The sequence below is a fragment of the Homarus americanus genome, unplaced genomic scaffold (assembly GCF_018991925.1).
Source record: "Homarus americanus isolate GMGI-L3 unplaced genomic scaffold, GMGI_Hamer_2.0 scaffold48416, whole genome shotgun sequence".
NCBI classification, from domain to species: domain Eukaryota; kingdom Metazoa; phylum Arthropoda; class Malacostraca; order Decapoda; family Nephropidae; genus Homarus; species Homarus americanus.
In genome coordinates, this window is record NW_024736097.1 from 791,004 (window position 1) to 935,182 (window position 144,179).

At 38.2% G+C, this 144,179-nt stretch overlaps 1 protein-coding gene across 1 annotated transcript; it reads left to right on the plus strand.

Moving 5' to 3' along the window:
• The first annotated feature begins 25,285 nt into the window (after positions 1–25,285).
• On the plus strand, positions 25,286–87,451 carry LOC121871951. Its single transcript, XM_042374572.1, has 9 exons — positions 25,286–25,335; positions 43,975–44,848; positions 61,072–61,199; positions 70,935–71,012; positions 73,567–73,699; positions 75,464–75,529; positions 81,673–81,845; positions 84,510–84,639; positions 85,128–87,451. Exons 2-9 carry the CDS (start codon positions 44,782–44,784, stop codon positions 85,628–85,630), a joined length of 1,278 nt encoding a protein of 425 aa, XP_042230506.1. The 5' UTR covers positions 25,286–25,335; positions 43,975–44,781; the 3' UTR covers positions 85,631–87,451.
• The last annotated feature ends 56,728 nt before the right edge of the window (positions 87,452–144,179 follow it).

Here is a 144,179-nt window from a genome sequence, read left to right on the forward strand (position 1 = left end):
ATTTCAGGAGGAAGAGTACATCCATGACGACTATCATACGGCCCTTCTGGTTCGAGGACGAGCAAGGAAATACTCTTACTGTCTACTCTGACCGCTACCAAAATCTTATCCGAGGTAAGTTTAGGAAAAAAAAATTTCCGAAACGTTAGTGATTAAAGAAACCCAAATTAGTCAAGATATTTGTGTTTTCCCTGGTTCTCCTTTTCGTTATATATATATATATATATATATATATATATATATATATATATATATATATATATATATATATATATATATATATATATGTGTGTGTGTGTGTGTGTGTGTGTGTGTGTGTCTTATTATCGACCTCATTTCATAAGTGTATATATTTACGTCATTAGAGCGTCGTAACTGTCTCTCACCAACTCCAAAGTGTTTATTCCTCTGGATGAAAATAAGTTAGGTAAAAGTAGGTAAAGTGCGTCATTAATAGCCCGGCTGATGTTTTCACGAGACTGATTTTTTTTAATTAATTATTAGGTTGGATAAGTGTTCTTGGGAGTCATCACGAAGGCGAAATAACCGGTGACTAAGGATAGTGAGCACTGGCGTGTAGAGTGTTTATAATGAAGGTGATGAATATTCAAAATTTATGTGAGCATTTGAGATGAAAATAATATTTTGGGAAAATGACGAGCTACAGTTAGTACCGGACACTTGAGGGTGTTAATGAAACGACTTAAGCTTAATCAAGTCAATATAAAAAGTTTTCTCTTTTCCTCGGTATACAAATCCTCGCTATTTTCAACTGACCTTGGTATGTATATATATATATATATATATATATATATATATATATATATATATATATATATATATATATATATATATATATATATATATATATATATATATATAGTCATGTCACCCCCTCTTAAGCTCCTCTACGTGTGTGTTGGTGTGGGGATTAGTGGATGACATCATTATGACCTGACCTCATGTTTTTAAGGTCACCCTGTATATTTAAGCTCTCTCTGTCCATGTAATCCAGTTGCCTCTGAAGATGTCTTGAATAAAGACGAAAGCTAAGGTGCTCGTTGTTTCCCTTTTCCCGTGTGAGTTTATCAAGATATATATATATATATATATATATATATATATATATATATATATATATATATATATATATATATATATATATATATATATATATATATATATATATATATATATTCCCTTAAACAGGTTGCTATTAATATTACTGCCCAAATGTATACAATATAACTATATATGAGAGAGGTTGCAATTATTGTATGATTAATTGCCACAGTTAAAGGTATAATTGCACAGTTTTGCGACATACGTCATATAATTTTTAACAACTAATCTCTCCAGATATACGAGATCAGGCAAACATGTGCGCGCGCACACACACACACACACACACACAAGGCTTTACCACATTTTATATATTTTTGCTGAGGTTTTGAGGACCAGCACATTATTAGTAAATCTGGCAGGCTATGAGTTGAGCCGCAGACTTGCTGACTCGTCCAGTCAATAAACTCCAGCTGAGCTAAAATGACCGTCGCGCCCATTTAGGTTTTTTCTTGTGTGTTTGTTACGACTAAAATGTAATCTCTCTCTCTCTCTCTCTCTCTCTCTGACGTTGTTTGTTCTTATTGTTACTATTAGATCCTAATATTTGTTTATTCTCTTCTAGTCTTAAACTTGAATTATATTTCTCTTTTGGGCTTTAAAACAAAATAACTACTTATTAATTTAGTAAGACATAGAACACAAGACACTTCGTAACGAGGTGAACACAAATACTAGTCACTGGCCTAAAATATCACATGCTTTTAACAGCTTTGTGTTGGCGACCTTGCCTCTGTACATTACCGTAAATTAACCCCACAAATGCTCTCTCTCTCTCTCTCTCTCTCTCTCTCTCTCTCCTCTTTTACATTTACACTGGCTGGATGTAGCTCCGATAGTGGAGAGAAGTACTGGAGTGAGATACCTTCCGTTTCCGAGTGCAATAGCTGGGTTGTAACTCCTCTGGTGGTATAAAGTATTACTACTCTCTCGCCTCGGAGTGGTGACAGCCATAGGTCGTCCTGGAAGGTTACTTTATATAACATATTGTCTATGTCACAAGGTAGCTGGCGGTGTAGTTGGGAGATTCACATGGACCAGTTAGAGACTATGTGGATATAGCACACTGTAAACTAAACCAGGAAGCAGTCTGTCCGGCATTGCACTTCACCACCTCCGTTTTAACCACAACGTATGATAGTTAGGAACTTATTTAAAGGAGAGAAGTAGTCAAAAGTTTAAGGTTTTGTGATTCATAAAATTTTTTGCAAACTTCATCAAGAAATAGATTTATTCTTCGTAGAGAGGATAATTCTACAGCTTACGTTTTGCCACTACTTCATCCCAACGATCCTGAACTGTCATATCGTGTCCAGCCGCTGTGGCCAGGTGGATGACCAAAAGTTGCAGCTGCCGTCAGTTTGAGAAGATTTCCACGATTATAATGACATCTGGAAGATACTGATTGACGGAACGATGAGTCACCTCCTCAAGGTTTGTTGGGAACACACAGAGGTATACCGGTAGTAATTTTAGTCATTCTTATCGTAACGCTACAGTCCCTCAGCTTAGTAGAGCCCTGACAGTCTAAGAGATGTAGTTATGAGAGGCTCCTCGTTCTGGAGAGTTTGGAAGGGTATCCTATTGTTGAGTGGATGTTTGTGTGTACTCTGTGTTAGGAGAAACAATGAAAGATGATTCTGGAACAAATAAAATAAAATAACATTATGAGCTATTTGTGCCGTTATCACCAACTGCTCCTATCGTTCATGTTCCCTGTTTTCGAGGCAGTTAATGTCAGAGTTTACTTTCCTCTGGCAAAGGTCACTGTTTCTCCGATAGCATCCGGTAAGGTGACCTCACAGTCAGCAAATGGAGAGTAGAGACGAGGCTGGGAGGTTTCGTAACTGTTACAACTTTCATGGAAATTTTTCAGTTACTATTTTTTCTGGTGAAGCGCAGTACGTCCTGGAATCAACAACTGTGTAATATAAGTCAGTGGCAGCTGTATTGAGAGAATCAGTCAGGGCAAATATACCGTCTAGTGTCCCACATTTAGCGGTGATTTGACGCCCTATATGACATTGGCTGAAGGAGCTCAAGTGTCGTGGTAGGTTTCCTGACGGTAACTTGATGACACTAACAAATTCTTCCTCACTGAAGCTAAGGTCGTGTTCCTGTAACCCTTGAATGTTACTTCCAGAGTAGTCTTGCCCAACCTTTGCACACTTAAAACCGTGGGACACACCAAGGCAGGACTGTTGACATACATTGGGACAGACTGCTGTTAATAATAATTATTATATTCCCTCCTTTACCGCACACACACTACACCAGCCCCAGGGAAACTATCCGCTGAGGCTCTTCGGTACAGCAGTTAACTGATGTTGACTATACCCCGCAGGCGTCACCTCAAGCTGTGTATAAAGTGATAGTGCGGGAGGGTGACTGTGTTAAAGTGGCGCCGTGGACTGGAGGGGGTGTATGTATGTCATCACTCAAGAGCCTGGACGGTGTAACACTCAAGCTTGAATTATCCCCACTGTTTCCCCACCGTAGCAGAAGAGATAAGGAATTGAAAACGAAAGATAACAGAAAATTATTTTAAAGTCCTTTCTATGACAATAAGCACCTGCACGTATAAGCTAGTGGTAGGAGACAGGAAACTATACTTGTAAACAAAGGGGGATTGTCGGCAGGTTTTCCACACAATAGAGGCTTAACTTTGTAAATATTTACCATCACGACATACAGTGTAAAGTGTGTTGTGGTAGTAGAGCCTCTCTCTCTCTCTCTCTCTCTCTCTCTCTCTCTCTCCATTTTCCCGATGTCTATGAGGTGATACACAAGTAGTTTTCACCCGCGTAAATATTCCTAAAATTTACTATTTATTTTTCATCCCATTAATCTATATTTTCCAAAATTTCTCCCATTGTGCGATATCATAAAATATTATTTCTGTAGATTCCGCGGATTACAGTGGTAACTGGATAACGTGTCATAGCGATATTGATAACCAAACTAGACTAACATAAACTAACCTCATTTGAGTAATACTTGATACTATAAGAAAATACAGTTAATATTACATGAATTAAGCCAGTTAACCACATTTTAGTCAATCACTTAAAATATAAAGTAAACTGTTAAGATCAAAGAGCAAATTTACACCTAAAACGCATCACGTACTGAAAATTTTCTTTAATAATTTCCATCGTATTTTCTAGTTCCCGAATCTCAGACACGTGAAAGAATGAGTAAGATAATATACAGAGGTACAGATAACTTGTTTGATTTTAACATTGTGGGAGTTGTGTTGACGGTAGTTTTGACTTTGTGTTTCTCGAACCAACGTTGGAAATAACAATAGTGCTAAAACTTTTAATTCCCTCTCCTGTATGTGGTGAAGACTTTTTTGTAGTGTGTGTGTGTGTGCGTGTGTGTGTGTGTGTGTAGGGTTGTCAGTGGCTAGAATGCCTACCTCCTTTCGTCTCCCCTCCCCCTTCGCCCCCTAGCCCCCCTAAATTCCTCGAAGTCAGTAAAGTGAGGAAGTTCATCTGTTTTATGACTACAGAGAGAGAGAGAGAGAGAGAGAGAGAGAGAGTATAGCTTGGTGTCAAAATATTGTGTCTAAAAGTTGGATGGAGAACTGAGTCAGCCTTAGGATTATGTGTGTGTGTGTGTGTGTGTGTGTGTGTGTGTGTGAAGTGGTGCGTATAAGTTTATGTGCGGGCATATGAATTTGTGTGTGTGTGTTGGCGCGTGAGAATATGCATATGAGTGCTTGTGTATACATAATGTATATGATCGCGTAGATTTTGGATGAACTTTTATACATATGTGAGGTATAATTACTTGCGTATATACAAGTGTGTGTGTGTGTGTGTGTGTGTGTGTGTGCGTGTGTGTGTGTGTGTGAGACACACACACACACACACACACACACTTGCCTTATAGTTAATACGTTTAATTCAATGTGATTAAAAAATTAGGCGAGACACGATGAGTGAACTAACAAGCAACATAATGAGATTTTAGAGCCCGACTGATACAAACCATTACCTAAAAATGTACAAATTTTATCCCAAATAATAGAATTAATTGGAAGAGATTTAGTCACGCATGAGATCAAACTGTTGTGGGTGTCTCGGCATTTCAGTAACCATTTTTGTCTTTTTTTTACAACATAACAAGCTGCGTATTGGCTTTAAAGAAACGTTCAATTACACCTAAAACAAAATATGTGCTTCAACTTTCGTTATCTGGGTTAGTGAAATAAAATGTTTTGGGCTTACCCTACCTCCCTTTACCTCACACTTTGATCTAATTTGTTTGTTATTTATTTTCTTAATTGTGTGTTTCAAACCATTCACTTTTAATAATTTTTCTTTACAAACATTTACTCAGATTTCATGGAATATGTTGGTAATGCCTGCGTCAACCACCACTACTGACAACTTGACCCTTTTATTGTCCGTAACATAATATAGAACTAGCTAGTAAACTTCCCGTCATGTCATTGGCCGTATTGTTTAAGCTACTTAACGTTGCAATAATCTATAGTTGTGGTAAATCCTCATTCACTCGGTTGTTATATGTCAGAGTACAGTTTTGGCCGAATAAAGGAACATGAATTCACTTTAGCCGTATATACCACCCACCATAATTTACATCACAGGAAACGTTTCATTTATTATATATTGTGTTTAATATCATGTAACTATTGTCCATTATCATCCACCTGTTGACGTTTACCTGAAGCGTTTGAGCGCCGTGTGACGTACAGAGTCTTGGACTTATAAAAGGTAACATTTCATAATACTTCACATCTATTAAAAATGTTTTATCACATTTGACGACAAATAGATGTGGTTCATTAATGTTGAACCAAGTTTATTACAACATCTAATACTGAAAAAGAATTTCTGGTAAATGAATCACTGACTTTTACCCAACAGGGCATTATCAAGTATATATTGTTTGTTATAATCACCAGCTACCAACCTTTCCTCGCGTTATATAGTATTTCACATTTGTCGCCTCCAGCCAGCTTTCCATAAACAATTCACTCATATAAAACAGAAATATATTTAATTAATTTCAAGTAGAACGTACAGTAGTTCAGAATGAGTCTCAGCTTCCGCCTGTATTGATGGCTGAGTACACCAGCCAAGGAAAACTCGTCGTCACATTTAACACATGATAACCAGACCTGAGACACGAGACCGTCTACTTGTCAATAACACCATCATACGTCTACCTGTGGTCAATAAAACATTTAATGAAGCTATATAATCAAAATAATTCGTCTGTGGGACACGACCAAGGTAATGCGTGTGGACTATCACATGTAAACAAAGATGACTGTGCACCTCAAGAAGTACGGTACGATTATAAATTGTCTTCAAGTTTTATTTCATCTTTTAGTGTTAAATAATCACAAACGTTTACTCTGTTAAAGATTACTTTTCGGAAGCTAAAGAAATATGTAACAAAAACCCGACCAACTGTGTGACTCTTGCTGAATCTATTGACGTAATTATTTCACATAATAAAAATATTTTCCGACAGAATTCACAAGGCTAGACATTAAGCTCACAAAATAGGTTATGAGGTCAGCTACGAAAATTTATTAGATTTTTTTCAATAATATACACTATCAAAATAATGTTCGACTATGTATATAGGTTATATATGCAATGTAGTCTAGTAGCTGTGGACAGAATAAATGACGGAATGAGTGCCATCCCGAGTTAGAGTCTGTTAAATACATCTGATGCCTTGTGGATACTTTTATGTTTTTTTTCTTCTGAATCTGATGACAATATTTCTCTCTTGTTAGAATACATGAACTCCGGATAGAACAACATACAGCTCACTTCAGAGCAAGAGTGAAAACACACACACACACACACACACACACACACACACAAACCCCTTTTGGATATAGTTAAAAAGTCAGGGGACACCTTGGTTCACAGAGATGTTAAATTTATAAGATTAACCAATAATTCTATTCGTTCGCAGTATTCTAGTACAAGAAGAACTCAGTATCTATTTTAGACACCAGGTCTTATAACATTAGCTCAGAGTATCACAAACTTAATCCTAAACTACCATGGCCAAAGAGAATATTATATCTCATTGGCTTACCTCTAAACTTCGTTGATGCCCACACAGGGAAACAACTTTCCAAATTGTTCAAACCACACATTCAGCCATTTACTGCTAATGCAACTTTAGTTTCCAATGTGGAACTAGGCTCTTAGAACTGCCCACTCATGGCCAAGCTAAAGGGGGGGGAATGAAGTCAGGAATTTCATTACGTATAATATATAGATCAGAGAACACCGCAAAAATGGTTTATTTACAAATACAGTTACCCAACAGTCGTCAGTTGTTCACTTAGTCAAGCTTGTCTCTGTAATGTGACTCATGTTGGTAAAACAAAACGTCATTTGAGAGTTATAAATATCGACCTCAATTATTGTCCACACCATAATCTTCACCCAAGCATGTGATCACCCAGTATATATATGTCACACACACACACACCCGTCGCCCTTTCTTTTAATCTCCTTTGTGTGTGTATTAGTGTTGGTGTGCGGATTAGTGGATGTCGTATTTATGACCTGCCCTATTGTTTAGTAAGGTCACCCTGTGTACTTAAGCCTCTCTCGGTCCTTGTAATTCAGTTGCCTCTGAAGATGCCTTGAATAAAGACGAAAACTAAAGTGCTCCATTGTTTCCTTTTTTCTTGTGTGATTATATATATATATATATATATATATATATATATATATATATATATATATATATATATATATATATATATATATATATATATATATATATATATATATATATATATATATATATATATATCTCTGTGGGTCAATATATTTTTGCTTTACAGGAACTCATAATTCTATAGCCTGTAGTGCCTGGCTGATCCTCTGACTTCACTGACCCGAAAAAGCCAATGATCCCCACATGAAAGAGCTATCGCTGCCAAAGCCCCTTTTTGTGTACAAGCTGTTCACGGTCCATAAATGACTCTCAGAAATGTAGTGAATAATATGAGCCTCCTGGACTTTCATGGCTTCTAATTCCCACTGAATATCACGTTCCTCTCACTCTGAAAATTTTAGATCATGGTTGATGAATTGTGGTCTGCAATTTGATTTCTTGAGAGAAAACATGTTTTTTTCTTTCCTGGGTCTGGAGGAGGTTAACTGCTTAGAGTTTTTTATTATATTTTTTTGGTTATTATTATTATTATTATTATTATTATTATTATTATTATTATTATTATTATTATTATTATTATTATATTTATTATTATTATTATTATTATTATTATTATTATTATTATTATTATTATTATTATTATATTATTATTATTATTATTATTATTATTATTATTATTATTATTATTATTATTATTATTATTACTATTATTATTTCCACACCCATTATGTTGTTTTAAGGTTTGTGTCTCGTGTGGTGTGTTTTGTGGTGTTTCACGAGTTAATTTTATGTCTTGCTTATAATGTAAAACAACGATTGAGATGAACCACGGGTGTCAGTATACTGTTGGTATGATCACTGTACCCATTCTTTCGATGGTTCAGTCTACAGTACTCCTGGGGCACCTAGTATACTATACGTTAGCTATGTCAAGTCTGAATATATATCGCAGTAATGTCAGAACGTTTGTCTGTTGTCTCTAGCTATGTCTGCACATTGAAATCGCACAGAATCTTTGTCTCTTTGAAATCTGTATACCTCTGCTCTGTAATTGTATTAATTGCCCGAATATGACATTAAATTTCATGTTATTTATAGAGATTCCCGTAGATCGATGCGGGGTCTTGATAAGACTGGCTTTTTACATTCAGTGTGTACCAGCTTCGAGTCATTTGTTTCGTCTCGACTCATGCACATAACTCCAAACCGGGAGCAGTTAGAGACCTTAAACTTTACACACATATTACATGGGTGCCAAGGCTGTGCACCTTGGTATTACTATTGACCACGGACCCCCGGGTGGTCCAGGCATGAACAAAAAATCCTCCCCGACTGCGATATCACCACGGCGACTGTGAGAGGTGGTTTACCAGTGTCAGGGAGGACAGACTGTGGCAGTCAAGGTTATACAGTTTACCTAACCCGACCGATGATGGGTAACTTTGCTACTAATAAATAAAATTAATCTATCATACACTCTCAAAAACATTCATAAACACAAATTTACTCTACAAAACCGAATATAATCTAGTTTTTAATTCTAAACATGACAGAAATTGTGAGAAAAACAATTTCCAGGCAATATTTTCAACTCCGGATATTTTTTCTTTTTTCACCCGCTGTAGTTTCATGGAAAACAAGACCCACGTTATAAAAAATTCTACTGCGGTCTGAAGAAAAGAATAAATAAATACCCAGCAATAATAATGATATTTACCAAAGTTATTTCACAGGTCAAGGGGCAGAGGAAAGTGGCTTGATGGGCTTCAGCTCTCGACAAGAAAAAGATCCAACTTATATATAGTACTCTGGTAAAGGGGATGGAGCCTTAGGTTAAATTCAACTTCATTTTACTGTTGTTTGTTGGAATTAGTAGATGGTATTGTATGATACGGTAACTCTCATGGTAGTATTGTAAGTGTTCCATCATGGTAGTATTGTAAGTGTTCCATCATGGTAGTATTGTAAGTGTTCCATCATGGTAGTATTTTAAGTGTTCCATCGTGGTAGTATTTTAAGTGTTCCATCGTGGTAGTACAGAAATAGTTAGTACTCTTGTAGTGATGATGGTATTAAGGCAAATTACACAAATTTGCACTGTATGAATGTAGTCGAAATAACCAATGAAATCTGCATAAGATAATTATCAGTCGGCCTCTCTCTCTCTCTCTCTCTCTCTCTCTCTCTCTCTCTCTCTCTCTCTCTCTCTCTCTCTCTCTCTCTCTCTCTCTCTCTCTCATGGCGAAATAGTATCTGTCTTGCTTAATTTAGTGCATATTATCACAAGTATTATCACAAGTATTCTCCACACACATGCACACCTGTAACAAATTTAATCACAAAAATACACATGTACACATACCTGCGAGTTTCATAGATATGGCTACACTTGTACACATAGGTGCAGGTATATACGACGTACACACATACTGTACGTAAATTTAGTCGCGATTATTCAATCATGTACACAAACACACTAATTGCAAGTTTTCATAGCTGTAAACATACGTACATGTGTACAATTAGCTAAAGTATTCAAAGTCATACACATATACATACACACAGCTACATGTATCCAGTCATACACACACATACGTACAGTTAAATACACGTACATGCCCACAGACACACACATATACTCTGTAACACGTACACGCCTATGCAACATACCACAGTCACATAAATACAATATATGCTTCATTTATATACACACCTCTCACACACACACACTCATAATTGCAATACAATTACCACACTACCACACCATCACCTCACCATACCAACAACCTACCACACCACCACCTCACCATACGCCCACCCCACCACACCATCACCTCACCATACGCCCACCCCACCACACCATCACATCACCATACGCCCACCCCACCACACTACCACCTCACCATACCAACAACCTACCACACCACCACCTCACCATACGCCCACCACACCATCACACGTCCGGCTAAATCATTGTCAAACGATGGTACAGTTATAACACCTATGGCCATCATGAATCTACCACCTGACAAAATACACAATATTATTATTATTATTATTATTATTATTATTATTATTTAGAAGGAATATAAAAATGTCATTAATTAATCTATTTTGTCGGATAATGTTATCGGCTCAAAACCAGGTATACGGTACAGCCTTCACGAGGTGCCTAAAGTGTTCCCCTCTGCACCCTAAATTGTCAGTTCTCAACACCTTCAACTATAATTTGTCCCATTTTTCTGTTTCTATACTAATACCAACTACTAATAATTCATATACCGTGAAAGGTTATTTTAGTTTCGTAATACACCTGAATGTTATTTCCTTCAACAATTGTTACGGGTAGTTTTGATATATTCTATAACCAATGTTCATCAATATTCCACTTGCTGAACATATTGGTGTTTCTATATATTAATTATTTGCTACTACAGATATAATTCATGGATTTAGTAGAGAACGCTTTAGTGAGGCTTTGAAGCGATCTGTTTATTTTTATTCAATGAAGAAGCTTTAAACAATGTGAGAGTGTTGCTGTAGTTCACCACCAGGTCCCACGTCAGCCAGGACTTGTCTGAGTTCTCACTAAAAGCTCTGGCTGGAGGACTGCCCGGGTCAATTTAAACCTTTACTTTATCGTCTTTATGTACACGACACATTTTTAATCTACTGATCAGCTTTATACAAAACATCTTCTTTTACTAGTTTTCATAAGATATTTACTGATACTTATATCCGTCAAAACTCTCAACATATTCCTCGGCGCAAAGCAGCATACAAAAGTCCTTAACTTTCCATACATAGGAACAAGCTTTAGAATTTATCAGTTTACGTGTTGTAGCTGTAGGGCAACAGATATTGGTAAAACAAAAAGACACAGACACACATCCATTAGCACTTAGGTCGTCTGCTCGTACAGGTCAATTAATCACCCAACCACCTCACGCAGCTATCCGTAACCACGCCCACCAACATGACCACAAGACCAGCAACGAGACAGACCAACTCATCATGGACGTTCTCTTTCAATATAAACTAAAACCCGCTGCATTTAGTAATTTATACTTATTGTGTCAACAAATCAAGTAGGCCCTTGTTTTTGTCCCGATTTTGTATATATTGAAATATTGTTTGTGTTTTAAAGCAATGTTCTATTCTATATATCCTTTGTATGACTGTACTGTACACATATAACGAAACTCTGTTCCTTTGAGCTCAGTTCTAAGGATACAATACGTGATATGCAGAAACGTGAACTAACTGGATTAAAAATTCTACGCTCAAAGTGTTTCTGATTTCCCTGGTGTTCCTCTTTTGTCAATCAAACAACGTTTTTCACGTAACAACACGTAGCAAGTCGTCGTCGTCTGCTGCTATATATATATATATATATATATATATATATATATATATATATATATATATATATATATATATATATATATATATATATATATATATATATATATAGTGTGAAGGCACACACACGAGCATATAAACTTTGCATTTCCTTGTATACTCAGGGCAGTAAGTGCAGGAGGGTGGTGATGGGTGGGTGAGGTCGTCAACTCGAAGCCATATTTTACTTAGTTACAAGGCTCCTTCTAATGGACTCTCCGTGTAAATTCCCAGTAATGGATTCACATGATGAATGGGCGCAATTTATGTCACTAATAGCGTGTCAGACCAGTGTCCCGTTCTCTCTTTATTTATATTTTGATGTCAGGAACCTATTTGTTTATACAGAACGTGAAACACAGTTCAGCTCTCATGAATCGAATACATATATCTCTATATCAGGGCTGATGTATATTTAACCCCGGGTCCCACTGTAGTTTATATGTGTGTGTGTGTGTGTGTGTGTGTGTGTGTGTGTGTGTGTGTGTGTTCATTTGTCCGTGGGTGAATGACATTATTCTTCGGTGAAAATATCACATATACTGAAGATTACCAGCACAGTTAATCTTAGTGAAATGTGGTTTAATAAATCCTACGAAACATCATATTAGCTATACTTGTTAACTAAAAGAACTTTGCACATATATTTCTTCTCCGTCAAAACATTAAAGAGTCAGTGACCTACTGTAGGTCCTAGAGCAGCTTCAACTATTGACTACAGTCTAATATCTATTAAGGTTATTTTCAGTAGTAAGTGAAAAAAAAGTGTTTCCTTTCAACCAGTTATGACGTCACAGCCACCCTACCCGGAAGGAGGTCAAAGCACTGTGACAAGTGGGTGTAATTACCACACGTATCTGACTTATGCTATTGTTTGTTATCATAATACCTTGATATTTGATGCTGTTAAAGGCTGAATATTTTTTATATTTTTTTTTTAGAAAACTTCACATATTCGGTAATTAGATATTCGGTGCTGTTGAAGGATGTCGATAATGTTAACATTCCGATACTCTATTCAGTGCTGTTAAAATTACTATCTTTCCTGTTAATATTCAGATATTCGGTGCTGTTAAGGGCTGTTGTCTATCTTCTTGACGTTGAGACATTCGGTGCTGTTAGCGACTTGCTGCTGAAGGTGTTCCCGCATAGTGGTATACATCTCTGTGAATACGTTGGCTTAACCCGCGGCTCTGCCCTGATGGATAGGCGGACCAGTTCACGCCATACGCAAGCGACTCAGGCCACCACGTTCAGCCTGGCTCCTAACTGGAATATTTTCGTCATGACTATTATTGTGACAGGAATTAATGCCGTAATTTGATGATGTTACTGTCGTGATTTTGAATTGGATAACGACTATGATGAACCGGAATTATATTGTAATTAAGCTACGTCACTGTTGTAATTAAGAGAAAAAGTCATATTCGTGATGGTACGAAATTAATTTTATTATTGTCGGATCTAATATCATAGTTAAGTGAATCTGGTGAAGTTGCTGAGCGGATTTATTGCTGTGATTGAAGTGATTTATTGATTGAAAAATAAAGCAACAATTTCGATGTGCACTTACACCCTTTACAGTAATGGCAGAATCAGTTACTGGAGCTATTGTAAATCTTTCCAATTAATGTTAACTAGTTTAAACGTAAACATGTAAACGCTAAGAGAAAAATTAGAGGAAGACAGAGTGAGAGACTTTCAAGATAACAATTAAGTTTCGTCAACAAACATGTAACCTCACAGGCCCTTAGGTTAAATTTCGTAAAAAAAACAAATATTGATTTAAAAATGTGTCTTCCCGACTCGCTTAACTGAGACAATATTAATGGTTAAGGGTTTATAAGTTACATTTTCTCCATACTTCAAAATATAAGAACAAACATCAGACTGCCTCACCTCAGCATTAATCTTGCTTTGAAACTCTATCAATACCATAAACAATAAGGTGATGTTAGTAAAGTGCAGTTCCCAGTTACCGCGAGGACAAACCAGCTGGGATGACTCCTCTGAACTAATACCGGTAATTTTCCCCCGCCTTATAACTAATCACTTCACTGCAACAATATCGTGTTACCAAGATTAAGAAGAAGTTTTTCTTTATAATTGGAGTCACTGTGATTAACTAACACACAGTCAGTTAATTGGTGTGTGAAGTAAAAGACTGAGTCGACGCTGAAAAAAATCACAAAAAATCCGCTAATGAGAGGATTTATTTTATTAATGACCTGGAGAACATTTAAAAGGGGCAAAAAACAACATGAATCTCTTTATGGAAGCATCAGACACTAATTAAGCATCTCTAGGGAGTGTTGATGAGTGGGAATGTCTTAGAAGGTGAGCGGAGTACAATGTGCTATGGATCTTAGAGGATAACGTACCCAAAAAATATATTCTCTGATGATGATCTGTTCCTCCTCCCATCATAAATAAATACAACAACAAAATAAATTAAATTTCCTAATTCCTTCTACATCTAACGAGTGCCCCAACTACACAACAATATGAGAAGAAAAGTCGAGGCAAGGATGTACAATTTCCTGGATAACAAGAAATTTGTAAATGCGGAGAGAATAAAGAGCATCAGGCAGTGCATTCACAAAACGACCTCTTTTCCCAGAGTAACACAAGCAATTGCACTGCACTCTGCTAGATTTGTGGTTCAACCTGTGACGGACTTTCTCATTACTTACTACGTTGTGTGTGTGTGTGTGTGTGTGTGTGTGTGTGTGTGTGTGTGTGTGTGTGTGTGTGTGTGTGTGAATATATAAAGGTCCATCTCGTATTCCAGAATATTTAGCTCTGACACAGACATAATTACCACCAGTCACCAACTGCTGGCGGCCTCCCCCCTCCTCTCCTCTGTGAAAGCAAACACCTCAGTCGACGTAACATTCTCCTTAACTACCTCTTCACTTCAGGATGGTCTTACCGCAAACATGTTTACTTCGTCGTTCTAACAAGTTATATATATGTATATAATTCGTGTAACTTGAGGACTATAATTTCTACAATCACATGTGCACTAGATTGATTCACATAACTGTTAACGCGAAAACATCAATATTTACAGGAACACATCACAGTGGAAGACTTCGTACACGACACAGCAGATAAAATGACGTCGAAATTACACTGAGATATTACCGGAATTTAGTTCATTCCTTCACTCGTAGCTAAGGTTAAAATTGCCGTACAGTTTTAAGCGAACCTGAAAGCATTGGTGCCGAATTCTTTAATGTTCGTGATTTATTTTTTCCCTTACACTTGGATATCTGAGAACACATCTGACTAACAATCTTAAAATGCGACATAATATTGGCTGCTAGGCTAGAGTCGCCATCACAATTCAACTCTAATTAGCTTCGTTTTCCTTACCCAGGTGTGGAGGTAAGAGAAATTAACGTGATAATCTCTGGGAAGAAGGTAACCATGGCGCTAACACCTGCTGCAAATATCGGCTTAAGGTATATTGCTTCTGGTAAGACCATGTTAAACCTCTTTCTGTAGTGTTGACGACGGTAAGTGGCGGTGTTTCTCCCCGGATGGACAACACAAGTCCACGCAACACCTTTAATGCTGACGCTGCTGCAACACACTCAGTCTTTACTACGCCCACAGGGTTGTGCTGCTAAAGCTGTAGTAACACACACACACACCACACAACACCCAAGATGCTCACATTAACTAATTGTTCATCTTTTTCAACATAATAATAATAATAATAATAATAATAATAATAATAATAATAATAATAATAATAATAATAATAATAAATTATATAAGTCGCCCTTCCGTCTCAAGCATGTGGGATGGATCGAGGGAAGGAAGACCACACACACACACACACACACACACACACACACACACACACACACACACACACACACACTGTTTACACCACTTCATAGTTATTTCCTGTGTATACCAAGTTAAGCTATTGATAGAAGGAAACATGATTTTTTTTTCAAAGATACTGTTCAGAGAGAAGTAACTATGAGTACTTTATTAGTTTTGTCCTTTAAATGCTGTTTATCTTTTTTTATGCTTTGTTAATTCATTATATGATCTTTGTTATTGTTTTACATCAATCAAATAATCAAAGTACCGTCTTCATATCTGAGGGTTGGCGACCACAGTCCTCCACTCTAAACGTTCTCGAGCTGTTTGTTTGCCAATCCTCCAAGATATTGCATCTCTCTGGGGACCCAAGTTTTAGTTCATTCATCCAACTCAGCCTCTATGTCCAGCACGAATTTTATCACTTCTAACAACTGGTATTTCTTTTTTAAATTCAGCTGTTATAATTATGTCATATTCTTTTCGTGTCGCGTCTTGATGCTCGTTTATGGTCGACGATGACAAGTTTGCCTCTGCTGCTGTAATTTTTTCAATGTTATCAAAATTATCGCGTCGTGTCAACATGTACACGGAATAATTTCACCGATCTTACAGCTGTTGGAATTTCATAAATTTTCATCGTATTCCTTTATATTCGTTTAGTTAATATTCTTATTTAGCCCAAAATATTGTTTCCAGATGAGAACATTTATCCATAAGAGCTGCTGATGTACCTTCCTGTTGTCATGCATCTTCTGAGATTGAATTCAGAACAAGATGATTTGCATGGTTGGAGTTGTTAATGCTGACCCATGAAACGCAACATTAAGAATACAAACACAAACAACAGTCGTATACAACCAAAGAATGAAGTTATAAAGTGAAACCTCCATATAACGGACTTCTCTCTCCATATAATCCGTTAAATGGGTGTTATTACATCTAACGGAACCTCGATATTATAGATTTCCATCTCTATATACTTTCTTTCATGGAGGTTTCATATCTAACGAACAAATGCTATCTAAATTTAAATAAGGTGTTGCACATATTATATCGAAAATTTCCGCCTTGGATCTGGTTAATGTCACTCGGATAACGTCACATTCATGGTTCTGTCACGCTGGGAGCCTCATTATGTCCAGGAATTACGACTTTTGTGTTTAATACGTCGCCATAACCTAGGTTCAGTGTGATGGTCTTCTCTTCTCGTTCCATCATCTTCTCGTTTCGTTCCATCAACTCTTCTCGTTTCAGTTCAGTCGTCGATGGTTCCATCTTCTCTTCTCGTTCCATCATCTTCTCGTTTCGTTCCATCAACTCTTCTCGTTTCAGCATCTTCATCTCTTCTCTTTCCATCATCATTCTCTATATGAAGGTCTAGTTTACACCCATCTTCAAGGTAGTAGGCAGCTACCAAACAGGGAGGTACTACCGCCTGGGAAGATATTGGAAGCATAATGTGTTGTCTAATGGTAGACCCTGCTGCCATATGGCATCACAAAAATTATGACCAAGTCCCAGGTTGCTGATCTGACTTTCTGCCTCATTTACACTCAATTGCAGGGTCTCAATTGTTTCTCTTACTATTGACAACACAACATACAGTACATATATCGTTTCTCACTGTTGATCTTTTTTAATTTTTTTTATTTATTTATGGTCCTTTATTATTATTATTATTATTATTATTATTATTATTATTATTATATTTTCGCCCCAGGCCCTGATGTGGGTCAGTGACCTGTTCCCGGGTGGGCTAATCTCAGAAGAAAAAAAATATGTATATATCATCTTTCCTCTGCCACCATCTGTCCTCTGTTGTGGTTCCTTATCATACACGTCCTCTGGTGTCTACTCGGTGTAAAAGTTGAATGAGCCGAGAATAATATTTCAACTGTGGGTGCAAATCCAAAATCAAATAATTTGGGAATTTCATTGAGTGACGTCTTTTTTTCATTGTTCTTTTTCGTTGACGGATCAAATTTATCATTTTTTTGCCATCATCTATCATCATATTTGTTGATTCAGGACGTCATTGGAAAAAAACACACATCCAAATTCGAGTACAAAATTAAATAAGATATATTAAAAACAACAACAATTAACATAGAGAGAAAAGTCACAAAAAAAAAAATAAAACTAAAACAAAAAACGACTACATCGTAATACTTACATTGTACCATAAAATAAATAACATGGATTTCACTTTGCCAAAGGGGAAGTAAAAACTTGTTTGACAGTCTGACAATATTTAAATAATAAAAAAGATGAACCAAAAAAAATGTATTTTACGTTTCAGAACATTTGATTATTGCAACGCTAACGAGGGATAATCTCTGATTAAGCTTTAAAAATCAACTGACTTTTTTAATTGAGAAATAGGACTAATTTTTTTAATGGTAAAACTCGATGGAGAATTCAGCCTTCCTAGGTTAGGTTAGGTTAGGTATGAAGCGGTTCATTTATATGTATTATGATGGTCCACCTGAATGCCTATAACCATTTAAGTTCCATGAAAATTAACGCACGCACGCACACAAAATATAAGGTAATACTCATGGAGGAATAACGAGTCAACAGCGTTAGTGATCATACACATTACCTTCAGACAACAGTGTATAGCATCACTTACACTGAGCCATACATGCATGAGATTTGAGCTACGTTTGTTCTATGTACATATGTATGTATGTATGTATGTATCTATACATATATATATATATATATATATATATATATATATATATATATATATATATATATATATATATATATATATATATATATATGTGTGTGCCTACATTTGTGTGTGTGTGTCTGTCTGCGTGAGTGAGTAGGGATGCCTTTGTCTCTATCTGTCCGTCCGTCTGAATGCCTGTCTATCTGTCTCTCTTATCTCACCGTCTGTCTCTCTCTCTCTCTCTCTCTCTCTCTCTCTCTCACGTCACTCAACATAGTGGGCACCGGGCCAAACTGACCATCGCATCTATCCCAGTACACAAGTTGTTCTCATATATGTATTTGTTTCATTACTGGTGGATTATGCTTTCATCCGTGTGTGTGTGTGTGTGTATGTGTATGTGTGCGTGCGTGCGTGTGTGTGTGTGTGTGTGTGTTTGTTTTATTAATTCTATGTATAACTCAAAAGTATTCTACAAAAGTCATGTCTCTTCTGGACGTCAAGAACCTCTCGCTGCTTATACAAAGATGCATTAAACAAACTCTTATACAGTCACCCCAAGAGACGACCACCATATACATTGGTTACGTTAAGACGAGAAACTCAGTCGTTCTCCAGGGCGGAAAGATAAGACGCTCAGATTCTCCCTCACCACCCTGGCAACAGAGGACGGGTTCCTACACCAGCGCCTCGAGCGGACAATGAGTGAGAGTTTGGTATTCATGAATATCTCCGTCACTTTCACGTCCGGTGTCACCCACAAAGCTCCTCCTTTCTACTGCTTACATAAGAAAAGTATTTATCCAACTGGTTTATCCCTGACAGTTCCCACAACCCAACGTTAGACATAAACAGTACGACCATCCTCGTGAATTACCAGACGTCAGTTTTCTGGTCTTGTGCACTACGCGAGGCTCTCTGTATGACCGTCCCCTCTATTCTATTCTATTCACACCATCCCTCCCTCTCCACCCTTACATCCTATAGTCTCTCTATATATTCAAAACACTGGTTCATTAGCATATAGCCGTTGAATGAAAGACAACATACCGTATTACTTGGTAACAATTATTACCTCCAACATTATATGATGAGAGTTTAATCATTAACTAAAGAGTCATATATAACGGTGAAAGATTAAACACAACTGAAGTAATACCAAAATTAATATTCGACATACTGATGCTGCTACTTTGTATTGTAATGATGGAGAAGCGGTGAAGATCGGAGGAGATTATGGTCAAAGAGTTAAGCTGTAAAGACAAATATAGTGGTTGTTTTCATATTAATAATAAATCCTCAAATATTTTAATTATGGTATTTGGGAAGGAACACAAATTGTGATATTATACGTTGAGGTCATATTATTATTATAACCTGTACTGCGCTTCTACGTGTTAGGTATTAAGAGCTAGTAATTACACTAAAGTCTAAACCATAAACAATTCTAACGTGAGAAATATACTGGTGAAATGCTGCTTAAGCCTGAACCATTGTGCGGGACAGAATATGAACACTTTTATCAAATAATGAATGGAAGCTAACAAACAGCCTTCAAAGTGTGGTGCTGCAGAATAATGTAAAGGTAAGTCACACTATTAAGACAGTAAGTGTATATAATATTAACATCGGGTAAAGCAAAGCTAGAGAAGGGCTGAACATTTTTAGAATAAGGAAGATGATTTTGATTCACCTCTGTCAAATGATATTCCAAAACCATAAAAAACAACATTAATTCCAACTATTTTTTTCAAACATTCCTCATTCATATTCTTTAAAGCACATTCTTCTCCTCTACCACATTACCTGCGTCTTAGTTATCTCTAAGATATGCAATCCTAGTTACTTAATCTCTTATAAATTATATCTAACAATTCATATTATCTTTCCTTCTATACAAAGTAACTCTACGTTGTATCCTGCTTCTCCCCTCCCCCCCCCCCTGTTAACGTGAAACAATTAAGATTTTGTACCATTTCCAATAACCACAGCATATATTTTGTCCCAGTTAGTGGTAAGCTTATATAACAAATTCAGTTAATAGATTGTTTTCTATTTGAAGTATAAATCCCCAACACCGCACAGCAATATAAGGTATATCATTGGATTACTGGATGGAATATATACAAACTGACTGTAGATTTGGAGTTTGCAATCAGTTTAAAATAGAACCGTGTATCTCAGGTGAACTCTACAAGCATGCAACTGCGGGGGTGTGGATAACGCTTACACCTTCCCTGGATAGTTGCGTCGTTAACAAGCACTTTGTCAGCGAACGTCAAGCACAAGTAGTAGTGATCTGAATGACTTTTTTGTTTTTATGCGCTGAAGAGCAAAATGAAATTTTATTCACCGTTAAATAGAAATTGTGCATCATGCATAATCTAAAAGTGATGCCACCCATGTCTGGCTCTAAAGTGATGCCACCCATGTCTGGCTCTAAAGTGATGCCACCCATGTCTGGCTCTAAAGTGATGCCACCCATGTCTGGCTCTAAAGTGATGCCACCCATGTCTGGGTGATGCCACCCATGGCTTCTAAAGTGATGCCACCCATGTCTGGCTCTAAAGTGATGCCACCCATGTCTGGCTCTAAAGTGATGCCACCATGTCTAAAGTGATGCCACCCATGTCTGCTCTAAAGTGATGCCACCCATGTCTGGCTCTAAAGTGATGCCACCCATGTCTGGCTCTAAAGTGATGCCACCCATGTCTGGCTCTAAAGTGATGCCACCCATGTCTGGCTATAAAGTGATGCCACCCATGTCTGGCTCTAAAGCTTGTCAACAGTCTATTTCACCCCCTTTCTTTTTGCCATTGAGCTATTTTTAATACTGATAACTTTCATGCACCCACGTCCCAGAATATCTCTCTTTCATGCGATATTGTCAACAAATGTTTACATTATTATACTACAAGTCCTTTTGCAGTTAGGTGGCAGATATCACGAGTAGACCAATCTCTCTCCTTTCATTTGTCTTCGTCTATTCACACCAGCTGCTTGGACATCTCAATCACTGGATGTCATGCTCTCTCTCTCTCTCTCTCTCCTTGGTTATCCTTTGTCCATCCTTCTATCTACCATTGAATTTTACATTGCACTTCTCTTCATTACTCTTACTGCCACGACTTACTCACTCTACATCTCCAGGATAATATTCAACAGCTCATTGTGACTTTCTACATCATTGGTAACATTCAACAATAAACAAAAGGTGAAAACTGTGAATAAATTATGAAAAACAAATTAAGGAAGATGGTAGAAAGATGAACATGAAGATGGTAAGTAAAATAGAGGAATAAGAACAGTTTCGCAGTTTAGATACAGATTAATAAAGAAGGAGGAGGGGATGATGGTGTGAAGGTGTTGACAGTGTGGGAGAAATTACAAGAAAAGACCTGATGAACCTTGGGTGATAAAAGGGAATTGATACTGAAAAAGGTGAAGAGGAAGTGATAAATAAAGGAAAAAACAAGCAAGGAAGAGTAGAAAGAGAGTGAACTTTAGAGGATAAAGAGTGGTAAAGCATACAGCTGGAAGTGAGATAAACAGGATTTAAGTGGTGGTGTTTTAATGTGTGTGTTATAACAGGGGAGGTATTTGGCAGAGGGGAGAACGGGACTGATAAAACCCAAATAGAAACATAAGCGATGCATAAGGGAACTTGAAAGACTTGGAGGTATTACTCTATTCAAGTTGACACTCAACTTGTTGGAGAGGAACTTCGATACCAGAATTAGACAGATTGTATAAGGTAAGACATAACTACAGATATTTAGAAAGGGAGGGAGCACAGGTGACGGGTTTTATTCAGTAAGGCAAATAGTGGATAAGAAAAAAAAAGACTTCATGAGAGATATGGTCTTTGAGTTTGTTGATTTTGAAAGACAATTTGGGTTATGTTGAGAGAACTGACATTTGGAATCTTGAAGTGTGTGCAGGTGTGAGAGACAGAGATCAAGATGGTAGAATCGAGTATAAAGAGACTTCAGCAGTTATAAGAGCAGAAGGAACACTCAGCAGGAAGATAACGAAGCAAGGAAGAAGATGAAAAAATATTCTCAGTCGTAATGGAGAGAACAAGTTATAGAGAACGAAGATTGTCGGGGATGAGAGAGGAAATTGGGGTAGACCAAGATAAAGATAACTAGACACAATAAAAAAAATAAAAGACCTGGGAAGAATGACTTTTAAATACAATTACAGTTGTTGAGTCACCCTCGGGGATTCATTTGATAGTGGAAGAATATATTTTAATTTTGACCCCATGTTTGTATTATTAAACCAAATAACATCAAAGGAAAATAATAATTGTTTTGTATAAATAAACTCCAGGGATGATTGATATAATATGATATGTCTGACCTTCTGTTGTCTATATTAGTCTTGTTTTATTAAGCTTACCAATAAAATATTTTTTCTTATCTCGTCCTTTATGAAGGTATATGCATTATTTTTCAACCCAGAGTTACGGATCACAACCATCATTCATTTTTATGGTAAGATGACGCGAGGATCTCAATCAGACTGTGGCTTAATTGTGTGGTTTTATTCTAGTTCTGTACGTGTTGGGATCCATTTACGGGGTTAATTTAGTTATTGTTTATTAGATGAGCAGAACAACATGAGGTGCTTCAGTTAGACATGTTAGCATTTGTTTCATTCATAATTATTGAAAGAATGTAGTATTTATGTGTAAACGATAATAAATATTTATACTTTATTAATTGATGATCTATGACTTTATCCAGAGTGAATTTAAACAAGTGAAGATTCTTTGAAAAGTTAAGTGAAGTTATATTTGTTTTTCTTAACTTTTATATATTTTTTCTATGTGTTTATTTTCATCTTCTGGTTAACCATAGTCGATCATACAGATAATCATAATACATATACAGTAAATGATTAGTTTCATTGAGAACTTAACCTAACTTAACCTGAGCTAACCAAACCTAACATTACCTCGCCTACTTTAGGTACAATTTAGCTCTCTTATATAGGTAAACGAATTCTTAAATGAAACAGAGTAAATTTTACCATATATATAAGTTCATTTTCCAAAATTCTTAAAAAAAAATCTTCCTAATTTGACAGAAACATCATTTGCGTTTTAAAGCTTTATTTAGCCACAGAGACACATGTCTACGCTGTAGACTGGAGGAGTGAAGCAAAGGACTACTACAGCTTGGGGGACCTGTAGCACCGGGTGAGTCTCAGGAGAAATTTTAGTTGTTCAATAATAATAATAATAATAATAATAATAATAATAATAATAATAATAATAATAATAATAATAATAATAATAATAATAATAATAATAATAATAATAATAATAATAATAATCATCTGTTCATTAACGTAAGTATATTTTATATACGTTAATGTAAAGAGTGGGATACGTATTAACACTTAATATCCGGACTGTAATTACAGAAATTAATAAGTAGAAATATTAGCACCATCCCAGATCAGCGACGTGTGGGAGATTAAAGGCTGCTCCTGGCCAATGGCTAAATGACCAGCAAAGAGGAGGCTATTACCTGGTGCCCGCAGGTGATACTAGGTTAATCTTCCTCTCTTTTAAACCTAACAATGGGTGCTGTGTAGGTTGACCTCTATATCAGAAGATAGTTATCCTTATTTAACTCAGGGTTTAATCTATATACTGTATAATCAATGGTCTCTAAACGAAAAACTCTGTGCAACTTTCAGTGATACATCATACAGTAGGTATTTTCATTATGTATCGTCAGTATCGTAATTTCGCCACCAATTACCATTCATTTTTTTAGCTGTCGTACAAATAGTTTGACAAGCATTTATCACCGGCAGTTATGGGTATTTCTGGGTCATACATAATCACTATTCAAAACTTTGTACAAAAACTGAACAACTTGCAATTGGCGAATTGCTGGTTCATCAGTTTTGACGTTAATTTGCAATTCACACAAAAAAAAAATCAGTTAATGAAGCTATTGAAAACCTCATAGAGGGCATTACTAAATTATACTTTTTATGTATTTGTATCTGATTTTTTGTTATATATATTTACTAAATTAAACAAACCACTAACGTATGTGCGATAAGAACAGCATTATTTATAGCATTAGAGGTAAACTAAAGAATTACTTGGGATAATCAACTATGTAAGATAATTTGTATTTATAGTTGACCAAGTGTAGTTGACCCAGATATTTAGATGACTTGAGGTACAACACAGTGACGACAATGACAGGAGGTGCTTAAGTATCTCATGTCGTCAGTTTCCTTTATCGTGAGTCCACAACAACCAAACATTAGGACAGACTGCAATATTATAGGGGATAAAAAACGTAGCTGTCAGGAAGAACACGACGAAATTAACGATGCACAAATAGAAGAAAACACATACTGTATGCAGAAAAGGTAATAAACTAAAAGAAAAAATAAGCAAAGAGACAAAATTAATAACTAGACAGAGGGACATCCAGCGTGTTGGTTCTGTAGACAGATGAGGACATCAGTGTGGTGCGGACGGGGGTGAGAAGGCCGGTGGCAGTCAGTGTTTGACCGACCCGCGTTGAGGACGAACGTGCCGCTGTGCAAGGCTCAGTGTGGTGGTGGGGCCCCGGGCCATTTGTGTCTGTTTAGTTACTCAGCGACAATACGTGCATACGAACGCTACTTTCATTAAACTGTGCGATATTGGACACCGTCTAAGACAACATTTATGTATTATCTTTTAAATAACTGAAAGTGCTGTGGAACCTTTATGTTCTTCGAAGGTTCTCTCTACATAATAGAAACTTTTCCATCACCGATATCGTCATCAGCCAGACTTTAATTCATCTATATTTTTTAGTTCGATTATATATATATATATATATATATATATATATATATATATATATATATATATATATATATATATATATATATATATATATATATATATATATATATATATATGCAAGTAAATCACTGTAGGTGCGCGTGATCCGTGTATGTGTGTGTGTGTGTGTGTGTGTGTGTGTGTGTGTGTGTGTGTGTGTGTGTGTGTAACCATTGAAGGAGCACCACACGAGAAGGTGTCAATACTTTCGAGTTAGCCCGCCTGCAAACCGAGGCAGACAAGCGCCAACGCCGGAAAGACGCTGCTGCCGCCCCTCCCGCACTTTATGTAGCCCCCCACATGTGCAACATCTGTGAACGACTCTGCCGGTCCCGTACCGGCCTCTTTAGTCACCTCAAAACTCACCAATGGAGGTGACATCCCTAATAACTAATATCATTGTATCATAGCTGGATGATCGTCATGCTCGATTCCGAGTGACAGCAAAGTAGTAAGTAGTAGTAGTAACAGTAGTAGTGTGTGTGTGTGTGTGTGTGCGCGTGTGTGTGTGTGTGCGTGTGTGTGTGTGTGTGTGTGAATACTTAATAACTAAAATCCTTGTGGAAGAACTTTTTCCATATAGTTCTGAAGATTTTCGAGTTATAGATGAAAGGTGATGGGTGGGAGGTGAAGCAGTGTGACCAGGACTCTGGCACAATGAAAACTTCAAGACCTCACGGGAAAGTATTGACACTGGCAGCTGATGTTACCTCCAGCTTATGTTTATATCATTATATAACCTGATGTTAATCAGAAATACATGTATAGTGTTTTTATATTTTTGTGTGTGTATGAGTCAGTAAATACACACATACTACTATATATATATATATATATATATATATATATATATATATATATATATATATATATATATATATATATATATATATATATATATATATATATATACTCTTCAGTAAATAGGACCAATTACCAAGTACCAATAACGACTCCGTAAATTTTTTTTAGAAATTTCTAACTGTAACTGGCCATAGATGATCAGGTAGTTCATAGTAATACTGTACATAGAAACGAATAGTGTCATAGAAAGCCTACCTGAATCTAACCAGCGCTGTCTTATGGTGGTAAACGGTCATAAAAGAAATATAAATTTTGTGTGCGTGTTTTGTTATGGGAAAATCCCCTTATTCCAATTAAACTGTAGTCTTTATGGTTACTGAAAGAGACAAGTAGATGAGACGTATCGCACAGTATACACAATAGCTGCTTCGTTCCAGTACTGTTCCATGAGGGCTGACCAATTCTGACCTGAACACCTATACTGGCTTCTGTTACTTTATGCAGCTTTCGAAATGCTGAATCATGTTAATGTTGTTGGTATTTTACTGTCTCTATCTGTAAAAGTCTGGCTTCATAACTTATTCCATTTGTAATTTAATTCAAAGGTTAATCTCACACATGTTTCATCGGTTACCGCTAAGTTTTGTTTTATTCGGCAAAATGAGTCGATGATAATTCAAGTTTTCTTTTAAACTCAGCCTTGAATAGCCGATACACACATACAAGCACGCATGCACTCTTACGTATAATTATATTCACATATAAGAATTTAAATCTCAAATATACGTCAGCAAACCTTCATCTTAGAGCAATAAGTTTTAAAGATTTCAATAAAAGAAAGTATCGACGCTTACAGCCAACTCCAGCGACCGCCATGCACCACCTCTCACGCAACACCACGGCTTACCTGCCCACACACCAAGTATAACAAGGTTTAGAAGTACAAAAAGCTAGATGTTGAACTAACAAACATAAAAATGATCATTCCGTTCTAATTGGATATACATATAAGGAGCTGTGAGAAGACTCGGTACAGTACCTACTCTACTAAATCTTAACCTGATAAAGCCTCTCAAAGCCATCTTAAGTTACTTACGAGTTAATATATTCTTGACATTAATATAGACGTGAATAATAAAGAGATGACTTAGCCTTGTCTTAGCCGTGTACAGTGATATACAACAGCGTCTCAGTATGACTTCTGATGTCATTACCACACTTTGTCCAAATTGTACACTCATCAGTGAACACAAATTGTATTTTTTTAATTTTTATATTTTCTTCCAAAAGACTAAATATTGTACGAACTTTTAAGTGGGACGAGACTACCCGCAGACCATCAACTCGTTGTGTGGTGCTCACGTCAAGCCCCAGAGAACTAGCTGCCAAAATCATTGGCTAAACGCCTCTCTCTTGTTGATTTATAGAGGAAATAGCTCGAGCGAGTGAGCCCTTTCCGAAGCGCAACCTGGACCTTTGATGAAGCTCCGTCTCACTCAAACCTCACAGGGTTTATTGCATCGAATTCGGTGTTTCAGGGCTCATAGACGACGCTTCGTGCTCTCTGTTTAAAGATGCAAGGGGAAATTCCCATTGGAGAAAATCCCATTACACAATTTTCCTCTTTACAGAATCCCACCAAAATAGGACCAAACATTTTTTTCTCCTACACAAAATCCCATCGTCAACATACCATAAAAAACAGCACTCGTTTTTCTATATTTTATAGTCATCTACGGTAGAATTTCAATGCTATCATTTTTGTAATATTACAAAATTCCTTAGCTTCTTTATAAATGATAACCTTTGTTAAATTAGGTTAAGGAACGTGGGAATTGTCCCATTTATTTGTCTACAACTCTAGAAATTATGAGGGACGTGGCTCTCAAGGCTCGTCGCATTAACATTATTTTACAAGCAACATAGAGTCACTTAACCTATCTTTCTTATCCGACCTATCCACTAAAACCTAATTTGTAACTTATAGATTAAAATACATCTAAACTATATATTACGAAATGCATATAAACTGTATACCAATTGCAGAGGATAAAGTAAAATACGTGCAACCTATACCATCTCTTAGTTATAAAATAAATGTAAAATATATGACTAATACATCTAAACAATAAAATGTATGTAAATTATTATTAGCTATATGTAGACTATAAGGTAAACGCCATGCAGAGTATATATGATAACAGCATATAAACTCTATAGGATACGTGTAAGCTAGAGTAAACTATATGTATACTAAACTTAAAATTAATTATATAATCACTATACAGTAAACTATTAGTAAACGAAATGAAAACTAGAAGCTAACTAAATATCAAACTATACCGGTACGTAAACTGTATTCTAAAGTTATTACACACTATATTGAAACCCGGAAATAAAGTATCAAAGTGTAGAGCAAGATTTATGTTCATTTTTTTTTCTTTGTTCATTCTCTGTCTGGTTTGAGGACGATTTCTGCCAACACAATAAGAAAAACTCTGTAAAACAAAAATATCTACTTCATTAACCATTACCGTAGTTTAATCTTTGTTTTCTGCCTATGTACTCGACAATTATCTTAAGGTAAGGTTGGTAGATATTAATACAAAGGGTCTTTACCATTGTATATGTGTGGTGGATGTGTGTGTCTGTGTGTGTGTGTGTGTGTGTGTGTGTGAACAGGCTCTACACTTTTACATCTACCAAACCAAACACAACTTGGTTTATTTTTAAGATAATGAGAGTTGAAAATAAACTCACACACTAATGAGAACTGGAAAGAAAATTTACGACAGTGGAAAGAAAGGGGAAGAATACCATTAATGTTTTCTTAACAATCACTACTTAAGTTTACTATATGACTCTGTGGCTAGTGGGGAGGGTCTATATATAATTCACCGTTAATTATTTACTCTCCAAACACACACACACACACACACACACACACACACGTATGTATGTATGTTTCTGTGAGAATAAATGCGACAATGGCCTCGCTTACGTATGCAGTGTATGCTCATGAATTGTATGTAAGAAACTGTTGGTTCGTGTATGGAAGTGGGTGTGTGTATGTGTGTGTGTTTGCGCCTGGTTGTATGTATGTGTGTGTGTGTATGGTTGTAGTGGTGTGTATCATATAAATGTTTCACCCTTGCCACATTAACACCTCAACGAGCAGGATGAATGTTTTATAATCCTTCAAAAAGAGTGTATTTAAAAAAACACTCGGTAATTATACAGAAACTGCGCTTCGGGGGAATTTATAAATATAGTTTAAAAAACTCTCTCAATATTTATCATCAAATGTAGGCAGAATTGTTGACGTTTTTCTGACCTCAGGATAATGGCTCGGATTAGTGGTGTTGTGAAGACTCTCCCTGTTTTGTCCGTCTCTATTTATTGCTATTGTATGTTTATTTATTCATGTATTTATCATTTATTGCATATATGTTGCTTTTATTTTATTGGACAATCTCTCTCTCTCTCTCTCTCTCTCTCTCTCTCTCTCTCTCTCTCTCTCTCTGTGTTTATTGTCATTCTTATTAGTGTAGTTCATACCCCAGGTTGTTAATGGAAGGAGACGTCCCCTCTGATCTCGTGCCAGTGGTGATGGATAATATCTGTCACAGGTTCTCCACGGTGTGAATATTGATCTCCACCTGGACGGCCTTCATGCCCCAGGTTACCACAGTCTTAGAGCTGTCCTAGTAGAATCATTAAGACAAAACAGGATTCATAGAGATTTTCTAAGATGAGTTATATCCCCCTTAAATTGTCTCTCTTTTTTGTTTGTGTGTGTTTGTCTCTTCGGAAGTGATCAGTTTAAAGCTGTTCTTGCCGACTGTAAACACCTCTATACTAACAAGGATTGTGAAGTTTGTTGAGGGGAGAAACTTGAACACACACACAAGTCTCTGATAATCCATTTGTGAGTCGCTTAATTCAGGTAGATGAATCACATGGTATCATTTGGAGGGGTGATTTAGTACACGAATTTTTTAGAATAACATGTTTATATCGTTCATGGAAACCAGATAGATGATTTCCTTGAACAATGATTATGATAAGAATATCTAGAAATTCATGCTCGTATGTGATATAGTTCAACACGGTCCCTGTAGCTGACTTAAGGATAAAAAAAAAATAATGTGAGGAGTCTCTGAAATTCTTGGTCCTCAGAATTTTATTTCTTATGGCACTATAATGTGTCATGGAGGGTTAACAGGGGTAATTAACTTGTCCGAGAGAGAGAGAGAGAGAGAGAGAGAGAGAGAGAGAGAGAGAGAGAGAGAGAGAGAGAGAGAGAGAGAGAGAGAGAGAGAGAGAGAGAGAGAGACCCTAAGTATGATGATGGTACTGTACCCTGTGTGAGACTAGCGTGTTCCTCCAACTGCCATATAAGGTCGTGTATTGCAAGTGTTAAGCGGCCATTCTCCCTCATTAACGTGTAGAACACCTACATTAATATTCTCTCTCCGTATGAGTTGTACAGAGTCTTGTGACAATAGGTCTGGTTTATGTTAATGAGATGGTTCTAATTCAGCTTTTGTTTTTGTAGTTTATTTAACCAGATTTTCCAGCGGCTCAGCAACATTTCAACATTAAACGCTTCCATTATTTAACATGAAATCTTTAAATATCCAACAGTGTTAAAAGTTATGCGTGTAAGCCTCATGTTAAAGTCAAACCTCGTTTATTATTAACTTCATCCTCAGGGGTCATGTTGATCTTTATCCAGGAACAGATTTAAAACACCTTATGAGTGTATGGATTGAGGAGATAACAACTTTTTTGTATATTCTCTCCACAGACTAATAACTTTAGGGTTCCTTTACTTGAAATTACATACAGGTACTTGATTATCGTATGATGTGTATTGACCTGCTAACAACTGAGGTCAGCAGGGTATTATTTCCGTTCCTGTTTGTGTGTCCTTAAAATAACTCGAGAACAGGTTTAAAGGTTTGACCAACATCTGACAAGGTCCAAATCTTGCCCAAAAAATTGACCTTATGTTACCATCATAGCTATCTACTCAATGTAAACACAATAGTATAGCTTTTCGGCGATTAAAGAATATTATGGAATGATACAAATTAGTACAAGGTGATGACATAATTTATATATAGAGTAACAGCGTCACCAGTTGTGTCCTCATCCTGCTCTGGTAACGGTTCGCTGGCAGGGCTTTCATCCTCTGGAATCATGTTCATTGATGTATTTTTCATTGTATTATGCCTTTGTTTGTTTTTTCGCATTTTAATCGATTTGATGTTTTTAATTGGCAAAAAAAAAATGTGGTGATAGGTAATAGAGGCAACAGATGGTGTAAGATGATGACAGTAACGGTCTGTAGGAGATAACAATGGAAGTAGATTACGGCTGATATTGGCGACGGCAACGGAAAGTAGTAGATAGTGCCAGAGGGAAACAGTGGCATCTTATAAGAGGTGGGTGATTGTAGATGGGGATACTGATAGGAAGCATCGTATCATGATGTATGGTGAGCAAGTACTATAGATTGTGTTAGGTGATGGCATATGGTATGCATATAATGGAATGTGATAATGAACAATGGTAGATGATGATGGTGGTGGCAGTTGATGGTAGAAGATGGTTAGTGACAATATGCGTTTGGTAGCGTCGGGCAGGTGGTGGTAGGTGGTGTGAGGAAGTAGTGGCAGGTGGTGGTAGGGAGGTAAGTAGGTTAGTTAGTTAGGTCATACGTGGGTCTGACAGCAGGGAAAATAAAACCAGGTACACGAGGCATGGTTAAGGCGTTTAATCAAGTCCCTACGCTCTTTCTCGGAAGCTGTGCATGGGGAGGGGAGGTGGTGAGAGAGGAAAGAGTGGAAAGTATGGATGGTGAAGAGGAAAGAAGGTGAGGAGGGTGAGGAGGAAATACAGGGACGCAAAAATGGTGAGGAGGAGGGAGAGGGTGGAGGAAGGAATGGAGAACGGCGGAGGAAAGGAAGGGAAGGGGGGAGAGGGAGGAGGAGGAAGTAAGGTGAAGAAGGAGGGAAGATTAATTAGACAGAGGGAGGAGAAGGCAGACGAGATAAGGGTATAAGTGAAGGAGAAAGGACGCTCCAGGTAGAGGAAGAGGGGGGACATAATCACCTCACTGACAGCCCCAGGTGAGACGAGTTCACTTGCATAAGGTGTGAAAGAGGGGAGCCGGAGGACTTAACGTTAGTGTCGGAGACAGTAAAGCTAAAATACTGTGTGTGTGGGGGGTATGTGCGTCTGTGTGTATGTGTGTTAGATAAATTAATGACAATATGAATGTTAATATGATCTCCCACTACATATACAAACAAAAAACAATGACTTAGATTAAATAACGAAAATGAATGTGAACAAAAGATGTCAATTGTTCCTCTAAAGTCCCTCCCATATCCCAGAATCTACACAGACATGAGTATTGGCTAAAGTGTGTGGTAGATGACAGGAAGCTTGTCAATACCCTGCCTTGACTAATGCAGGAGGCACTGAACAGAACACGATTTTCAGTATCGATTTATTAAAAATTGTTTCTTATTTCAAGCTGCAGCTCGGAGGACGAAGCGTCTTGACTGTGCGCGTGTTAACTATATACGGGCTTCGATAGGCGTCGCTTATTATTTACAGATATCACGTTATTTTCTAAGATACTTGAACAATGTTTTTAACTGCAACTCTACCTGTAAATGTTGATGTGGGAAACTTATCTATAATAATACCTCCACAACATTACCAAAAGCTATTAATTCTGAACAGTATAAAAAAACAATAACAATAAATTCAACCTAAGTCAGTATATTGGCGTAAATATTATTCATGTTAAGTATGTAAGGAGCCCGAGGGAGTGGCGATACTTGAGTGCTGGGACGAGAACGACATATTTTCTGAGACTTTCGGTCGTCTGAGGGGTAACACTGATACCAAGGATGGCGCCTCCACCAAATATTTATTTAAATATTTTCTATTGAGAGCATAATATATCAAGTCAGTATTAAAAGTGGTTCACCGTGGGAAAATTTAAGATAATGTCCAGAAGCGATATATTTCAGGCAGAAAGATCGACAGCAATTTGATGTATAAGAAAATGAAGGAGCATGAAAATAATATTAAAATTTATTCCAAGAGAGAGAGAGAGAGAGAGAGAGAGAGAGAGAGAGAGAGAGAGAGAGAGAGAGAGAGAGAGAGAGAGAGAGAGAGAGAGAGAGAGAGAGAGAGAGAGAGAGAGAGAGAGAGAGAGAGAGAGAGAGAGAGAGAGAGAGAGAGAGAGAGAGAGAGAGAGAGAGAGAGAGAGAGAGAGAGAGAGAGAGAGAGAACAACTTAGCAGGGGTGAAAGACCAACATCAAACTCCTAACCTAATCATTAGAAAGTAATAAATAAACGACATCATTAATTCACTCACAGTAGATCTATGAAGCTGTTGAGACACAATTTTAACCCGTAACGTTAAACCTATTGTGACTGGAACCCGTTAAGATTGGAGAACTCATTACTACTCTGGAGAACCATTTGGACTGGAGCCAATTTGACCAGTTGGTATCCCTTCCAAAGAGCATCTCGGTAGTCAGCATTAGTCATCAGAACCAGTGTAAGAACGGCTACCACCACCATCACTATAACTACCACCACCACCACCACCACCACCATTACTACTACTACCACCACTACCACCATTACTACTACTACTACCACCACTACCACCATTACTACTACTACTACTAATACGACCACCACCACTACTACCACCACCACCGATACCACCGCTACTACCACCAGAGAGAGAGAGAGAGAGAAAGAGGTGGGGGGAGGGTAGGTGATCCGTTTAGCCTCCGGTGACAAACTCGATCAAGATTCTGATCACAAAGATCTTGGTTCAAATTTAAGGTGATGATGGATGTTGAAAATTCGTCCGTGTGTGTGTGTGTGTGTGTGTGTGTGTGTGTGTCTGTCTGTCACTTGTCTCTCTCTAATGCGGTGGGTAAAATAAGTCGTATCTTAAGCAGGGTTTTTCCTTTATCTTTAGTAAGTTTTCTTATTAATATTTCTTGTCTTTGGTTACTTGTGGAGTTTCGTTTTGATGATTATATGGTACTATAGTAATGTTATACAGTGTACGCGGATTTGTAATGATACGCTGAATACTGCGCATACTCACACACCACACACACACACACACACACACACACACACACACACACACACACACTGAACATTACTCCGCCGAGTCTTTGTAGAACAGAGACTGAAAATCCCGGATGGTGTAAACTCAACTCTCCGTCCATCCAATATTCATGTAGGGAGGACCAGACTTAGCGTTAGTAAGTCCATTATGCCCGCTAACATGCCTCTCTCCCACACGTAGGAAAAGAGAAGCCTTGTAGATCAGAGAGAGAGAGAGAGAGAGAGAGAGAGAGAGAGAGAGAGAGAGAGAGATTCTTTCCCACGGGAGGGCTCACTTATTCACACTTCTTCGGACGGCGGAAAGGTAGAAAGCAATAAGTTGTGAAGTTTCAGGTTAAGAGGAAACAGTATGTAAGAGTGGGAAGGGGAGTGGGAAAGGGAGTGGGAAGGGAAGTGGGAAAGGAAGTGGGTTGTGGGAAGAGTGAGATGGTGGAAGGGGAAGGGTGAAAGAGAAGGGGAGAGTTAGGGTGTGAGAAGGAGGGATGGTGTAAGGGAGGGTAAGAAGGAAAGGGGAAGGTGAGGGTGCGGGGAGGAGGGATGGTGGTAGGGGAAGGGTGAAAGAGAAGGGGTAAAAAGGAAAGGGGAGGGGAGGGTATGGGAAGGAGGGTAGGAGGGGAAGGGTGGGTAGGTAAGTAAGAGTGAATGAGAAAGGAGAGTGAAGAAGGTAGGTGACATGGTTTAGGTCATCCTAAAACTATATCTTGCACTTGTGAGACCTCACTTGGATTGTGCAGTTCAATTCTGGTCACCGTATTGCAGAATGGATATAGAATCCTTGGAAAGAATTCAGAGGAGAATGACAAGACTAATCCCGAGCATTAGGAATATAATCAAGGTGTAAAAATGGAAGTCAGGGCTAAACAAATGGGACATTTCAAAGGTATTCAAACTATCCAACCAGGAACGAACTCGTAACAATGGTTTTAAATTAAACAAATTTAGATTTAGGCGCGAAATAGGTAAACATTGGTTTGGAAATAGAGTAGTGGATGAGTGGAACAAGTTACCAAATATCATCATTAACTCGAATGCGCTAGATAGATTAAAACATAGTTTGAATGGATATATGATCGATAGGGGTTGGGTGTAAACGGGACTGCCCAGTATGGGCCAATAGGCCCGCTGCAGTTTCCTCTATTCTTATGTTCTTATGATTGAATGAACAGAAAAACCTTACACCTCTATACACTTCCACGTGAAATCAACATTAGTCTGAACGTACACGTGTGTGTGTGTGTGTGTGTGTGTGTGTGTGTGTGTGTTATTTAAGACTATTTGTCCTGGAGGCCCGAACACTGTTGACACTGCCAGAACACAACGTTTACCACAAGCCTTTACCCCCTCATGTTTTACTGCTGCGTTTATTCAGTGGTCTTTTACTGCTCACCCTTCATGCTGAGTTGTTCCGTTTCGTTCTTGAATTCTTTATTTCTTTGGTTTTATGTGCATGTTTATCTTCAGCCTTCGTTTAATTCATGTTTTGTTTTATTCTCTCGTTATTTCTTCATGGAGGTCATATGAACCAAAATAATATATTAAAAAATAAGAAAGAGTTGATTAAGATGATTATTTAAAGACGTGGGTTACTTAAAGAAGTCTCGGGCTTTAGTGATAGACCAAATTTAAAACTGAATACCAAAAATTATCTAACCTAAACTTAAAAAAAAAAAAACGCACAGAAGTTCTTATACTTTCTACATAATACTTCATATGCAGTAAAAATGTGAGTTCCTGAGAATTTGTTTACAGGCACAACCTTCAGTCTTTAGAATTAACAAATGCATGAAAATATACCTCACAGCTCTGTAGGATAATATACAAATTTGAATATACATAAAACTTACAATACATTTTAACGGAGTAATAACAATACAGTGAACAGCTACTATTAATCTACAAAAATACTCTATTGTGACTGAAAACTGGAATATCAATCAAATGAATTCTTACACACTATACACAGTACTTCAGCTTGAAAGTTCTTCTTGTGGTAAAAAGTATGCAGTGCCACCACACTTTGAAACGGGCACCATGAATTTTTTATAATCTTTCTTGCACATTCTACAGGGCTATGCTCCTACAACTTGTAAGAGCCACCACACTTTGAAACGGGCACCATGAATTTTTTATAATCTTTCTTGCACATTCTACAGGGCATTTTAAAAGTGAAACAGGTCACAGCTCCTACAACTTGTAAGAGTCTTTATACTTCTCTACCTCACTTTACTATGATCACTAAATAATGTCACAGTATAGGGGCATGTAATCCAGGAATCACTAAATAATATTGATATTATTTTAGGTGCCATTACCCAAGATTTCCTTCATTTTCTACAATAAAACAGAATTACGCTGAGAATCATTCATTACTAGCAGTCGCAGTACACTTTCCATTCATTTACTATTACTCATTCGCAATACGGTAAAGGATTTATGATGTTATAATACTGTAATCCGCTTCCATAACTACGATCCAAAGCTGGTTCATCCCTTTTGCTCCACATAAGCCAACGTCACCTATCATGAAGCACGTACTCCCCCCAACACCCTCTTGATGCCACGATCTACGCTTACTGTTGGAAGTCCACCCCTCTTACTTCTCGTGTGCCCTTCGCCATCATCCTTCCATCTCCTTCATCGTCGTGATTAAGTGAGGGACACGCTGACCTGTTCATTATCGATAAATCCAATCAACCTATTCTTCCCAACAGAGTGTAAATTGACGCTAGTTAAATTACAAGTGACTAAAGTATTTCCACGCTAAGCTGGCCAAGCCCCTTTTCTATACTAATAGCCGATTGGTTCACAGAAAATTCAAACTAAATGTGTTCACAATTGGTAAGCAAACCTGTTATTATCTAAAATAATGTTAAATAATTATATAAACTATCAAAATGCAAATGATTTCAAGACATTAGCACTTCAGAGAGGTTGTTAGAAAATCTGAATTTTTTATCATAAAAGGTCGATATAAATACGCGCTTGTACACGTGCAGCCCGGGGGGTGGGAGGGGGGGGGGGCAAGACGCTCCGGGGAACCAATAAGTTGTTAATCCTGTCGTCTATCAAGAGTTTACCCCTTTCCTTAATTTAGAATTATTATTTTATCTAAAAATTCTAATATTCTCGTAACTTTACATCTGTCATAGGTTTTTGCTTAAGTTTTCTTAAAAAGAAAAAACAATATAATTTTAATAGAGCAATCGATTGGTTATTTATATATGTTTATTAAGGAAATCGATGAGGATGTATATTGCATGCGAATATTCTAATAAAGGTTCCTGAGTAATTTCTGCATTAAAAGTCCTGGCATTTGTCTGTTAAATTAACATTGCAAAATGTGATTTGTTCACTTTAGGCTCGCTGTGTAGACTGACTGACTGAGAGACAAGGTAGCGAGCACTCGTGATGCGGCAGGTAGTCTCAGTGTGCCAACATCCTGGTCCTTATTGACTTTAAACTGACTTTTTCAGCGAGTTTAACTGGAAATGTTTCTTTACTGATGATCATATCAGATATACAGTAAAATAAATTGACACACAGCCAGCCACTATTAGAACACCCGCAGTAGAAAAGGCAGAATAATCACGTTTATCAGGAAAGTGTTCAGTGGGCTGCCAGACCAAGATGTTGACGTTGTAATGTACTGTAGTAGTGAGCTTCAGCGCCTAAGATCTTTAACAGCGAACATTAGTTTAGTAATAACACTTGTCGTCAACAAGTATGAGAGTCGTTTCTCATTATCATCGTTAGCTGCAAGTAAATTATCAGCTATCGATGTAAATAATGGCATGTTACACACACAGAGTAATTCTCAATTGCGTACAGTAAACTTCAGAATGTATTCCTGGAACAATTCTAAGCCACAATAACAATATGACAAAATGTCGGAATCCACATTGTTTCCTAGCTACAGCACTTGAAAAACGTAAAAAGTATGTTAGATTGTAGTGAAACAGCCGTAGATTTTTGTATATTTATGCAAATAACTCTACATTTGCTTACCGTCTACACAATGTGTATAGTTGTGTTATTACAGTGAATATACAAAATTCCCTCTTAGAGTGTACTTACTACCAAATTGTCTGGCTTCGCTCAGGTTAAGCAAACACCGATTAACCTTAACTCACAGTTTGCCCTCCCAGACACGGTATTAATCATGGATGATAATAGAATGTCAATATTGTCGAGCCAAAGCCACACAGAGGGTGGCTTTCCGTGTTGGTATTTTGCAGCTTCATCAATGAGGCGCCGAGTTTTCGTGTTAATACTGTTGAGTTTAGCCAATGAGAAGGAGATCTCAGTGTTAACAGATCCAGCTAAGCCAATGAGGGAGCGAGTCTCCGTCAGCCCCTGAAGTACCAGCTAGGGACAACTGGGCCTGGCGAAGTTAGGTTAAGGAGGCACCACCCTAGTGCGTCGCCACCTTCTTCAGTGTTCTCTGGTCTAACAGTCCTTCTTTATCCTTAGTCTTGTAATTTGTCTTCAGGTTTTATCTAATTCAATATTTTTTTCTTTCCTTCGCGTCCATCCGTTCTTATTCTTAATGTTGTTGCTATTTTGTTAATTTTTCCACTTCTTCCATCTTTCTGTTTCTTACTTTTATCTACTGTTTTTGTTTTCTTCTTATTTCTCCGTTTCCTCGAATTTCACCTCTTCCTCAGTAGTGTTGTTAAGCCTTTGTGTTTATAGACGTTAAAGCTCAGGTCCTGATATTTTCTTCTAAAGCTAAATCTTGCAGGTGTCTTTTCAGCACAATTTATTATATATTCCCTTGAACACTTAACTAGAATCTTATTGACGACTAAATTTGTTTTATTTTGCAGATGGAGAGGAACATATAACATCCTTCACCAGTTCTTGGGACATAAATGTGGATAAGGAAAATAATAAACATCGTTGAGAGTAAACATGTTGACCGATGTGTTTAGGGCAATTAATTGGATCACTTTTAGCTGCATCACCAAATCCGACGGTGAGGTAATCGCGTTCATATTGACTTAGACTCGGATACATATTGCAGCCCAAACACTGTACTGATATTAAGTGAGAGAGTAAATATATTTATGTGTATGCCTCAGAAATTCATATATACCCGTATATCTAAAGTATATAGTATTTGTACAGTAAAAATTGCGACTATATTGCTAATATTTCTGATCATCGACTTGAGGAATGTTAATAGAGCTATTCATGTGCAACAACTGCATGAAAGATATTGACAGAGAAGTGACAGAGGTGTACATTATATTCGGCAAGTAGTGTAGCAACTCCGGTATAACACTACAAGACGAACGAACGTGCAGGAAATATTCTCAACCCCGTCCACAATCTCACAGACTCACACAGACACTCAGCTCCATCCCAAAATGTCGCCATGAAAAATCCAAACAATGAATAGCTCGACACCTTACTTACGCTACACAAAACTTAGGACACGAATCGATTGAAACAGTCAAGATAACTCATTAATCCAGATAAAAATAATGTGTGTTCCTTTCATGTAAATTATTATAACATTAATGAACCTCCATCACCTGTACTCACCTGATGTGTTACCCTGGTGATTTCTATCTATTTTCTAAATCTAAAAATACCTTCGAAACGACAAAGACCTTAATAACGCCGTGATGGGTATGTTCAGCACACTCACAAAGGAAGGTTGAGTCAAGAGGTGGGACATGTGCTTTAAAAAGGAAGGCGAGTATTATGAAGGACCGTAAATTAAATACTATCTCACATTTTTTTTCTCCTCTTCTTTCTCACTATTTACTACCTCTCTCTGTCTCTCTGTCTGTCTGTGTCTGTCTGTTTGTCTGTCTGTCATTAAATTGTACTATGGCGTCAAATTCGGCAGTAGCTTCAGGTGAGAGGAAATCAGGGAAAGAAAGATTACCGGATGGTATAAAGACATTGATGGTGGAGAGAGAGAGAGAGAGAGAGAGAGACTGTTAAATTAAATCACGTCAAGTCTGTCAACGTTGTCCTGTGATTACTTGATGTTGGAGGTCTCTCTCTCTCTCTCTCTCTCTCTCTCTCTGTCTGTCTCTCGTGTGTATGTGTGTGTGTGTGTGTGTGTCTGTGTCTCTGTTTGTCTGTCTGTCTGTCTATCTGTTTCCACCTCTCTCTCTCTTTCTCCTCCATATACACATCACAAGTCATGTACTCAAACTACATATATCACAAGTGAACGTATCTAATCCCTCCCTCAGCATATGCTACGACACGATCCCTTCCCATAATGCGGTCGCCTTGCACACTCTGGCTGGCAGCTTTACGGTACCATCACCTCGTTGTGTTAGATGTTTATGTTAAAAGTAGAGGAGGAGATTGACGGAAGGCAGGAGAGGAAAGCTTCTTCTTCTTGTTGAGTCAGGAAACACACATTGGACAAAATTCTCTTGGACAATTCCCTACTGGACAATATCCCAACACATAATTTATCTGCGTATAAAACTCTACTGGATAGAAATGTATTGAACTAACTGAAACCTGGCAAAATACCACCGCAGATTTTATCAATACGGCGATTATCCCGGAGTCAAGGTGGTGTGGAGGAGCGTTGAGATTAAGTTAAATATAACGTACGAGAATAAGAATACCATTAAGTACTGGTAGTAGTAGTAGTAGTAGTAGTAGTAGTAGTAGTAGTAAAGTGGTAGAATCTTTCAATGGCAGTAATATTAGACAAATATTAAATATTGAATTAATACTATAACTTAACTTATCTAATTATAACACTAACGACTAAATATTAAAATAAACACACAAATTAGAAATGTTTATAATGCAAAAGAAAAATAGAGAGATGGAGAGGGAAAAAAGGTGTAAGGTACGAGGGAATATAAATATACAGTACATCTTTGAGGGAATCACCCACTGAAGCTGGTTGTCATAATGTGTCCTCTGGGATAATGGTAATGTTGAGATCAAGCCTTCAAAAGGAATGAAAGACGTGTGTGCATTGGAGCATATGTTTGTGTATGTACTCATGTGGGTATGTATATTGTGAGTGTGTGTGTGTTCATGTATATCTTTGTGTATATGTATATGTATGTGTTTTTGTCTGGGGGAATTTGTGTAAACATGTTTGAGTATATACGTGTGTTTGCGTATATACAGTACAGTAAGTAGTAAATAGCACTGACTTAGTATAATATTTTTGGCTCGTTACTTTATATACATATTCATAGTAAAATGAGACACAATCATTGACAGTAATAAAAAAAAATGAAAAATAGAAAACAATTGTTTAGAAATATGACGACGAACTCTTCACTCGCATTATGTAGAATTACGTAGCCATATTGTGTAGAATATAATAGCCATATTACGAAGAACCTAATAGCTTCATTGTGTAAGACTTAGTAGCTATATTGTATACAATGACGAGATTATACTGCGCAGAATTACATAACCATACTGTGGTAATCTTAAGATAGCATTTTATTCAGCATTACATATCCATATTCCATACTGTCGGGTGGCACTGTTGTGTTGGAGTCAGACGAACTATAATCAACAGAACCGTGTACAAGCAGCCACAGTTTTTATAAGGTTGTGTACAGAACTCTCCCGTGTCTGACTTTCACATAACAGTTTTAAGTATATTATATAGAAACAGGAAACTATACCTTTTTACGATTGAACAATATACCCATACTCTTTAAAATTGATCGTAGACAAACTGTTTAGAAATAAGGATAAAACGAGAAGAAAAAAAATGTAAACATACACTATAAAAATGCGTATATACAGGACTGCGTAACAATTCAGCTTCGGATTTTAGTATCTCGAAAACCAACAAACTGCAGAGTATTATTCAAGGAGCGTAGGGGGGGGGGGTTAGGTGGATGGTGAGGTAGGTGTGGTGTGACACTGCCCCCTACTCATGCTCCTCCAGGCGAGAGGTCGTGTATGAGCCAGTACAAATATTTACTGTTTGTACCTTTTTGTCACTGAAATTCGCTACTAGTGTTGATGATGACACTGGCTGATGTAAGAGGGTTAGGTGTGTTTGTGTGTGTGTGTGTATGTGCGTGTGTGTGTGTATGATATAGAACAACCAAAAATGGAATAAAACATGTAATGTATATTCTCATATATTTCCCTTGCTGACGTACACACACACACACACACACACACACGCACACACACACACGCACACACACGAAATTCCTTCACATTCACATTCACTCTTTTAACTATATTTATTTTCAATAGTTTTTTCTAATTTAATTTTTCTTCTTTTGTTTTCTCAACTTTTAAATTATATTAATTTTTCTCTTGTGAGATATTTTCCGGTTCAGTGGGTATTGTGTTCCTCCTTTTTGGTCGATTTCACACAAGTTTGATCACCATAATACTGTGATGGAAGTGATTATAGTGATGGTGGTAGTATTGGAGGTAGTGGAAGTGGTAATAATAGTGATGGTGGTTCTAATGGTGGTGGTTTATGTGAATGATAAGGTGGTGGTGATAGTGATGGCGGTAACGGATGATGTAATTATTGTTGACGATGGTGGTAATGGTGGTGATAATAGTTATACTGGAGATTGGTGATATAGTAGTGGTGGTAGCGATTGCAATTTAAGATTAACCTTATTTCAGTCTCCTTATATTCTTAGCCTTTGTCATCAGCCTATGTCATACCTTCACCATCCACCACCCAGCTTGCCGTACCAGGAGGTCCCCCTTTGATTATAATGCAGGAAACGTATAATTTTTCCCTCCCATAAGTTAAGGCGGAAGGAAAACTCGAGTTCCACCGTCACTTTAGATAAAAAAAAAATGTCATAAATTTATCTTTTTTTATACCAACTTCCATTAATCAGTTTTGGGATATATATATATATATATATATATATATATATATATATATATATATATATATATATATATATATATATATATATATATATATATATATATATATATATATATATGTGTGTGTGTGTGTGTGTGTGCGTACGTGTGCGTGTGTGTGGTGTGTGTGATGGTGTGGAGGTATTTGATATTCTTCCCTATCTGGAGATTTCTCTGGTATAAATTTACCTATATAGTAAACATAGGAGGTTAAATGTAAATGTGTGTCCAAAGATCATAACTTAAGCTCAAAGATGAGTTACGACAAGAGGAAGTGGCTGCCTTGTTTTATTATAGTATAGGTTTACACAACGCCGAACAGGATTAGTTGATTCGAATAACATAAAAAGTTGTGTCAGAGCTGATGAACATTCAGTCAGTTATTACGAAATTTCGACATAGCCATTTTAGTTAAATTCTGTTAAGAGTCATGTCGACTCCTTATGCACTAATTAACAGGATGATCGATCTTTCTGATATGTTTGTGGGAAATTTATCTCTGATCTATATTTACAGATGTTGATGGTGAACAAAACAACCTACAGATAATACTTGTTTACTTTGGGATCAAGGTGCAGTTGTTGTATGAACTATCCCACAGAAAAGACTTTAAATAAGTAATGACTGCTAGTGTATATAGTGAATAAAATAACCAAATTAAAAACAATGAATCGCTTGGACTTGTTGTAAATACGGATAAAAATACTAAAGAAAAATATAGATTTCTCAGGTGTGCAGGTGTAACCATTGTGTGGAACAAGTCTTAGTGATAGAAAACACCAGAGGAGAATCTATATAGTTAGTGTTACATTCAGGTGTATGTACTGAGCAAAGACACCTACAGAAAGTGAAAGTGTGAGCCAGGATCCGTCTATCACAAGTCCTTGAGTACAGCACCAGGTATAGGAACATCTCCCAACCACAACTTCATCAGTCTCTTGTGTAATGTCTTCACCTCCCTCGTCAGAACTTTGTCAAGTGTTGGGAACCTCTACCTAGCACCCTCTAGTGACCTTCTTAAAACAAAACCGCAGGAACTCTCCATCAATATATTTTCTTACAACATCGACACACGCCATCAACGCCAAAATATCAGTACAGTACTCGACCTTCCCCTAAAACAACATCCATCCTTCAGCCTCGCCAAAGTACTCTCTATCATTCAACGTAGCTCTATCCTCCTCCTTCTCCTCATCATCTTCGCCATTGTTTTTATAATCCTCGCCAGAACAACGAACCTACGGCCAAACTCGTGAAAGATCGACGCCACATCCTCCAGAGCATCCTCACACCTTATCCTCGCCAACTCCTTATTATAGGAGGATGGTGAGCAGGATGACCTACTGCTGGAAACGTCTGTTGCTGTGGCTGCTCCTCTGCTGCTGCTTCAGTGAGTATGCTTCACCAGGTTTATATCGGCAGTAATATTTTGACTGTGTGTGTGTGTGTGTGTGTGTGTGTGTGTGTGTGTGTGTGTGTGTGCGCGCGCATTTCTACATGCCTGGAAAAAGATTTGTTTCATACAAGACGTCGTTTACCATCAAAAGACAGGCAAATTTACCTTGAGTAGGTTAGCTGGGGTTAGATTAGGTCAGATAAGATTAAGATAGGCTTAGTAACATTTACGGTATAATTTGTCTCTCTTTTGATGGTAAACAAGGCCTTAAATTAAACAAAAATTGTACCAGACGTAATTAATTTTTCCCATTAAGTTGTTACATGAAACAAAAAGTTTCCTTTATATATATATATATATATATATATATATATATATATATATATATATATATATATATATATATATATATATATATATATTTATTTATATTTGTGTGTGTGTGTGTGTGTGTGTGTGTGTGTTGTGCTTGCGACAGGTTTTACACCTTAAGAAATTCACGCCTAGTTAGCCACAGGGGCGGCCATCCTTGAACACGAGATGCAACCATTATTATATACATAATTTTTAAGCAACATTTGTGTATTTATATTTTAAAACAATCCAGTTTTAATACCACATAATGTTTTCTTCTGTTGTGAGTAAAAATGGGCCTGGAAACCGTGTTCTTTTAATACAAATTTCTTTTTAACTCTGAGTAAATTTAAACATAAAATGAACACGTGAACACACATAACAGGGATATAATTGATTAATGTGTAAAAGGAAGAATTTGTCCTTTATAAAAAACAGTTATAAAATACAGTTAGAATAGGTAGGAACTTGCGTGTAGTTTTTGTGTTTATTAATTCAAGAGAGGATGTACAGTCTTATCACTGTTTCAGACAATAAAATATAAAATAAGAGAAAGAAAAAAGTGTTGCTGAATCACTTTTGCATTTGGGTTGTGGAGAGAAAATTCCTCGGTGTAAGAAAAAGAAGTTGTGTCGCCTTTATTGCCTTAGACAACGAGAGGAGTAACTTTTTCAATCATTTTTGCGCTAATATTGTAAAAATAATACATACAAAAAAAGTTTCACAGAAAACCAAGAAAGTGTTCACTGGCCTCATGGTATTAGAGGAATTACATTACAAATATAAGAGTTTCGGATGATGAAACGAAAATGCCGTGTTGCGTTTATTGCTTTTAAGAGACGACACAAAACAAAATAAACAAGGAATGACTTTGGGGAGCATTGTGTGTGTCTTTGATGGTGGAGCTTCGTACGTTGGTGAATGCTTGTTAAAAGCTTTTACGATGGAAACAGTGATTGTGTTACAGTAAATGAATTATCCTGCGGTGGAGCTTCAAGGTCGCCTAATGCTATCCTAGTTTGTTTAATGAAGGGGATTGGTTGACTGTAGATTATGACAGGACTATGATACCAAGGAGTTGAAACCTATCTCGATGTCACAGAGTATGAGTTGTATTTTCTTCTTTTACTGTATGTGGATAATGATGTACAGTCCCCTTCACAAGTGTTTTTACAGGGGCTCGTCATATAAGCATTCCACATATCTTTGAGATATTTGTTTTAATATTGTTTGAATTTAACTCCATAGTTTTGTTCAATTTTGAGAGTTTTCTTCTGTCGAATGTAAACACACACAGCGTTGCCACACTGTATAAAACCTGACGAGCCCCTGTAAACGTACTTGTGAAGGGGACTATACCTTCCTCCCCCCTCTCCCGTGTCATTAGTCTCTTACCTCTTCCCTACACTTGCTCTTCCTCCCATCTTCCTTCTTTCCTCCCTTATTCTGTATCCTGTTAATTCCTCTACTTTTCCTTTTTTTTTTACTCCACTCTTTGCCCGTTCTTCCCTTATATTTCCTCTCTGTTCTCTTCTTCTATATTTCTTATCCTCATCTTACCTCGCTTCTCCTCCTCACTAGGCATCTCTTCATTTCTCCCCTTTCTATCCCCTCCACATTCCTCCTCTCATATTTTTATTTTTCCTCTCCCTTCCTCTTTCCTCTCACCTCACTCTTCCTCTCCCCTCCTCTCCTCCCTCACCCCTCCCTTTCCTCTCATTCCTCTTTCCTCTTCATCCCTATTAATTTCTCCTCTTGTTCCCTTCCCTCTTCCTTCCTCTTCCCTTATCATCCTTTCCTTTCTCCTTCCCCCTTTCTTTCTCCCTCCTCTCTCTTTCTTAATCTCTCCTCCTCTTCCCTCTTTCTTTTCCTTTCTTTCCCTTCCTCTCTTCCCTCCTACCACATCATCCTCCCACACTGCCACCTGCCTGTGACGTCCATCAGAGATAAGGAAACTTGAAGGAAATTCACAAAATTCTGCTAGCTGGGGACCTGTGTAGAACAAACACACATGCCTCCTATTTACACACACAGACTCTTACGCACACATGGCCCTGATGTACGTACACTTGGATCTTAAGTACGTACACATGGGTTTTGCTTACGTGCAGAGGCTCATGCACACATGGCTCTTACGCACACAGATTCTCACGCACATATAGTCCTGATGTACGTACATTTGGATCGTTCTTACGTACACATGGCTCTTATGTACACAGTCATAAGCACACATGACCCTGATGTACGTATAGTACACTTGGATCTTACTTAGGTTCGCATGGTTGTGCTGTACAGGTATGTACACTTGGATCGGACTAACGTACATGGTCCTGTATACATAGAACAAATTTATGTACACATACCTGACATTTACAAGCACGTGGGTCTGGGTCTTGCACGCGTATGGAATAACTCATCCGTATATGAGATGCCGCTAAGGAAAACATATTACATATACATACACAAAGATGATGTTTTATATACATACAAAGGAACGTCTTCATACATACATATGAATGATTTCATACATTCACAAGGCTGTTCTCATAGATAAACAAAATACTTTAAAGACTAGATATTACAAAGAAAAAATTAAGGGTACAATAGAATCTCGGTCTCATTTTAACGACATTATAGCTGTTGTTTTCCCTCGTCCTGAACTATTGCCTTGAGTCATAGGTTCACCGGGCAGGGAAAGATCTAACGAGGAAAGTTCAGATTATGACCATTAAATATTTGAAAGAGAATGTCGTACTAGTTCAACCTTTATTTATATATATATATATATATATATATATATATATATATATATATATATATATATATATATATATATATATATATATATATATATATATATATATATATATATATATATATATATATATATATATATATATATATATATATATATATATATATATATTTTTTTTTTTTTTTTTTTTTTTTTTTTTTTTTCCACGAATATATTCTAACGCAAATGTGTACGGAAGGGAATATATTCGCATATAAAATGAATGTATATGAACGCAGTGTTTATATAGTAATTAATACTCACAGGTTTATAATACTTTCTTGGTATGAATCAGAAATCTGAACTTTTCATTTTGTTCATATAAGAAAATATAGTCACATATGCAGTAATTCCTAAATTGCATGCAACACAACACTGGCCCTTCAATTTGTTGACGTGACACACTATTTCACACATTCTTTATTTTTCAACAACAAAACAGGAAATATTAGTTAAAACATAGTATTAAAAATTTTCTCGAATTGTAATCATTTTTAGAATAAATTCATATAATATACGACACGAACATATATAAAATATTTAGTGCATTTAGCAGAGCGACATACTCCAAATAATTACGTGTAAAAAAGCTCGACTTTTCAGAAAATATAAAAATAATAATCGAGCGTAACATTACATAAACTTAAACGTAAATGTAAATATCACACTACTAAAACCCACTTAATTTCCTGGTTTAGAGTATGGTTAAGGCTGTCAGGCGCCTCCCCAGCTTAGGATATACATGGCTGTGTTTATTTATGTCCTGGTTTCCATAGTTAACAAGCACACACGTATGTTAAACAAGAGGGTGTAGGTATAAGTTTCTTGAACAAAACCTTCAAGAGGATCACGGAAGAGGATTAGTTTTTAGCGCGACAACAATGGCTGTCTCCTCCCGGCCGGCGATGCTTCACCGAACAAATTCAATAGAGAATATAAAAAAACCCGACTTTTTTATTAAGCTTATTCTAGATCCCTGAAGCTCCTCAATAGCACTAGACTTTTGTTTAAGGGAAAGTCACTTAACCACACACACACACACACGCACACACACACACACACACACACACACACACACACAAGCGAAATTGAGAATAGAAACTTGGTGTTGAGACTATTCAGTACAAGGATATCAGCTGTGTCTATCCATACGTCCATTTAATCATTCAACATTAACCTGTATCGACATGTCAGATCTAATGGTATTATCTCGTGTACCTGGGACTGTACACGACATGGAGACCTAACCTAACCTAAAGTGTGTTGTTGTTGTTGTTGTCTTGTGTGTCAATATCCTCAGTTGGTATCTTGGAAATATCTCAAGATCAAGAAATATTACAGTGTATATTATAGAAATTTATGCAATACTATCAATGAGAGTGATTGAAATTCTACTTTATCCCATCTTAACATGTAACTGTTACTGATAAAATATATATTGTTATATATGAAGAAAATATAATCTTAATATATGCGCCAGGTAATATTAAGAGTACAGCGCCAGGTACATGTACATGTAAGGGGAAACTTATGTCCAATACCTCTACTCAATGCTCACTTTTCCCCTTTCTAATTTACATATACATAAACACACAAACTATTATGGGAAAAAAATATTTGTGTGGAGTAAAAATAAACATATATTTTGCGTCTCCCTCGTACCCATGTTTCCCGTCTCACGTTCATGTCTCTCATAAGGGTTTTATTACATTCCAAAAATAATAAATGACACAAGAATAAAAACAATTCCACAAAGGGTCACCACACATCAGATTAAAGCAGCTGTAACACTGTCTTATATACTATACTGTGACCCACTAAATCAAAATACCACGGTGACAGGTGGAGTAGATTGATCAGAATAAGTCTATGTAAAGGGAGACAGGATATTAAACACATCGACCACTCGAGTACTATAAACGAGATATTCAGAAAAGAAAAAAAAAATATATATATATATATATGCAGCAAATGCAGGCGTGTGTATGACTGCCACTGACTCACAACAACTGAACCGAATTTACGGGAAAGGGATTTTTTTTTTTACTGAACTGCAACAGAGCCTCTTGTTGTTGAGGTCAGTGATTGGAAGTGAATACAATGTTCTGGATGGAGTTTATGTGTCATCTAGTGAATGTGTGGCTCTCTCTCTCTCTCTCTCTCTCTCTCTCTCTCTCTCTCTCTCTCTCTCTCAGATTAACTTCCTTTCTACTCTTGTTCCTCTTCTGTCGATTTCTCTTCTCTTCCCCACCCTCTCCCCCCTCATTCTCCTCTCCATTACACCCTCTTCTCTTCTTCTCCTCCTCCAACCATCTCTTTTACATTTTTCTCTTGTCATCGTCCTGCTCCCCCAACCTCTTCACGCCTCTTTTATTACTATTACTACTATTACTATTACTCCCACTATTACTACTATTACTACCTATCATTCACCCTTTTTTCTTCCCCTTTCACCCCCTTTTCTCCCCAGCTCCCTCTCACGTCTTCCTTCGCCTCAGTAATCTCCTTAGACAAATACTTTCTCCTTTACGTGATAAATATACCATTTTACCCTGGACCAGACAGCCCCCTTCCCCTCTACCCCATCCTCTTCACCCCTTCCCCTCTACCCTATCCTCTTCCCCTCTACCCCATCCTCTTCCCCTCTACCCCTCAACCCCATCCTCTTCCCCCCTTCCCCTCTACCCTATCCTCTTCACCCCTTCCCCATCCTCTTCTTCCTCCTCCACAAGTACTTACCAAGAAGCCGAGTACACTACAGTATAGGATATTTTATTATTCCCTGCAACACTAATCACTATTCATGGCTATGTATCTGTAAAATCTTCCTGAATAATTATAGATAATAAGAAATAGAACAACTATACTGATGATGAGGGTAAGATAGATTTAATATTGGATGTAATTATTAATATTTTTTTTATTTTTTTCTAGTGGTGTCTCAAATCTCAACTTTTTTATATATAATATTTTGATTAATCAGTAAAGGAGAACTACCACAAATTCTCTCTTTATTCTCTGTTCTTCCGAGGTGTTTCCTCTCGCTTTATACAGCCTATAGCAGAAGCCGCCAGCAGTACCTCACATCGCATGGCAGCATTATACATCACATGACAGCCCGTACCAGCACATGACAGCACTTAACACATGACAACACTTAACATCGCATGACAGCAATCAACATCACCTAACAACGGTACACAATAATTATCAACAGATTATAATGAAAGAAAAGCTTAAATCATAACGGTACTTTACGGTATATACTAACACTACACAATATAGTATAGTGCCTAATCATCGGGAATACACGTCCAGCAGACCTATAGTGAGAGCTCAGCATAATGTAGATGTGTTCATTCTTAAGAAATAATATGTTCTGTTTCTGCGATGTGGTTTTCAGTTCATGACGTCACTTCTGCTATGTTCAAAATTATGTAGTTTACAGGAATTATAGGGCTAAGGTTCCAGGTCATGAACTGTACTTATTTACGAGAGAGACAATAACTTACTGCTTTGTGTAAAAGTTATTTATATTTACGGCCATGGCTCTGCAAGATATCCGAGCATAATAGGAGGAAAATGAATGCAAATTAGTGAAGCCTTTGTGGAGAGATATTCTTTCACGGGTTAAAACAGATGCAGGAAAAGAGCGTTACAATCTCAGATATATCGTCTTGGTAATTATTGTTTTGGAAATGACAATATCCAAGAACAATACACTTGCACTGAGTTAACGACGATGTGGGGTTATAGTAGAAGTAATTCAGTCGAGGCGTTAAAATGGTCAAACACTGGTATGATGATCAATATTTCATGTCCATTAGTTCCTTAACCTAACCTAACCTAACAAAGTGACACAAGTTAGAATATTTTACATTAAGGGGTTGTGGAGGAGATGCAGTAAATGTTCAACTCTTTCAATACTGCTGATGCCAAGTGTCGAGTGAGTGCTTCAGTCGATGCTTCAGTCATGATACTTCTTTATCAACCTACTGAGATTCATCGCCGTCTGTTCAGTGGTTTTGATTTATTATTATTATCATTATTTTTATTATTATTATTATTAATATATTATTATTATTATTATTACCATTTTATTCCTAAAGATGTTTTAAATCCGTAATGGTAAACTACGATCTTGTGTATAAATCTTTACAGTGATCACATTAGTGGATGCTAGAGATTATTTTTTCTCTTTTCTCTTTTTTTCAATTTCCCAGCAACAACATTCACCAGTGACTACTTAACACAACAAGTCTCAATCACCCATACACAAGGATCATGTGTATCGTCTTGGTGTAATATAGAAGTGAATTATCAATAGGTTTATAGACGAGTTCACTCTACTTCCTTGACTGCCTAAAATATAAATTCATATATGTTTTATTTCTGTTTTGTTACTGCACCCGCCGTAGCTCGCATAAGTTACCAAGACTCAATAATTTCGTCAACTTCCCAACGGTGATACACCATCGTTATTAAACAATAAACAAATGTCTGTCTAGAATATTCAGTATCAATCATACATATGTAAATTTAGGGATTGGAACAAATATGTCAGCCCTTTCGTTGGTCAATGCCAGTGTGAGTGTGTGTTGAATACCTCGCCTAACGAGTGAGGCTTATCGCTATGAATGACAAAATGTGGCCCTGAAACTCACAAGAACGAGCGCCTTGCCTCCCTACACTATATGATCGTCGATGTTGAGGAATCTTAAGAGAATGACGAAGAGAAAAACACAAACAGACGAAAATTGATGGTCTGTGATTATTCTCGACCCTGATATGGTTGACAGTCACGCCTCAAACAACAAACACCTCAGCTATAATGCTTGTTCCTGTAAAGATGGAAATACGAAAAAAAGCTAAACAAATAAAATTATGAAGTCTGCATTTTTTCTAAAGATGAAAACTGATATAAAAAAATCTTCAAATAGAATACACAGTTTAATAGTTTTTACGGTATATACTTTTGTTTATTTGTGTATTTGTCTAGTTAAAAGTGAAAGACGTTAAGATTAAAACAACGACCGTAAGTATTGGTTTTAATGTGACTTGTGAATTATCTTTACAATTGTGGCTTCTACGTGTAAATAGTTTGTTTTATAAAAATTATTGTGCATAGTGTAGGTTTTACATTTAAATTGTTGTTTTATGTATAACTTGTCGATTTTGCATAGGAATTGTCTTCGTCTATACATGCAATATCTTTTTTTTATGCATATTGTCCTTTTGCATATAAATTGTCATTTCCACATAGACTTTCTTACTTTTACATAAAACTCCTATTTTGTTTATATATATATATTGTTAATATTGTATCTCGGCTTTAGTTGTTGACCTACAGTATATTCTTCTATGTCTGAATTACTGTCTGACGAGGAGCTTACCGAGAATATATTCCTTAGTTATCTATATTTAACATCATCTCTTCTCACTTTCATTAATCAATATTCTTCCTCTTATCTCTTTCTTTCTTTCTGTTTCTCTCATCTCATCAACTGTCTCATCTACTTCTCTTCACTTCAGTATAAATTTCGTTTGTGACTTTTCTCCCTATTCTCTCTCCTCTTGACATTCTTCTCTCCCTCCTGTGTTTCTTTAAAGCTCCCATGGCACTCACTCTCTTCTTCTCTCTTTCCCTCCCCTCCTTTCTCCGTCTGCTCGCTCTCTCTCTCTCTCTCTCTCTTTCTACTCAACCAGACAGCTGCCCTCACCATTGGGCATGGAAGGGTCATCGGCTTCAGCTGTAAACGTCCTTAATGGTCCACCTGCCAATTTGCTAATTACAGCTGATTGGAGAAGGAAGGGGTGGGGAGAGATTGGTGAGAAGTGGACAAGAGGTTACTGATTGGGGTGCTTTAGTGGTGGCGCTGTGGTGGTGGTGGAAGTGTTGTGGATTGATGTAAGGCTGTGGTGAGGTGTAGCGTGTGTTATAGTGGTGAAATTATTGGTGACCGGTAGTAGAGTACTGTGGTGGTGATGAAGTTATTGATAGCTGTATGATAGTTATGCACTCTACCTCTCTCTCATACACACACACACACACACACACACACACACACACACACACACACACACACACACACACACACACACACACCTCACACACACACACACACACACACACACACACACACACACACACACTCACACACACACACACACAGGACTGTATCCGTTGGTCATCCTGATCAGATCTAGCCACTCAATACCGAGGAGAAACCCCGTACTGCACAGATGGACCGAGAATGGCGCGAGTTAGGAAGAGATATTGCTTGGAGGAGATGCCATGAACGGCCGTTAATGGTGCTAGGACTGGGTCGTTAATGGTGCTAGGACTGGGTCGTTAATGGTGCTAGGACTAGGTGGTTAATGGTAATAGGACTGGGTGGTTAATGATGTTAGAACTGGGTCGTTAATGGTGCTAGGACTGGGTGGTTAATAGTGCTAGGACTAGGTGGTTAATGATGTTAGAACTGGGTCGTTAATGGTGCTAGGACTGGGTGGTTAATAGTGCTAGGACTAGGTGGTTAATGGTAATAGGACTGGGTCGGTAATAGTGCGAGGACTGGGTGGTTAATGATGTTAGAACTGGGTCGTTAATGGTGCTAGGACTGGGTGGTTAATGGTGCTAGGACTGGGTCGTTAATGGTGATAGGATTGAGTCGTTAATGGTGTCAGGTACGGTCGTTCATGGCTGTGTGCCGGATATAATTTGCTTGTGCCTGCGGGCGTGTGTGTGGCTATGCTTGGCCGCCTGCTAGACGCTGACAGCAATGTTTACAAATACTTTGATGTACAATAATAAAATAAAAAAGTTTAAAGACGAATAAAACCTAAATTGTTTTCCTCTATAGTTCCCACATATCTGTTTTGTTCATTGTCTTGTGTTTGCTTCGTCGTTCTTTTGTTTTCTTGCTTATAATTTTGCCAATTTTAATGATAGAAAATTTCTTCCGGTATTCGACGAACTCTCAACTCTGGAGTATTTCTTTAACTAATAAGTCTAATGAGCGCAATTACTTCTTAATGTTGGTCGTAAAGCCTTTCTTATTTATGCATAGCAAACGAGTTAAACAATTAACCAAATAGAGTACGTGAAAGTGGAAGAAGAAACAAGCATTAAAATTTCAATAAAAATCAAATTAGTTAACAATATGAACACATTAAACACTCATGCAGGTTAAACATTAAATCACTCTGAACTTCATCGTCAGCGTGAAGTGAAAAGATCAATACTAAACCAGAGAAGTTTGGGAGGTGTGGACAGCAGAGGGAGCACTTGGCCAAGAGCCTGATGGTGAGTGACAGAGCACCGAGTGTGTGTGTGTGTGTGTGTGTGTGTGTCCCTCTCTGGTATGATGACACTTATGTTGTCATATCATAGAGGAGTAGTGATAGGCCAGTGAGTGTTAGGTTGTTACCACTAAGTTAAGTGCCTCTCTCAGATGTCGCGTTTGGGGTTCACGATTATTAACATCCTCGTCACTGTAAAGCACGCGCACACACACGCGCACACACGGGCACACACACGCGCACACACGGGCACACACACGCACACACACACACACACACACACACACACACACACACACACACACACACACATTTTTGTTAAATATTTTCATTCAAAAATTTTATTTGTCACGTTTTATAATTTATATGAACACATTTATTATTATTTGACTTTGAAAAAGGTGTGTAAAATGTTTTATTGAATTTAACGGTAAAAAAACACAACGATGACGAATGTTTGTAAAAATTAACTGAGGAAGTGCGGCGAGTTTGTTCATCAAGGACTAGACTAACATATTCCCGGTGACCTTAGCTACATTCTCTGACTACCATCACTACTTTACTGAACTTATAAATAAAATAGATTTACGATAACTTTAAAAACTTTATCATTATCCGGAATTTATGTTCTTATTTTCTGGTGCACTGAACAGTATTTTATTTTTTCACTCTCATAATAGTTAAATACCTGTTGCTGAATGCCGAAATAAAATCTGTAACAACATTCTAATAAATTCCCGCGTTACGTATAAACTTGAGGATATATAAAATAGAATTGTTTGTTGACCTGTTAGACGTCTTTGATACAGCCGAGGATGAAGACCGCGAGGCAGTGTTGCTCAGCTGGAGGAGTGGCGGAGATCAACGCAATACGTGATAGAGTAAACAACATTTATACTGAATGTTGGACCTTGTTGGCTGTGGACTTGATGCTCTATTGTGTACCTGGCGAACTGGAGCTGTCATTTTGAATAATAACACTATTTTCCCCAACAAAGAATGCAGCTTTTACGAGATAACATGTTGTCTGAGTTAGGTTCGCGATCACATATTTATTACGACAAATAATACAAGGAGGCTTTTGAAGGATTCGGTTAACATCATTAAACTAAGACCTGAGCTTGCTGTATACTGTGGTGCTGTTACTCCTGAACACGACTTCCTGTCCGGTCCCTCGCAATGAAAAATGAGTTAGTCTCAGTCAATGGCAGCTCGATCTTTACCCCGGGTCTTGGAGAGATGAATTTTACCGTGGATAAATCTTATTGTGATATTTTTTTTATTTTACTTCTTTTATCAGACTATTCAAATTTAGTTTAGGTTAGGTTAGGTTTTATTATGTTAGGCACGAGGAAACAGATGGCAGAGGGTGACATACGAGGGTTGGTGACACAGCAAGAAGACTCAGCATCTATAAACGTAAGGTTACCATTCAGATTTCAGAAAAATCTTAACAATATTTAATGAGAAAATAATTTTTTTAATAATTTACAATCTATAATTCAAAATACATGAAGTTTTGATTATGCATCAAATTAAGAATTCTAGGAACTATACTGCAATAGGCCAATAGTGTTTGTTGTTATAATGTTATTACCACACTTCAACAATTAAGGTCTTTAGGCATGTAATAAGGTTACTAATACACTAGTAAAAATACAAAAATGAGAGATAGATTATAGATCTCTCTGTGCTGGGGGGAATATGAACTCTATTAGCAATGTTATAGCTACTTAAGCTATCATGACACAAATGCACATTAATGCACTTCCGACACAGACGCTACACATAACTGAAGGGTCTCTGATCTTACAAGAAATACTGTTCATGAGATAAGCATGAGTCATGATACTAACACATTACTAGTGACGGAACAAAGCTGGTTATAAGCTATACAATATGAATATATGTTAGGTAGGTTTAATCTATCTATTGTATATACCTCTTGTTGATAGTCCATCTGAGTGTTCCTTTAGCATAAAATTATATTGTTGTTAATGTGATATTTATTTCACCGATTTGCAAATGAAACCATTCATCTCTGACGGGTAATTTATCGTTGATGTTATCACGTCACAACAACACACACAGACACCGACCAGTGTGAAGACAATTCAGAAAACCCTGAATAATTATCATAGCGCGCGGTGGAGGGAACAGTGATATTCTCAGCATGCCAGTGATCGGCTGACTGACCTGGGGGGAGGGGGTAGAGTTCTTCATATTGCAGACGGCACAGTTGTCCACTCACACATATCAAACAGAACATCAACACATTGAATTCCTCAACACAGACCAGGCGGGAAACACCCAAAAAAAGTAATTTTTGTTTTTTAGTTTTATGATAATGATTACAAATTGTCTGGACAGTTTGCCTGTGACGAGGAATCGTGGTGTGTGTGTGTGTGTGTGTGTGTGTGTGTGTGTGTGTGTGTGTGTGTGTTTACGCGTGTGTGTGTTTTATTGTTGCCTCTGTTATAGTTGTTGTTGTTGGCGTACAAATGTTCTTAAAGATCCAATCTTAATCAGAAGTATCTGGTAGCATCTTACTTATAACAGTTATAGGATCGTGTAACTATCTGCTGTTAATGGTGATAGGTTTTAATGGTGGTAGGACTGTTAATGGTGGTAAGTCTGCTAATGGTACTAAAACTGATCCTTCACGGCGCAAGATAAGGTCATTAACGGTGCTAGGAGCGTTTTCTAATGAAGCCAAACAACATTAGCAGAATGAAGCCAATAATCAGCAACGCTAACAATAGGAGAGAACATTCAACCATAATGGAATAATTAACACAGTAAAACCATCGCCTAGTAAAGGAACCACAACAATAAAACTGGTGGTGAAAGAAGGTAATAAAATAAACCACAGCTAAAAGAAAAAGAGAGAGAGAGAGAGAGAGAGAGAGAGAGAGAGAGAGTGAGGGAGATGAAGCAGAAGTGAAGGTAAGTAGGATGGTTGGATGGATGGTTGGGGTGAGGAGATGGGGGTGATGGGGGGTGAGGGAGGATGGAGGTGTGGGGTGATAAAGAGTGCTGTTGAAGGTCCGTAAAAGAGGTGGATGACGATTACCACCCAGATCACTAGTGCTCCCGGGCGACTCTGACACAGGGTTGATGATGAGGGAACTGGTGACACGAGAGAGAGAGAGAGAGAGAGAGAGAGAGAGAAATCAAATCAAACGCAATCAGGCATCAAAAGATACTGGGGTTATTACCTTATAAATGGTCTATCACTCCCCAGATTATTAAGTTTTATCCCGATTTCAACATTAGATGCGTCGGGGTACGATTTCGCTGAGTGTAAACAGTTTTTCTAAGTCATGGCTCATTGGTCACCTAAGACGCTCTTAAGTTTTCGGTCACTCAGGGAATAACATGGCTTGGTTATGGGTACTTGAATCGTCCTTGATGCTCACGTGGAAAGAGTACATTAAATTGGAGGAGAAATCCTTGGATAATTCTAAACCACAATTTCTCTATGGTTTAAAATTATCCAAGGATTTCACCATCCAATTTAATGTACTCTTTGTTGAATCACCCTGTATATTGTTACTCTTTTACCATACATGACTTGATATACACACACATGGACATACATTTACACACGCACGCGCGCGCACGCAAACACACCCACACACACAGACACACACACACACAGACACACACACACACACACACACACACACACACACACACACACACACTATAAAAACCCTGAAAATACTTGGTGGAAATATAAAGGAGATTAATTATATAAAGACTACAAGGAAAAAACATAATTCGGGCAACACAATAGCCAGCTCAGCGTTCTTAATTCTAATTCAAATTCTCTTAAATAATTTAAATAAACTTTTTCGTAAAGTATAAAGACGAGTGTGTTGAGAACTTTAAATATTGAGCTTAAGTTGGTTTCAGTAAACACATTTCTGTATTCAAAGTCCCGATCTTTTTTTTTTTATACTTTTTGTGAGATTTTACGAAGGATGTTGTAAATGAAAGGTACTTATATATATAGTGTAGTGTAGTGTAGTGTAGTGTAGTGTAGTGTAGTGTAGTGTAGTGTAGTGTAGTGTAGTGTAGTGTAGTGTAGTGGTCTCCTAGTGGTGGTAACTGATGAAGAGGTAGATTTATTCACGTCTCTGAGCATACAAATACCTCCATAACCTGAAGGAGTAACTGTAGCTGCTTAAGTGTCGTATTTAGATCCTGAATGAAGACCTTTTGTGAGTAATTTCTGAGTACGTTTAGGAATTTTTGATATAATATAAAGCTCCGCAAGATAGCCAGTGTTTTTGTTATATATCTTTGGCTGAATTTGGCCTTCTGTAGTTTTGAGACCGATCATACCAGACATATGGAAGTTAAGTTTTATTTTCTCAACTAAAAAAAACATAACCGATTTCAACTTTTATGTCTTACACAGTACACGTTTTTCTATCATTGGAAAATCTGCTCGCTAAATTATCCAAAATAGCCGCCATAAAGATAATATATTAATAAGGAAAAGAAGTGATTTAATATGGATAAAAAAATGGTTGAAAGCTTAATCAGTCTCTTTGGATATAACTGTCATCATCTCACCGGGCTGTTCTTATGCTGGGCCTCACAGTGTATAAACAGCTATAAGAACTGTATTTTCTGACCTTACATAAGCAAATGTTACTGAAATTGAGCGAAATTGAAACACAAAGCTTCAACTGACGGCCTTAGAGTCATGGTGTATCAATGTAAGTAGCACACATCCCCAAGGTGTGAACAAGTACTGATTGGGTGAATAAATACCATTCTTAATAAGCGTACCTGGCCAAAAAAGGCTCAATCATAACATATACCAAATATTGGGATAACGATTGGCGCTCAGTCCTTATAGAGCGCTATCCCTACCTGGCCACAGTCTTAATGGACACCTGGCCTAATTGACTGCTGTTCTAATGAATAGGTTAACCTGGGTAATATTAGGAACTTTTGACTCATTCGACCCACAAATGATCATTCGATATACCCAGAGAGAGAGAGAGAGAGAGAGAGAGAGAGAGAGAGAGAGAGCTTTTAAGAACATTGTCTGTTATGGAAAGGTACCAAATTTATCCATCCGTGTTATGGTTACATCTTGTTCGTGCCTGGTAGCCCTCTTGGGTGTGATCTCTCGTGGAGCCGATTTTTCAGTGGCATTAAACCCCGGTTGAAAGCATTAATACGACTCACACTCTGGATATTGGTATTTGAATATGTACATCTGTAGTCTTGTACAGTGATACAGGAATACTGTTTTCTTTAAAGTGATATCTGGAGTATGTACTAAATATTCTGTATGTTATTAGTGTAATAATGGTATGTTTCACCCCTATATGAAGTTTAATGATATGAAACTATGAGCGCCCGTGCACACACACACACACACACACACACACACACATATACTGCTGCTGTGTTAGCGTCACAGATGAACTCTCTCTCTCTCTCTCTCTCTCTCTCTCTCTCTCTCTCTCTCTCTCTCTCTCTCTCTCTCTGCTCCGCAGGTGCGAGGGTGATGGATGGATCTTTGGAAATAATTTTAAAGATAGTTTTATCACATTCTATCTCCTTGGCGCGGACGTGATTGAATATCATTCTGAAAATATTATTTCTTCCCCCCCATCTCAATCTTTCACAATCTCTCTTTTACACTATTCCCTAGATGAATCTCTCTCTCTCTCTCTCTCTCTCTCTCCATCCATTGTCTCTCATTCACTCTCCTCCCGTTCACTGTCTCACTGTGTTGTAGGTGTGGGGATGACGGACGGCTGGTGGGGTCAACGGCCGGAGTTCGGGGCAGCAGAGTCGACGGTGACGGTAAAGGAGGGAGAGACGGCCAAGCTGCCTTGTGTTGTCCTCCACCTCAACGACAAGTCTGTGAGTATCTCCCTACACCTTAAAATTTGTCCAGGTTTATTTCTGTCCCAAACGTTTGAGTGAATCTTTCCTCGGGTGGGACTTGGAAGTTATGGTTTACAAGAGGGTCAGTGAACCTTCCTTGTAAAATAACTTTGCAGTTCCGTAACCACATATAGGGTGACCCAGAAAAATTTCCCTCCCTCCCTCCCTGCCTCTCTCCAACTCACAGTGTCTCGGTGAGCAGGCAGGGAGGGAGGGAGGCAGGGAGCAGGGAGGCAGGGAGGCAGGGAGGGAGGGAGGTAGGGAGGGAGGGAGGTAGGGAGCAACCAGACAGGGACACCTTTCTGAGTCACTTTATATATCGTGGTAGCTACACAATATCTAAACGTGTATAATCTGTTACTTATTAAGACTAAACTATCACTCAGAAAACGTGATACTCGGTTATGTATTAATTGAACTTCTTTATACAATTTTCTTTTGTTTTATGGATTGGATTTGACAACTAGATCACAATCAACACTACTCATAATGCCAAGAGATGCGTCGCCCTCGTTCATAACACCCTATCTGTGTTCCGACCTCTGCCTGTTTCATCAGTGTTCGGTTTCTCTCTTCTCATCACTTGTGTTATCGACTAAGATCACATTTTTTTTTCAACAACTTAGGGATATATTCCGTCCCCATTTTTCATGCTACATACGACTGAATACTTTCATGGAAAACCTAACCGAACCGAACCTAACCTAACCTAACCTAACCTAACCTAACCTAACCTACTTATTGTATACTTCGGTTATCTTACTTATAATGGTAAGCTACGTCTTTAAGAAAAAACAGCAAATTCTACCATATACGAATCAATTTACATTAAGTTTTAACCATAGAAATACAAAGTCATCTCGATTTGACAAACACGTCAGTTTCATTTTAAGGCAAACAAAAATATTCGTAATTAAACTAAAACTATCGCCGTCGGTCCATAACGTATTGCTTAATGGAAAATTCACCAACAGCTGTGACCTAAGGGAAGGGGGTGATGGGGGGAAGGGGGTGATGTAGTGGGTGGGGGGAGAGGGGTGAAGTAGTGGGTGGAGGGAAGGGGTTATGAAATGGGTGGAGGGAAGGGGTTATGTAGTGGGTAGGGGGAAGGGGTGATTTAGGGGAGAGGGGAGGGGGTGATACTGTATACCCGTGTTTGAGAGAGAGAGAGAGAGAGAGAGAGAGAGAGAGAGAGAGAGAGAGAGAGAGAGAGAGAGAGAGACGTTACCATGTAAACCTCACCTGGGCAAGAACATCCTATAATTATCTCACCTGATTAATATGTCTCTTCAATATCTCTCGTGTCATCATCTCATCATCATCAACATCCCAGGTAGGTCATCACGTCATCATCATTGTCTCCATCATGTCATTATCATCATCATCATCGTCATTAAACATGGGTCACAAGCCTCCTGAATGCTTGTGAATTAGTCTGATTAGTGTCAAGCTTAATATGCAAACGTTCATAAATTGTCGATTTTATTACGTTTAACTTTATTTAATTTTATAATATTATGTTATTTTTGTATTATTAATAATTTATGCTTTAAATCTGTGATATATTTCCAGAATAATTAAAATGCTTTCATGAACTGGCGATTATATTTATATAATTTGTAGTTAACTTATTTAATAATTAAATTAGCAATTAATTTCCTTTTTTTTAGTTATTATGTTTGTGTTTTGATTGTCATGTGCTTTTAGTTTAATTTTCAAATATTTATAATTGGTCAGTAGAAATTATGTTCTCGTTTATAAAAATATTCTTAATTTTCTAAAGCAAATGATTTTATTTTTGCTTCCAATATTAACGTTTTCTGTTTCTTTTTCTTCAAATAATAGAAAAAAAACAGACGAAACTTGGCATACGTATTTAATAATCAGTCGACTTCCTATTCTAATTTCTACATATTAATAAGAATATTCTAACTAATTTACTTTCCATTTAGGAATCAGTTCAGGTCTTAATTTCCAAGGTTTTAGGAAGCGAACGAATCCATTTATCACTGATAGTCATTAATCAACTTTCTGGATTAATTTCCGATCGTTCGCAAAAGCAGACTAAACCCAATTATATTTCTATTCATCTAAAAACGTAATAATGGGCTCCAATATATAATTCTGATACACATATAAACTAAACAGATTCAGTTTGACCGATAGTTCAATTTTATTCTTTTAGTAATTGTTACAGGAGACAACTTAGTAAGAATCAAATAAAAATCACGTGTTACAGGAGACAACTTAGTAAGAATCAAATAAAAATCACGTTATAAACTGATGTATTGAACAAAGATTACAGTGAACACAGGACACAGGGCTGATGATAAACAGAGGATGTGTTGATAATATTCACAATAATTCTTGGTTTAATTAATAATCCAAATTATCTGGAGAAGCGATGATGAGAGAAAACGCTGGCCGGAGCCCTCATAACCTCACCATGGTGCTGAGGAGACATATGCCGGCTACAGTTCACAAGATTAATTCTCATACAATATTGCTGAAATATCTTGTACGAGGACACGAGGATGCTGACTCACCAAATACATTCGAGGGCACACACACACACACACACACACACACACACACACACACACTCTCTCTCTCTCTCTCTCGCCTACTTCTACTACTCTCCTCGTATACTAACAAACATCTATCATGAAAATACTCCAAAGAGTAATGACCAATTTACTACAAACGGAATAAAAACAGATTAGCAAAATGTTCACTTCCTAAGACAACATAGATCCCAAGACAGCCAGTGACTACCAAAGTCCATCTATCAAGAGGCACTTAAGTACATTGTTCCTCTCATCTCCCTTTCATCATCATATCGACATTATCCATTTTGGGACACACCTGCTGTACCATCCTCGTTAACGACATCTTCTGCCATTTCAGGTCCTCGTCTGTGCGTTGTTATTTGACACCATAACAGCTTCAAGGCTAAACGACCTCACACAAAACACAACAAAACTATTCCTTTCCTCCCACTGTAAGAAATAGTCAGATTCATTGTTAAATTGTATCTTCCTTCCTTGCTTCTTCTCCTTACTTGTACTATTTCTTATTAAACGACCCACTCCCTATTATTATTATTATTATTATTATTTACATTATTATCATTATTATTTCGCACCTAGGCCAGTAAAGAAAAATAAGCAGACGAGGTAGAAGCAGTGCCTTAGACAGACGGTGGTTGCAGCACTAAGAACCAATGAGACAGCAGGTGCCAGGTCTTGGTGTTGTTTAAGTCGAGTATCCAATTCCCCTTAATGGTTGAGAACACGCTAGTAATGCTGAGGAATTACTACTAAGGAGAGGTTGGGGTGGTGGGGGGTACGTGGAGGATGACGGTGGAGTGGTTTAAGTGGGGATGGTGGGAGGTTGTCGCCAGGATGTGATGGAAGATGACTGTAATGAAAAGAGGGAAAAGGTGGAACGGGTGGAAAGGAGGTTGTGAGAGTCTACTAGGAGGAGGGGTACGGGGGGGGGGGGGGGGGGATATGGCATGGGGTTGGAGATTCGTAGAAGGTAAGAGAGGTGGAAGGAAAAGAGGGAATGCTGAAGGAAGGGAAAGAGAGTGGCATGGAGTGAGGGAGAGTAAAGGGAGAGGGGAGGGGACTGGAGGGGTGAGCAAAGTGGATTTTCAGCTTTAAACCTGTGTAAAACATAACGAAAATAAGACCTTCACATGTTTTAGAATTTAAAGTTCTTGTAAAGAATAAGCCACTGCATCACTTAAACAAATTTAATTACTGTAAAACTGGGTTACAGTCTACTGTTTATAGACCAGTGTAATGCCTGAAGGAATAATTCATTGCTTAATTAAAATATCGAATATGACGTCACTACTTTTGATGACACGAGTTAATAAGGTAAAAAAAACTGGCCTTAAGCTGTGTTAGATGATGTGTATTACATCTACTATAAGATGTATAATATAAACCTATAAGCCACAGAAATCATTTGAGGATCATATATTAGTCTCTTTATAAAATGACTATGCAAAATGAACAAGACGCCACACTATAAAATCAATAAAGAGAAACAAAATAATATTGAGAATATGTAATTCACTTCATCCGGACCTAACTAATGATTTTACGCTTCCTATAAATATCATTACCTAATTTAGTTACGACATATATCAATATCTTGAGTGAGGCAGTACATCACCCCGGGATAGTACAGAGGACAACCCTGTCTTACCTTCATTGATTCAGACTCGACCAGGTGATTGCCAGAGATATCACCTGTCCATACTAATCTAATCTATCCTAAACAGACCTAATTACCTGCGATATCTTAGTCTAATATTGATTATGCAAGCTAATCTAAACTATCATAAGATAAGGTGACCTAACCTAACCTAAAATAATCATCCTAACCTAATCTAAATTATGCAACCTAACCTAACCTAACCTAACCTAACCTAACCTAACTTAACCTAACCTAACCTAACCTAACCTAACCTAACCTAACCTAACCTAACCTAACCTAACCTAACCTAACCTCAAACTCCGAGATGTATGATCCTTTATTTTTCGATAAATTTTGGTAGAGTCTGAGGAAAGAAAGTCCAGTGTTGGGAGGACAGGAAAAAAGTTGCGTTAAGAAGCCCGACCAAAAACAACAACAACAACAACAACTTTAATACACAAAATCCATCTTAATCACTGATCCATTTTCTTTTCTTCTTTCCCGGGGGCACTTCTCCACCCTCTCTTCCAGCACTCCTCCACCACGCCCTCTCCGCCACCACGCCCTCTCCTCCACCACGCCCTCTCCACCACGCCCTCTCCTCCACCACGCCTCTCCTCCACCCGCCCTATCTCCACCACGCCCTCTCCTCCACCACCGCCCTCTCCCTCCACCACGCCTCTCTCCTCCCCCACGCCCTCTCCGCCACCACCCTCTCCCTCCACCACGCCCTCTCCGCCACGCCCTCTCCGCCGCCCTCTCCCACCACGCCCTATCCTCCACCACGCCCTCTCCTCCACCACGCCCTATCCTCACCACGCCCTCTCCTCCCACACGCCCCTCTGGCTCCACAACCATCAATGTGCTTGAGGAGGTGACTAATGCCCAGCCAGCACCACGATGACCCCGCCCCCACCCAACCCTGTGTCTCACCGTCCACATTAGGCTCTCCATCTCCCTCCAATTTAATTATCCAACTATGTACACACACACACACACACACACATTCACTCTCTCACACATACACGCACACACTCACACTCTCACACACACACATTCACACACATTCACTCTCTCTACACACACACACACACACACACACACACACACACACACATTCACTCTCTCTCACACACACACACACACACACACACACACACACACACACACACACACACACACACACACACACATTCACTCTCTCACACATACACGCACACACACTCCCACACACACACACACACACACACACACACACATTCAATCTCTCACACATACACGCACACACACTCCACACACACACACACACACACACACACACACACACACACACACACATCCGTACGTCTTAGATCACTACAAGAATGTATTTCCCATTTAGATAAACCTAACCTAACTTAACCTAACCTAACCTGGTATAGAAATATTCTTACAGGCACCAGCAGATATTTCACAAGATTTAACTATTGTATCGCCAACTTCAAGAACACGATTTAGGTATCATTAAAACTTGAAAAAAAAAACTTCTAACTACGTCATTCACTTCAGCAAAATCTAATAGTCATTTCTACCACAACGGCTAAGTCATTACATGTCATAATATTCCTATAAGTATAGATATATGTGAGATGCAAATATCGAAAATTAAATGTATCACAGAGATTTGATTTCTACAATACAAACTCCATAAATAAAATTCAAAGAACAGTAATAGTTAAGGCAACTTAATATTCATTTGGATAAGAATGAGATAGTTATTGATATAATATAATAGACTGATAAATATTAGCTGTATATTATCGAGATAAGGCAAATAAACAAGATTTAAGAAACATAAATGATTCATGCTGAAAAAAAAGAAAGATTTGTATTCTTTTATTTAAGTGCTCAAGTATTTCCATTAGTTCTTACAATTGAAGGCTTGAAAAGGAAGTCCTACTCTCAAATTCACCAGACTGGAGAGAGAGAGAGAGAGAGAGAGAGAGAGAGATATTAAAAGAACAGAACGATAATGTACTCTCAGAATAAACACTACACAGCTCTTAATACAATAGTCACTGGAGAGAGAGAGAGAGAGAGAGATGAAAGTCTTTTAATAGATTTTCCACTCCAATACAAACAACCAAGTGAAATACACAAGTATCCTGGCCTTTGAGCTCTTCATTAACACCTAAAATCACAGCTTTACGTGCGATGTTTAAGAGCAGTCGAGTCCTACATGAACCACCCTCAAAAAAGTGCTGCATTTCCCGCGTTAATTGTAGTTCATTTTGGAAAACAAGCGCTCGTAACAATATATTCTGGTAGCGTATTTTGCCTGCAGTTCCCTCGTTAAGCTGCTTGAACGAGAGAATCTTTTAACTCTTATGTTTAATCATAGCGTCAATAGGCTGCATTTTTTTTTTAATTCTGATTGCTTATCGTAAAGTGGGCCGGTGTAACTGAGAGAGAGGCGAAGAAACATAAGGAGGGCAAGGGAGGTGCGAGATAAAGGGGAAAGGAAAGAAAGATAACAAGAGAGGCAAACCAAAAATGAAGGAGAAAGAGAGAGAGAGAGAGAGAGAGAGAATGGACGGAAAGACGGAGAGATAAAGTGAGGTAAGGCAACGAGGGGGAGAATTGATGTGAGGAGAGGAGAAAGAAATATGTAGTGAGATAAGGGGCGAGGAGAGAGAGAGAGAGAGAGAGAGAGAGAGAGAGAGAGAGAGAGAGAAGGGGAAGTGTGTACTGTATGTAACTACAATTATTATACTCTATCACAAAACAGAGAAACTGTAAACAAAACTAATGAAACACTCAGACGAAACCTTTGAAATTAAATCTCAGTCCCCGCAGACAACACAAGTTATGAGAATTATTAACATACGAGGAGACTGCCACTTGTAACTACAATTATCAATTAAACAAAGAAACAAAAAGTATTACACTATTTATATATCTTTGCTGGGAGAATGTAAACGTAACAAGAATTATTAATAACTAAAGGCAGTGTTTCTTGACAAAATTATCAATATTCTTAGGTAGTATTTATGAAGAGGATTATCAGTACCCAAATCAAGTAATTTATGACAATACTTAATATCTAATGGCAGTATTAAGACAACCATCAGTACATGAAGGAAGCTTTTCATAAATAATTTATCAATACTCTAACGGAAGAAATGAAACAGATATTTGAGATTACTTTGTGGCAATAAATGTAAAGAGACTTATTGGTCGCCAAATACATAAAATATTGACCAAATTACCAATGTTTGGAAACAATAAACACAAACTAAATATTTATCACCAATTCAGACCGGAGTGAGGGAGGATGAAGGTCATGTTTTAATAGTACAGTATACTGTGTGTATATTTCATCACAAGACTTATGAGTCAAAAACTGTAAGTGGTAAAGTGCCCCAAACTGTACCTGTTAAGCTTGCGAGAGCAACTATTAGCATTACATAAAATGCTTAACTGCCGATACACGCACTCACCCACACACTATATATATACGAGTATATATATATACCTGGCCATCAATAAGTTTATAATAAAGCAGGAATATACTACAAGAGAGAAGAAGATAAATGAAATAAGACTTTAAATGATAAAACTAAGAAATACAAATATAAAGATGGAGAATGCCAACATTATTCACACACTTCGATGCCTCAGAGTGAGAAGAAGAGTTGCAATGACAAGACAGAAATTATACAACACAGGAAAGAAATGAAGGTGAGGTAGAGTAAGATAATGGTATAAACATGTCAAACAAGTGAGAAAAGAAACAAAATAAGAATTCCAATAAGAGGACAGAAAGGAGATGTGATAACTGTGTGAAAAAAAGTTAATGGATTTCAAGGGGAGAAGGTTCCTTACAGAGTCTCGTGAACAGACCTGCCTCAGCCTCATCTAAAATACAGTTCAAATATTTTTTTCTGGCCAGCAGCTGAAGCCCCTGTGCCGTGACCATCACTTAAGACACGTAAGAGAAGCTATTGAAAACCTCAACAACAATGAAATATCTAGACCCGGACAACATACGTGGAAATTACTCAGACAAGGAAAATAAATGATGCAGTTGTGGATCTGTGAAGCCAAGTGAATGTAATGGGAAGATGGAGAATTACTTAATAGCAGGAACACGAAGGGAAATAAAGTAATCTCATTATTATCAAGAATTCAGAAACGTCTTTTTATAATTCATACTAAAACATTTAAAGACAATAGAGATGTTTTTTTTTTTTTAGGGAAAAGATTCCTACTAAACGATAATTAATGGAGGTTTTAAAAACATAATAAAAAACATCCAGCATCCGATTGTTATATTTAAACAAGGCTATGGCAGCGTCCTCACACCAGCCAGCTGTGTGGAGTCCGATGATGGATGTTGTAAAAGTGGAGTGAGTTTACCGAGGTTTGCGTATGGCTAGAAATCGAGGTGACGAAAAAAATATTTATTTATTCACAGATATATAGTTGTTTATAATCTCCAGTGAGAGAGAGAGATTTGTTCTCTCTTTTCTAACCAGTGGAAGGCTCCCGTCTCTCTGGGCAAAGAGGCCAACAAGTTTGTCATAATACATAGATCAGACTTATAACCTCTGGCCTTGTTATGAGTGAAAGATTATTGAGAAGTATATTGGGGTGTTTATACATACAAATAGTAATAGAAAATATATTTACTAACTAAACGTTTGGATAATATCACATAACCTTCACTGTTTCACGTCGCCATACTAACAGATGTTAAAAGTATTTTGTTATGTTCAGTGTATGAGTTATCAGTATCACCATGGATTGATATTCATTTTAACGTGTTTTATTTAATCTTATAATGATGCAGATACATGTGGGGGGAGGGGGAGGTTGTTCAAAATAACTACATAAGTGACAATAACGAAGACAGCAGCTTCCGGGAGTGACTAAAACAGTTACCTAATCTAAGGTCCTCATTGTACAACATATCGGCTGTTTCGTTTTCCTTAATTTTATTTGTTGATTAATATGTCTCATGGTGCAGTATATATAGTGACATACATGGAGTTATTATTCGTTAAAACAAATTATATAACAGCCAATAAGTTATTTCTCCTAAATATGAAACTACTCTAGAGCGGAGATATACTCTTTACTGAACAAGGTATAAGATATGATGGACACTTGTCAATTCCATGGATCAGCTATATTTAGTCAGACGCATTTGTTGTCATAAAACTGTCAGACAAGATTTCGGCTTTATCGAGAATTGTTGGTGTCTGTATTAAGTTATTTTGCTCTCGGTTTCAGGATTGTTGTCAAGAGAGAGAATTGTGACTAAGAAATGAAATGATTTTATTCTTTAGCGATTTCAGTAGATCAGTTCATACATGTAAAAGACTTTTCTTCCTTATAACACTATTTTACCCCCAATAGTCAGTGAACTAGAGAGAGTATAATGCACTACTGAGAGTACGATTAGCGGGAGTAGAAAACATTATTACTTGGAATATAATGATGATGTGTTATGTTTCCCAGGTGACGTGGCTGAGGCGCCGTGACCTACACATCTTGACAGCTGGACACCACACCTACTCCGCCGATCAGCGCTTCCAGGTACTGAACTGCTTACCTCCCTCACTTCTTTCCTTTCTCTCTCATTCCTCCTCACTTTAAATCTTCCGTTACTACTTTCCTTTCTCTCATCTTTCTCCCTCAATCCTCATCACTTTTTTCCTTTCTCTCCTCCTTCTCTCTCTCATTCCTCCTCACTTTAACTTTCCCATTACTTTCTCTCCTCTTTCTCTCTCATTCCTCCTCACTTAACTGTCTCATTCTTTCCCATCCTCCCTTATTCATCTATCTTTCCCTTTCATCTTTCTTCTCCCTATCTTCACCGTACCAAGTATCGTCCTCTCACTCACTCGCCGAGGAAGTGAATTACGAAACACTATTTTAAAGATACGAACCATGAAAGATAAACAGAGCCTTCGAGGTGAGACGTCTTATCTCTTTAAGGGGTGATCGTGGATGTCTGATAAGAATATCTCCTGAAATAAGTGAGCGAGTGGCTATTGTTATGGTCTCTCTCTCTCTCTCTCTCTCTCTCTCTCTCTCTCTCTCTCTCTCTCTCTCTCTCTTACCCTCGTCCTCACCCTCCCTTCATTCCTCACCTCCCCACTCCACCCCTCCCTCCGTCCATCAGTCCAGCTCCCTACTCGAGGATTCACTTAAACTCAAATCATACTTTAAAATATGACCATTCGGGATAAATATTACCCATAGGCAAGACGTGGTATCCTGGGGTCCCCACTCGAGACAATACAAGATATAAAACCTCTCTTACGACAGTGAACTAGACGCTGTTGTGGTGGCTTACACGGTAACTGGGTGGCAGTGGGTCGAGATTGATAGTGTCGAGGTGTCCTGCATTGCTAAACTGATGGGATAGCTCACGATCCATGCATATATATAGATGATGGTGTGTGTGTGTGTGTGTGTGTGTGAGAGAGAGAGAGTGATGGGACAGTTCCCAATCCATGCATACACGATCGGTTGTGTGTGTGGGATGGGAGGTCTTGAGGAAGGGAAGATCAGGTGGAGAGAGAGAGAGAGAGAGAGAGAAAAAAATTATCATGTATGAAAGAAAGAGAGAGTGTGATAAAATATGCTAAAATGAAATTGACAAAGAAGACGAAGATAGAAACCAAACAAATCCGATTAAAAAAAAAATAAAAAAAAAATAACAGAGGAAATTTTGAGACAGAAAGAGAGACAGAGGGAGGAAAACAAACAAGAAAGAAAAAAAAGAGATAGATGAATCTAAATTCTTCCTGAGGGCGAATCCACCTTCCTCCCCCCCTAAAAACATCACTAACCTTTACAAACAACAGCACTCGACTCCGACAACCGTGAATAGTTTCCACAATACATTGAGAGCATCATCAATTTTCCCAACAAAAATATCAGTGAAATAATACTCCTCTGCCTGATACGACCAAAAGTGTGAAATAAACCTCACTTATAGAACTATGACATCGGGGCAGGAGGGCGTAATCTAAAAGACATTTTGGACTGTAAACTTTAAGGTGTTACAAAATGTTGAAATTTATATATTTTTTTTTCATATGACAATACAAATTCTAAGTCAGTCTTCCTGTTTGTCTGTCTGTCTGTCTGTCTGTCTAAAAGCCTCTGTCCTTCGTCAAAATTTTCTCTTTAAATATCTCCCTCACACCAGTTATCTCACTTTGTTACCACGCGTCTCTCTCTCTCTCTCTCTCTCTCTCTCTCTCTCTCTCTCTCTCTCTCTCTCACCACTTGCCTACCTTCCTCAGCTATCTCCCTCCTCATCTCCCTCCCTCACTAGGCTTTCTTCTCATTCACCAGCTGTCCCTTTTCATCACCAACCCTCTTCCTCCCTTCCTCATAACTATCTCTTGCTTCGCTCCCTCCCTCACAAGCCAACTCTCTCTCTCCCTCTCCCTCACCGGCCATCTGAATCCCTGTCATCATCATCATCTATCTCTCTCTCTCTCTCTCTCTCTCTCTCTCTCTCTCTCCAAGAAACAAAATGTCATAATTATCGTCAATTTACCCACTTAATTACCTTACAGACACTATAATGGGCTTTATACTCAATAATTAAAAGCGTATAATTGGCTACTGTATACCCTGAAGACTGTATTAATCTTAGTTCAGTCCAGTGTTATAAAATATGAAAGGTTTGGCCTCTCGCTACCCTCATATAGCCTGAGTTGCTTCCCCTTTGTTTCCCTCAAGAGCAGCTTGGTCGTTCTCATTATCTCTCTTAAGTCGGGTTGATGAGGCACACTCCATAATGACCATCTGTTTACTCTTCAGTCTTGTATATTTCCCTCACCAGCTGTCTCCCCCTCACTAGCTGTCTCTCCCTCACCAGCTGTCTCCCCCTCACCAGCAGTCTCCCCACCAGCTGTCTTCCCTTCACCAGCTGTCTCCCCTCACCAGCTGTCTTCCCTCCTCCCCCTCACCAGCAGCTCACCAGCTGTCTTCCCTTCACCAGCTGCAATCGTCTCCCTCACCAGCAGTCTCCCCTCACCAGCTGTCTCCCCCTCACCAGCAGTCTCCCCTCACCAGCTGTCTCCCCCTCACCAGCAGTCTCCCCTCACCAGCTGTCTCCCCCTGGCAGGTGGTACACGCGGAGGGCAGCCAGGAGTGGACCTTGGTGGTGCGCTACACTCAGCTGAGAGACGCCGGCGTCTACGAGTGTCAGGTCAACACTGAACCAAAACTCTCACGTCACGTCACACTCAGAGTCCATGGTGAGTATTAATGAGTCCAGGGTGAGTCTTGATGAGTCCACGGCGAGTCTTGATAAGTCCACGGCGAGTCTTAATGAGTCCATGGTGAGTCTTGATGAGTCCACGGTGAGTCTTAATGAGTCCATGGTGAGCATATGTTGAAACTACAATGAGAGTTTATGAGTGTCGGTTGATTCCTGAAGAGTTACTACAACGGCTGAGGGTGACAGCTGATATCGGGGCGGATTACGACTAACAAAACACTTCCGCCAAGTCTTCCACATAACACCTTCATGTAAAACAATATTATACCATCCATATTTATCACACACTTTCAATAGTCATCAAATCCGTTACCTAATATTCGCCAGAGTCGTCAAATTCACTAAATATGGCCAATGGTGTCAAATTGATCAATGTTTTCTACAGCATAAAACCCACCGATCAGTGTCATAATACATCACCCGTTTTATCGTTTATCTTCTTCATAGTGAATCTGTGTTTGATGACTTCACTTATAACCCTTCCATAGATGTGTGTGTGTGTGTGTATGTTTATGTGTGTGTTTTATTAGTGTTTTTATGTGTGTAAGTCTACGTATATATCTGTGTATCTGCATGTATGTATGTGTGTGTGTGTGTGAGAGAGATAGATTGCGTTTAGACCTGTTTCATGTTAAAAATTGTATCCTTCTCCGTTATTGTGAACATAACGTGAACTTCAATATAGGAAAAATGTTTGACGAGGAATAAAATCTCTGGCCTTTCCCACTCTTTACCTTGGAGTTGAGTAAACAGGTCCGGAAATTCCTGGAAGGGATTTTTCGTAACAAGATTCCCTGCGGGGTTTACTGAGCTCTTCTGCTCTGATTGAAATACTTCCCTCACGATCACCTCCCCTTTCTTACACAACACTAAACCTAAGTGTGAAATAAACACATATACCAATGATAAAAATTGAAGAAAAATAAAATATAGTTAGGAATGAATAAACAGTTTACTTTAATGGTAAAATATCAAACGATACAAAAACTGAACTATTTCATGTGTGTTTAAATAGACAAGAATTAATACACAAAACAATTAAAATGAGAAATTAAAAATGATTATGAAATGACAAAAATACAGGTAAATCAAGGTAAGTCCTCCATTTAAAAAAAAACAACTGAGGTTTTTGTTAAATAGGAATAACCTTGTTTTTATTGATATAATTAAGAAAAACTATTTAATGTAGGGTAAAATTTGCTCTATTTCACTCCAATTTACATCCCCCTCTCTCTCTTTCTCTCTCTCTCTCTCTCTCTCCGTCAATCCATCAATTCCATCTCCTATCCTCCCCTTTCTTATCCCTCTTCTTTGCTACATAATCTCTGTCTCTCTACACTACAACATCTCCTTCTTCTCTGTTACTTCCCCCCCGCATCCTCTCTTCTTCCCTATTTACACCCCCACCCCTCCTATCCCATCCCCGTTTTTACTCTGTCGTACTCATTATCCCTGTATCCTATTTTCTTTACTCACTCTCATTCTCCTTTCCTTTCTCCGTCTCTCTTCCATCTCCTCCTCCACCCTAATCCCATCCCTGTTCTTACTCTGTCGTTCTTATTATCCCTTTACCCTATTTTCTTCATTTTCTTTTCCCATCTCCGTTTCGTCTTCTCCATGTTAACCCAAACTCTTTATCTCTCGTCATACATGAGATAAGAAACTCCCATGTATGATATAAATTTATTAACCCGTATGTGTGTGTCTTCTCTTCCTCTGCTTCATCGTGGTGGCGAGACAGATCCCCGGCAGGTGGTAACGAAGACCAAGGTGTTTGTGGCCAATAATACAGCTTCTACCAAAGACGGTCAGTCAATATACCACGTCTTTTGTGTGTGTGTGTGTGTGTGTGTGTGTGTGTGTGTGTGTGTGTGTGTTTTTCCATTAGATCTTAACAATCAATATACAATCACCAAGTCGCACAAGATCTTTTAATACAAACTAATATGAAGGGCCCGAGCACTAGGCCCTAACAACATTCACGTAACATCATTGTAATACAGTAATCTCATAATAATGTGAGAGATACACAATTATGATGGTACAGTAACGACGCAGTGTGTGTGTGTTATTACTTGCTATAAATCTATGAGTTCATATGCGTTTCTAATATATATGTTCGCACGTATATCGCTACATGTGTACTGTATATTGTTATTAAAGTGATTCCCCCTCTCTTCACTTCATTTACAATATACATTAGGAAAAGGCACTTTATAAAGATACTAAACTGACTAACAATTTAGCAAGAGTAGCTATTTTAGTTTAGTTTTTAAGTCTTTATTTATGCAGCTAATTAGGGACGGCGTCCTATATATTGTACTCAGGTCAGCCAGCACTCTGAGATGTAATGCTGAAGGTTGTGTTTTCTGCTTTCACCACAAATTCGACACTGAGTAAGTGCAGGGGAAGGATTTCTTATGAGTTCTCTACATGCCTATAGCCAAGTGTTTAGCAAGTCAAAAGATAATTTGTGCTAAAAAAAATAGAAGTTTTATTTCAAAACGTAGCTCCAATTTAAATTAAGTGAGGGTCAAGTCAGGGTGGCCTGGATCCTTCACCGTTATCGCGTATTGTACACTACAGCCCTTGCTGGGAGGTGCAGGGTGGCAAGGTGAGGCACCTGCTGGACTTGGCTCTGTGGAAGACATCAACGTCATCACACCTTTCCAGAACTCCAGTCATGGGGAGGAATTGAAGGACTGTCAATTAGCCACAGAACTCATCTCTACACACTAACCAGTTTACTTTAATAGGATGACATATTAGACGGCTAAGTCAGTGCCGAACACTAATACACGTTTGAACATGTGCACTGCACAGCATCAAGACTCCAGTTGTGTTCGGGAAGCGACCATCTGACGCAGGGCTGACACCCTGAGTGAGGCTATCTGGCTGACATTTAATTGTCTCTTAAATCTCAATTCCCAATGTCCACATCTAAGAGTAATATGTGGTCGGGAAGAGGGATGAACTCTCCCGAGGGATCCATTCTGTCCAGTACGGCGGAAAAAAAAAACATCTGCTAGAGTAAACCCCAACTTTGTTTAGTTCGACATTTGGTTGATGTGTCTGGTGGTTTGTTGACAGTTCTCACGCCTGTAGGAGTAGGCAGTGTGTAAGCCCCTGCATAAGTCCTTTTGCGCCATTTTCTGTAGTCTTCCACACAGAGGTGTTCTCTGTATAGCCTCTAAAGCTACAAAAATTACACATTTTCTTCCAGAGGCAGTGTTCGTCTGAATGTATTATGCAACAGCGATGGAAACACCAGGGGGCAGTCAGATAATTTTTATTCGTGGTTTCCTTTTCCCGCCCAAATTGAAAGCTGGTGTGCCTAGGTGGTGGCGGCTAGAAAGGCCCATTAAGTCGACTGTCTCACTCCAGAAACCTCACTGGAGGGGAGGGGGGAGGGGAAGACGGCAGGAACTGTTGAATTCGAGACTATGAAGGCCAGGGAAGCTAAGTAGAAGCTACAGTCTAATTTGGCTGGCATTCTCTCGTTGACCTTTAATACCAAAGTCTCTCTCTCTCTCTCTCTTAACCGCAACGTTCAACCAGTCTTATTTAGGTGCTACCATCACCCTACAGTCCCTCTCCCTCACCATCATATTCACTCGTTCCATAAAGAAGGAAGCCGCTCGTATCTGATTTTTTTTACTCTCATGTTTAATTAAACTTTTAAACTTATCTGAGGAAGGTGAGTTCATTTCCTCGACTTTCCTAATAATCGTATTATCTTGGGACTCATATCATAGTTCGCGTGAGCCTGAGAATTAGCTCTGTGTGTGTGTGTGTGTGTGTGTGTGTTAACTGAACATAACATTAAGTATAAAGGAGAGTAATGATGCAGGGAGATCGTAATAAAGCTCTCTCTCTCTCTCTCTCTCTCTCTCTCTCTCTCTCTCTCTCCATTCCCTCTTACCTCTATCTTCTCTCTCTCCCTTTTGGTCATCTAAGTTTAAACAATTCCCTCTGACAAAGAAGCTTGCTGAGACCAACTCCTGGACGGCCCCGCTATACTGTCCTGACGCTAAAGGGTAAATAATATAACATAAGAACGATAAATTTTCTTTAATGGTGTTTCGACAACTTCAAAGGTATCTCGTGTTCTGTCTTTAGCCATCCTATATGTAAAGACCATTAGCACCAACCTCCTATAATGATTTACTTAACTCGATATAAGAGAGAATGATTGTTGATGACTGATTAATGAAAAGTGAAATAGTATCTTCCCACTTAACACCCGACTCCCGAGGGCCTTCCAGTACCTGATGGTGTGTGTGTGTGTGTGTGCGTGTGTGTGTGTGTGTGTGTGTGCGCGCGTAATATATAACAATGACGAGACAACACCATGTAAAATAAACAACAATAAAAACAAAAAAAAGCGCATTATACACTGTTTGTACACTAACGTTAACACGGACATTTATATATACTGTTCTTTTTTTTTTTGTACATTGTGATAGAGCTTTGAAATATTTACCTTGTCTCGTGTTTATATGTGTGGTCTTTGTCTACCTGAGTCTCATTTAATGGTTATTTATTCCAGTGTTCTATATTTCTATAATAGGAAAAGGAAGACAGACAGACAGACAGACAGACAGACAGACAGACAGACAGACAGACAGACAGACAGACAGACAGACAGACAGACAGACAGACAGACAGACAGGCAGACAGACAGGAAAGAAAGTAGCGATTATATGAGAGACAAAGAAGGGGAAAGACGAAAAGCAAAAGAGAGAAAGTAGAAAAGGAAGAAAGAGGAAGAGAGAGAGAGACAGAGAGATGGGTATAGAGATTAAAGAAGAGAGAGAGAGAGAGAGAGAGAGAGAGAGAGAGAGAGAGAGAGAGAGATAAAAACAGATTAAAAGATAGAGACGGGATAGTCGACGATATGCAAGATGGAAAGAGGGAAAAAAAGAGAAAAATAATGTAAGAAAGGAGGAGAAAATGAGAGAGAGAGAAGGGGGGCAGAAGAGCAGAAAGAGGGACTGATAAAGGTAGAGAGAGAAAAAAGTGAGAGAGAAGCCACTTTGTAACCTTAACTACTACCACACTATTGCCTCCACTCAGCTGTTTTATTCAATGTGCTTTCGTCCTGTCCTTTCCCTCCCTCCCTCCCTCCCTCCCTCCCTCCCTCCCTCCTTTCCTCCCTCCCTCGCTAACACCCTCCCCTTCCTTCCTTCCTTCCTCCTCCTCCCTCCCTCCCTCCTCCCTCCGTCCTTTCCCTCCCTCCCTCGCCCTCCCCCTTCCTTCCTTCCCTCCTCCCTCCCTCCCTCCTCCCTTCTTCCCAGCCTCCCTCCCTCCCTCCCTCTCTCCCTCCTTCAACCTTCTTCTGTTCCCTCCCTGATTCTCTCCCCTCCGACTCTTCATCCCCTCCCCAACTTTCTTCCTCTGGCCTCGCACTACCTCTCCCCGCCAACTTCCGGCCTCTCACTACTTCTCACCACCATTTTCTGGCCTCACACTACCTCTCCCCACCATTTTCCGGCCTTACACAACCTCTCACCACTATTTAGCGGCCTTACACTACCTCTCCCCTACCATTTCCGGCCTCTCGCTACCTCTGGTCTTATAGATTGAGGTATAAATTCGTCACAGTGACAAAACAAAACAAAGAATGACAGAAATAGTGTGAATACGTCCTATGATTTAAAGATAGAATTAAATGTGTCGCTATGTTATTCTAAATGATACTATTGTCCTCATTCCTTAACACCAGAGAACCTATCCTGTGTGGGTACGTGAGTTGTTTCCCCTTATGTTCTTCCTTGTTCATATTTGAGGCTAAACTGTGTTCTGTCCAGTAAAACAGAAAAGAAAACTATTGTAAGAGTCACTTGAGTTTATAAATTTAGCAGGATGAATTATAAGAGTTTTAGTGAGGTTCATTACAATGTTCAGTTCGGTTTGAAACAATATTATGTTTTACACAACTACAAGTCCTTCCCTAAGACTAAGATAATATATTCATTAGAGAGAGTAGTTGAATATTATTGTTTTATTTTCGTTTTTATTTTATTTTTTGAAGTTGCGACCATAACCCCATATCCTGCCTACTAGAACTTTTCAGACTCAAGCTTCATATTAGATCCACAAAGAACTTCTCACTCAAACTTGGTAACATATAAGATCCACAAAGTTTAATCTAATGTCAGAATCCAAGAGCTAGAGTATTTTAGGTAAATTATCTCGTCTACCTATTAAAAAAAACTTCAGGAGCCATTTCGTTTTTCGTTCGAGCGGAAAATCAGCTGTAAATGGTAGGGTGTAGTAAGGTAGCCAACAAGGTCTGGTACTCTGCATGATGACAGCTGACCCACTTCAGATAAAACCAGATATTCGTGACTGAAGAATTTATCTGTTACTGATACGAGATTTTGTACAATTTTAACAGTGTGTCAAGCATTTCACAGTTATTGTTTTGTTCTGGTTTTTTTAACTGGGATTAGCCCACCTGGACACAGGTCACTGACCCACAACGGGGCCTGGGGGGCGAAAATGTAATAATAATAATAATAATGATAATGATAATGATAATGATAATAATAATAATAATATTAATAATATTAATAATGATAATGATAATGATAATAATAATAATAATAATAATAATAATAATAATAATAATAATAATAATAATAATAATAATAATAATAATAATAATAATAATAATAATAATGAACCATAAAAAATAAAAAAATAAAAAAAAAGATGAAGAGTGAGAAACAATATATGTATGTTGTATTGTCAATGGTAAGAGAAACAATTGAGACCCTGCAATTGTGTGTAAATGAGGCAGAAAGTCAGATCAGCAACCTGGGACTTTGTTAAAACAGGAGGCAATGTGTTCTCTCCAATGACACCTGCAGTTGGTATTAGGTTAGGTTAGGTTAAGTTAGGTTAGGTTAGGTTAGGCTAGGCTAGGCTAGGCTAGGCTAGGTTAGGTTAGGTTAGGCTAGGCTAGGCTAGGCTAGGCTAGGCTAGGTTAGGTTAGGCTAGGCTAGGCTAGGTTAGGTTAGGCTAGGCTTGGCTAGGCTAGGCTAGGTTCTGCACCAGGCCATCCTCAACAAGACCACCATACTGTTTGTTATCAGTTGTCCTGACAGTGTGGATTGTGTTGACAGAATCTTGACCTAAACCTGCTTACGCCCAGAACTGTCAAATACCGTACTGTCAACAGCGAACGGACTCACTATTCCTTGTAGTATAGCGACCATTACCGATAGTATCAAGACATGAAAGTTGGTGTGATTATGTAAGCTTTATCAGCTTCTGTAAGTGCACATGAAAGCATACGCAAATATACAACCACATAAGATTAGACACACAACTGCCCACACACGGACTCACACATACCAACTTATTCGGACTCCGTAAAGTAGAGGCAAGTATATACTTTATTTACCAAGAGGAATGTAAATGTTAACAAGTAAAAAAAAATGTAAACATGGGTATATGCATTACATGTGAGTTTATATAAATGTGTGTGCAAATGGCATATAGTCATTTTACAGCATTTATCAATATTATATTAAAAAAAAGTAATGCATTTAATCAGTGCCCATTCAATTTCCACAGGTTACATAAAGTTCCCCCGGGAAAACTATTTTTTTCTTTTTTTTTCTTTTTTCAGATGATGCATTTTACAACGGCGTAATTAACTTGATAATAACACAGTAATTTGCCCAGTGATTTTACCTAACAACTTAACCTAAAATCGTATATTGATCAGTCGTCATGCGTTCACATTAATGCCGCCGCTTTTCAAGTTCACCGAATTGTAACAAATCATATTTCATTGGACCCCGTGTGTCGTGTTATTATATGAAAAATCATACAAAAACTACATACAAACTAATTCACGCCCTTTTTTTTTATTCTGAACCATTGTTTGAACCATTTCTCCCAACATATGCTGACTTTCACTGCCTCTCCCTGCCTCAGGTAACCTCCGGGTGGAGATCTTGGGGCCCCGGGAGCTGTACATCGAGGAGGGGTCCTCCCTCACCCTCACCTGCCTGGTGACGTCACTGAGGGGCCCCTCAGCCCTGGTCTACTGGTACCACGACATCAGCCTTATTGACTACAACTCCCCCAGGGGCGGCGTGAACCTGAAGGTGGGTAGTACTTCCTGCCCCGGTACTGTCTCTAACACCAGTACTGTCCTCCCAACACCAGCAGTCTTCTCCCAACTCCAGTACTTACTTCCCAGTGCCAGAATAAAAATAAATTGGATGTTTTCTGAAAGTTAATCAAGAGTTCCTCCTCGGACTGTAATACCCGACTCGTGTTCCATTAAAGTGTCACTTCGCTGGTCATATATTAATACGTAAGAGACACCATAAGTCTTAAACCTTTCTTAAATGTTACTCTGTTAATTACCTCGTATTATTTTACCGTGTTAATTATGTCATGTTATTTTACCGTGTTAACTATTATTTTACTGTGTGTTAATTACCTCGTATTATTTTACCGTGCGTTAACAAGTCGGACGATTACATTACAGTGATAACTCGATCGTATTATTATATTTGACTGAATTAACAATGTTATTTTGTTTTATTCACGCCTATAACTGAATTGAAATTAGTTAAAATATGATATATTTTGTTCTGTTTCATTAAGACGGGATTTACAATCATAACCAAAATCTATCTAAGTGAACATCATCCAAGCTGATCCAAACCCAACCAGAGAACTGTTACCATAGTAAGATAAATATCAAACTGGTGACGCTGTTAGTCAAAATAATTCAGTTACCGCTGGAGTCTGTCTCATATCATCGTTTTCTTTAGACTCCCAATAAGCAGAGTAGTGACATGTATAACCACACTGGTGAGAGATACAAGGCTGAGATAGTTTTGTTGTGATAATGAAGAGCCAGTGGAGGTGGTGGTGGTTAAGGGAGCCTGGAGGTTAATAATAAAGGAAAGTGGAAATGATGGACTCGAAAATACAACTTAGGTATTTCTAAATGGATAAAGGAAGAAGAAAAAGAAGGAGAAGTAGGAGGAGAAGGTGGAGGTTGGAAGAGGAGGAGAAGGAGAAGGAAGAGAGGAAGGAGGAGGAGAAGGGGAAGGAGAAGAAGGAAAAGGATTTGCACTATATACCTACGTTATCCTCAAATACCTTCAGTATCCTATTATAATAATATGGGCGGTATAGGATCTAAGGTTTTACAGTCTCAAACTTTCGTACATAACATTTTCCTTTATACGTCGAAATATAAAAACATTATCTAACTAAAAAAAAATATATATATACCATACTGCACACTGTAACATGGATTCTCACGTCATCATGCTTTAAAAATACCTTCCTTCCCTCCCCCACTAACCGCATCTAACAACTAGACGTAACAAGAAAAAAAAACGAAGGTAAATTATGCGGTAAAATTTCACTCTCTATCGTAATTATATGCGTGTTCTTATCCCCATTTAAGGAAGGGGAGAAAACAACATAATGTGAGGGTTGGAGTCTGTACCCTGGCTGGTTATGGAGGTTTGTTTGTTATTCACCCCCTGTGCTGAAGTATCAAGTGACTCGCCGTGAGGGAAATTAGTAATCTTCTACCTGGTGATGTTTTTTTATTTATTTTTTTCACTGTTATAAGATTATTATTATTTTTTTTTTTTTACTCTGAATTGCCGTAAAATTATCATCATTTGTTATCTTTAATTGCTGTAAAAATTTCATCTTTCTCCTGTACGATTATCCTTTTGCCCTCCATTGTTCTCTAGATAACTATAATCGAAAAAATAAATAATTTTCAGTATAATCTGTAAGCAAGATTATCACTTCGAAAGTCATCTTGGCAAGTAAATTCGCACTTTTTTAGCTGATTAGTAGAATTTTTCCTATGTCAGGTTAAATTCTCCAGTTTTTGGTTAAGTTAAATTATTTTCAGTTTAAGTTAGGTGATGTTAAATTATTTTTAGCTTAAGTTAGAGTACGTTCAATTATCCTTGATTTAAGTTAGGTTAGGTTAAATTATTCTTAGTTTAAATTTGGTTAGGTTAAATTATCCCCAGTTTGTTAGGTTAGGCTTAAGTTAGGTTAAGTTTAAGTTAGGTTATGCTAAATTATCCCCAGTTTAAGTTCAGTTAGGCTTAAGTTAGGTTAAGTTTAAGTTAGTTTATGCTAAATTATCCCCAGTTTAAGCTTGGTTAGGTTAAATTATTCCCCGGCTCAGTCAGTTTAGGTAACTCAGGTTAATACTGATCTCCTCTATATGTAATTTATACTGGGTTACATTACATGGTCATCCCAACCACAGTATAGAACAGTACAAAACTTCTAGAAGAAAAAATATAAATATATTGAAAATTCCCACGTCGTAATTACCTCTAAAACACCTGACACAAACATGACCACATCGTCACTCACCGGATTATTACTCAATAAATCCACATAACAGCTGATACTGGCGCGTGTCTGTGTAATCACCAGTCATTACAGTTCATTATCATCAATAAACCTGCAAAATCTAAAACAAAACAAAAGATATGAGGAACTTTACTGATTTTATGAATGCCAATGAGGAACTGAAGCTTAGACAATATAGGTGACGAAAGATGAAAATATTTTAAACGAATGAAAAAAAAATTACGATACAAGAAGTTGATAGATTCCACTTAAACATTTCCTAAAGTTTTATTATATCATCATAATTATTTTATTGACTGCATCTGTGCTCAATAACTAAACCTGTCCGTCTGTTAATAATTCTGAGGCAGTTCTCTGTATCTGAACCTGAATCGAATTTCTGGTGTCGTCGTCAGATTGATCGTGGTCGTGGAGAGACGACGACTCGCCTGGTGGTGTCGTCGGTGGGTCCCGGAGACTCTGGCATGTACTCCTGTGTGCCCCAAGGCTCCCACCCCGCCACCGTGCTAGTACATGTACAGAAAGGTTAGTACACCACGCCACCGAGCTTGTACAGAAGGGTGATGATATCTTGCCTCACAGAGCTCAGATAAAATGTTGTGTACTAAAAATTATAAACAACAGATAAAGAGGTAGAGATGAATACGAAAATTTAGAAACAAACAGAATGAAAAAGAGCGAGAGATTTAAAGGGAGATAAGAGATATTGACAAGGGGAGGAGGGGGGGGAGAGAAAGATTGAAATGACATGGAGATTTCAGTGAGAAAGATGTAGAGAGATAGATATAAGCATATGTAGAGAGAGAGAGAGAGAGAGAGAGAGAGAGAGAGAGAGAGAGAGAGAGAATGTGGGCTATTTGGTCGAATGATTATTGAAGGTTTAAGTGTGTAACGTCAACTCTACCTGTATAATATTACACACACACACACACACACACACACACACACACACACCTGTATAACTCTACATGTATAATTTTACCACTATATGTCCACCTGTATCTCCCCTACAGGTGAACACGAGGCAGCCATCCAGCAAGGTGGACTAAATGTTGCATCTTCTGCCACCTCCTTCTCTTCTCCTCTCTTCCTCCTATCCTGTCTTCTCCTCCTCCACGTCTATCTCATTCCTTCCACCAGCGAACTTCTCCTTCATTCCTCTTCCATTTACTCCTCAATAGTGACAATTCTGATTATTCTCTTCAGTTCTCCTTCGTCTACCTTTATCATCTCCATTATCGTCTTATGTCTCTTCGTTGGTATTGTGATCCACTGTTGCTATAGCTTCTCTGTCTTTCCCTTCACTCATAACCTCCCTCGGCCTGTGTTTATGACTTCACCACCGTCATTGATACCATCGTCTGCGTCTCCGCCTGAAGTCGTGGCATCATCGTCGCCATCAGGCAGGTCCTGCACGTTAATGGTCTCTCCGTCATCAGTATCTTCTTGTATCACGTCTGTTTTAATTCCTTCTAAGTCTAGATCAATGAAGAGTTATCGTCACTCAGCCTTATAGACAAACTCGAGGTGGATGGATATCAAGGCTTATAAATACAAAACTTCTCCAAAAATACCTAATTTGATATTAACGTCATATATATTATTTGTAGTCCTAGAGATAAGTGTTAGTGACCCCTTGAGTGTAAGAGTAACGTTGGTTAGCTTATTTTGATCCTAAGAAAAGAAAAACATTCAAGTATATGTTTCATTAAGTAGCGTGCATTGTTTACAGTTCCGCAGTGAAGTAACAATGATACTGAGAAGCTGAGTGTGTTATACCAGGAACATTCTCTCCCTCCCTTTTTTTCGAACTTGCAAAGAACGACAAAACAAAGATAAAAAAAAAAGTACACAAAAGATAAATGGAATTACTGTACTCATAGTTGTGTTGGAAGTCCTACGAACACTTGAAACTTCTTTAACTACTGAAAGTCATAGAAAAAATAAATAAAACTTAAAAGTGAACTATATTATGAAGCTGTTGAATCGGATAATAACATAGAGAACTATATATGTGTCCCCTATGTGTCCTACTGCAGACTACTGGCAGCTGAAGGGAGCTTTCTCGTGGCCTGTTTGTGTTGGAGGGGAGGAAATATATACGAGGTAAACTTTAACTTCTCTCAGTCAACAACAGTCAAAAGAGTCCGTCTGAGATGAGTGTTTGTGTGTTGTTTTCTTTATTAACTGAGAGATGCGAGATATTGCCATGGTAACGAGGAGTCTTTTAATCCCAAACTGTACTGATTAACCTCTCAACAGCTGATTTTAAATACGCATATCGTTTTACCTGACTGAGTGACTGAGTGACTGAGTGACTCACTCACTCACTCACTCATTCATTTATCGAGAGAATATTTTGTCCAGCTCACCAACCCACCACGTCACCAGCCTACACTGACGTGGCTTATGACGAATTCTTGGTTATTTGCTGTTATTAGGTGTTACAGAAAGGTTATCCCAGAGTGGTCACAAAGGTGTTAGCAGCGGCGCGTGACGGGAGGAAATTTCTCTCACATGTCTTGATAATTATATCCAACGGTGTCCCAAATACCATGATGTTCTGTATTTATATTCATTCTACATATAAGGATAGTTTTTATATTATATAGCATAAGTTTTTTGGCCTTCAATGTTAGGCCAAATTTTGACCAGATTCTAAGAAAAATAAACATGATAGGTTCTTGTGACATATTTTGATCAAATTCTAAATAAATATACACTTGTATCTGGCGTTGCAACTTCCATGGTATGCTCGCTCTTCTATGTCCAATATATGGCATGTGTATTGTTCGATGGCGTTACAAACTCCTCTTTTTTTGTGTGTGTGTGAGTAAACCTGTGTTATGTGTGCTTGCTGGTTAGCCCACGTGTTATACTAGTGTTATGTTAGACATGGATCTACGTCAAGATAAAACATAGGTTGTTATAATTTGCTGGATTATTTATGTAGTTTTTTTTCTCTGTTCGTCTACCAGTTTCTATCTCTCTATGTGTCTCATTTTTCTGTCTTTGTTTATCCGTTTTCTCTTTTCCTCTCTACTGTTTTTATATATATCTATTTATCGTCTTCTTTTCTCACATTTTCTTTCTATCAATCAGTTATACTTCCCCGGCATAAGAGCCTGTGTTACGTGCCTTTGTCAGATACTGTTTTTTTTTTTTTAATACCAAGGTGAGATCCCAGACGCCATACAAAACTGTCAAGAGGCGCTGTAGGTTTGTTTGTAACACCTCGATGGAAGTCTTAGAGCGACACTGTACAAATCTGTCACAACCCACATCTGTCAGTCTATATATTTGTTATTAATATCAAACTCTTTGTAAGTGAAACAGAATAAAATATACTAGCAATTCTCTGTGTTCATATCCTTGAGTTATTATTGAAGATACTCCTCAAAGGGTTAAAACATCATCCTCAAAGGGTTAAACATCATCCTCAAAGGGTTAAACATCATCCTCAAAGGGTTAAAACACCATCCTCAAAGAGTTCATCTTCATCAAAGGGTTTAAAATATCCTCCTCAAAGAGTTAAAACATCATTCTCAAAGGGTTAAACATCATCCTCAAAGGGTTAAAACACCATCCTCAAAGGGTTAAAACATCGTTCTTATAGGGTTTAAAACATCGTCCTCAAGGGGTTAAAACATCATCATTAATGGGTTAAAAGATCATCCTCAAAGGGTTAACAGTGATATAGGCTGCAAGAGGAAGAAAAGTCAGTTGCAATCTATAAATGACAAAACACTGGTGAACATTCCTGAGGAGTAGTCATAAACATTAGTGACAAAGCTGAAATGTTTGTGTACCAGGAAAACATCTAGAGTGAGTAAATGTTGACAAAAGTACAATAATGATAATAAATAGAGAAGGGAAATTTTGGAAGGGATGAATTTTAGTCTGAATGGAGATAGAATGAAGTGAGATATTTCAGATAGGAATATATGGGTGTGAATGTATTAGTCAATGAAATAACGAGAGACGGAGTGACTTTACAGAGAAGAATAGATATAATGTAACATACAATAAATTATGAGGTGATGAGAGAACCATATTAAAAAAAAATAGAGAATTTAATAGAGAATCATTGGACTGTATAAACAAAAGTAACAGGGGACAGAAATAATGTATTCATACTGTAAGTGTAATATTTGAAATGAATAGAATGCATGCAGAGATTAAGCTGTACAGGAATGAGATGTGCAAATTGGAACAGAACAAAGACCTATTAGGGTATGTTAAGCTGGTATGAATAACTTAAGGGAAGGCGAGAGGTGTGAAATTTTGATGACAGAATAACTGAGAACTGCTTGGTGGAGTGGAGTGGGGTAGACCATGAATGAAATGGAAGGAGAGGGAGAAGGAGGAACTAAGAGAGAGGGGGAGGGTTATGCTGTTGACGGGTGAGGATGGGTTGCTGACGGGTGAGGTTGGAATGCTGATGGGTGAGGATGGGTTGCTGACGGGTGAGGATGGGTTGCTGACAGGTGAGGATGGGTTGCTGACAGGTGAAGCTGGGTTGCTGACGGGTGAGGTTGGGTTGCTGACGGGTGAGGATCGGTTGCTGACGGGTGAGGTTGGATTGGGCGACGGTGAGGATTTGCTGTTGACGGGTGAGCTGGATTGGTGCCGGGGTGAGATGGGTTGCGGCCAGGAGATGGGTTATGAGCGGGTGAGTAGTTGATTGGTGTCAGTGAGATGGGTTGCAGGCTGGGTGAGGATAAAGGTTGATGGGTGATGATGGGTTGCTGACGGTGAGGATCGGTTGCTGACGGGTGAGGGGAAGTTGGATTGCGCTGCGGAGGATGGGTTGCGGTCAAAAGAGGATGTAATATGATAAGGAGGATGGGTTGCTGATGGGTGAGGATAGGTTGAATGAAGCATAACGGATATATCGTGGTTTTCAAGTGGAAGGGGAATACAGTAGCAGCATAATACTAAAGAAAGATTAAGTCTGCAGTTCCTCTGTTTTACAAAGCGAGAGAGAAAGATACAGAGCAAAAAAAATAAAAAGTATTAGATTTTTTTTTTCCCAAGTAGGATCTTATTAACTTTAGTCCAGCTCTATGTTTGTACTTTATGGTGGATTATTTCATATATTTGTTTATAAACTCTTTTATCATAATGTTCTATCTCATTACATTCCCTTTGTTTAAAAAAAATCGACTACAGCTTTTTTTTTTTTGTCTCACTTCCTGGTTAACCTTCTTCCCCAATTCATTTTAACAATTTGTGATTCCAGCAGTTTTATCCCAGCTACTCCCTCCTTCTTTAAGTCTTTTCGTCTACCATTTTCTTGAATCATAATATGTTACTGTTCTATGTCTTGCCCTTGAGGTCCATCCTATGACGATACTGAAAACAAATATTTTGGGAATAAATTTAATATTGTATTGCACAATCGCTCAATTCCCCAACAACACCATCCGTCTCGAGGTGTCATGCGGTTTATATTTAACGTAGCATTATTGTCCCAACCTCTTTTATACAGCTTCCTTAAAACCTCAAATGGTGCTATCTAACTTTTTATTGTTTAATCTCTTAAGTTTAACCTAACTTAGCTCATTACTTGGACATGGTCTCACCCTTAGTCTGTTCTTGGCTAGGCTTCAGTTGTTTTTACCGAGTTATTAAATTTTTCTTGGCAAAAACTAAAATTTATATGATGCCTGATAATATTTGGCTTCCTTTACATAGGGTTATAGCCATACACAAAGGTATTTTGGGATATGACGGGAAATATTATCTTAAAAATATAGAGAAGCCTCTCCACTCAGCAACACAGTATAAAGGCTATAGTGGTTTATTAAACTTGATGCTACAGGAAAATGCTAAAATATAGGGAATAATGTCATATAAAAGGGAGGAGGAGTAACATTAAGTAGAACAAGGAGAAAGAACATAAGACATCTAAATATATATATATATATATATATATATATATATATATATATATATATAGTATTTATGATGAGTTACCCGGGTCACCTTGGTGGATGAGAGAGAGAGAGAGAGAGAGAGAGAGAGAGAGAGAGAGAGAGAGAGAGAGAGAGAGAGAGAGAGGTATGTATATATTTAAACCGACCACTACAGGGAGACTTAATCATGGTAAAGTCTAGAATGTGTTTGGACGACGTACTACCTTCCTCGTGATTGCATGAAGTATTGGTAAGAAATATTCACACACACACACACACACACACACACACACACACACACCTCAATCGTCAATGGACTTCCTGGAGGAGAGAGAAATTTCAACAATGGAATGGCTAGCAAGATCATCAACCAGTGCAATGAAACATACAATTGGGTCACTCTATCTTAGAAAGTTGCAACAACCATATTCTCGGCCTTTGGGCCAGTCAACACACTGTACACACTCTTGAGAAAATACCCCATGATAAAGACAGAATAATTAAGGTTAGCTTTGTGGTATATTTGCGGTTCTTGCTTGATGACCCAGATAACTTGACCATCATGAAATCGCTAAAGGGCGTGAGTGATGAAACGGGCGAATTTCATTGACTCCAAACTATAGCTACTGAATAATGATATTTTAACTACACTACCAGTTCCTTTCGACATCTATTCATTACTACTATTACTATTAAAGTAGTAGTAATAGCAGAATAGTCGCCACGAATAGACAATGGAAGGAGCTGTGTCACTAGAAAAAAAATATGTTCCTCACCTGACTGATGGATGTTTCCCCAGTGTACGGTGGTGCTTAAAATTGTCAAAAAAGTAATAACTAATCCTCATTGTTGTTTAATTTCTTTCAAGCCTCTCCTGGAGTGCCGCAGTGAGAGAGTTAGGTCATTCTTCACTTCCGTTTATTATACTATTGAAATCAAACATTTAACGGTATTATTACTGCGTGTTATAGATAAATGTATGGAAAAAAAAGAATTGTTTGTCAAGTTATAAACACTAATGTCAAGGACTGTGGCAGATGAGAAAATCCGGAGGGGTTTGTGATGATGACGGATGTAGCCATTTGTCAGTCAAGAACGGAACGAAAAAACAGCCGATAAGGCCACATTACGAAGACGTAGGAGGACGGGATATAACGTATTGCCTCCAGTGTGGCAACTATAATGACGCCTCTAATGGCCGATACGTCACACCGAGGAGCAAACGACCCCGACTCCTGATAACACCGAGGTTAGCATACAACACTTCTCCGCCTCGGCATCTAACTTTTGTTGTCCGGGCAATAAACATTATCTTCCCTAACAGTAAACATTAGTTGTCCCCCGAGTAATAAATATTAGTTATCTAGGCAATAAACATCAGGTGCTCAGGCAAGGTTGTCTAGCTAGCAATTGTTTGCACAGGATATAAACATTCGATATCCAGGCAGTAAATATTAGTTATCCAGCCAATGTATATTAGTTCTGCCTAGGACACATCTCTCAAATGTATAAGCAAAACACAGTATTGGTCCTGGCAATAATCATTTGTTGACTAGGAAATAAATCGTAACAGTTCCGTCAAAAACTATTTAAGTCTCGGGCAAAAAACTTATCTCCCCAATCAATAACCATTAAGGCAGTAAATATCAGTTGTCCAGGCAAAAAACAAAACAAAAAAACCACACTAGTTGTTCAGCCAATAAATACTACACTAACTGAACAGGTATTTACCCAACAATGCAAAGTAGATATTAACTTCACTGGTAAGAAAAATTAATTTAACAGCACATCAGTTGTCTAGGTAATATTAGTTTTGCAGGTAATGAATAATAGTTAACTAGACAGGCAGCAACCACCATACTTCCCCAAAATAAACATAAGATATCCAGACAATAAGGAATATTTATCCGTACAATACTACCATTTGTCCAGAAAGTGAGTAAAAGTTGTCCAGAAAGTAAATGGTACTTGTCCAAACAATAAACAGTAGCTATCTAGTCAATAAATAACTGTTGTTCCGATTAAACCTGTATAAGTCATGCAGATATGATATGATTTGTGAGACCTGATTGTGTGACCTGTGAGACCTGATAGTGTGACCTGTGAGACCTGATAGTGTGACCTGTGAGTCCTGATAGTGTGACCTATGAGACCTGATAGTGTGACCTGCGAGTCCTGATAGTGTGACCTGCGAGTCCTGATAGTGTGACCTGCGAGTCCTGATAGTGTGACCTGTGAGACCTGATAGTGTGACCTGCGAGTCCTGATAGTGTGACCTGTGAGACCTGTTAGTGTGACCTGTGAGACCTGATAGTGTGACCTGTAAATCCTGATAGTGTGACCTGTATGATTCGAGAAAGTGACCCTGTAAGTTCCAAGAAAAAAATACTCCACTAATCGTGCTGGCAAGAAATATTAATTGTGGAGGGCGATAAACATTACGTGTCAGGTGGATATTAGTTTTACAGGTAATAAACAGGTGTGGAGGCCAATAAGCACCAGCGGACCTGCTACTAAACTGTTCCCTAGGTCAGCCGTATGTCTGGTTGATATGAGAAGCCTTAGTAGACAATAAAGTTAACGCAAGATAGATGTCTTTCTCTTGTTAACAAACACTAGTCCTCTAAACAATAAACATTAGTCGTCCAAAAACATTAGTCGTCCAAACAATAAAAATCAGTCCTTCAAACAATAAACATTTATCGCCCAAACAATAAACATTAGTCGTCCAAACAATAAAAATCAGTCCTTCAAACAATAAATATGAGCCGTTCAAACAATAAACATCAGTCGTTCAGGTAATTAAATATTTGATGTGTAGGGAACGAGTAATTGTTATTATATACAATAAACCTGATCCGCGCAGAGAGTGACTATTAATTATTCAATCTTAGTCATTAATTAACAAGTCAATAAACTTTAGTAATCCGCCAGAGAAGACACAAGAGGAAGGGATATAAGTTATTACTACCGCCAAGGGAGCTATTACGCCGAGCTCATCCCCATTGGCTATTTATCATCAACCGCGCTAGCCACCGACCTGAACCTCGGCAGGAAATGACTCGTGAAATGGGTAGAAGAGTGAGTCAAGGCAAGACATCATTAGCAACGATTGTAAACACACTCGGATACGTCATGCCCTGTAGTCCATTATATCGAGAGAGAGAGAGAGAGAGAGAGAGAGAGAGAGAGAGAGAGAGAGAGAGAATAGGTGCTCCGGGTGAAAAGTCGAAGTAGACAAGCAACTAAATAGATCTATTTCTCTATCATTTTTTTGTCATTCATCCTTATTACATTTACCTTTATACTGATGATCTATACAGGCTGTCTATCTCTCGCCTCCCATTGTTATTTTTATAGAATAATTTATAGCACTGCTCTTTAATTGTGTGTAAGTGAAGGTGTGAGGCTCAGGTAGGTAGAACTTCCGTATAATTTAAAGTTCTGTTGGACTTATGTATTTTTGTCTGTTATACATGATACCTCCTTTTAACGGACTATATGTAAGAGATTATTCCGTTAAATCGAAGTCCGTTGTATAGAGGTTTCACTGTACATCTTTATATATTTACCCCATCTCAGATTTTCACGATTGAACATAAAATAACCCCTTTATCATCAAGGGGTGTGGGTGGTAGAGGAGTAACGCGTGTATCTCTCACTACATGACGTGGGTTCGAGCCTAGGTTGGCCCGAGTACATGTGAGGCGGGTGTTTTATCTAGTGTGACCCCCACTATCACACATTATGTAGGTTTCTTCCGGGTACTCCAGTTTCCTCTTGTACTAACATTGAGCAAAATAATGTTGTTGGTAAGTGGTGAATACTACTACTATTACTACTACTACTACTACTACTACTACTAATAATAATAATAATAACAATAATAATAATAGTAATAATAAAGAAAATATTGAAGCACGAGGACCAGTTTATTTTGTAAACAATATTTGGAGATGTAGGCATTTTATGCACCGCTATCAACAAGAACACGGAACTAGGGCTCGACCAAGGCTTCCGTTGTGTGAGCCTTTAACACACAATTTATATTTTTGTTGGACGTAGCTGCCCGCCGTGTGAGCAACCTGAGACGGGTGAAATATATGATGGACTTTTTTCTTATTGAAGGTTTGGATGGCACGCTTCTCACAGAGAATATTACTACCAAACAAAATGTCAGCGTTTTTAACATAATAGTAATCCATTGAAAGGGGGGGGTGAGATATTTATGTTACAGAATAAACTTATACCATTTTCAAAACTAATGCATACGTTCTCCAACTACAGTGTTTGAAAAGTTGTTTCCTTCCAACGATTTTACCTACGTGGAGATCTACTTGACTTCATATCTCAATAAGTCCATTTTTCCGCCCTTTAGTGCTCTAAGATCAACAAAGTCGTTCCCGAGTCCACAAATAAAGTACATAACTAATCATTAATGACGTCATTTACTAAGTTCAGATTACGGAGCGGTAATCTCAGCGTATTGCCGAGGTCAGCAGGTTGTGTTTCCCGAGGGGGTGGGTCCAAGAAGAGGGTCAGAGTGCCAAGTGCAGACACTTAAGGGTGTCGGCTCTGAAGCAGTTTCTTAATCCGGCAAACTATTCTCTTACTTCTCTTGATCCCTAGAAGAGGATTTTCCCTTGACCGTAACTTTTTAAATGGAGTCATCTTACCCATAGTGGTGATGTGTGACGGTCGTGGTGAGTTCATTGAGTCATATTATTTCACACAAAATCGGGAAGATAACTTTTACTACCGTGGCAATTAACACTTAATAATTTTCCGGGTAACAAGTTTTAGCTGTTCATACTAATATTACTTTCATGAGGTCGGTAAATATTAGTTATCTCTGGATATAAATAATTATTGTGGGAGTAGGAAATATTATTATACGTCAAATGATAAACAATAGTTGTCCTGGGAAATAAGTACAAGTAGCTAAGGTAATTACATGTTGGTTGTCACGAGATATAAAGACTATGTTTTTTGATGCAATGTGTTTCAGTAATTTTTGTGTGATGAAATAAACATGTTGTTGAGGTTAATTAGTATTGTTATCCCGGAAACAAACATTATGATGTGGCGGGATTAAAGCAATTGTTGCCCAGGTAATATAATTAAATTTTCAACCACCGCCTTAATATGGATCAGCCCGATGGAACAGTTATATCTGATTGACATGGCACAAGCACCACCAGTCAGCTCGTGTAACTGGAGCACATTTTTTTATGGGGATGGGGGGGAGGGGGGGACGAGAGTAGTTGATACTTGTTGTCCAGACGGTAAACATGAAGAGTACCCACCCTAAGAGTACCCACCCTAAGAGTACCCACCCTAAGAGTACCCACCCTAAGAGTACCCACCCTAGTAACACTATCGTTTTACACATACCAAAAAAAAAACACATATTGAAGTGCTGTCATTAATGATTTTTTTGTTTTCCATAAAAGCATTATTGACCAGGGAAGAAACATCATTAAACTGTCTTAAGTGGAAATATCAACTGTCTAGGTACCGAACAATAATGATCCTTGCAAAACATTATTACATTATCCGAATAAAAAATAACAAGTAAGGAACACCAGTTCTTTAGGCAATTAGTTTTTAAGTCAATAAACTAAAAAATAAAAAAATAAAATAGTTGTTTAAATAGTTAACAGTACTCTAGGTAATACACAGTAACTGCCCATGATATAGACATCTTTCTCAGACAATAACACTGCCAAGTTAAATCTATTTGTACCAGAGACAGTAACATGTGCTGCCTGGGTTAAGAGCACTAACTGTAGAGGCAACATAGAAAGCTTTTCCTGGCAACTAATATTTTTCCTCCCAGAAACGCAGTACAGAAAACACTAATTATCTTGAAAATAAAACTTAACTTCACGGTAATTCACAGGAATCAGAAGCGGTTTTAACGTCCATTACTTGCAGGGGAACAATTTAATTTTCCTAGATATTAAAATTGCCTTACAAGCAGTAAATTCCAGACGTCCGAGAAATAAACAATAGTTGTTAACGTAACAAAGATATTTTCTCGAGGAAAGAAATGCTTCAGAGGAGGTATACCCTAGTTGTTCATATATCAACATCAGATTTTCAACTGTTCACGCACTAAACATTAGATTTCATGTTGTGCGACCATAAACATTAGAATAATTATAGTTTTTACGCAACAAACAATAGGCTTTCAGTTGTTCCTACAATAAACACGATATTTTCGGGACAAAAACATTACTTGCTAGAGCTTATGTAATTTCTCAGTTTATCACACAATCAGCATAGGTACAAGGCGAGAAACATGGCCTACCAATGCTGCAACCCAAATTATTCATACAGTGATCATTGCCTTCTCAGGTAATGAATATTATATGTCAAGGCCCCAAAACTATTTGCCCAGACCAAAAAACATTCGGCTTTACAACCTAACCTGACTTAAACAAGAAACATATTTCAAGTCAAGGATACCCGTATGTCTGTTTATTCACTAAGATGAGATTCCTGAGCAATAAATACTATATATAGAAGATAACATCACTTCCTCATACTAAAAATTAAAGTTTCCGGCTGATAAACATCTAGCGTTAGAACTATTGGCGTCTGTCATTAAAAACAAACTTAAATATCCAGGCTGAGAAAAAAAGTACTGTATGTCAAGCTACAATTATCTGTCCAAGCCGTAGTTGTCCATACAATAAATATCAAGTGTCAAGCTCCCGGTGTTCATATAATAAATAGAAAGGTTTCTAGACAATAAACATTACATTCCAAGCTTCAGTTTTCCATACAATAAACATTAGATTTCCAGGCAATAAACACACCAGCTGAACAGGCCATAAACACAAACTGTACATATGGCAACACTAAAACTCTGGGCAGTAAACATTTGTGGTCTGGACAATAACCACGAGTCCTGCACGGCAATTAATACAAGTTTTCCGAACAATAGAATTAGTTATCCTGACAAGTCTGCTTTTTTTTTCAGAGTACAGAGCGATGATGCATACAGCAGTACTGACAGAGTGAGGTAGCCAGCGCCCTGTCCTTTTTTTTTATAATTTTTTTTAATAATTATTTATATTTATCTAAGGATCAAGGTGAGTGTGTAGGTATCTGTGTGTCCCTGGTATTGAAGAGCATTGGCTAAAAGTCGCACCCAAAAAATAAATAAAAACAACACAAAAATAGTCAAAACAAAATATTTCACAATAACTGGTGACCGTCAGCTGGCCTTCACTCTCTCCCCGTTACACTCATCCGAGAGGCATGTCCGGAGTGTGTCGTGACAATATTGAAAAACAACTTTTTATCTCTCACAGAGGGTTAGGATTTGTCATCTTCATTTCATTTTAGAAAATATCTTGTTCAGGGAATGGAATTAAGAGGTGTAAGACAACATAAACGAGAAGTAAGAGGAGGGTGGAATAAATATGGTGGGTCAGAGTAGAGACGAGAAAGATAAAATGTATGTATGTATGTATGTATGTATGTATGTATGTATGTATGTAGACGGTATTATTACAAACATCACTATAGGTACAGGTGTAGGAATATACATGTGATCAGAAACAGCAAAATTGAGAATATGGTAAAATTTCCTTGTTTTCCACTATCCTCAAGAACATTATCTACTTCCACTATGGGAAGTCACTCTTAATATTGTATTTACCTGACATAAAACGCTTTTATTCGGCACAGAGAGACCCCTAGTACCCAAGTGGTTAATACTAGGATAAGTTCAGGTGAAAATTACATGTATAATAATTTCCATATAGTGATAAAATTGTAAAAGTAGCCTCTAAATTAACATGCAACGGAACTCTACCAAAACATATGTATTAAAGTACATTAAAGTGTTTGTGTATTTACATAACCTTACTATGATCATAATAACTATCATAAAGTTAATATTTTTTATCAGAACTACTGTCGTTAAGTTTGGTTCTTGAAGACTATATTAATTTCCAAATCAGCTTGACTCACTTACTTATAAGTCCGGTAGTTGTGACCAAGTAGCCTCGTGGCCATACAGTGTTTATTAAGGAGCAGCATTCATTAGTGATATAACCCAAGCAGTTATTATTGACTGTCATAATAGTCATTAGTTTTGAGGAACGAATTATAGCGAGAAACACCCATTTATATATCAAAACAAGATGACTTGCAAAATTATTATTTGTCTCCTATTATTGAAACCTAATATCAAGGATGATCTATATAAGAATAACACTGAATATATACATGAACAAGTTGTATTAGTTTTAAGACTATAAGAAAATAGCACAATAGAATAAAACAGACTGTGGCAGTGGAGAAATCAATTGGGTGTTTTTACCGCCATACCTTTCCGTAATTGGCTTCATCATACCGGGATAAGATCAAAACATTAACTTCAACCAACAATTGTTATTTCTGGCCCACCGATATATACCCAGCACACCTAGAGGTGTTTTTTTTTGTTTTTTTCTGGAGCAACTCGCAACTCTGATATCGCTGTTCATCAGATAAAACTTATATTTCACGTTACATTAATCTCGTTTCTATGGACTAAAATCTGTAAATTATATTAACTTTCAGAATTTATATAAATATCTTCTCCAGAAATGTTCACTGTTTTTTTCTCTCAGTTTAGTCCCAATTTAGAAGATAAGATATTTGTATTGGAATCACGGGACTCAAGGTGTCAAGATATAAAATAAAATGTATTGATGGTACAGTATATAATATAATTACTGCTATAGTCATTGTAACGTCAAACACACACACACACACACACACACACACACACACACACACACACACATGCCCAACCACGCGCAGAGCTCTTACATCAAGACCTACAGGCCGCTTACTGATTCTGCAATACGTCTCTTCGAACAGTGGATAGTTCACCATCCCTGGACTGAAGTACTTAGTGTGGATATGACATCAAATGGACAAATTACATCAACACCGCCATGGAAGCTCACCCAGCTGACTTGCCCTGGATCATACCTCGGATCAAAGGACTGATGCAGCAGAGAAACGGAGCCTTTATAGCAATAATAACAACCGCTAAGGGTCCCTTCGCGACCAATCACCCGTGAAATACGCGCCACAAAGAAGTCCAACTACCCAACCAAGCTGCAACACCTTAAGCAGACCAACATCAGTCAGTGGTATGGAAAGCTTAAAGAACTCTGTGGACTAAAGTTCTAGACAATATGACACATCCCTTCCCCTCCCTTAGCCATCACACTAAAGGTGATGCAGATGAGCAATCTAACTAACAATCATTTCGCAACAACAGTATATGCAAGACGCTCCCCCAGCTTGACAACCAGTCTCCTTGCTTACCTACCAGCCCCCTCACTCTCTAAGCGCAAGAATTTGAAGTTGCAAGGCGATTGGACAAACCCTAGATCAAGCCCTACCAATGAAGTTCTACAACGGAGCTAGCCAAGCCCCTCATCTCCAATGCTTCTCTCAGCCAAGCAAGATGCCCAGCTGACAGGAAGACATCACACACACATATATATATATATATATATATATATATATATATATATATATATATATATATATATATATATATATATATATATATATATATATATATATATATATATATATATATATATATATATATATATATCAATTATTCTCAACTCTGACATTTTGTACCGTACCTCAGAACACAGCGTCACTACTATCAATTAACAGTGCCTAGTAATCCTTCACCACACTATATCAAGAATATTGAACGTTACGCTAGACTACTGTACAGTTTTCCTAACTCCTGCCAGTAGAGGCACTGTCTTATAGTATGGGGTTATCCTTGCTGAACATCATCTACCGTTTGGAATAAGGAAAATTCACAGTGAACTGATTAAGGCAATGTGTGACTGTGTGTATGAGAGATGAGTAACAGTACACTATATGCTTCGTCTGGGAGGAAGAGAGAAGGGAGAAAAGAAAAAAAGAGAAGAAAGAAGAGAGGTGGAAGAAAAGAGTGGAACGAGAGAGGGGTGGAGAAGAGAAAGAGAATGGGAGTGGGTAGAGAGATGAAGCAGTGAAGCAATAGAGCGTGACAGTGATGTAAGAGGAATGTGCACTGCAGTGAGTGATAACATACAGGTAGGGAGGGAGGGGGGGGGGAGGGAGATGTGGAGGGACGGAGGGAGATAGAGATGGTAAAGGTAGAAGAAATGGAGGAATGGAAGAAGGGAGAGAGGGAGAACACGAAGAGAGAGAGAGAGAAGAAGGGAAGAAATATTAAGAGAGAGGAATAGGAGGGAAAGAAAATTGAAAAGAAAAGAGGGAAGAAGTGGGAGAGGAAGGGAATGATGGGAGGGAGGAGAGAGGAAGTAAGGGAGAGAAGGTTTGAAGAACGAGATTAAGGGAAAGAGGAGGCAGGAAGAGAAGGCGGATAAAAGGAAGTTGAAAAGGAGAATGGGAAGGAAGGTAGCGAAGGAGAATGAAACACACCCACCCACACACACCACCTTCTACCCCTTCACTCCCTCACAAAGCATCGAATCATAAAATATTAAAGAAATAAAATGTTGAGAGAGAGAAATAAACAAAAATAGAGTTATTCTTGAAGCAGATAAATAAATATAAAAAAGGTAGAAAAGAGAAGAATTGTCGGAGAAAATAAAAAAAAATATGAATGAAATATGAGGAGCCATAATACAGCAACGTTTCATATTTTTTTTATAATTATTCCCTCCATCCTTGACCACTCCTCCTCACTGACTGTCCCTCTACACACACACACACACAGTGAACATGACACAGTGTTTCACGGGTCACAGCTCTCCTACACCTGGTTTGTGTCGCACCTGCTGGCATAAACACAATCATTAAATATTTTCTTTTGTTTCAGTGCAGCCAGGGATTTATTTTTTAATTTTGTTTTATTCTTTATAAGCCGTTCTTTTTAATTACTTGCCTTTGATATTATGTCATATATATATATATATATATATATATATATATATATATATATATATATATATATATATATATATATATATATATATATATATATATATATATATATATATATACAGGGCGAGTCTCAACAGCGTAGAGTAAATTACAGGGTGTATCAGTGGGACAATTCTAGGTTACAATGTCGATATCTGCATTGTTTCGTAGTTACAGTAATTAAAAAATTTTAAGGTAATGATAGTGAAACCTGGAATGGCAGGACCGTAGACTTGATGTAATTTTATGCGCATTATTGTACACAATACACAGTTGCATTATTATAGTAAATGTTCAAAATTACCTTGAAGTTTTTCAGTGGCTATGGCTGGAACAGACAGACAGACAGACAGACAGACATGTTTTTTATCATTATGATTAAGAGTGTGTGTATGTGTGTGTGTGTGTGAGTAAACATGTACACATACACACACATAAATTGCTTACACTCACAGAATATAGTAGCAACACTAAACAAGTTATCCCACTTCAGCATAACAGACATGACTATAGGGTGAACAGAAAGCACTACCAACACTCTTACTAAAACACAAATTAAAGGCAAGAGTTTTAAGTCTCTCTCTCTCTCTCTCTCTCTCTCTTAGTAATATGATTATCAGTGCTGTTTTAATTACAGTGACTAGAAGTCTTGTTCCTCAAGTATTCATATCATTGTTGCTATGGCTATTGTTAATATCGCTTCTACAGGTCATCATCATCATTATTATCTCCTCATCACCATCACATCATATCATATCATATAATGGATGCCCCTCGAGATCGAGGATGGCCGGCCCTAGGACCACCTGGGCGTGAATTTGTTTAAGGTGTTGAAGCTGTCGCCAACACAACAACCACACCCTGAGTTAAGGAGTTGCATGAACCAGTGTCAAGGAATAGTCCGAGAAGACCGGACAACTCGCCAATTGCACTCGCTAACCATTACCCCGGAACACCTCGCATATCGATTAACATCCAGGTCCCCAATTACTGCTGGGCAGACAGAGGCAATCGGCGAAAAGAAACTTGCCCAGAGATTAACTCTTCCCAGGGATCGAATCCGGTTCCACTCGCTTGCGAGACGATCATGTTGACCATTGCACCACAGGTCGCAATCATTATCATCATCATCAGCAGCAGCACAGACAAATGAGCGAGTTACCCAATCGAGGCTTGATATACCCCTCCCCCTACATCAGTCTAGGAGCGTGGAGAACTGGCAACCCAGTCGTCTTGTATTCATTTACTTTAAAGTAGAAAGACCAGAAAACAAGTTCAATCAGAATGAAAGAGCGAGTGATTCTATATGGTTTGGTTTTGCGGTACATGAAAGTGAAGGGGGCAGAGTAATGTGGTTATGAGTGAAGGGTGTACAACAAGGAGTGCATGAATAGTTTAGAACCAAAAACGGTATGACGGTGATGGTAAAAAAGTAAATGTTGAATTACTCGGTTGAATAAAAAGCACCCAGTCATTGAATACTATGGACCATTTGATGTAGGGCACGAGGGCTGTGTTAGGAATAAGGGGGAAGTATATAAAGCAAGTATTGTAAAGGACGGAATGACTGCATTTAATTTTCGTTGTGTATTGTACAGTAATGATGACTGGGGACTTCTTAAATGATTGTGTGTGGGTAGACGTGAAGTTTAAGAATAGATTGTGGAGATATATTCAATGCCAGAAATAATTACTTCTGGATAGAGAATTATAAAAACGTGTGATGAGAGAACTTTGACGATAAGGAACACATTCATTACAAAACAGAAATTCACAAATATACTGTACATAAAAGTGTGACAAAAGAGAACACAGGTGACAGGTACACTATGTATGAGTGCACAGAGGACTTAGTAACAAATTAATGGAGACCTATTAAAAGAACTTGGCCACCAAAACACCAGCGATTGGAAGGTTAAGAGCGATAATTAAAGAAAGTTGTACCATTTAAATAGAGGTGGTGAAATAGAAGAAGAATTAAGGTAGTTTAAGAGAGAGAGAGAGAGAGAGAGAGAGAGAGAACAGTTGGAGGCGTCTGGATACAAAAGAATAAGAGTGAAGAACGAGGAGAGGGAAAAGTGGAGAAAGGAGGCTGGCGGTGATAATTAAAGAAAAGACGACCATGTGAGAGGCAGATAAATGTGTGGGGGAGAGAGATGAAAGAAAGGAAGGGTACAGTAAGATCAAAAGGAGAATAAAGAACCATGGTGAATGAATGTAGATTACGTGTGATTGATAAAACTCGAAGAAAAAAAAGATCTCAAGATTTTAAAGAGAATATGAAGTGTTTTGATGAATATGGCAATGAAGAATGAGAGAGATAAAAATAAATAAAAATGGAGAGAATGTTTTGAGTCATTGGCAGGTATATATAACAGATAAGAGAGTTGGGAGGTATAGGATGTGGAAGAATAAACGTGTAAGAGTAAAAATAGAGATAAATGAGAGAAGAAGAGGAGGGGGAGAAGTAGTAGGAGGAGGAGGAGGAGGAGGCAAGTCAGGATATAAACAAACTCGGGAGAGGATAGACACCAGACACGGGTGTTATCGCTATTGAAAAGTTAAAGATACTCGACAGAAGATCCTTTGAATAGATAAAAAAAAAAAATATTAATTAGGTTATAACATCAGAAAGGGAAGATCACCATTGACCGTAAGCACCTATAGTACGTCAGTATAGAGAGTGAAAGGCAAATAGAGAGAGAGCAATCAGTATTTTGGCTTTACAAGAGAAAGTTCATTGTAGAATCATTATTGCGTGAGAGAGAGAGATAAAAGGGCAAGGGTGAAGATCGCTCTAGAAATGAGAGGGAAGGACTGAAGAAGATCTGTGTGACCCAATACCAAAGGCGTCGATTAATTTTAGGGAGGGCGACTGTACCTGTGGTCATATTGTGTGAAGGGGAACAACCATAATATACAACACAACTAGAGCAGATAACAACGACTGAATGATGTCAAATAAGGGATGAGTGTGTTCTTCACTCCAGGTATTATTATTATTATCTTTATTGTTATTATTATTGTTATTATTATTATTATTATTATTATTATTATTATTATTATTTGTTATTATTATTATTATCTTTATTGTTATTATTATTGTTATTATTATTATTATTATTATTATTATTATTATTATTATTATTATTATTGTTATTGTTATTATATTATTGTTATTATATTATTATTATATTATAACTATTGTTATTATTGAACTCATAGGCCTATATTAATTCAGTGAACCATTTTTTCTCTCTCTCTCTCTCTCTCTCTCTCTCTCTCTCTCTCTCTCTCTCTTTCTCAGATACCAGAAAAAGAATGAACTCCTAAGGGCCTTGCATACGGAAACAAACGATATCCATATGGGTTGAGATGCCGAAGTGAGTCATTTGGGTGAAGAATGAGCGAAACGTTCTGATGCTCTCAGCTGACTCCCGGCCTCACCCACCTGCTACACCCTAACCCTCATGCATAAATATTTGTTTTTTGTTTTTTCGTGAGGATTTTCGTTGTACATTTCTTTCATATTTCTTTTTCCTTTTTTTTTTCTTTTTTTTTCCGTTTGGTGTCGAATATAGATTAGGTATTATGTGTTGATTTGATGGTGGTTTAATATCTATTATTTTTTATCTATTTGTGTGCCTTTGAATTTATCTTTCTATCTATGTGACTGTGTTTATCTGTCTATATTTCCGTGTCTCTATCTATATCACTCTGCCGGTCCATCTATCTGTCTATATTCCTATATATATTTCTAACTAGTTATATATTCGCGTCATGAGTTTAGTTATGCAATAAGTACACTACTAATCCTCCTCTCTACCTACCTATATCTGTCTATCAGTATTATCTACCTATCTATCTCCTTATGTCTACCTGCTAATCAATATTTTCATGTATATATATATATAGATTTATTTACCTTTCTAACTTGTATATTTATCATATTTATCTATTTATCTCTTCCCCCTGCCTGTTCCGATCTCTCTCTCTCTCTCTCTCTCTCTCTCTCTCTCTTTCTCTCTCTCTCTCTCATTATTAGAAAGGAAGGTCGGCTTCTAGAATCTATTATCCGCTATTATTTTCGGTCATCAACGTCTTTCAGTATAAACCCATTATTTGATTTATTATTATCAACCAGGTCCCTTTATACCTTAACTACTCTCTTCCCTCTCCTCCTCCCTCTGATTGGCTCATTCAAGTCTCTCGTGATCGCTTCTCATTTCCCGACGATAAATCATCCAGACAAATTTTTATCAGTCTGGCTTCAGCTTCATCTCAGTTCTCTCTCCAGTAACCCCTCATTCCTCCCCAATACTACGTCTCTGCTCACCCGGTCCTCATCCTGTCTCACAGATCCCCCTTACAACCTTCAACACTGAGGCATATTATCTAAATTACTCCTTCCCTCTTCTCCATCAAGTTCACCTCCTATTCACCCTCCCCCACCCGTCTTGCTCCACACCGTAACCTCCGTCTTCCTACTACAGTATTGTATTTTCAACCTCTGGCTCTCAAGGTTCTCCTACCACTACAACGCTATTCTCGGCAGCTCTTCCTCTGTTTTTATTGTCATTGAAAATCCTTCACAAACAAGAGTCCCAATAATTACTAAACTCTGGTGTTCTCACTCAGTACACTCGTATTTCTCTTAATATATATATACAGTTATGATGTGTGTGTGTTGGAAATTACTCTTGTAATAAGCACTTCTTATCTCAAGCATATACACAAAAGCACCAGGGTAATTATGTTATGTGTCTGTTAAGAACACTAGTGAATACATTTAGGAATAAAAAAAAAATTCAAAATTTCTGTTCTGGGAATATTGCAGGCGGACAGATCTTCTTTCGACAAACTTTATGTATTTGTAGATCTTGTGTAAGTTGTTAAGAGGATCTGCTTTTTGTTGTGTTACCCGAGGCTCACAAGCTCCAGCAACTTGTGAACAATAATGTGCAGCAGGAACCATGACGCTCCCTCCTACACACACTTCCCCCCACCATGCACTGACATTCATACTATCTTTCTATTGTAACAGATGTGATTTGTGGTGTTTCTTTCCCACTATACGATCCCATATACTGTAATACTTCCTTCACATATTCCTTCATCACCTATCAGCAAAATATCCATCCTGATAAAGCATTCGATACCACGTTCTCCAATCACAGAACACATTCTCTCTTGCTGGCTATCGACCCCCTCCCCTTAGTGCCCCTCTCTCCTGCCTCTCCCCCCCACAGATTACACACTTTATTTTTTAATAATTTTGTTATGAAAACAATAAAATAGACAAAAAATAAAGAAAACACTTTTTTTTTTAGAAAAAAGATTAAAAACTAGGACAAAAAATAAAGAAATATGTTAAAAAAAGAAGAGTAGAGAGAGAGAGAGAGAGAGCCAAGACAAGAGTCACTTGAGAATGGCTACACTGTTGACCTCTTGTAGAAGCTTCTCACTGTCGTATTCCATTAACCTTATATCGCTCGAGAGAGAGAGAGAGAGAGAGAGTTCCTACACCTTTAGTACAGTACATGTCGTGTGTGTGTACGGCCTGTGCCCCGTAAGTTAAAAATTCAAAATTAATGAACACTTAAGACCCATCCTACCTCACTTCCTTTCTACTTAACACACACACACACACACACACACACACACACACACAGTGATTAGGTTTGATGTACATAGTTAGAATGATAATGTAGCACCACGTTTTATATTTTAATAATAATAATAATAATAATAATAATAATAATAATAATAATAATAATAATAATAATAATAATAATAATAATAATAATAATAATAATAATAATAATAATAATAATAATAATAAACTTCCCATTAATAACTACTACCACAACACATCATCAGTACCTTGGCCATACACAGTCATCATTCACAGTCTTATCTACGTCTCGTTTACAATAAAAAATGAAATCAAAGCCAAACAAAACGATAAAACACACGCTGGTCGAACTCGAAATTAAATAACGGAGACATTGATCTATATATATACAGAAATAGTTATATATGGAAAAAAAAACGAAATTGGACGACATGGATCATAACAAAATCCTTGTCTCCATCGCAAAATCATGAGGCAATTCAGCACTAATAGCCACCTCTGGTCCGAAGATCCCCAGACAATATAATCCCCAATACTGAACTCACTCATTCGCCAGACCAAACAAATTTTTCACTAAATCCTGTAACTGTTGGGTTTATCTTCTCTTACAGCTAACGTGTCGGCTTTAAATTCTTTTTGTACAATATAAAATGTTACTGTATCGGCAAACCACAAATAACTGTAGTCAACTGTAAAAAAAAGTGCATCAGGAGATACTTGGTTACAGACGTAGATCACCTTCTTCACCACGTCTGGTGTTCCAGACTGGTCTGGTTGTGTAAACACTCGCAGACTGCCCGCCCGCTTACCCCCCCACACATCCCTACCCACACCCCCACCAGCAACCAATCAACCCACACACCCCAACCCACACCCACACGCGCACAGGCGGTAAAGATGAGGGTTGCCTCAGTAAGCCAAGACGAGGTAGTAAGACAAAAGAGGATGCAGGAAAGTGCGAGAGAGAGAGAGAGCTGAGTAAAAGATGTAAAATGTTGAAAGAGGAAACAAAGGCAGAGAAAACTAAACATAACCGGCACGCACGCACACACGTCCTCACGCACACACGTCCTCACGCACACACGTCCTCACGCACACACGTCCTCACGCACGCACGTCCTCACGCACACAACAGCTGGTACACATTCTGGGGTGAACTTGTAAATAAAGGACATTTTAATCCTGCCTCCGCTATACAACTCCATATATACTTTTGGGTGTTCGAAGTTTTATATTTGATTTGAGTTTTATGACTCTTCACCTTCAAAAGGTACACGTGGTGCAGTACCTCGTCCACAGGTGCTGACAAAAGGACTTCACGTGGTGGTGCAGTAACTCATTCACATGTATTGTCATGGAGACACCGTGTGCCACAGTACCTCACTCTCTGCCAGGTGGTGTTGCGGTACCTCATAGTCAGGTGTACTGTTAGGCCGACCTACACGTCCCACGGTTGTTCCCAGCGAAGATTGATTAACACTATACAGCCTGGTCAGTGATGATGGTAGGGTCCCAGGGGCGGTTATCTCTGGGTATCCCGTGAGCTCACTGGTGGGTGTGAAGGACATGAATCTCAGCTGTTCCCGTTTAGTGTTGTTTTCATTGACCTTAACATTGTTCATCACTGATTCCTCGCCTTTCCCAAAAGAAAATGTCACTTTTGGTTTGGACCAGAGAAGCGACGAATAGGTTTTGACCCTCTGATGGTTAGAGCACAAGTGTGTGTGTGTGTGTGTGTGTGTGTTAACATTTATATATGTATGTGCTTGTGTGCTGAGTGTGTATATACAATATGTGTACATGTGAGTCTGTCGCCAATACGAGATGAAAACAAACGCGCCAATAAAAGACACACAAACATACCCACAAACGAAAGTATCGTCAGGTAAGGAGGAGACAATAAAACAAAATTTAAAAATCTTTATAACTCTTACATGTAAGATATGAACAAGTAAAAGTCGAACAATAATGCCTCGGCAACAACAACGAAAGGAAAAAACTTCACACGAAAGACAAAAGACGAAAAAAAAAAATTCTTCCTCAGGGAGCAGGACAAGTGCAGAGAACAAAGGGTCAACAGAGAACGGGCCTGAAACACCTTGATCTGACCCTCGTTACTCTCCAGTAGTGCGCATTTGAAGAGACGTTAGAACGCCTCTAACTGTTTCACTTAGGCCAAACCCCAAAAGAAGGACTATAAGAATTATTTACCATAGATATTTTCTATAGCTAGAAACATGACAACGTCTTTAATGGTTTCACTTAAGCTATGCCACAAAGATGGCTTCTCAAACATTCACGTGACAGTTTTCCACTTACATACTGACAACACATCTATCTTTGTTAATTTTACCCTTTAACCAGAGGTGGGAGATTTACGGGGATTAACTTTCCATTAAGCTACGACACAAATAAGATGATTATCAACAGTGTCGAGATTTTGCTGCTTAGACTCTGTAAGACCATCCTCTCATCTTCCCAGTTTGACGAGAAGATAAAAATTTAAGTACGACACTGTGAGGATGTTTGTAGCCTTGCCTCCGGGGCTGGTAGTTTCAGACAGTGGTTCTCGCTCAAGGGACGAAGACAAAAATGTGCAGTGTACAACATAACTCTTCCTGGCGTATTTAGAGTAATAAAAACTAGTCTAAAATACTTTTATATTGAATTAGTTAATAGAAAGAATAAATTTGTTAATACTGAGGGGAAAATATTAAGTGTGTGTTGTGGACGTGATGGGGCTATCAGAAATGCTTATGAACGTAGTCGCTTCAAAAAAAAGGAAGAAATATTCTTGGAGTGTTGTGGACATATTGCTTCAAACATATTCTAGAACTATGAAATATTAAAAAATAGCTAAAAGAATATGAAATAATTGTGCTTCTTATGGCAGTAGTAAAAATGTCTGCGAGGCTTTTAACTTATTAAGGTTTTAAAGTATGCCTCTGAGCTATGAAGCATTATATCAACAAAGAAGAAAAAAATAACTGCCGGAAACAGAAGGATGTCGTCTGGAATCTTTGTTAGTGTCGAAAGAGTATTAAGTGTACTCCAGCGAACTCTCCACTTTTGTTTATAAAAAATAAAGTAAATGAGTTCCTATGATAAGAGAAAAAAATCTATTGTGAGTGTTTTATTGGTTCTCATGGTTGTTTGTTTTTATGTTTTATTTGAGAGTCATGATACATTTTAATTTATATAAAACAAAACAAGAATCAATTGTGACCCAAGATGAAGCAAGACCAACTATGATGACCTGGTCACATAAGACTGTAGGCAACAAGACACCTGAAGCACCCACGAGGCAGAAGACATGATGGTACACCCAGAACAAGATGAATTAACGGAATAAACAAGATAGTTTCAAGACCAGGGAAGAAGTTGAGAGTTTCTGAAAACTTTTGTCAAGACGGTGATGGGTGGAGAGGATTGGTCAAGAGGCTCCCAGCCTACACAGTGTACAAGATGAGATGAATGTCAATAAAGAGGAGCGGTGTTGGTGGTTGAGAGAAGAACGTACTAGTAGTCTCTCGGATCTACAAATATAAATAAGAATTGTTTATATACTTATACAATGTTGATGTAATAAGGAAAAGTGTGTTGCTTATAATAGAAAGTAAATGTTCTCGTATTGTTAAAAAAATGTATCTGAACTGTGAAGTATTAAATAATATCATAGACGTATTTAGGTAGGAGACTTATATTTATTGTTTAATCCTCGAGGACCTTTGTATCTCAGCTAGAATCTGGCCATAGAAGAAACATGAACTACGTGGAAGACTACAGTTGAATAATCAGTCTTTATCGCTGAATCTGAGCGGGAATCATTCATTACGAGATGGTAAACCCGAGTTGGTAAAAGTTAACAAGAAAATATGGTCGACCAAACAGAATTTAGTAACCTTATTACATATACCCGCAGAGGCTCTATCACTAAACACTGGATATGACAATATTAACTTTCCTCTTTTAAAACTGGTACAAAACAATTAATGTATGACACAATTAGTGACAACCGACAGGGATGCAGAATAGTCAAAGTCAACAAGATCAAGTGTCAAGACAAAGCCGCTCGAGTGTATTTAAGAGTAAGTTTACCCTGAAGCACACTGCCATTTATTCCAGATGTAGCACCTAAAAAAAAATTAACCAGTCTTTTAATTCAGAAGTGACTGCCAAAGTGCCGTGTTGAAAATGGGAAACAAATAAAAACCATAGTATCATGTGAGGAAAATCTGTCTCAAGTTTTAAGATGATCGCTTCATTTAGGCTTAAGACAATCTTCTGTTTTGTATAATCAGGAAAATTCCAACTTAAATAAATCTTCGAAAAGTATTTAGAAAATTTACCAAAGAGGCTTCAAAAAGTGTGGTTAGTAAACATTAATTATGTGGATTATAATGCATATATAAGTCCTTTTGACAGTGATTCTTAGGCTTATAAAACCACCCCAAAACGACTACTTTATACACATATACACACAAGATTCCAAAAACAACCATGTAAGCATTAAACTCCAAATATAATGTCTTAAAAAAATTACAGGGAATCTAATTATCCTTTTTTTTATCATAGCCAACGCTTACTGTCGTAAACACGGTAATATGATAAACACATAAAGATAAAAGTATACCTAACTTAACCGCATGATGAAAAACTTCTTTGCCACTTTTTTCCGTAGGCCACTTTCTTCAACATTAATGCGAGTTTTCAAAAATCCTCTAAAAAAAAAGAAACTCGGGGAAAAAGTAACAGCAATATTTTTGTTTGTGTTTTTTGTTTTTTGTTTTTGTTTTGTACACCACCAATCAAACTATTGTTGAGAGGCACCAGAAATGCAGGTGGTGTTACTGGACTCATTGAATACTGAATCTTTGTCAGAACTGAAAGTGAACTGTACATTCCGGAAGTTTTTCTCTTTTCACTTCGTTCGACTGAAATAAACACAGTAAACCGAAGGGATGGTATGAAAGATCTCATGGTAAGGAGAGAGAGAGAGAGAGAGAGAGAGAGAGAGAGAGAGAGAGAGAGAGAGAGAGGGAAGAATCTAAAACAAGATGTAATTTGCCAACCAAATTACTGGGATAAAAGCTTTCATTCCCATTCTTATCACAACATTGTAGTTTTAAGTTATAACCCAGAATGAGAAGGCGAGAAAACTAGAGTAAAAGAAAATGAGTAACAACCAGGACAATGATGTTATAAAATGCTATTTCCTTCTTCCCTTGAAAGCCACCCAAGCACTCGCCTGTACTCCCACGAAAAGGATACAAGAATTTTGAGAAATGAGCCAATGTTCCTTTGAGCAAGATTAACAGGTGTGAGTGTTGCATGGAGAAATGTTCTTGGCTAGTCTGAAAAATGACACCTTAAACAGTACTCTCTCTCTCTCTCTCTCTTATTCACTTTGTCTCTGTCTATCTGTCTGTCTCTCTTTCTCTCTCTCTCTTTCTCCCTGGAAAAAAAAACGTTCCAGGTGGAATGTGCCTGACTCTGGTGAAGAATAGCATCGTAAAACAGGGTGGATGGAGGCAGGGGTGGTTGATGTATGTAGAGGCGTCCGGCACGATTGTCTGTAAGAAATTTAGGGTGTTGGGGGAAGTGAACCAGAGAAACACGGCTGGAGAGAGAGAGGGAGAGAGAGAGAGAGAAAAAAAAAAAGAGAGAGAAGTTGCTTAAACCATCAGTACCTCAAACTAACAAATAATATTCCCCTCAATACCACATTCCTGAGACCTAGAGACACGGGAGAACAGGGACGACAGACACGTGCAACTGAGTCTCCGGGGAAATTTCCTGTAAATTCAGTCTAACAAGGTCCTCAAACTTGTCCTTCCCACTGAGCACTTACTTGTACTTGGCCAGAAGACTTTAGTAATTCCATGTAAATTCTGGTAGTGACGGGTTAGGTATAATTCTAGTGATCGGTGTTTCCATGTGGGGTGCCAGTGTTGAGTAAATGCCAGTGCCAAGAGTACACACTGTTACACACTATACACCATCCTACCTTCCACCAGCTAGGACTCCCCCCATCCCTGCCCCTCCTCCTTCCTGCCTGATCCTAGTTGTAACTCGACTCTTCTCCTTCTCCTGCATTTCTTTCGCCCCTTTTCTCCCTCTCGCAGTATGATGCGTGGAGGTACGACTGAGCAAAATCCCTTCCTTTACCAGATTATGCAGATTATGCATATGCAGAGATACTCAAGATTGCTATACTGCTCACTCACTTGAGACAGCACGACTGCCTCAACAGTTGCCATAGTACTTGTAAGGAGAATAATAATTTATGCGGCACCGGAGAAAGCGGAATAAAACCGATTATTTTAATTCTGTAAAGAACTTTGGTCAACCACACCACAGGACGACGGTGAAGAGGAACAATTTAACGAGAGTATGTATGGTCCTCAACCTCTTATCGTGCTCATTAGACAACAAAATAACAATTCATATCTGGTCAAGGCACAATATGATGGACCAAGACATCCCTTAGTATATCTATGTTAGCTTATGACACCCTGTACTTAAGGTGACCCAGACTCTCCATACACACACACCAGAAGCCGCCCAGAAGAAATCCTAACACAAAAATTCTGACCAACTAAATTTCCCCCAACACATATATATATTTATTAAACCAAACTTACTCACCACCTGGAACTCCTAACTTACAAATGGCTACGACAAAGCTCCATAATAAACACAACAATCAACCATTAAAAATAAACTGAAAAGAAAAAACATCTCTCATTACCTACTGATACAAATGATCTCACTCACTAAACGTTTGACTCCAAGTTAGTAAGAAACATAAATACGGCCTCAAGGTTATCCCAGCCTAACGCTTCTGATCCTTGCTATAGTATAAAGGGAGGGAACTAGTTTACGATGCAATTTTTTCTGACCAATCAAACGTATTTCATCAGCAACGCATATTTTTTGTTAAGAGAGAGAGAGAGAGAGAGAGAGAGAGAGAGAGAGAGAGAAAATAAATAAATAAAAAAGCGCGAGACAGACAGACAGACAGAATGAGTCAAACAGACAGATAAGAAAAGTAGAAGAACGAAGCGAAATAAAAGCAAATAAATGAAGTCTTCCATTTGCTAAGGTTGAGACAATTGATAAAATCCCCTCACAAAGACCTCGCCCAGGTCTTCCTCAGTCAAACAAGTAGAACGGAGAAAGCAAGACAAAAAGAGAGATACAGAGAGACACAGAAAGAGACAAACAGACACAGACAGACAGAGAAAGCGAGAGAAGTAATCTACGACCATTCAAGACGATCAAAGTTGTGATGAAGTGCTTTCAAGTTTTAGCGATTGAGAGAGAGAGAGAGAGAGAGAGAGAGAGAGACTGGAAAATAAAGAGATAGATACTAAAAAGGAAAGAAAGTCTGGAAAAGAGAAACTGACTGAAACTTAATGAGAAAGAGAAAGAGGGAGAGAGAAAGATAGATTGAATAAAGAAGAAAGATATTGAAGAGCTGATGAGAAAGAGAGAGACAGAAAGAGAGAGAGATACGAGTACTTCAAGCAAAGCCTATCTATATTTTGAAAATTTTATTGCATCTAGCAACGAGACAGCTGCACCCACCCACCCACCCAGCACAATCCCTCGTACCTCCCTTGACATTCTACTCCTACCTTCATCTCTACCTCTTTCCGGCCTCCTCTTTACTTCTCTCTCCTCCTATTTTACACTTTCCTTCTTTTACTGCTTTCTCCTCCTTCTCTTTCTCCTCCTACTGCCCTTCTTTCTTTTCTTGTCCCTCTCTCCCCTTCCTCATTCTCCTCTTCTGTCTCCTCCTCATCCTATTTACCCCTCTATCCACTACTCTTCTCGTTATCCTCATCCAATTCTTCTCTTTGTTCATCCTTTATTTTTCTTCTCCTGCTCTTCTTCTTCTCCCGCCCTTTGAGACAGTAAAACCCACAAACGCCGCATGTGTTCTCGCGGTGGCACAAGACAGTGAGATACCCGAGCGTCACTACAGCTGTACAGATCCACACCTATACGAATCCTCCTGTATTACGTGTGGCGAGGGGAGGGAATGGGGAGAGGAGTAGGAGAGGGGGGAGAGGGGAGTGGTGGAGGAATTGGAGGGGATGGGGAGGAGGAGGTTAGTGGAAGGAAGGGTGTTGGGGAGGTGGAGGTGGGCGGTCGGAGGGAAACCACTATCTTGCCCCCCTCTGCTATAGCTGCTCAAGCCTATTTATCTTCTCTCCAAAAGCCTTGCCTCAAGACATGACTAATGATCTTAGCTAAACCTCCGCCTGGCGAAGAAAATGTTGGTAGGTATACGCCTGCACTAGCACTACCACCACGCCGCTGTCGTCTCTGCCTAGATATAAACACGAAGCGGTGGAGCTGGTAAGGATTAGCGCGAGGAAGGTGGTGAGGGATGGTGGGCTGTGGGAATTAATCGCTGGGAACGTTAAGCTGCTGCTGCTGTTGTTGCTTGGACAGGAGGAGGAGGGGCAGGAAGAGGAGGTGTGTTGGCCAGAGTTTGTGTTTTAAAGCAATAGACGGAGAGAAGGGGGAGTGAGAGAGAGAGAGGAAAGTGAGAGAGAGAGAGGGAAGTGAGAGAGAGAGGGGGAAAGTAAAAGAGAGGGGGAAAGTATGAGAGAGAGGGAAGGAAGTAAAAGAGAGAGGAAAGTAAGAAAGAGAAGGAAGTGAAATAGAAAAAAATACAATGAAGGAAAGGAGAAAAAGTGGTAAATTGAAGCAAGTAAGAAAGCGATATAAATAGATGAAGAGATAAAAGAGAATAAAAGAGGTATGAAGATTAAGTAATAACAGGAAATGAGAGAGAGATGAAAAATTGAGTCAGCGTCAGAGATTTCACACGAATAAGCACACACACACACACACACACACACACACACACACACACACACACACTTATTTGTAATATCCAGAGTGAAAATAACACGACACGCACACATGTTAAGTAAATTAAATGCAAAACAAACACAATCAAACACACACACTCCGTTAGAGGGGTTAATTGGCTTCATTTTAAAATAGAATTAATTAATATTTACAATTAGGGGAAGACCAAGGGCGGTTCATTTTACTAATGAGATCGTTAGTGGAGTCATTACAGTGTATAGTTGTTAAGAGGTGAAACATATAGTCACAGGTATCCCCCCACACCTGAGCTATTACACAGGTATACCCTTACTCACTTTTATAACCTTACCTCTCCCTCCCTATCATTAATTATATTTTTGTCCTCTCTATCTTCTTTTTCTGTAGTACATGTATTCATTTTTTCACTCCCTTTTTATATTTTCCCGTCTTTCACTATAGGATTAATGAATTGTTTTTTTCACTTTTTTTTTCCATATTTGATTTTCTTTGGTTGTTTGTTATTTGATCTCTCTCTCTCTGTCTCTCTCTCTCTCTCTCTCTCTCTCTCTCTCTCTCTCTGTGTGTATGTGTGTGTCTGTCTGTCTCTGTCATGGTTTCGATGTACAGTATATATGCGAGTGAGAAGCAGGGATTACCACCATACCTGCCGTACACCACCTACAGTACAGTACACTCGCCTCCACACACCTCATCATCAAACGTCTCTGTACAGTTGGTTATTCGAGAGGCTAAACAAACTAGCAACAGGAATTAGGAAGGGAGATTTACACCTATTTATATATTATGTATATAAATGAATATACTGTATATGAAAAATAAAAACAGAAAATAACAAAAACGAATATACACATACCATGTATATCTTATTAATACAAGATATATAATGGAAGCCCATCGAAATCGAGGAGGGCCAGCCCAAGGGCCACATAGGCGTGAATTTGCTTAAAGTGTAGAAGCTGTCGCCAACCCAACAACCATACCCTAAGTTAATGAGTTGCATGACCCAGTGTCAAGGAATAGTCTGAGAAAACCGGACAATTCGCTAACTGCACTGGCTAACCATTACCCCGGAATACGATCCTCAAATCGATTAATATCCAGGTCCCTAATTACTGTTGGGTAGACAGAGGCAAATGGCGTAAAGAAACTTGCCCAGTTTATTTAGCCAGAAAAACACAGTATCATGTCTAGTAGGCAAATAAAATTACTGCAATAGTAATTTCTATCTATCTACATAACAATATATAATATAATGGTTTTGGTGGTACAATATATGCAGGAATATAAAGTAGGTTTTATAAAAATATTGAAACTTAGACAATAGATATTTTTTAAGGACATAAAAACAGATATTTTCGCGAAATTTCTTCCTGGTGGTGACGACAAGCTCGGGGTGAAGATATGAGAGAGAGAAATTATTAAAAAAAAAAAACAAGTATTGTAGCTGCTGCCATGTTCTAAAACGCCATTGTTGTTCCCTTCGTGTCTTAGTTTTCAATTTGTCTCGCTTTTCTTGTTCACACTTTTTCCTTTTTCATCTCTCTCTCTCTCTCTCTCTCGCTCGCTCCCTCTCTCTCTCACACACACCAAACTTTTCGTCTCAGCATAATGGCTTATACGAGTATAATGCAACTTTTGAACTTGGGCAATTGCATACGTCTGTATGTAAAGCCGAGAAGAAGAGATAAGGTGCAGAATATTACCTCGGTGCACTGAACTTTGCACTGCAGTATAGTAATAGACTTTTATCATACTGCAAGATAGACACGCTACAGTTTAATGTGTGTTTTGGGGTTATGGACTAATTTTAAGGGGGTCAAGGAAAAATAATTTCTCCGCCTTTATCCACACCAAGACGACGCAAAACTAAACTTGTTGAAACATGATAACTTGCTAGTGGCGTTTGTGTACAAGTAAAGATGAAACACTGCAGCTGGGGATTACGTTAACTAGGCTCACCACAGCGACACACGTGCACGGAAACACAAGAAACGAACCACTGCATAAACCAGAGTCTGGCCCCCCTAACCCCCCCCCATAGGGACGAGGATATCATCTTTCTGTGGAGGTTCTGTTGTGCTAAAGGCCGGAAAGATCAGAGGGTACGTGCCGTCCCCAGGATGTAGGATTATATTAGGTTAGGTTAGGTCTATTAGTGGTGTGTGGAGGACAAAGAGGACGGGCGTAGCGGGAAGAGGTTTGTGGGGGACTAGGAGGACGGGGCGTGGGGAAGAGATTTGTGGGGACTAGGAGGACGGGCGCGGGAAGAGATTTGTGAGGGACTAGGAGGACGGGAGGGGAAGAGGTTGTGAGGGACTAGGAGGACGGGGCGTAGCGGGAAGAGATTTGTGAGGGACTAGGAGGACAGGGGCGTAGCGGGAAGAGATTTGTGGGGGACTAGGAGGACGGGGCGTAGCGGGAAGAGGTTTGTGGGGGACTAGGAGGACGGGGCGTAGCGGGAAGAGATTTGTGGGAGACTAGGAGGACGGGGCGTAGCGGGAAGAGGTGGATGACCCTTTAGTATTTTTGAAAGACGGTGGAAGAAGGTTGGTTCCCCAGAGGACGTCCTCAGTGCGTAACCTTTAACTTTGTTAGTAATCACTTTAGCAATGCGAGGGAAAATACTACTAAAAAATAAATGTTTAAACTTTTGGTAGATTTTTAAACTAACTCGTATGTTCTTTGTGTTTTTTTCTGTAATATAAATCTAACGGTCAAGTGAATTATTTTTTTAAATAACGAACCTCGATTTTGGTAGTCAGTAGATTATATGAATTTATTTATAATAGTCATTTCTTCACTATCTGCTGCAGAAAATGTATATTAATATCTGCACTTTCGTAAATTTATTTAATCTTAAACGGAAGTAATTTGTTGTTTTGCTGACATGTTGTCACACAGAAAACAAGGCATTGTGTTGCAATTTACCTTTAACAAGTCTTCCCACTTAATTTTTTTTAATTAATTGTCTTTGTTGTTTTTCAATGATTTTTAACTTGTTCATTTACTCATTCTATTGCTCATTTATCAAATTATTTCAGGGGTCACCAACACGTCGATAGTGAGCGACTGGTAGCTCACTGTCTGCCAGCACCTGTGGACAATATGGTGTGTCAACGTTTCACACTGAAGTAAAGATAAATTTTCTTCACTTTCAATATATGATTTTGTAGCTGAACTGCAATAAATCATTGTGCACCCTTCTTGATGCATACATTTCCAAGTTATGTTTTAGTAGCTCTTGAAATTTGTCATTAATCAAAGGTCTGGCAGCCACTAGTCTGGGTTATAGTGATGGTTTGAACAAGGAGTAAATCTTGATCTGAATGGTTCTTTTAGCTGTTGTTTAAATACTTTCTCTTAAAGACCTTAACAGTTCACAGGAAGGCTGTAGGTGCTGGAGGGGGCTGGTAGTAGGTGCTGGAGGGGGCTGGTAGTGTGTGAACTTGATAAGGTTTCCAAGACTTGTCCAGCCAGGTCGAGCTTGTGTTTCTTAATCTTCTTCCTCCACTCCCAAGTCCTCAGATGCTCCACAGGTATTTGTAGTAATTTCTTCTCCCGCCTTCAGTCACTCGCACACATTTTCTACACTGGTCTCTGCAACACTGTGACTGTAACTCTTCACAGTCCAGCTGGTGTCCATGTTGAGCGTCAGCTTCTTCCAGCCACTCTTAAGAGTTTCCTTCTTGACGTCTTTCCAACTCTGTCCAGTTAAAAGTCTTGTTTAAAGTTGTTTCCTTAATATTTTTTTCAGACTTCTCGGTCCTCTTTGACCACCTTCTTTATCATTGTTGCCATCTATCACAATTATTACTTCGTCCAGTAGCTTCATAAAGTCTTATTTCATTAGCAAGGAGAAGAACGAGACCCTTGATGTCTATCACTGTTGCTAAGGGTTTTTGTTAAAGGATAAGTCGGCGCTGCCTTGATCTCATTCTCTTCAAAAGAGACTTCGGGCACACAGTGATGGTGAAATTAGCTAAATAAATATATGTCCTATATTATTGGAGCCTGAAATATAGGAGATCTTTGCGTTATATCCTTCAATAATCGTGGCCTCGGTGATTTTCCCACAATGGCTAGTTTTTAGGCGGTTACTGCCACGTACACTCGCACAACCATACAGGAAGCCTATTCCTGTTCCTGTTCCTTCCTGGTGTCAACTGTTCACTTCTGCTGGGCTTTGTGTTGTCCGGCAACCTTTTAAAATGTACCACTTTTTATTTATACTGAGCCCATCTTCAGTAGTTCAGGTCCACACTCGCCTCACCAGCATCCAATACTTCACCACAAACAATACAATATTGAGTCTGTTCCTGACGCTTCACAGCCAGACAATTTCTGCCACACAACCCGGCACACTCACTGTCTTTCAGCCACTGACTGCAGTTCATCATCACACACCACAGATCTGTCCTCTAAATAACACGTATAAACCGTACAATTGTCCTTCTTTAGATTGGTTATTTTCCTTGTATTTCGTCTAGCACTCTCACTTACACCTTTTGCAGCTTCCATTACATCAAACAAGGTGTGTTTACTTAGCTACACAGAATTCAGCAGCTGTTTTATTTTCCACCTTTTATGTTAACTCTTAAGCTGCGGTATTTTGCCTCTTTTGCCTATTATATTTTTTAAAAGATACAGTATTTAAGGTTAACAGCTGCCGCAACGCCAGATCAAACAACATCAAGAAAAGATACTATAATGTTCAGGAAAGTTCCAACGTTGTTTTCTTTCAGACATCAAATTCCACTAAACGGAATTTTATCTCCCCAGGTAAACTCTTTTGCTTTGTTTTTAGAATAAACACACATGAAGATACATATATATAAGACAAACTTTATATCACACTCAATCGGGGCGCCTCTGCTGGCGTGTACTGGTCACTGTTGTACACACCTAAAAATAACGTACGAGAAATTTGTAGATGAAGTGCTCTGTATGTCTCATAAAGCCAGCGATACGAGCCTCAAGTAACGAGTGAAAATATTCCGTCTTAACATGACAGCTATTACAATTTTCCGTAGTAAAGAGACTTCGACATAAGACCTAGCATTTTTTCTCAGTTTATATGAGGAAATTTGACTTTTAGCCGGAGGAAATAAGCTCTATCAGTTCATTTGCATGGAAAATATGGATCGCAAAATCCAAATTTGCACACCTGCCCCTGTGATGATGACTTATAATTGCCTCGAGATGTGTAACACGAGGTTAATTCTATCCAGTGGATATTTAAAACACAAATTAAATTGAATGAATATCAAATAAAGTTCACAACAAACAAAATAATATTAACACTATTTACAAAATTCTATAATGTTCATTTATCTCAAAAAAATATAACTAGTGTAATTACTAACCTCGTTTACGTCACAGTAGAGTCACATTGTCAGGATAATACCTCGGCTGGACAACTCGACTAACAACAAAAGTAGTTCGTTCAGTAACTTTTTATATTCTCTTTTGGTATAGTGTTGTTATATACGAATGTTTTTTTTTCTTTTATTTTTATTTTCAACATCTGTAATTTCATCCACAAAGGTGTCAGGTAAGTTCACTGGCCTTTGGTATATATTCACAGTTATATTGACTGAATTAGTATTTATTTCAGCACTTTCCCTGTGTTCGGTTTTAATGTAATTTGTATTGTAATTTTCTTATTGACATAAAATTAGGTTTTGCAATGTGGTTTTCTAATTTTGTTGGACTAATTTTCCCTCAATATTCTTTTTTTTTTCTTTTTTACTTTCTATACTGATGCTGTAATTGTAAAGTGCAGTAATACTTTTAATCACCAGTAAGTCTCTCTCTCTCTCTCTCTCTCTCTCTCTCTCTCTCTCTAACAGGACAAGTTTAGGTGGAGATGTCGTTTAGGGTGTAGAACAGAATGAGGCAGACAGACAAAAGAGAGAGAGGGATCTGCCCAGAGGAAAGATCTATAGCTCGGTACACAGCAATCTCCCACTTCAGCCACCACATCACAGGTCAATTTGTAGTTAGAGATACAATATAATACTGTGATTGAGAAACTATTTGATTTTGAAAGACCACCTTAGTGATCCAAAATGGCGATAACACACACACAATGGGTCTGGCATGCTGCGTGATGTGTTGAACAAGAATGGCCCTTGCACGGTTTTCAATCAAATATTTGGAATTTTCATGAATTATATACAGTACTGGAATGTGGATCGTGCATCATATATTTTCTCTTGTTATATATTATGATACTGTTAGGTCAGGATATACCGTCATGCAGAAAGCTAATATAACAATAAAATAGTAACCATGATGATTATAATATTGACAACGATAACGTAAATAATAATAATAATAATAAAAGTAATAATAATAAAAATAATAATAATGATAATAATAATAATAATAAAATAGCATTACTCTCACAAGGTTCTATGGTATTGGGTGACAAGACTCAATAACAAAGTCACACAGTACAGTCTCGTCATTAGCTATTAATTATTCACTCTCTACTGGAAAACATGTTTTTTCTGGGTGTTCAACTTTTACAACAATGTTCCAGGACTCTTACACCGTCTCTCACACACACACACCTGCCACTTATTTACTGTGCCTCCCCATCGTTCTATCATTCTCTTGGCATTTTCTTAGTTATCCTACGTTCAAGTTCTGATTATTACGCTCTTTTACCAATCTATCCATCTATAAATTCTAGTGTATATAATATTATCTATCTACCAAATATGTACTGTATCTACATACCTACCTGTCACCACTCTCTGTTTTTGTTACAATGTTCTTACTAATAACTCACATGACATATGCTTGGGAGATACTCGTGTTCTCTGTCATCCCTCCTGTGTCCACCCCTTCACCATGTATATAAAACACGTAATCTCCTGTCACTGTTCTACCTCCCATCCTTTACACGGTGACGCCATCGATAATGATAAAACTATGCAGGAAGGCTCTCAAGGTATTTAGTTTTCATCAAGATAGGTCACGCTGAGGCACTTGGTGTAGTGGGGGAAGGCGAAGCAAATGACCCAAGAAGTTAAGTGGAGCAAAAACATAAGTAGCGGCCACAAGGTGAAGACCCAGGCTGGTGGTGGTGTAAAGACCTTAACGATAACACACACACCCACACCATTGTAAAAATCATCAACCCGTAGTTAACTTACATTTTCACTCCTGCCTTTGTTCTTTAACTACCCTGAAATTCCTTGTTATATGGCCCCCATTCTTCATGTCATGTTATGTTATATACTGTATGTGTACTGTGTTACCTTAGGGATTTGGTATATTTTTTACCCTAAGTCCGCATTATTTTTCAAGAAATCGTTAATTATAATTATACTTATTATTGCGCACAGGCATGCTCGTATGAACACAAACACGCACACGCTCACGCACGAACACACACACAAAACGCACACACACACACACACACACACACACACACACCATTCGGTTTAGGAGAAAACGAGAAAAATCTTATACAAATGCATATGTTCAATTTTTACTCACAGCTTTGAAATATAAATCTCAATCACCTTTGCTCAAGAAAAAAAAATGAGTTCATATTTATGTGTTTATGTCTTTGTACTGCATGAAATCGTCAGGTGTTATTAAAAAAACACAACATTGAAAACGGCGTCCAATAACGGAGTGGTTAAACTAAAATAAACCTAAAACTATCTGGGAGACCTTAATAAGTTTCTACCTTATATTAGACTTTCATTTTTACCAACAAGGCTAAAACGGATTAAAAAATAAATAAAAATGATCCCACGCAAAAATTTTTCTTTTAGAGAACTTTGCTTTCATCTCAGACTCGCCAAAGAGAACTCCTCAACTCCTTCTCAGGACAAAACGCGACTTGTCAGGACATTTGAAGGCCTTTTAAATGTCTCCTTGCTCAGGATATCCCTCAAGCCGCTTGTTTCCCGGATCTTACACTCTGGTCATAAAAGAACGACACCGCAGGCAGAACTCTAAGTGAACGTTTGTCTGGCTACAACAGATTCCAGAAGCTTGTCATTACAGCGTGGAGGACAACCCTAGGTACCTCTTAGCTTCTGTTGGTAATGGTAGTGTGGCAGATAAGCGTCACTGCAGGCAGAAGCCGGGAGAACGCTCGTCTGGCTTCCCATATACAGGTGGGCGAGAAATAACAGACACATCTATAGTTCATGTATATATAGTACAGCTCCAGGATCCTCTTTCTATCTATAATACAATATTCTTTTTACAAATTAAATAAAGATGTGTCCCCTTATCCCTGCCTTCCCTCCTTTAGTCGAGTAATGTGGGTTCAGTGTGCTCATCCCCCAGCTCCTGTAGAATGGTCGACCCACCGAGGCGCCGTCAACCTGAGATACCAAACTTTTTTTTTTCTTTAGAGAGAGTTGACTAAAACTTCAGGGAGGGGAAACTTTAGGTCTTGTGCATCAGGCGATAGTGTGAGAGAAAGTGGTGGGGATGTGTGGGACGACGGAAGGAGAAGAAAGAGATGGGAAGAAGAGAGAAAAGGAGAAGGAGGAGAGAATACTGATGATAGAGCTTGGGAAAAAGACTGATAGGAGAAAGAGATAGAATGGAAGTAAGAGAGAGATAGAATGGAAAAGAGAGAGCGATAGAATGTGAAGGAGAGAGAAAATGAGAGACGAAGGAGAACTGAGTTACAGATAAAGAAACCATAAAGACAAAATGAACCAGAGAGATACCTAACCCTTTACGGGGCAAGGGTCTCTCTCACCGGAATACAATCTTTTAGCATTAGCCAAAATAAAATACGTAAGTGCTACAGTATCCCCTAGTGGGTTAAAAAATTTTCGTAGTGAGTAAAAAAATTGCTGACTGGAGTACAATGATCACTTTAGATCAGGTAGTCACTAGAGAGAGGGGCCGTGAAAGTAAAGTCGTGGCTAAATTTAGGTATTGGCTAAAGAACGTGTTTTCTTTCTTTCTTGTGGAGTAGACATTGTAAATTAGGTGGTCGCTACAGAAAGGTTCCCTCTGCTGAAGGTGGTCGTTAGAGTAGGGTGGCCGCAGCCTTAAGGTGGTTGTTGTCGTAGTAAGGTAATGGCTATAGTTAATGGTCGCTATAGTAAGATGATTGATGGCGTAAGCTGCTCGTTGTAGTAAGGTGATCCCTATAAAGGGGTCGCTCAACACGGATGGCCAGCTTTAGGTATGAAAATTTCAGACAAAAAAAGGAAAAAGTGGGAAACAGATAATGTCAAACAGATAGACAAGTAAACGAAAAAGTCAGGAGAGAGAGAGAGAAAGACTGTGTAGGAATCAGACACTGATCGACGGAACTCTATAAAGAGGAGGAATTATTCTGCTAGTCGTGTGAGAACCAATAAGCCAACAGTTACAGCTAGACAGGACGACGAGGAATGCCTTTGACTCAACTCCCTTCAAGGTTTACCTCCAACATCACCCTCACCTTCACTCACCATTATTATCCCTTTTTCTACTTTGCCTTGTGTACCAATATGTACATCTGTGCGTGTGTGTGTGTGTGTGTGTGTGTATGTTGGTTAGGGAAATAAAATAATTTAAAAATATAAATCCATCAGAATAGAACCTAACTAATTATCAAATAACATGTTCCGAGACGTGCAGCAGTGTACTGTCAGAGAGAATATAATGCTTCTTATTTTGTTTCAATTTCTTATAAAAAAAAATTTAACTTGATGGACCTTTAATAAAATTCTCCCTCATGAGTTTTTACACCACAGACATCGATGATTGATGCCCTCAGTCAAGCTCTCAAGAATAAGAAAGTAAATTTTTCCATTACTAAAAGTCAAGAGAACTTATATGGTAGTGGTAGTGTGTGTGATTATCGGTAAGCATTTTATCGTCATCCGGTGGGTTGTACCTTAAGTTATACAGATCTTGCCTCACTGTTATGAGAGAATCTAACATACGAACATTATGAGAATCCAGCTTTCTGTCGTAACTCAAATGAGCATATAATAAACGGGTTACTAATATCGGCAGTAATATCAAAGCCAAACATTATAATAACGTCAGAGGCTCAATACACAAACAATAGCTCCCAGACTTTACCCTCAGTTTCATAGTTAATATCATGGCGGTATTTCAATGCAAGGCTTTGTGATATGCTGAACTAATGTCAAAATTAATAATATCTCAGCCCAGCCAGTGACTAGAAAACAAAAATCTCAACAACAACAACACGGTGATGAAAGATAAGTCCTGGGTGTCAGCATTTTTTTTGAGAGAGAGAATTTTAATATTATATGTGTGTGTGTGTGTGTGTGTGTGTGTGTGTGTGTGTATCAATGGACGATTACTTTGATGTGTTTCTGTATCTATTATATTTTCTGTGAGCGTTATGAGATAATTTCCCTAATTTGATGGTCAATTTCCATGGAGTTTTGGATGTTTTCTGTTCAAAAGCTACAGTATTACAAAAAAAAAACTATATTTTAGATTTCTATATAATGAAATTGTTACGCAGCTTATATTCCCCACATCATACACTGATCCATAGAAATGAGAAGCTAGAAAATGAAAAGGATCGAGTAGGTTTTGTACTTGTTGTAAAAGAAAAATATACAGAGAGTGCGAGAATAACCATTATTTAGTAAGACCAAGATTAATGATGGCAAATAGAAGGTTCATAACAAAAGTGATTTAAAGTAGTGAACAAAAGTTATGAAAGTCGACGACCCGAGGAAAGATAATCTGGCCGAAAGATCTCAAGAAATGATTGAAACAGAGTGGTCATATAATACTGGGGGATGAAGAAGAATGAGAGAAGATTAAGAATGTTGAGGTAGAAGGTGAACCTAAGGTGTGTAGAGATGTGTGGAAATAGGAATGGATAACGAGCAGAGGAAATGAATGACTATATGTTAGCTGTGCATAGTAAAGAGAAGAAAAACCAAATGAACACCAAACGTAAATAAAGAGGTGATGATGGAAAGTAAAATCCAGATAAAATAAAACGAAAACGAAGGAAATTAGAAAAGAATGCAAAAGAAAGAAAGAAAGAAAGAAAGAAAGAAAGAAAAAGAAAGAAAGAAAGAAAGAAAGAGAAAAACAGGGAACAGCTGGAGAAAACGGAATGTCATGAGATTTTAAACAGAACAAAACCTTTAAATGTTGTGGAGAGAAGAAGTAAATAGTGTGTAAAGACCAAGAGGAGGAAAGGAAATGTTTGCTAAGAATGAAAGAATAAAGATAAATTAGAGATAAGAAGAAAACAAAAAGTAAAACGGAGATTGGAAAAGGTTTTAATCGCCCGCTAACTGTAACAGATGAGGCAGAGAGGTGTGGGTTATCCCGCTGAGGATGGAGAGGAATAAAAAAAGCTTTAAAGTGAAATAGGGAGAAATGGGACGTGTGGTGATGGTGGCAGACTGTAAGGAAGTTCAAGGTTGACATGATTCCGGGAGTGGCTGGAGTTATTATGTGGATATGTTACAGCTGGAGTTATTATGAGGATATGTTACAGCTGGAATTATTATGTGGATATGTTACAGCTGGAGTTATTATGTGTATATGTTACAGCTGGAGTTATTATGTGGATATGTTACAGCTGGAGTTATTATGTGGATATGTTACAGCTGGAGTTATTATGTGGATATGTTACAGCTGGAATTATTGTGTGGATATGTTACAGTTAAGAGATAAAACAGTGATGAAACGGGGATGATAAGAACACCAAAAGAAAATAAATAAATAAATAAAACGAAGGAAAAGGCAAAAAAAAAATAATAATAATTCAGAAATATTAAAGCGGAATATGTTTTTTTAAGTATACCAGATACTCATTATAGTAAGAATTATAATAAACATTGTATTTTAGGAAGAATATTTTTGAATTTAAGAAAAGATGATGATGATGATGATGATGATGATGATGATGATGATGATGTATGGATCAAATATTTGTGATAATGACTTTGTAATTATGGCTCTAGCAAAAAAAAAAAAATAGTCAAAAAAAAATCGGTGAGTGAATTACTGCAAAAAAAATAATAGTAATAAAGAAGAATTTACTCAACACCATTCAGAATAATTTTACAGGAAGAGGGAAATCATTCTTTCGAATTTGCCAACAAGTGAGTTTGTCTGGTCCTAAATGAAAGAACTTGTTAAGTCTCCTTGATTATTCAATATTCTCATGGGTGGAATTGTATAAGAGACGAAAACAAGAGTAGCAAGAGAGGGGGAGAGCAAGTTGGGTACACATTGATATTGGATGCAAATGAAAGTGGAGTCAAATGCTGTTTGCAGATAACACTCTCTATACTGGTTAGGAACTCAAAAGAACAGCTCTAAATGCAAGTGGAGGAGTTTGGCAGAAAAAGTTTAAAATGAAAAATTAATTAACCGTAAACCAATACAAAAAATAAGGAGAGAATGATAGCAAGGAAATAGAAATGTTAAGTTTTAAATGAAAATGAAATGAAGGAAGAATTTTTTTTTTCTTTCTGGAAGTGGATGTGTCAGTGAAGGGAAGAGTGAATGGTAAATTTAGTAACTAGTAGCGGAGAGAATGGATCACTAGGTGCACTGAGAGAGAGAGAGAGAGAGAGAGAGAGAGAGAGAGAGAGGATTAAATGATTGCATTGAACCGCCCCATTTTCAGGGATTTTCTCCCCTCAAAATACCTTAGTTACAGTTTTCTTGTACACGACGATACAAAAGATAAATTGGGACGGAAACAGGATTTCTTCTTACCCGGCGGCTACTAGTGAGAGACTAAGGGCGAGAGGGGTGAGGTAAGCAATTTCAACCTTGAATCAGTTTTCACAGCCTTGGGCTCTGAGACGATCAGGCTTTGAAGAGGTGTTGATGGTGAAGTGGTTCCGGGCGTAGAGTGAGTGTGGGTGTAGAATGGGTGTGGACGTAGGCTGGGTGTGGGTGTAGGTTGGGTTTAAGCGTGGATTTAAGGTGTGTGTGTGTGTGTGTGTGTGTGTGTGTTAAGACAGGGTGTTTGTGGACGTAAAGAGTGTGTGGAGATAGGGTGTGTGTGGGAGAGGATGGGATAACAATATATTTCTTGTTACTCGCCTGGACAGACTCAATCACCTGGAGAGCAAGACAAACTATATACCAATATCCTTCTTCAGTGATCCAGTATTAATGGCTAAAAGTATTTATATACTTTTTTTTTTCATTATACCGATACAAGTATCTACAACAGTAAATAATAAGAAAGAAATGGCAAGACTTTTTTACTTAAAATTTATTAAATTCAAGAATACGATAAAAAAAATAGCCTGGTCGAGCGGATACAACGCTCTCCTCCTGTTCCGAGGATCAGTGGTTCGATTCTCAGACGCTCCCAATTCACCCAGCCGTAAATGGGTATTTAACTATGTAACTTGGGAAGTGAAGGCGGTCGAGTGCAGTACCGGCCATGCTGCCTCCTTGTGTACTGTATCCACACTGCCCCTAACAGGCAGTCATGCTTATGGGACCCACTTTCATATGACAATAGTATTATAAATTATAAATTTTATAATCTACCACTTATACATTAAATATATAAACATAGATAAGTATAACATTCATTTTTATTCACAATAATTGAATGTTACATCGCAGCACCGAGCAAAGCGAATTTACCGTAATGTAAAGTTAAAATTAACAATGTGGAAATTAGCTGGAGGACTGATAATGGAAAATGTATAATGAGATTAAAAGCGAGCTAACACAGTTATAATTTGTTGATTAAAGGGAGTTATAGTTACCATAATAGACCAGAACCAGTGATTATAGAGGGGATAATAAACTTGTGGTAATATAAGTAAAACAATGAGCTTGCAGTAAATATGCAGCAATAAGCTCATAGCAATATACAGTATATACGGTAACACAATAACACGAATATTAACACGGCAACAGTAACAGAAATGAACCCACAATAATAAAAACAGTAATAGTAACCTAACAGCAATGTTTACTCGGTAATAACAATTTAATAATTCACAAAAATGTAGTAATGATACATGAATTAATTAACAGCAATGTCAGTTTAGCATTGATGATACATTACCGAATTCAAAGCAATAATAACGAATTTATAATACTTTAATAATAAATTCACGACAGTACATTAATGGTACTCTGATATATTCCTGAAAAAGATTATGTATGTAACAATATATTAGGTCTAAGTATTCGCTTTATGAACACACTCTAATATTTGTTTCCTGAGCAGTCATCTACGTCTTTACAAAGGAGAGCACATAAAATTCAGCTCCTAGTACGTGAACGAACTTGTATCTTGGTTTTTTTTTTAGGATGAAATATTTCTCTGTTGTTATTGGTAGAATGTGGTTTTCACTTCGAAATCTACAAGTTGAGAGTCTTAAACTAACTCATGAGTCTAGTATATATTTCCATACTATATCAATACCCCGTGGACTGTTTATCATACTGTACAAATATCATCCGTCGGAGTTTCATATCCTGACTCCATTTATGAACCTCACATACTGTATAAGGCAGCAGGTACCTTTCCAATGCTTGTTGCACAGTTCACAATCAAATAAAAACACAGTTGACAGTCACTTTAATGATACACACACAGTCTTCTTCACTAGGTCCATGTACCCGTCAACAAGCTCGCAGCAGCTGTGTTTTCCTTCCTTGCCAAACTCATAGTCATCCCAGGTACTGAAAATCTTCCCCGTGCACGTTGCGACAGTTCTTCCGGTGGAGTCTGCAAAGTTATTTTCCACTGAGAAGACGGATGTGGATTTCGAGGAAGTTAAGACTTATCCTTCAAGATGTTGGTACTGTACTTGGCTTGTCCTGTTCCTGTAGTGTTTATTGTCTAGGGCGGAGTATCTAAATTGCAGTATAGGCATTTTGATGGGTCGAGTTTGGCAGACAAGGAATGGGTACGGCTACCTAGATGGCTTACTATCAGGTTCAGGCTGCCGTGTGACTAACTCTAATAACAGAACAGCTTTATATACGTCCACATGACACTTGATAGTCTTACACTCAGTACAAGCAAACGAAAAAAAAACATTTTTCATGTCTGTAGGTTGAATTATCATAACCGACCCAAACGTCGTTCGGGTCAGTAGGCATTATGCAGTTTCTTTCTCATGTTTATGTAAGGTCTGTAGACTGTCAGTACCAGATCATCTAGTGTACGAAATGACACGGGTACGAAATGATGCAGGTACAAAAGGACGCAGGTGCCGGGTACGAAATGACGCAGGTACAAAATGACGCGGGTACAAAATGACGCGGGTACAAAATGACTTTACGAAATGACGCGAAATGATGCAGGTACAAAAGGACGCAGGTGCCGGGTACGAAATGACGCAGGTACAAAATGACGCGGGTACAAAATGACGCGGGTACAAAATGACGCAGGTAAGAAATGGTGCAGATACAAAAATGATGCAGATACGAAATTACACAATTATCAAATGACTTTTTAATTACGAATTATTAAAATGTTTTCTCCATTTATGCATACAAAATATGGACACGATAAAACAAATAAATAAATAAGGTTTTCTACTGTACTTTCCCCACCATAAAAAAGACGTACTAATCTGAAGAAAAAAATTATGAAAATAAACGCCAAAAAAAAAATGATCGACTTAGAGTATTAAAAGTCAACTTGTTCATTTAAGACAGAAAAGGAGTCGCCTAACTTTATTCAACTCCGACATACATAAGACATAACATAACATAACGTAACAACATAACCAGGGTGAAGATAATCCATTCACCTATATCATCGTCTCTTTTGTCTTAACGCTCATATAAGTTAAAATTTAATTATCTGTTAACTTTTCTTCTTAAACGAATCTCAGTTATGTGAAAAGTTATGTTAAAAAAGAAAACAACATTACTGGGGATACTCTTCTGTTCTTGTCTTGGGAGAAATTACTATATGTTTTTAGTTTAGGAAAAGAAAAAAACGTTGTCGTGTAAGAGGACGATGACTTTTCTTACTTTCTTTTAAAAAAAAATATTATTAACAGGATAAACCAAGGTCTCGTAACTCTGGTAATGCAAGGAGAAAAAGACAACAGCTGGGTTGTATTAACTTTCCTTACTTAAACTTTGGTAATGTTATAAAAAAAATAAAAATAAAAACAAGAATTCCACCTTTTGGTTTTCCTTGACAAACTTTAATATTAATACATTGAAATAACTTTTTATCCTTAAGACAAACTTTCGTATTGATAAAAAAAAATAATATCTACATAACTTTTCCCCCAAACTGGGATAAAAATTTGGTTCTCTGAAAATGAATAAAATTTAAGCATTTCTACAGAGCCCAAATCCAGAAACAACAAAAGAAAAACCCCCAGAAACATTACTACATTGAATTAGATAAAAACTACAATAACTAACCGTATTATAACAAAGTAAGTCCCACTAAGTAAAAAAAAAAAAATAATAATAATAATTCTAAAGACCAAATCGTGCGGCAACACAATAAAAATCATTATATTATCTTCACCAAAAAATTAAAAAATAAATAAAAGTTAAGAGAATTGGTCCTTAAATTGTATAAAGAAAAGTAAATAGCATCAGGGGAAAAAAAAAAGATCCATAACTTTTCTTCCTCTTAGACAAAACTGAGTCGTTTTAGAAGAAGAAAAATAGGTCAGTATCTCGAGTCGTGCTGTAAATGGACGCGTCTTGGCAGTGTGGGAAATATACGGCACACATTAGGACTCATAAACGACTTCTCTATCGTCCTGGCCGTGCGAGAATGATGGGAAAAACTGATAAACACACGCAAGAACATAATTCTCTCTCTCTCTCTCTCTCTCTCTCTCTCTCTCTCTCTCTCTCTCTCTCTCCATATGAAAAGGGAAGGGAAAGGATTAAAGAAAACTGATAACGTGAGGAATGATTCTCTCTCTCTCTCTCTCTCTCTCTCTCTCTCTCTCTCTCTCTCTCTCTGCATATACAAAGAAAGAGGAAGAAAGAAAATCTGATAAACAAAGGAACGAACATCCTCTGTGTGTGTGTCTCTCCCACTCTTTGCCTGCAGATAAAAAGAAGAGAACGACAGAGAAACTTAAGAGACGAAGCTACGTAATTCCTATTCTTTTCTTCTTCCTAGACAAGACTGTACCGCCTCTGTTGATAAAATGTGTGGGAGCGACTGTCCACACAACCAGACTAGGAGGTTTGGTATAAGGAGTAACCAGCTATAAATCCACACAAAAGGCCTGATAATAATGAGCCAGACGAGGGTAGGTGAGTAAATGAGCAACGCCTCTGCTTGAGATTAATATAATAGTCTCGGTGATCAAATATAAAGAGTGAAAAAAAAAAGTAAAATAAAAAAAGAAACTGAGAAATAATTTTAAAAGAAAACGAGGCTTAGACAACGATCTGGCTAACAGCTACGACTGTCATAAACTGAGGAATATTAGGGTAAAAATGGAACAGCGAGGAAATGTAAAGAGAAAGTAAGTTAAGTAGGGAAGGTTGGGCAATATTCCAGTTGGAAGCACACCCGCCTATATCATTCTGCTTAATATAAAACACCTATATCTTTGCCTGAGTGTATATAGTCAAACTAAATAGGGTTATTTGCCATATACTTATTCCTTTAACTTAAATTGGAACGATATATATATATATATATATATATATATATATATATATATATATATATATATATATATATATTCTATCCATTGTATTATCACCGTCATTTGACTTGTGGCTCCCCTGCTCACTGACCGTCTCAAAATTTCCTTATCCATACATCAGTCTAGTAGCGGGTCTTTTTCAAGGTTCTTTCTTATGCAGCGTCCAGTAGATCTCTTGTGGCCTCAATGGACTTGTTTTTATTGCAATTTGTCGTGTATCATACCAAGCAGATCATTCTTTACTTCCACCTTACGAGAAGAATTTTTTGTGTGGTTTTCCTTCACTGGGAGAAGAATAAAGATCCCTTTGGCTCTACTGGCGTTTTGATAATTGCAAAAAGTATCGTTTTTCTACATTCCTGCAGAAATCTATTTTTCCTATAAAAAACTTAAAACGTGAGTACCCTAACCTAGGTCCCACCAGTCTCTCGCATCCAACCACATACGGGACACACGGGACATGGCTACTGGCAATGAATTGTGACGGCGAAAGAGATTGCTCGTCATATTTCTCTTGTCGTCGAGCGAGTGCCACACCCTTGATAAAATTACGTAATTTTGATTAAGATCTTACCCATGGGTGTCTCTAACGGGCACAACCTGTTATTCCAAGCTTTATGTCTCTGATTAAGTTGAAGTTTCTGTATCAGTGTGTGTGTGTGTGTGTGTGTGTGTGTGTGTGTGTGTGTGTGTGTGTGTGTGTGTGTGTGTGTGTGTGTGTGTGTGTGTGTGTCGTGTGTGTGTGTGTGTGTGTGTGTCGTGTGCTAAAGTAAATTAGCACCCAATTATATTCATACACCTATTGATAATTTATGTAATGATTTATATTCATTTTTACGGTTTTATAATAGAGCCCCATTTTTTTTTATATAACAAATGGGTCATATCTCTCTTTCATGAAGTTCCTCATTCTCTCTAATGGAAAATATTTAAAAAAAAAATGTGTCGTCCTCATTTAAATGAATTCCCAAAAAGCTAGAAGCAAAACTTAACATTTTTGCTTTCTCTGAAATTCACTTGTAATTAACAGCCCATTGCTGGAACTGTGTGTGTGTACGAATGTGTTTGTACGCATGTGTGTATGTATGTATGTGTGTGTGTATGTATGTATGTACAGTATGTATGTATGTATATAAAGTTGATTTAGATTATTTCAGCAGCAGACGCGTCAAGATCCGACTAGGTCATGGAGTGTGGCCGCCACCTCAACATGGTACCTCAGTTCAAGCTCTAGAACGATTCACACTTGTACCGACTTCATATTTGCTGTACAAGTTTAACAAGAAGCAACCATACATATTATTTGTTATCTCATAATAATTACACTAGACAGAATTTATATACTTACCAACAACGAAAGTGGTTGACTCTGATTGGTCATGGCGATGTGTGCTCGTTATATCAGTTAATATTTAATCAAAGCAATACGGTATCTGACAACGATGACATCTTGACACTACATTCGTACCTCAACAGAGCATTAGACTCACTCCCCACACAAAGACGGGTCTCATATTGTATTGCTTCTTGTGCTTAAACATCGGAATGAGAAAGGAATGCTTCAACCTTTACAATGGCGTTATGGGTATTGCGTAGAATCCGAAATTGGTGAAAACAAATAAAGTGAGAAAAAATTCAGGAAACTAGTTAATGAAAAATGTTGATGAAATTCAGCTCGGAAAGTAGATGTGATGAATGTTCTGAAACAAAGGCTCACCCAGCAGTAAGGTGAGCTGTTTCGCAATGAAGCCGCCACTGTTGTAAACGTAAATTAAAAAAAAAAGTTTATCCATCCAGTCTCTCACTCTCACGCTGCAGAATAAAATTATGACATGTGAGTATTCTGTTTCTACAAAACTTCTTAAACATTGATGATAGTGAGGGTACAACACACTAGATTATAAGCCTTCGGTACGCAAGGAGACAGCATGGCCAGTACTGCACTCGACCGTCTTCACATCCCAACTATAAAGTTTAAATACCCTTATACAGTTGGCTGAACTGGAAGTATCCCGGGATTAAATCAACTACTCTTAGAACAGAAGGCAAGCGCTGTATCCACTCGGCAGCAGCTGTAGTCGCCGATATATTTCTTAAGTTCACAGGAAACAGTAACTCTCCTGAATTTTTCAAAGTCATCGGAAGGGATGGTGCTACTGTGAACGCCACAAAGGATGCCGGCGGCACCATAAAGAGAACAGAACCGTGAGGAGACTGGCAGCTTCAGTGTGTTGTCTTTGTCCCAGCGGCCTCAGGTGAGATTAGAAATGTTGTTCTGATTGATCCCAGTGAGCTTAAAAGTAAATGGATGTGTCTGGATCCGAGGAAATAAGTTATCTAGGAACATAACCACCACAGAGAAAGTCACAGTTAATAACGTCTCACCAAACAAGCCACTCTGTGTAACCTTTAGGTGTATGGAGACCTAACTTACTTTAATCTAAACAACAGCCGACCTACAATAGTGATATTTTAAGTATTTCAGGGTAGATTCCTTGCAGGTGGCATTATCAGAGGGATCCGAGTACAGTACCTGCCAAACTACAAAATGATCCACCATATCCGACCTTGCTGGTAAAACCCTGAGAGGTGGATGACTAACGAGCAACAACGGGACACCCACTATATCTGCACATAGCCAGCACCCAACACCAACACTTCGTTTACTAGTGACCGCAGTCATCAGTTGGTATGTATCTGGTTTCTCTGCAGTTCTGGTGTGTCTTCATATACCAGATGGACTCAGACATCTTGCTTATATTTATCATCTTGCAAATGTCAAGCTGGTTCTAAAGGAATATTACCCTTTTGACATCCGGTTAATGGTCTTCTCTCAACAGTTTTACAAGTTGATGAAGACGCAAGACAATATACTGTAAGGCTCATCATTCGAACACGACTAGGAGAGAATGCCTCTGAGAATGGTGATACTGTAACCCGAGTGTTCTTACTTGAAGTACCCATCAGTACTTCACCTGTATCTCTTTCACCTAAACCTCGATGAACTGGGCACAAAGGCTGTTCTTGACCCCCTACTGAAAATATATTACAGTGACAAAGTCCATAATGAACGACTCAAAATACCAAATATTCTAAACCACACAAGGACTCCCGAGCAACGTGTGAGCTGGTGAATGAGTCGTCAGTGAGTCACGAAAGGGGAGAATATATTAAGTTAATGGATGGCTACATTTGCTCAACTTATCAGTCTTAGTTCTGGTGTTAAAATAAATAAAAAATAAACACTTTCCAGGTTTAAATTACCCTTTTAAGAATGCCATTAAGTTTGTAAATGGAATTCAGAGCCTTTGTTCATCAGCAGTTATGAATATTAGAATTGGTGGAGCAACGTGTACAAAAGCGGAGTGACTTTAAGCTAGTGGGATATGATATGTTTCCTTTAGTAACTGCAGTCCATTACCTCTGAGGAGTGGAGCGCCACCCTACTGCAGACCTGATAAAAATAACTTAATATTCGTGGTCTGGTGAACCTAAAGACAACTTGTAGCCCGCATCCTTCCTCATAATTTCAACTCTCAAGTTTATCCACTCCTCCTGTCATTCATGCGTTACTGTATGTTTGTATGTAAACGCCTGTTTACGCCCATTTGCGTGCAATCTGTACACATGTGTGTGTGTGTGTGTGTGTGTGTGTGTGTGCATTTATGCTCATGCAGTATCTACATCTTCGGATGCTTATGATGCTTATGCTTCAGTGTGTGTGTGTGTGTATGATCCTCGTCAACTCAACTATTAATTTCATTTACATATGTTTCTACCTCCCCTGCTTTGTGTTGACTGTATGACCTCCACCAATACACAAAATGGGATTTGTACCCGAGGGGTGATTCCATTAGCCAAGAAATTAGCTGCCCTTTTCCAGGGTTAACTTGTTCAATCCAGCCAATTTTGAGGACCATACACAGTAAAAAAAAAAAAAAAAACCAATGAAAAGGCTATGCAAAGGCTTTTTGGGATGTCCCTAATGGCAAAACCTTTTGCGGCTCTATGACTACCCATAAATCCTTGCATATAGAAGAGTATATTACCATTCTCAAAATCCTAAGTTTTTGCAATTAAATCAAGACGTCAGTAGATCCAAAGGGATCTCTATTCTTTTCCATATATTTTTTCTTTAAATCTGACAAATTTGATGGTTTGTATTCCCCGAAACCTGCTCGAGAAGGAGAGGCCTGATGCTCTGTGTGGCTGGCCCCCAGTGAAGGAAAACCACACAAATAACTTCTTTTCGTAAGACGGAAGTAAGGAATGATCTGCTCGGCATGATACACGACAAATTACAATAAAAACAAGTCCATTGCGGCCACAAGAGATCTTCTACTGGACGCTACATAAGAAAGAACCTTAAAAAAGACCCGCTACTAGACTGATGTATGGATAAGGAAATTTAGAGGCGGTCAGTGAGCCGAGTAGCCTCAAGACAGATGACGGTAAGAGTACATAACAGAGAGATATACGGGAGTGTTTTCTCTGGTACCTGAATAAATGTGTCGACGCAGGCTAGGTTATGGTAATCAGTTGAAGAGTTTATGGGTCCACGTTGATTTAGAGATTCCCATACATTATAAGTGTACTTTATAATACTAATCTATTTGATATTGTGATGATTTACTTCAATCTCAGTTTCCAGACCACCAGCCACGATTACGGAACTGAAATCTTTTTGTATTGATTTTTACGGAACGGATAACTGAAGGACACCTTCCAGTGTGTTTATTAGAATTAGGTAGGAGGTATAACGAACTTCAGAATTAATTAGGTTTTTATGGGTAAGGGTAATTTTTTTTGGGCGGGGGGGGGGGGTTAATTATGGATTTTTTCCCATAGATTCACGAAAAAAATTAAGACAGAAGAGATACAGGTAACTTATAATGACCAAAATAGTTCAATCCAGGCTTCATTAATCACCGTGGCCTCATGTTAACAATATACCATCAGTTGAAATTCCCATCTCGATTACCTTTCAAAAACTAATAGTGGAACAGCAAACAAGGTAGATGAAAACTGAAAATCCTTTAAATACCCAAATAAGTAAATAAGAAGATAAAGCAGGGATTGAATGAAGACGTTTAGAGTGGAGGATCGAGGTCGCCAACCCTCAGGAATTTTGAATTTATTAACTGATCTTATGTGAAATTCTTGAAAAATCATCTAAGGGCTCTCAATGCAGGTTTTATATATTTATTTATTTATTTATTATACAGGAATACGGAACAATACCATCAAACGCTGGACAAATATTATGATTCTGTTAAAATTAATAACAAAGCCATCGACAGGGGCTTTTTTTTTCATCCAATTAATCATTTTTCTTTCAGTGAACGATGGCTTCCAGACCCCATACTGGTCCACCTTCTGGCCTTCATGGTGTAAAATCCTGTCTTAACCGCGGACCTAATTGGGTTTCCGTCTCTTACGAAAATTGGGGTTATAGGTCCTGAAAACATATAGCCCTTATGTAATCTTGGAAAGGCTTAATTGCTACCTTCCCTTTTCTATAATCCTGGCTACAGTCTTGCACACCCGCCCACCTACACCCAACGACACACACGCACCCACACCCACCCAACCACATACACACACCCACCCACCCCCACCCAACATGTTATTCAACTTGCTTAAAAACTCTTTAACCCCTTGAGTATGAGAGGTCACTGTGCTGAATAAAACTGTCCAGCATTTGCCAAATAAAATGATAAAAGTGGGAGAGTTTAGAGGAGCTGCCATAGTGTATAGAGTGGGTGAAGTCAGTGGGGGTTAAGTCAAAGTTTTGTAGCTTAGTTTTAATGCTTTTGTTTTGCATGTTGAACTTAAGCAAACTTTAATTCAAAAAAAAAAATATCTCTGATTATGAAAAAAAATTATGCCCTCCTCTCCTTCTCCTCCCTCTCCTTCTCCTCCCTCTCCTTCTCCTCCCTCTCCTTCTCCTCCCTCTCCTTCTCTTCCTCCTCCTCCTCTTCTTCTCCACTTCCTCCTCCTCTCCTTCTCCACCTCCTCCTTCTCTCCCTCCCCTCCTCCTTCTCCTATCATTACTGCCACAATCATTCGTAGTAGCTGTAGTAGTCTCATCCTATTAATTCTATTATTAACCCTTTAGAGTGCAAGGGTAACTCTCAGCTGTGTAATATCACCTGGCGTTAACCAGAATAAAATAACCTTAAGTGCACCTCTGCCTACTAAGGGGTTAGCATTATCCACACATTAATTTCGTTACTGTTATTAGGAATTGAAATTTCTAGGTAAATTATATATAGGCAAGAAGAGCGGGGGAGGTTATCTTGGGGAGATGAAAGAGCTGGGGGAGGTTAGCCTGGGGTGAGGAGGGTACTGGGGGAGGTTAGCCTGGGGTGAGGAGGGTACTGGGGGAGGTTAGCCTGGGGTGAGAAGGGTACTGGGGGAGGTTAGCCTAGGGTGAGGAGGGTACTGGGGGAGGTTAGCCTGGGTAGAGGAGGGTACTGGGGGAGGTTAGCCTGGGTAGAGGAGGGAGCTGAGAGATGTACTGTACGTTACCTTCCTCTTCCTCCAGGCGCTACTGTACTAAGTTACCATTATTATTATTAACATTTAAGCCTCATATACCAGCATTATCTCTATCTGAGAGAGAGAGAGAGAGAGAGAGAGAGAGAGAGAGAGAGAGAGAGAGAGAGAGAGAGGCGGAAACAAAGAAATAAGTAATGAAAATAATTGAAAAATGTGAGGAAAAGGATGATAGAAATATGTAAATAGAAAGAGAGAAAAAAAAGTCAAATAAGAGAAGAATAAAATATAAAAAAGAGCGAGGTAAGAGAAAAATAAGAATCGGAAAAAATATTGAAACAGACAAAACAAAAAAAATACCAAGTAGAGAAGAGAAAGTTAAATAGAGACAGAAAAAAGACAGACGATCAAGAAGAAACTGACAGACAGGCAGACAGACAGACAGACAGAAATGCCATTGAAAAATAAGTGCCAGAAAAAAATAAACATTCAAGGATTAGAAACTCTTCACAGTGAGAGTATAGAGTCCTATCCGCCAGCCAATAAGAAACGGAGTCAACACCATCCATAAATAAATTCTAATTCGCGATTCCGAGGTTGAAGGTGAACACTTGAGGTACACTAGAGAGCCTCTGGGGTAATTCATAACTTGGTATACGTGTCTTTAAAGGCTAAATCAATGGTTTTTATGTTTATTTAGTATTATTTTCTTGTTGTTTGAGTTTTATTCTATTTCACTCTCTTAGTCTCTCTTATCATATCTTTTTCTACATTTTATTTTTTATTTTTCTTTCCTTTTTTCACCTTTTACCTTCTATTTTTTTCGTAATTGTATAACTAACTGTGGAAAGGTTTTTATAAATTTTTCTCCTCCTTTTATAATATTAAGTATATCTCCATTTTCTGTCTGTGTTTTTCCACGTTAGCCTTGAGTTATAGCTTGAAGACAACATTAAGCCCGTCTGTCTCACTGTCCCCAGGTCGCCACCATTACTTCACTCTCGTCTACGTAACAGAACTGTGGAAATAAAATCCTCCACTTCTGTTAACAAGGAGAAATTTTACTTTTATTACCATACCGCCATCTCGTCTGACATGTATGTTGAGATTGGGAACAGTCATTAAGAATTTCGGGATTTCTGACAAGATAATAATTCAAGTTTAAACTAAGCCTTCGGAACACTAGGAGGCAGCATGGCTAAGGTTCGAACCACAGACCCAGGAGACAGGAAGCGAGATCTCTATTCACTCTTCTGTTAACTTTATAACGTAAAATTTGTTCCAAAGTATCTTAGTTATTTTTAATTTTGCAGTTTTTTTTTTTCTTGCTCGCTAACACCAGTACATCGAACGGTACCTTCAGTGGGGCTCGAAGCGTCGACTCGCTGAACGAAAAAAAAGGAGTGATCACTGACCTACTAAATACTAAAATGAATCTACCTTTCTTTTCCTTTTCTTCTTTTTTTTGGGTGATAATCAATGACGCTTCGTCTTATCTTAAACTAATTTAGAAATTACAATAATGGAAGAGTATGTTTGTGGACGAGAGTTCTTTAGTGACTGTTACAGCGTGTCAGGGGGTGACCCCACGAGACCTATCACTAAATTGGTCAATTCACTAAAGAATTCCGTAGGTCAGTAGTAGCACCTTCCCCCGCCTCTCATTCAGTAAGCCCTACTGCTAAAAGAAGATTATAATGTATATGCAAATATATCTATATACATTTATGACATCTTTACCAACAATGTCTTTAATCTTTGCATAAAACACTTCAGCACTAAACCTCCTCCACAATCATCACCCCCTACAAAGCAAAACTCTACTTAATATCATCCACTGGTAAGGTAAGGTAAGGTAAGGTAAGGTAAGGGTAAGGTGAGGTAAGGTAAGGTAAGGTAAGGTAAGGTAAGGTAAGGTAAGGTTAAATAGTATATCCCTTTATAACATTACACATTCTCAGCAATTTACACTCTATAACATTTCACGTTTCCCGGCTGCTGCCAACACATCAGCCTTACGGAGGGAGGGTTGGAGAGGGGAGGTACTATAGGTCGTTGTGGCGGCCTGGAACTGTTAATGTTATCTCAAAACCACCTGAGTTACGGGATGGAGAAAGTGAGAGAGACGTGGATGGAAAATGAGGATGGAGGAGACAGACACGTAGACGAAAACAGAATAAAGGAAACCTACAGACATACAAACGAAAGAGAGAGAGAAATAAGAACGAAAAAGGGAGGAGAACGAGAGAATGAGAAGGAGAACGAGAGAGAGAGAGAGAGAGAGAGAGAGAGAGAGAGAGAGAGACACACACAATCCACGCCACGACCCTTGCATCTCGTTGTTCTTGGTTGGTCGAGAAAAGGTCAATGAACCATGATGTTCCTCCCAAACATTACTTACACCACACCACGTCATATCACCAGCCGCAACCCAATCATCCCCAAGTACCATTTTAACATCACGCTACGCTAAACTACCTTCATTCTCCTCCCCCGAGGTCCCTAAGCCACAAGAATGCTTCCCTGCCCCTGAAAAAAAAAGAAGAATTATTATAATGTACGCCACCATCTCACCCCCACCACGATAACGCCATGAAGCTTCAGAGATTCACAAAAAAAGATTCGTAAGATGAATATTTCTCGATGAATTTTTCTCGTAAGTGGAGTTGTGAGAATGAGACTAGCTGGTTGACCTAAGAAAAAAAAAAATTACGTTAAAAATATGATCACTAGTATTACACAAAGACTCTACATTGTTAACCAGATACTAAATACTCACTTAGCACACTAATTTAAAGATACAATCATAGTTGGGAATTATTTTTTGTCATACGATTTCGTTATCTCTCCTTGTATGGATTTAAGTCTACATATCTAAAAAAAAAATTAATTGTATCTCGGTATTATGTTGACGACACTTACGAGAAATATTTACCGTACGAATCTTTATGAATCTTAGGTTGGTATTATCAGTAGGAGATTATAAAAGAGAGAGAGAGAGAGAGAGTTGCAGTAGACCCCTAAAACTACCTCGAGATACCTACAATGTTTCCCTCGGCTCTCGTGTGGGACTTTTGGCTTTACTTAATCGAATAACTTGGCGTAAGAATCTTGCAGTATATAATGTCTGCTTCTTGTTTCGTTTTGTTTTTGTCGTGTGAAAGTGGACGTTGCTGTAAACTGATTTAAATGATGATGTGTGGATGAAGAGGGAAGTGTTACGTGGTGCTGGTAGGTGGGGAGGTAAAGGGTGCTGGGGAGGTAGGGGGCTAGGGAGGTAAAGGGTGCTGGGGAGGTAAAGGGTGCTGGGGAGGCAAGGGGGCTGGGGAAGGGGCTGGGGAGGTATGGGGAGGTAGGGGCTGGGGAGGTAAGGGGTGGGGAGGTAGGGTGCTGGGGAGGTGGGGTGGTTGGGGGAGGTAGGGGGCTGGGGAGGTGGGGGCTGGGGAGGTAGGGGGCTGGGGAGGTAGGGGGCTGGGGAGGAAGGGTGCTGGGGGTAGGGGCTGGGGAGGTAGGGGGCTGGGGAGGTTGGGGGTGCTGGGAGTAGGCTGGGAGTAGGCCTGATGTAAAGGTGTGAGGATCATTATGAAGTGAAAGACATTGCTTTTCTCTCTATAAATTTACTTTAATGATAATTTGGGGAAGCAATAAAATAAACAGACCTGCAGAAAATCTACCGAAAATAATGCAACATCGTTTTGGTAATAATGTTGACACGTTCAACTGCTCACAAATATCATACTCTTCTGTAAACACGACATACAGTACATGCATAAGAACCATTGACTGTAGTTAATCTGTTCGGAAAAATCTCACATGCAATAATAATAACCAGTAACGAAAACCGAAAAAAAGAGAAAGAAACAATAGAGAGAGAGAGAGGTGGAAGGGGACTTTAAGTCAACACTCATAACTGCGACGACACAAATCACTGTTGACAAGATGACTCAAGAGGGACGATTCCCTCCACTGAATTATACCAAAATCATTTGTGAATACGACTTAGTGATTATTACCCTTCAAGGAGTGGTGGCGTGGTACCTCTCCTGGAAACACTAATTACCTGCTGGATATCCTCTTCAGCCTTTACTCATGACCTCGGTACACAGTCATCTTCATTAGACAGTTTATAGGCTGAATGATTGGCTGAATGACTGACTGACCGACTGAACGACTCGCTAACTGACTAACCGAATCCCTGACTAGCCTACTGACTGACTGACTGACGGACCGACTTCCTAACTGACTGACTGACTAACCGATTGGCAAATTGACTCACTCACTGACTCGCCCAGACCACTGAAAGATGTCTATGTTAAGTGTCAATGTCCAAACGCTCTGGCTGAGTTGCCTGTGGCCATACCATAATTAGAGTAATACTCTCCTTAGGGCCCGTGTCCACTTGAGGGTAAAGAGCTGTCGAGAGTGCTGTCGACAGCTCTACTATCAAGTGGACATGGCTCTGAGATTAGCTGTCAGATAGTTTGTGTTTACTGTCGTACAGCTACTCTCTGCTATAGCGTGGACACATGGTAGCCAGCAACTGTC

Excerpts from the sequence above, each read along its gene's own strand:
- LOC121871951 (XM_042374572.1), top strand. The coding sequence starts at position 44,782 with ATGGTGAGCAGGATGACCTACTGCTGGAAACGTCTGTTGCTGTGGCTG. Across the intron at positions 44,849-61,071 it reads GCTCCTCTGCTGCTGCTTCA|GTGTGGGGATGACGGACGGC; the intron begins GTGAGTATGCTT and ends ACTGTGTTGTAG. Across the intron at positions 73,700-75,463 it reads CGTCACACTCAGAGTCCATG|ATCCCCGGCAGGTGGTAACG; the intron begins GTGAGTATTAAT and ends GTGGCGAGACAG.